The sequence below is a fragment of the Nycticebus coucang genome, chromosome 5 (assembly GCF_027406575.1).
Source record: "Nycticebus coucang isolate mNycCou1 chromosome 5, mNycCou1.pri, whole genome shotgun sequence".
NCBI lineage: Eukaryota > Metazoa > Chordata > Mammalia > Primates > Lorisidae > Nycticebus > Nycticebus coucang.
Genome location: NC_069784.1, coordinates 93,546,866 through 93,669,199, shown reverse-complemented (window position 1 = coordinate 93,669,199; position 122,334 = coordinate 93,546,866). Strand labels below are relative to the sequence as shown.

Below are 122,334 nucleotides of genomic sequence, written 5' to 3'. Positions count from 1 at the left end.
CTCGCAATGTTTGGAACTTTTGATTTGTTAATACCATTTCTGACAATGAAGTTGAAGTAATATATGAAACGTATTTTTTTTTTCAAGGTCATCGCAGCACTTACAAAGAAAAACATGGCAAAAGCTAAGATAACAGGTAAAAATAGTACTTTAATGAGAAAGATATTAAACAACTTTTATTTTCTATTTATGTTTATAATAAAAGGGAACTTAAGTCAAAAATGTATATGCTAATAAAAAATGGGAAAATGTAAGAAAATGCTCAAAAATTTAAAAGATGTTTCTCACTTTTCTGTATTTTCCTTTGTTTTGTTTTAAAGCTGGTTTCACTTGTATAGTGGGGGGAATACGTTTTAAATGAGAAGCTCCTAATGATGAAGGCTCTGAAATTTTCTCTTATTTAAATAATATCCTGTGGACCAGAAGGCATCTTGATTTTTTTTATAGGAAAGTATTGCTTACTTATAGCAGAAGAATGTGTTAAAACAAATATTTGCTTTGGGACTGATTCCTAAAGTATTAAAGGTTGATTTTACAGCATTCATTTAAATGGACATGCTCCTGACTATGATGAGATCAAATAAAATACCTGAAGTAACATTGCAAATATAAGGTGCATATTTTTCTGGCTATCCTCAGCTCAGAGGAATTATAGTAATTTGTTATTGGGCAGAGGAAAAGACTGCCCAATAACAAAATGCACCCAAGTGGGAACCCACTGGAACCCTGTGTAGTCCGAGCACATTGAACGAGAGAGAAGTTTTTGCAGATGGTGTAACATCATAGGCATGTCCAAATGGGAGAGTGACAGTCTGACTCCATGCTTCAGAAATACCACTGTAGTTATGGTGGTGTAAATATACTAAAAGAGAAAAAGACTTAAAGTATGGAGACCAATGAGGAAGTTCTGGCAATAATCTAACTGAAGACAATGGTGACCCAAGACTAGAGCAACAGTAATAGAAGTAGAGAAATAGTAGATTCTTTGTATATTTTGAAGAGATGTCAGGATTTGGTAAGAGTTTTAAGAGAGGAGTCAAGGATAAGTTTTGGCCAGAACTAGAAAGATGAAGTTCTGTTGACCACAATGACAAATGAGAAAGACAGAATGGGTTTGGCAAAGATGATAATACATCTTTAAATGACCAATGAATCAAAGAAAAAAAGCAAAAATAAATGTTTTTCCTGACTGAATGCTACTAAAAACAACTTACCAAAAGAGGTAAGAGTCAGCAAAGAAACTGACATAAGGTTTAGATTAGAAAAAGGTTACTATTGGGGCAGTGCCTGTGGCTCAGGGAGTAGGGCCCTGGCCCCAAATACTGAGGGTGGCGGGTTCAAACCTGCCCCCACCAAACTGCAACAAAAAATAGCCAGGCATCATGGTGGGCACCTGTAGTCCCAGCTACTGGGAGGCTGAGGCAAGAGAATCACCTAAGCCCAAGAGCTGGAGGTACTATGAGCTGTGACGCCACGGCACTCTACTACAGAGGGCAACTGAGTGAAACTCTGTCTCTCTAAAAAAAAAGTTACTATTGATTGTAAATTTTAATCTAATAAATGGAGGGCCCTTTTATTTACTGTTTCCATAGCAATTTTTGGTAAAACATCCTCTGCAAACCTGTTACATATCACTGTAAGTAAAGGCCATTCAAAATTCCCAAAAATGTTTTTAATAATGAAGATGGCTCCCTAACTGAAGCCAAGTGCTAATGTAATCAAGACAACACATTTCCTATATCCTTAATTTGTCTCCCCTACACAGGCATCATTGAGCAATTTTTAGTTACTCTCTAATTGCATTTTGGCAATGATGGAGACACTTTACAGAGCACAGCTTGGCCCTTAACTAAAAGTGTAGAAAATTCTCATGAGGCAAATTGAATTTCTCTTAGTGTTTCATTTTTAATTTGTAATTAAAGATGTCATGGAACAAGTGTATGTCAAGCTCTACAGGTAGGCAAATGGTGCAGTGAGAACAACCATTGTGGCATCTGGAGCCAGTAAGAAGTCCAGTGTTAGCCGAGGTACATAGACTTATAAAGCATTCAGATAATATGAAATCATGTGTATGAAAACATGTTGTACACCCTAAAATGCAATCTCTATGCTATCTATTAGTTACAAAAATATGCATACTATGGTCCCCAACCCCCAAGTGAGGACTGGTACTGGACCGTAGCCTGCCGCACAGCAGGAGGTGAGTCAGCTCTGCTGTTAACAACTGTTGCTTGGGCAAGCAACTCCCTATTGCTTGCCCAAGCTCCACCTCCTATCAGAAGAGTAGGCAGCATTAGATTCTCATAGGACCTCGAACCCTACTGTAAAATGCACTTCCAAGGGATCTAAGTTGTGCACTCCTTATGCAAATTTAATGCCAACGGAGCTGAGGTGATGATGCTATTGTTGGGACTGTCTAGTTGCAGGAAAACAAGCTCAGGGCTCCCATTCTGCATTATGGTAAATTATATTATTTCAGAATAATACAAAATAATACTACAGAATAATTGCAGTTAATACTAATGGAAATGAAGCGTACAATAAATGTAATGTGCTTAAATCATCCCGAGACTATTCCCCCACCCTGTTCCATGGAAAAATTGTCTTACATGAAACCAGTCCCTGATGCTAAAAAGACGAATCCACTGCTAAAGCGCGACTGTTCTCTCTTCATCTTTATTGTTAAAGAAAGAAGTTCCTAAGAGATTCATCTTACTTGTTTGTATTATCTTGGCTTGTACTGCAGATAAAAGGTCACTACAAAAGTTTTGAGACAAGCTGTGTTGTGGTCCATTATTTTACTTCCAAAAAACACCTGTGGAAGTTTGAACTTTCTCAGTCTTATCGGTGTTAGTAGGAGGACTTCGTTTGTTTCTGTCAGCATGGATTTTACGTTTCTTGTATCTCAAAATTTTTGTAATGATCACGTACACTCACATTTGCTGTTTCCTAATATCAGTCTTTAAAAATTACTTTGGTATTTATATTTACTATGTCTGAGTTTTCTTGGCAATCTCACACTACTCTCAAAAACTCAGAATTGAGAATTCATTATTCAAAGATTAATTTTAATTCTCAAACCAAACAATTCATGTGTCAATGCTTCATTTATTCAGGCATCAAAGACTTGTCACTAATCACAAACCCAAACAGGTATTAAAATTTTAATTGTGTATACTCTGAAGAGTTACCCTGAATGGTAGTAAATCATAGTAATACCTTCTAGCCTAAATGACCTCCCTGCTTCCATCCTTACTACCTCTAGTCTAATCTGCTCAACAGAGAAGTCAGAGGCTGGTGTGGGTGCGGAGGCTCCAGGCTGCAGGGGGAGCGGGCAACTCTGGCCAAGGCCCCAGGCTCGCCATGCTGCGGGGAGCGGGTCGGGGAGAGCTGTTCGTGAGAAAGGGAAGATACACGACCCACTGGCGGTCCGGCCCAGAGCGCCCCGTTTTGGCCGATCCCCGAAATTTTTGGAGAGACCCAACGCCAGGCTCCCTGATGTCAAGCAGCATTAAATTGCAAACTAAATTATTCTTCTAGCTTTGCAGGAATAACTTGGATATTTTTTGCTTTGGGCCTTCCTCACAAAACATAAACCTTTCTAATAGTATGTCATAGGATTTATCAAATCATCATGGGATTAAAGATGCTTATTTTGTAGGCAGCTTTCTCAAATTCACGTTATCTCAACCTGAATGAACGGCATAGCAATAATAGGCCAACTACTCTTGATTTATGGAAAGTGTACAATCAGTAAAGCTCCACATAGATCCAGATTCCTTAGGGGTTTGAATTTTTGCTGTGCCATTTGCTTTCCCACATTTCAAATGCCAAAATAAGTCTACATTATGAAATAGTTTACAGTAGATAGTTCTGTTTATGCCACTGACAGCCACAGAAGAAAACATATTTAAGTGTGTGTTTATTTGTAGCTGAACATGAAACATCTATATGTGCATAGCTTATATTTAGCTCAGCTCTTCTTTCTGTACTTTAGAACACCTTAAAACAGAACACATTAAGTTTTATTTAATTATAAAATATTAAATTATAGGTATATTTATTTTCCAGGAGCAACAATTTTGCCTGGGGGTAGTGCATTAGCACACATAGAAGCAGGATGCTTGTGCTAGAAATGACATGGAGCTTGAGGCCAGGAGTTCAAGACCAACCTGGGTAACATAGCAAGATCACAGCTCTAAAGAAAATGTGGAAAATTTTTTTTAAATTACCTGGTGTGGTGGTGCATGCCCATATTCCCAGCTACTAAGGAGGCTGAGGTGAAGAATTGCTGGAGCCCAGGAGTTGGAGGCTGTGGTGAGCTATGATTGCACCACTGTATTCTAGCCAACAGAGCAAGACCCCCCTTTAAACAACAACAAAGGAAATGACCTTGAAAAGGTCTTAATCTGAGAGGCATTCATTGACAAGCTTCTGGGTTCATAAGTTCCTGAAGTATATTAGTTTGTTTGTTGGTTTCCTATTGCCACTGTAACACATTTCCACAAATTTAGTGCTTTAAAAAATGTAAATTTATTATTTTACAGTTCTGTAATTATGAAAACAGTTTATAGTTCTTACTGTTCTGACACAGGTTAAACACAGACTCAGACTAAAATCAAGATGTGAGCAGAGCTGTGTTCCTTCTAGAGGCTCTTGGGGAAAGTCCATTTCCTTGCTTTTCCCAGTTTGTGGAGACTGTCCATGTTCCTTAGCTCTTGACTCCCTTATCTTCAAAGCCAGTACTGGCTGATCAAGTTTTTCTCAGGCAGCGTCACTCTTCAATGCTCCTCTTCTGTTGTCATTTCCCCTCTCTCTGACTGATTTCTCCTACAGCCCCCTTTTTAGGACCCTCATGATTATATTGGGACCACCTAGATAATCCAAGATAATCTCAAAATCCTTACCTTGACCACATCTGCAAAGTTTCCTTTGCCATATAGAGTAACATTCACAAATTCCAGGGATTAGGATGTGGACATCTTTAAAGAGCTATTATTTAGCCTACCACGCTGTTGTAAACTGCGGTATGTGAGCCTATGTCTGTGTGTATGCCCTGGACGTTTCTTCCAAAGAGCTTCCCCAGGTGCTCTTCTACAAATGGAACATTACCATAGAAGTGAGAACAATGTATCCTAAAAATTGTACCCTTATATTAATTTGAATAAAAAAAGGAGCTTCCCCACAATGGCTCTTCAAAGGGTTCTGTGATTCCAAATAGTTTAATCGCCTAACTCCTGTTGTTTAATAACCCTTTCACATCTTGTGTAAGGGAAAATTAAAGTCCATTGAGAGACTGACTTGTGGAAGAAGATGTTTTCGTAACCCCTGTTTTGACTTTTCATAACTATGGCCTACTGAAAATAAATTGACCAATTAATAGTGGTGTCCTGCCCATGCCCTACATAAGAAAGATAACATTTGAAACTCTAAAGCAGGTTTACACTTGGTCTATGGCTAATAAAAACAGTGTCACTGGCTGTTGGGGTGATCAGGTCCAAAGTTATACCCTAATGAGGGTAAACCAGACACTGCTAAGAGGCACAGTGCCCTGAAAGTGTGCTCTGATTTGTGCTGGTCCAGTTCTGGTAGAGAGGAATTAATGTTATATGGCACCTACTGTTGGGATGTTTCAGTTATTCATTCATAGGAATAAGTCCTGGAGAGTTGACAAGCTGCCTCATTGCAGTGTTAGTAACACAACAGTGTTAGTTCAGTTCTGTGGAGCACAGATTCAGAAGTTAGTCTGCCAGGTCTGGATTCTGACTTCATCACTTGATGAAGATCACTTGTGACCTTTGTCACATTGCTTGTTTTCTCTATCTCAGTTACCTCATTAATAAAATGGGGGGAGTTACTTTACTGAGTTCAAGTAGGCTAGATTCCAGTTATGACCCATGATTCACCAGTTATCTAATAAAATAAATAGGAATAAAAAGTCTCATTTGTATAGGACTTTACAAAATTCTTTCACATTTAATGTAAAATAATGTTATTAACAACATGATAAAGAATTAACATTCTTCATTATCATTTCAGCAAGTTATTTTCTAAGGTGTGATTCCATTTGTCTCTTTAAGGGGTATTTACATTCTTTTTACTGTTGTGACTTGTGTACGGCTATCACCATCGCTACAGAGAGGTGCAGACACCTATTATGACCACTGGGTGGCAGCAGAAGAAACTACTTGAAATACGTTCTTTTCCGGAAGTTCAGTATACTGACATCAGAGACATTAATCCTTCCTGGTGGTTACTACAGAAAAACAATTCGGGTCAGGAATAATAAAGCTTGCCTCTCTGGAAATACAGTTCATTGCTCTACCATTCAGGGGTCGCATATATGGATTTGTTCCTCCCAGCTTGAGGAGCTGGTTGTGTTGCTGTTATTCTCTCTGCAGCCTGACAACATCTGCTCTTTATTGACCAGTACGAAATTTGGGTAGACTCTATTTAGAAGTTAAAGTTGTATCTCCACACCTTATATTTTTGAGATAGCAAATAACTTCCTACTCCTGCATTCCGAAGGCCTTCAGTTGGCCACGATACTTCAAAGTTTTATGGTCCACGTAATTTCCCTTTGCACTAGAAAACCAAATGCAAGAAAACACTTAGACAATCATGTTGTTTCTTATTGCCATCATACATTAGAATGTTTACAAAAATGGAATTGAATACTGAGAACAGAGAAGAGAAACAGAGAGTGATGGAGTTTAAGTGTGGTTCTCAACTCAGCTACGGAAAACATACAGAAAGCTAAGTAAAACACATCTAAACCTTGGATTTGTATTTTTCTCCTGGGAAGATTGTGGTGGGGTAATAGAGGAGCTCACAAAGCTTAAGTTAAGGAAAGAGCAAATCTATATACGCAAAGCCCCAGAATTTGATGTGGTAGTTAAAAATATTTGGAGGCAAAATATAAGGTAGTATTAGCATATAATTACATGGATTATAATTTTTATAATTACATGGATACATTAAGTATAAAGGGGAGGAAGTACCATGTTCTTAATGGAGAAGTTTTGTTGTCTGGCTGTGGAACAAAAGAATACTCTAGACCAGAAAAAAAAAAAAAAGACTGGGAATTCAATTTATTTGATTTGAAATAGACAATATACTATGTAATGAAATCCCAAAGATGTGTACTACCCTTTAAATATTCAAGTAGATGCTATAAAACACTTTAAAGCCATGTAGAAGAGCCAAAAAATACTTAGAATCCTTTGCCAGAAAACTGTAGTGGAAGATGGTGATTAACTGGCTCAAAATATAAAATTTATATGTCACACTCGGAAAGAGTTTGATGTAGAAAGGGCTTCAGAAGCTGGTGGAAACAGTGTTAAGGTATAAACAACTATTAATATTCTTTTTGATGATGTAATGCTATAACTTCAAACATTCTTTTATGTTGCTGTTAACTGAAACTATTACTGAAGAATATTTACTGTGATAGCTTCCCGAAAGCTAATAAACTAATTCTGGTGTATAAAGTGTTCATTTAACTGGTATGTCCCAGTACTGAGGAATTTCAAAAATTCTCAGATATATAGAGCCCTAGAATTTTAGCGCTGGAGGAGATGTTAGGGAAGAAAATGGATGTGACTTTCCATACTTCCACAACTTGTGTATGTTGGAAGGAAAGTAGAACCCCAGTTATCCTCCACAACATATTTCTTTTTTTATTTTTAACATCCTTCTTATAATGTCAGGTCAGCACTGAATATAGAGATAGCTGACTAACTGTCCTTGGCCACTTGAATAAGGTCAGTGCATTAACATTCTTTTTAAAAGTGGAATGCCAATAAACATCTTTGGAGAAATCTCAGATTCAAATTCATTGATATTTGCCTTCCAAAAGAAGCAGGCTAATCTACTGTCATGTCAGACAGCTGTGTACAATTGACCTGTATATCTAGAAGCATAAACATAAAAAGATGTGGAAGAGACTTCAAGAATCCATCTAGTTCAGTTTTTTACTTTTTAGTAGATAAGGTATCAGTATTACCATTTTGCAGATGAAACAATCAATGCCCAGAAAGAAGAACTGGCTTGACTGAGGATAAAAGGCAAATAAGCAATGGAGAGAGCAGGACAGGTCTCCTGTCCCAGCAAAGTACTACACTGTGCAGTATCCTACTGAAAAACAAAATAAGCCAAGACTGGCGCAGTGGCTCACACCTGTAATCCTAGCACTCTGGGAGGCCAGAAGCAGGAGGATCCCTTGAGCTCAGGAGTTCAAGACTAGCCTAAGCAAGAGTGAGACCCTATCTCTACTAAAAATAGAAAAACTAGCCAGGCATCTTGGCAGGTACCTTGGAAGGCTGAGGCAAGAGGGTGATTTGAACCCAAGAGACTAAGGTTGTAGTGAGCTTTGATGATGCCACAGCACTCTACCCAGGGCAACAGAGTGAGACTCTGCCTAAAAAAAAAGCAACCCCCTCCCCCCAAAAGTTTTGTTTACTTAAAAAGTCATCTTCTGCTTATTTCTATTAAGTTATTACTTTTGGCTTTATCGTACTCACAAAATACAAACTTTTCTCATAGGATCTCATAGACTCTATTAAATCATTGGATTGAAGATGCTTATTATATAGACAGCTTTTTCAAATGCAAGTTATCTAAACTTGAAAGAATGTTGGTAAACATACATTTATTTTCTGTAATTGTATAAAAGGATCTTACACAAAATAGGCTGGGCATAGTGGCTTACAGCTATGATTCCAGCACTTTGGGAGGCTGAAGTGGGAAAATTGCTTGAAGCCAGGGGTTTGAGGCCAACCTGGGCAACATTGCAAGATCCCTTCTCTACAAAAAATATTTTTAAAAAATTAGCTGGGAATGATGGCACATGCTTGCAGTCCCAGCTACTCAGGAGGCTGGGGCAAGAAGGTAACTTGAGTCCAGGAGTTCAAGGTTACAGTAAGCTATGGTTGTACTACTACACTGTAGCCTGGACAAGCGAGCAGGACCTAGACTATAAAAATATAAATGAATAAAAAAGAATCTTACATAAAATAGAATATTCCATAATTGCATAAAAGCAGATTACCAAGTATTTGATGGCATTTTAGATAGTCAAGTTCTTTTGTCTCTGTGAAAGTGAATCTTGAAAGTCAAATTGACCATTGGCAGTTGAGTCACTGTCCAGTAAGAATTATTATTTTGGCTAAAGAAATAAATAAAAGCTCTCAGATTGTTTACTTTGGCCAATAGACCAGTTGCTTAAGTGAGCATGGCAAAAGGCAGGCATGAGACATATCAGAAATAATAAGGTGAATTAGAAAACTGTCAGTTATTAGAGGCAGTGTTTAACATATCCAGGCAGAGAGAAGTCAGGCAAATGTCATCCCCTTTCAGAATTCTAAATAATGGATACACAAGTATAGGTTACAGTTCAGGTTCCCCAAATAGATTTTGAATGCAAAGGTGCAATTTGATAATGAAAAGGCAGAGAGGGTGTCTCTGTAGTGGAGCACAGAGGGGAAGCCTTCTAGAATAAACTTGTGTGGTGGCTATAAAAGGTTCTTAGTATGGAGGTGCTACAAATTATCATTTATGACACTAATGAGATGGTATAATATTGCATCATCTTCCCCTGGTTATGACAAGATGACTCAAGACTTTCCTACATGACAATTTCCCTCATGTTACCAGTCTAGAAAGGACTTTTTGCCCTGCTTTCTAACAGGTCAGATAATTAGATTCGAAGAAAGAAAAGAAGGGCATGAAAATTTCCTGGATATTATATAAAAATAGAAACAGATAAAACCAGAAATTAGAGGGAAGGAAAATAGCAATGGAGAAAGGAAGAAAGTGACATTAGCACTTATTTTATGAAAGGCAATATGTTGAACACTGATTCTATTACCATATTCAGTCCTCACAACGTTCTATGGGATAGTCACTGTGCAAGTGACAAAGTGGCACTCAGAAATGTTAACTTTTACACAGCTGTTAAGTAACAGAAATAAGATGCAAACTTTGATATAACCTCAAATTCCATCCAGTTTTTAATTAGACCAGTGTGATACTCTAGGCATTACCAGACCATCAGTGAAATTTCACAGAGAGAGGCAGGCTCACTTACCAGGTAACTTGATTTTGGAAATAACATTTTAGGTGGACTTACGTAAACACATGTCAGAAGAGAGAGAAAAGCTTACATTGATCAATAACCAAGTATCTGTCACAGAACCTGAATTATGAAAGGTGCTACAATGAAGGTTTTAATTCAATATCTCTCGCTGTGTCTTGTTCATTATCCTCATCCACCCTGTCTCCAAGGCAGCTATAGTCACCTTGCAAGAAATCACCCATGCATAGAAGACTGGGTGCTGCAATATCTCTCCAGTCCTGACATGTAGGAATACGGATGTGTGTGACATCCTGATTCCCGGGAATGAAGCCAAATAGTTTCTTTATCCGCTGCATGATGAGGAGCCTGGAGTGCTGCTCTGCTGCCTCTTGGAAGAGCTGTCTCTCATTCTGGAGGTGGTTGTTCCAGTAGTAGTCCTGCAGAGAGGTGAGGGGAGAGCAGCATCTCGCCAGACAGGAGGAGACTAAAACAGCGATGGTTGCCAAGGTGATCAAAATCCAGCCCAGCATCTTCACATCATTATTTAAAAAAAAAACAAACAAACAAAAACCAGAAAGTATCAATACATCAAATATTTAAGAAACAGCAATGGGAGGAGGGATTCCCATAAAACTGAGAACTAAAATGTGGGTAAGAAACTTGCTTTTCTAACCATGAGGTACAGCTGGGCCTATCTCCTCCCAAAGGTCACCACACATAGGGAAAATGGTTGAGTGGTAGCTAAATGTATCTTTATTGACAAGATATTCATTACATCATTTTATAAAATATTCACCAAATAGTTCTCTACATGTTGTCATATAAATATAAAATGTTACAAATATAAAATATGAGTGCGTTAATTTTCCTACCTATGGCGACCTTTGGGACACCTTGTATGTAACAAGGTGCTGATCATTTGATGTGGAAATTGGTCTGATTGGTCTGATGTGGAAATTGGTCTGATTGGTCTGAATTAGACCTGTTAACTCGGAATGAATTCTAAGTATTCTCCTGAAAGTGACAGATACTATAACCCACAAATTAACTGATATAAGATACACAGCTTTCTTTTGCTTTTCACTAAACCTGACTTCTCAACCATCAGGTACAGGCCTGTGCATTCTTTGGATGTTAAAGAAATATTTGACAATGATAGTGATGAAAATGGTGGTATAATACATATACAGTGCTGTGCCAACACACATTCATTGACATGTTTTCCTAAGTTGCTCTTTCCTCTTATCTTTTGCAGCCAAACAAGAAAGTCAGTGAGCAATCTCATGTCTCTATGTCTTATTGATAGAATATCCACTGTGCCTAAAGTACCTGATTGTTTTCCTTTTCCTTTTGTTTGTCCTCCAATGGTCATTTGATGACCAGTTTTATTACGTGTCTTTGAAACATACTTTGAGACTAGACTAGTTTTTATTTGAAATTATCTAGTCTCAGCGTTTAAGCACCGACATAAATGGCTATTTTCTAGGTTTAAAATCCTTTCTTTTCTCTTTTAAATATTTATAGTTAAACATTATATTATTATTCTCTTTTAAATATTTTACCATGATTCTGTAAAGTGAGAGAGACAAGTTCCACACATTTAGGGAAGCCAGCAGTACACAGCCACAGCTGGGGCAGCAAAGGCCTCTCCTGCATCTTGTGGGCGTTACCAGCATGTGCACGATGGGATACTTGCAGTCTGTGGAGGCTAAAACCTACAGAGTGATGCTCCTCACAATTTAACTTTATAGAGACCAGCATGGTGGAGGGAAAGCCATCCCTGATGCCCATTAATTCATAAACTATCATTTACTGAGCCCCAGGTTGACCCTCCACCCTGGACAGTGCATGGTGCTTGGTTAAGGGAACTCAGATGTGAATAATTTGAGATACATTCATCCTCTGTATGGCTCTTAAGCCCAAAGAGGGAGAACAATGAGCAAGCCGGGAAACATGGTACCAGGTGGTAGTTTTTGATCTGAGTAAACAGAGCATTTCAGGTAGCACAATGGAAGAGAGATGAACTAATTTACGGGAGAGGAATACCAAGGAATACTGCCCAGAGGCCATGATGCCTGAGCATCTTTATATTAGTAAGAGAATCTCAGGCGGCGCCTGTGGCTCAGTGAGCAGGGCGCCAGCCCCATATACCGAGGGTGGCGGGTTCAAACCCAGCCCCGGCCAAACTGCAACAAAAAAATAGCCGGGCGTTGTGGCGGGCGCCTGTAGTCCCAGCTACTCAGGAGGCTGAGGCAGGAGAATCGCCTAAGCCCAGGAGTTGGAGGTTGCTGTGAGCTGTGTGACGCCACGGCACTCTATGGAGGGCAATAAAGTGAAACTCTGTCTCTACAAAAAGAAAAACAGAGAATCTCACCAGATGCAAGAATTGAGGAGAGTTCTAATAAGGGAGGAAACAAAAAATGAGAGCAGAAAGAGTTGGAGGAACCTCCTGAAATTTGTATCCATATGGTTATAGAAGTTATGTGGAAAAGTGGTCAACAGCAAAATATTGTAGAACTTTGTATGTCACGCCAAGGAATTGGGAGTTGTTCTCAGGCTCCTAGAAAATCGTTGAAGAACTTTATGTGTGCAAGTAGGTAATATCATCCAATTTGCATTTAGAAGATATTTTTGGTGGATGTGTAGATGGTAGATTGAAATGAGGTGAAACTAATGTCAGGAAGATAGTTTAGAATAGGGCATGGGCAAAGAAGGGCTTTGAATTTAATGTGATCTTGTGGTCAAGTCAGAAAAGTCCAGCTGAAAAAACATGTATACTCCTCAAATGTAATTTTTTAAATTTTTAAATTTTTTTTGAGACTCACTTTTCTGCCCTCAGTAGAGTGTCATAGTGTCATTCTCTTGCCTCAGTGTCCCATGTAGCTGGGATTATAGGTGCCCGCCACAGCACCCAGCTAATGACATGGTGTCTTGCTCTTGCTCAGGTTGGTCTTGAACTCCTAAGCTCAAGCAATCCACCTGTCTTGACCTCCTACATTGCTGGGTTTACAGGCGTGAGCCACCATGCCCAGCCTCAAATATAATTGAAGTTTGAAATCGTTGAAGAAGGTGGCCTAATGAGATGGAAATAGCATGATCTTGGGATATCTTGATTAGTTGTTTATTACCTCTATGAATTATACAAGTTACATAAACTTTTTGAGCTTTGATTTACTTACCTGTAAAATGGGGTTAATAATATGTGTCTGTCAGTATCATGAGAATTAGAGTTAAGATGTTTATACAGTATATAATAAGTATCTCAATAAGTGTAAGTTTTGTCACAAAACTAAAAAATGCATGGGTGACATACTCAAAACTGTAAAACTGTCTTTTTACATAAGTCTGTGGAAATGTTTAATAAGACATTTTACTTTTATTTTAAGAAAATATGACTATTGTGTGTTACATTTTAGTTTTTCATAAACAAGAACTTTTTTTTTTTGAGACAGAGTCTCACTATGTCACCCTCAGTAGAGTCCTATGGCATCACAGCTCACAGCAACCTCAACCTCTTGGGCTTAAGCGAGTCTCTTGCCTCAGCCTCCCAAGTAGCTGGGACTACAGGCACCCACCACAATGCCTGGCTTTTTTTTTTTTTTTTTTTTTGCAGTTGTCATTGTTGTTTAGCTGGCCCAGGTCGGGTTTGAACGCACCAGCCTTGGTGTATGTCACCTGCACCCTACCCACTGAGCTATGGGTGCCACCAGCAAGAACATCTTTTAAAGTTATAATTTCCCATTGATTTTTTGAATTTTTATTTATCTTCATATCCTCTGAGCTTTAGGGCTAGTATAAAAAAAAATGAGACAAAGCATGTCTTAATAGGACTCCTTCCCTCCCTTCCTTCCTTCCTTCCTTCTCTCTCTTTTTTATAGAATCTCACTCTGTCACCCTGGTAGAACAGTGCAGTGGCATCTCATAGCTCATGGCGACTTCAAACCTTAAACTACCGAGTAGCTGGAACTATAGCTCATGCTGTGACACCCCAGCCTCCCAGAGTGCTAGCATTACTGGCAGGAGCCACGGCACACAGCCTTGATGGGACTTCTAGCTTTTCCTAAACCGGGACATATTGCAACCCTTTGGTATTCTGTGTCTTGATAGTAGTGGATTTTTTTTTCTTTAACTAAAGAGTATTATCTTTTCAAAATTTTAATTACTGAAAGGTTACAGGTCAAAAAACATGGATGACTTGGCAGTAAGTAATTTGAAAAATAACTTTTTTTTTTTTTTTGCAGTTTTTGGCTGGGGCTGGGTTTGAACCCGCCACCTCCAGTATATGGGGCCAGCGCCCTACTCCTTTGAGCCACAGGCACTGCCCTGAAAAAAACATGTTTTTACTGTGTTCCAGAGGTTTGAAAACATGTTTTTTCCTCAAATCCCTTAGAGAACTGATGAAAGCTAATGGCTTTCATTGATGAAAACAAATATAACTGACAGCTCTTTTTTGCATTAAGTGCATAATTACCCTTTTAAAATTTAACCTATAAATCCAGAGGATTCCTTCTCATCCCACCATACTTTCTGACACAAACCTATCCATAGACACTACATTTAGAATCAAAATTGGAGCTTTTTATCATAATTAAGCTGCCTGTAATTTTAGATGAGATTTCAATATATAAACATACATATTTAAGAATACATATATGTAAGAAGATGGGATTTAGTAATACAGTAATCATATTCATAATATCCAACGGTCATTGTTCTTAGATTCTAGGTACCTCTGAGGACTTAAGATGCATTAGCTTGTTTATTTCTTGCAACCGCCCCATGTAATAGGCACTATTAATACCCCCATTCTACTTAGGGTTCTACGGGTTAATAAGTGGCAAAGCAAGACTCAAACCCGAGTCTGCTGACTTCAAAGCCCAACACCCTAACTCTATTTCTAGGACTGCTGAGAATCACTTTGATGAATGACATCAGGTTGTGTTCCATAGACAATATGAGATGCGGCAGGATGAGAAACGTTTCCAGGGAGTATAGTTACTACAGGATAGGACCACAGGGGGGGAATCAAAACCTTACTTGTGACTGGTATCTGTGCAGAAGAACTATTTCATCTCTCACTAGGAGGAGGTCAGAAGGCGCTGGCGTGGAGCACGGAAACCCAGCCAAGATCTCTTCTCGTTTGCTGGCGCTGATGTTGGCAAACACCGGGTAATGGTCCACGGAGGCAAACTGACTGGCCGCGCATTCGTAGTAGGTGCCGGTCAGCAGCGTCGCTGCCAGCCAGGCCAGGGGAGCAACAACTGCCCGGCCAGTGACGCCGAGGCAGCCGAGGCAAGCCAGCCTGCGCTCCAGGGGGCTGAGCCTGCGGGGCCTGGGGGCGCAGCTGCAGCAATGCTCCCCGGCGATCGCCCACGTCTGCCTTCTCAGAGCGTAGCCCGCCACCAGGAGGATCAGGGCAGGCATGACAAGGAACGCAGAACCATACAAGACATTTTTCCCCACTTGGCAGGGACACCTGAATGTGAAGGAGGAGAACACTTGTTGCCCACCGATAGTCAATGCTGCGATTAAAGAATTGATAAACGTTCCGCTTCTCTGCAGTGAAGACGCGACGCTGTGGAGAGCCGGGCTCATGGTGGGAAGCTCTGACACACGCCGGCTCAGGGCCCCTCTGATGGCCGTACTCCCCAGCTGTCCCCACTTTATGGGATCTTACTGGTTTGACTGGTTGTGTCATGTGACCCAGCATCCTTACATGTTTAAAGGATTCTAGCATCTTCCTTGTGTACTTGGTGAACCTTGAGCTAATAAATGCACTTCATATTATATCAGGAAGAAAGTGAGGGAGAGAAATCTCTTGTATGTGTGAAGGGGGAAACCTCTGCCTGTATCTTTCCCCTGGAGGAGGAGGATGCTGGCTTATAAACCAACTGCCCCGATCTTTCTACGTCACAGAATGCTGAGCACCAGCAAATAGAGCATTGGAAGCAAAACAGAGACGTTCTTATTCTTGGACTAGACCAGGAGTTTGTCACCATAAAAATAAAATACAGGGAATGATGAAAATTATCAAATATTAGAGCAATGCAAAATTTAGGCTGGCTGGAATGTTCCTAAACTGAAGCTTCTGCCAGACAAGCCCAAAAGAGACGAATAAGCTAAGGGGCCCCCAAAGCCGAATCACAACAAAAACATTCCAACTTTGCATAAAATTTTAAAATCTGCTTGTATTAACAGAGTATCACGGTTTTGCTTTAAAATTTAAGCTGCATTTTTGTTTATATCTTTTTGTTATAATGTGATATTTGGCTTTTAATAAAGTTATGTATCTATAAGCAAGAAATGTCAAGTGCTCTCTGTTAACCAGCAAATATTATGATAATTGTTTAATTTCTATATGAAGGCACGGGACTAGGCTTGGTTTAGGCCTATAAATAAGTGACTATGATGTAAATTTCTCATCTCAAACTTTCAACTAGACGTGGTTAAATACATGATGAGTGAATTGGAACGTAGACTGAGGAATCCGTTCAAGATGCAGTACAAAAAGGCAAAGAAATAAAGTATTTTTAGAAGCAGTTGAGAGAAATAGAGGTTAGACTAAGCAACTCCACCAGCTTTCTAATAGGACTTCCAGAAAAAAAGGATAGGCAGAGAGGCAATGTTTGAAGAATAGTAACTGAGAACTTTGTAGAATCAAGGTTCTCACATCAGAAAAATGTTTTTTGTTTTGAACGGCGTAAATAAAGGTAAATTAACTCCTAGACACAGAGTAAAACTGCAGAATGTGAAAAATAGAGGACAGCAATAAACAGACAGCAGACTTCGCATCCACAGCAAGAGAGCCTGGAAGACAGGACCTGCAGCGTGGTCAGTGCCAGCTAAACTGCCATTCAAGGCAAGGAAAAATAAAGACACATACAGACTAAGGGCGTTTACCACCAACAGAACTTTATTAAGAGGATTGCAAAGGATGTATTTTGGTAAAAAGAAAAATAAGCCCCAAGGAAAGACATGGCAACAAAAAACAATGATGAGCATACGTGAGACATTTTTAAAGTTCCTTATCTAACAATTAGCTGTATAAACAACTGCTTTTTATTTCAAATAGTACAACTAGGGTATTAAGACAGTATCACTACATCCCCATTAAAATGGCTAAAATTAAAAAGATTAACTATGCTAAATGTTGGCAAAGACGCAGAGCAACTGGAATTCTCATACACCGCATGGTGGGAATGAAGAAAGGAACAACCACATTGGAAAATTTTTATTTTCTTTAAGAGTTAGCGGTACTTTGCAAGAGGGACTTTACCTAACAAACGCAATCAGTGTAACCTGGCTTATTGTACCCTCAATGAATCCCCAACAATAAAAAAAAAAAAAACCCTGAAAAAAAAAAGAGTTAGTGGTACTGCATCCTCTTATACCTCAAGTCATTCACCTGCTAATTGTTTCCATAAGAGAAATGGAAGCATATGTCCACATAAAAATCGTATGTAAAGGCTCACACCAACTCTATGTAGCATAGCCATCAACTGGAAACAACCCAAATGTCCACCAGCAGATGGAAGAATCGACAAAGTATCATAAATCCATACAATAAAACACTACTCAGCAAAATACAAAACTATTGATATATACAATATATACAATAACATGAACGAATTAAAAATTAATTTTCTGGATGACAGAATTTAAAAAATTACTATATAATGTATGATTCTATTTGCATAAGATGCTAGACAATATAAATTAATCTCTGCTGACAGAAAGCAGACCAGGGTTGCCCGGGGAGTCTGGGAGAAGGAATAAGCAGACAATTGCAAAGGGACATGAGAAAACTTTGGGGGCTGTATCAACTTGTATCAGCAGGATTTTACTTTATGGAGATGATGGTAATGATGTGAAGAAGGCAATGCTATTGAAAGAAGAATGATTTACTTACATTTTCCAAGAGTGGGAGTCATATATGCCACACTTTACAGAGTCATAGGAGGAAGCATCAGATTTGGCCAAGGAGCAGAAGGAATAGGGAAAGCCTAGGCCAGAGCCTTTATTAGGCTTTATGTAGGAAAGGCAAGGCAGGGAAGGGGGAACATTTCTGATTGGCTATTTTAAATAATTCTGCCTGGCCTGGGGGCATGGAGGCTGTCCCCACTTGACTGACACCTGGGCATGGTTGATTTAGTGAAGGGTGAATATTAGCTTGGTATATGAGACCTAGTTAAGGAAGTGGTTCAGAGTCTGGGCTCTGGATCACAGGGGAGGTGTAAACAACTTGACCATTATTTGGCCCTGTAATTGATGATGCCAAATAGACACTTACAGAATCTGAGAAAGAGCTAGAAGAGGGGCGATGGAAATGTTCATTATATCGATTGCTTTGGTGGCTTCAGTAGTAGTTTGAAACTTGTCAAGCTATCTATCAATCACATCTCAATAAAGCCATACATATTTTAAGAATGATCACTAAAAGAATACAAATACAGTATGTAGATCATTCAAAAAGCAGAGAGAAAAGGGGAATATAGACAAGGAAAGAGATATAATAGTAAAACAAAGGAAAGGAATGGTAAAGAGAAAACTAGTGGTAGAAGTGAAACCAAATACATCAATAATCACACAGAAAAAGTTTTAAGCAGCCAATAATTACTGAGTGCTTATTATATGCTAGGCACTATTCTAGGGACTGTATCCTATTTAATTCTTATTTAATTGTTATTTAATTCTTATTCCCTATTTAACCCTATGATTATGTACCACTATTATTCTCAGTGTTTTTATAAATGAGAAGACTGAGGTGTGGGAAGATAAAGGAAATTACCCAGGCTCACACACAAATGAGTACAACCCAGGTGGTCTGGCATATGCTTTTAACTACCAAGCCAGAGTTGGATTCAACCCACCTACAAAGCATTTAAAATATAGACTCATGCTGGTGATAAGTGACACTCCCAAAGTTGTACCACATACAAAGCTTGAAAGAAAGGTATTAAAATATGTATCACTGGGCACAATAATAGTCGTAGAAAGCAAATCTGTGCAAAATCAAATGGGCTAATTTTGAAAACTCCATCATAATTAAAGCAACAATTCATTATGAAGATATGACAAGGGTGAACTGGTATGTTTATTGTTGCAAAACTTTGAAATATATAAAGCAGTAAATAATCAAACTGTAAGGGAAAATTCCTGTAATCATAAAGATTTTAATATACTTTATTAGAAATAAAATGATTAGGAAGGACATAAAAATGTAAAGAATAAACTTAGCAAATTTTTGTCCAACATATTTGCGCGTGTGTGTGTAGTATTCTACACCCTATGAGTAGAAAATAAACATTTTTATAAGTTTCCCCCAAATTATTTACCAAAATATATTGGTCATATAGGCAATCGCAAAAATTATTTCAGTATTTCAACATCAATGTCCAATAACCAGGAACAGATTAAGAGACCACAACAATAAATGCTATCAAGTAGGGGTAAGCTGGCTCATGGACCAAATTATCCCACTGCCTGTTTTGTATGCCTTGTGATCTAAGAATGGTTTTTTACATTTAAAAACAGCTGAAAGTTCTTAAAAATTTATTTTGTGACATGAAGATTACATGAAGGTCAAATTTCAGTCTTTATACACGGTTTTATTGAGACATAGTCATGCCTGTTCCTTAAGTGTCTGGGGCTGCTTTTACACTATGACAGTGGGGTTGAATTGCTATGATAGCCCGCATGGCCGAAAAGTCTAAAATATTTGTTCTCTGGCCCTTCACAGAAAAAATTTGCTGACTCCTGTTATAAATCTGTGAAAATAAATGATCTACAGTGACAGGTATGGATATGGACAAATCTTAGCAAATAACTTTGAGAGAAAAACGCAAGCTGTAGGATACATGCAGTAGGAGAAATATTATGCAAAGTTTTAAAACATGCAAATGAGATTACATAGTCTTTGTGGATACTAATATATGTAGAACTTTACAATGTGCATAGGAAAGTTACATATCAAGTTCTGGGTAGTGGTGACCACGGAGGAGGAAAACACAGGATTAAGAAAGGTATAAGAATCTCAGCTGTATCAATTCTGCCTTCCTGATTACAACAAACCTGAAGTGTATATAGCAATGTGTTCAGTAAAGCTTAGTAGTAAGGACCATATCTTTCCTTACGTTTATAATTTCAAATATTAAAACCAATTAAATTAGAGTACAAATAGTCCTCAATGATATTACAAAAACCATACACATTTGGTAGAAACCATACTAAAAGTACCTATACAACCATTCCATTTCTCACTTTTAGTATAGTGTTCAATAGATTATATGAGATAGTTAATGCTTTATTATAAAATAGGCTTTGCGTGAGGTGATTTTGCCCAACTGTAGGCTAATGTAAGGGTGAGCATGTTTAAGGCAGGCTATTCCAACCTATGATGTTTGGTAGGTGAGATATATTAAATGCATTTTCAACTTTCTATGAGTTTGTCAGTCTATAACACTATCGCCAGTCAAGGAACATCTGCATATGGTGAGGAAGTGAGAAAGGACATTGAAGATCATTTATTCAAGAAGTTATGTAGAAAAGGATGAAGAATTGGCTGATCAATAAGAAGTCACTATTGGAGCATAAAATTCTTGCTATAAAGTAGGTTTTTGGTGACCAATACCTAAGTTTTTATTACTGTTTACTATAGAAAGAACTAATTTCTTCATTTTCAATACTAGTGTGTAACTTGTCAATGACTGTGAATGATCACATATATGACTAATCAATTTTATTTGGGCGTTAGTCTTGGTCTTTTTGTGTTGCTATAAAAAAAATCTGAGACTGGGTAATTTATTTAAAAACCAGCAATTTATTTCTTACAGTTCTGGAGGCTGGGAATTCCAAGATCAAGGAGCTGGCATTGGTGTCTGGTAAGGGCTGCTCTGTGTCCATGACGGCATCTTGTTGACATGCCCTCGTGTGGCTGATGGCAGAAGGACCAAGGAGGATGGATGCTTTGTCCTCACAAGGCAGAAACGCAAAAAAAAAAAAAAAAAAACAAGAGCCACGCTGATTCTTTTCATTCCTCTTATAAGGCATTAGTCTATTCATGAGGGCACAACCCTCATGACTTAGTCACTTCTCAGAGGGCCCCACTTCTTAACACCACCACAATAGGGACTACATTTCAACACATAAATTTTTGGGGACAGTCGACCATTGTAGCCTTTATAGTCTGCTTATTAAAGATAGCTTGATGTCACCAATCTATTCCATATACAGTTAGCACATATCTCCTTCTCAGTAGGGACCCACCAGCTCATTCACTGAGCACATGTGGCATGTGGATAAAGAAACTCAGACCTAAGCGCCACAGCTATCCTTGGTGAGGGTGAGGGAAGTGCAGAAAAAAATCACACACCTATTTTATGTTGGCATATCAGGTTAAGATACACACCAAAAGCAACCTTGAAGGGAAAAAGAAGTTGCAATAAGGTAAGTCCCTGGACCAGATATTATGGTAGCTGGAAGAAGCTGTGCTTTTTCTGACAGTTGTGGATGATCTCAGATGCAGATCGTGCAGCTGGCAGGTCAGTGGATGTTGCCCTCCATTACCGTCTTCCCGAGTCTCTACCCAGCCGCCCAGGTTCTCCCACAGCCCATCCATCCCCTCCCACCAAGCACACATGCTGTCCCTGCACCTTACTGGGTGTTATGAGTCTACTTCTAACATAGTTCGTTGTAGCATTATTTGAGTGTATGCATGAGAAAAAAAATTGATTTGGAGTCAGCAAATTGAGCTCAAATCCCTCTTTGCTGCCTATTATCCAGGGAACTTCAACTAAATTTCTTAACCTTTCAATTTTTAGATTCCTGTCCCATAAAATAGCCATGATTATAGCACTGACTACTAAACAGATTATAGCTGAATTAAAATGAGGTAAAGAGAATGTAGACTCTCACTGGATTAAAGATCGAAATTTAAGACATGAAACTATAAAAATACTACCAGAAAAAAGTGCAGGGAAAACAATTGAAGAAATCGGCCTGGGAGAATATTTTATGAGGAGGACCCCCAGGTGTTACCTAATTTAGCTAACACCTGGGGGTCCTCCTCATAAAATATAGAAAGCCCCTCCCCCAGAAAAGCCCCTCCTACTTTCTACAGACCAAGATTAACTATGGCCTGCCCCTAATGCCTCTTCTGGCCAGGGCAGTAACTCCTTATTGGCTATTCTACCCTCCCATCACCATTCTAAGACTTCCCCTAACCTAACCTATATAGCTCTCTCTCCCTTCCTCTCTCTCTGTCTCGGTCTCTCCTCTCTCTCCCCACCCCTTTTCCTCTCTCTCTCTTTTCTCCCCTCTCTCTCTCTCTCTCTCTCTTCTTTTCTCTCCTCCTTGATGCTGCTCTGCAGCATCCATTCCTCACCAATAAAAACCTTTCCTACAAGCCTTGGTGGTCTGTGAGATCTTTGCTGGTTGAGTGCCCCCATCCCCTTTCACCGGGCAATTGAAGCAACACCAAAAATACATTACTGGGATCTCATCAAGCTAAAAAGCTTCTGTACAGCCAAGAACACAGTAAGTAAAGCAAGCAGACAGCTCTCAGAATGGGAGAAGATATTTGCAGGTTATGTCTCTGACAAAGGTTTAATAACCAGAATCCACAGAGAACTCAAACATATTAGCAAGAAAAGAACAAGTGATCCCATCTCAGTGTAGGCAAGGGACTTGAAGAGAAACTTCTCTAAAGAAGACAGGTGTATGGCCTACAGGCACAAGAAAAAATGCCCATCATCCTTAATCATTAGAGAAATGCAAATCAAAACCACTTTGAGATATCATCTAACTCCAGTAAGATTAGCCTACATCACAAAATCCCAGAACCATAGATGTTGGCATGGATGTGGAGAAAAAGGAGCACTTCTGCACTGCTGGTGGGAATGCAAACCAATATGTTCCTTTTGGAGAGATGTTTGGAGAACACTTAGGGATCTAGAAATAGACCTGCCATTCGATCCTTCAATTCCTCTACTAGATATACATCCAGAAGACCAAAAATCACTTTATAACAAAGATATTTGCACCAGAATTTTTATTGCAGCCCAATTCATAATTGCTAAGTCATGGAAGAAGCTCAAGTGCCCATCGACCCACGAATGGATTAATAAATTGTGGTATATGTATACCATGGAATACTATGCATCTTAAAAAAGATGGAGACTTTACCTCTTTTATGTTTACATGGATGGAGCTGGAATATATTCTTCTTAGCAAAGTATCTCAAGAATGGAAGAAAAAGTATCCAATGTACTCAGCCCTACTATGAAAGCAATTTATAAACACCCACACTTCCATATGAAAGCTATAACCCAACTACAGCCCAAGATGAAGGGGAAGGGGGGGGGGAAGGGCGAGGATAGGTGGAGGGAGGGTAATTGGTGGGACCACACCTATGGTGCATTTTACAAGAGTACATGTTAAATCTACTAAGTGTAGAATATAAATGTCTTAACACAATAACTAAGAAAATGTGGTGAAGGCTATGTTAACCAGTTTGAAGGAAGTATTTCAACTTGTATATAAAACCAGCACATTGTACTCCGTAATTGCATTAATGTACACAGCTATGATTTAATTAAAAAAATAATATTGCAGTAAATAAAAGTTAACTTTCACATGACAATTAAAAAAGAGAGGGAATGTAAAGTTTATGTAAATATAATTTGTTATTAATTGCTACTGAAAAGCCCCTTACCCCCACTGCACAACCCAGCAAAACTGATTTTCCTGAGATCACAGTGTCAGAGAACTTAGGTACAAAGGAAAATACCTTGAATATCTATGTACAGGGTGGACAAAAAGTTCGTGTGCAATTTAAACCAGTTTACTGTATAATAAATTGCACACAAACTTTATGGACACCCTGTATTATAGAATTCCAACAGTCTATTCAACTCCACGAATAACCTACAGTGAACAGTTTTTATACAGTGCATTATAATGTGTTTTATAACTCAAATTTTCTCTTTGATACTCACAATCATTCTTTGAAGTGGGTGATACTGTTGCCATTTTTCAGATGTGGAAATTGACCCACCGAACAATAAAACGGCTTTCCCAAAGTCACAGGACTGATAAATGGTAGACCTGCAACTTGGCCTGAGCCTCCCAAATCTTCCTGTGTTCTTTCAATTACACAAAACTTTTCTTCAAAGTATTCACTGGTCTGTCACTTTATAGCCAGAACAAATAGGACTACCTGACTCAAACTGTAAGAAGTAGGAAAATACTTACCTAAATTGAATTTTGTTCTTCTATTTCTGCACGGATTTTAATCCTCTGCATCCTACAGTTGTCAAGATGAAAGGGGTGTTTTTTCATTTGTTTGTTCGAACTTTAAATATCTAGACTTCTGTATAAAAGAAGAAAGCCTTCCATAGCTAACATCTTAGGAATTATTGGAAGAGAGCAAGGGCTTGCTCTCTCTGCCAGAATCAGTGTACATTATTCAACTTCAGAGTACCCATTTCAAGCAATAGTTCTGTAAGACTATACCAACCCTTCTATCGCTCTTTAAAATTGCTGCCTGCTTGTTACTAAGAGAAAGGGGGCAAAAAGGTTACCAGATATCTTTGAATATTGTAATCACACAATATGGGGGTGTGGGTTTGGGGGACAATGTGGTACCCACTGATAGTGTTGATCAAGTTTTAACTCATATTTAGTATCTATAGATTGCTGCTCCTGTCTCTCTAATTCATACAACAATCAATACAAGATGGAATAATGCTAACATTTAGATCTATCTTGGATTGTGAAGGTTTCTGTTGGTGATTTTAAAATAATGCCTTGGCATGAGAGCAAAATACCACTCTTGAACTCCCTTGGGCCAAAGAATTTTTCGTGTCTCAGTGCTTCTGGTCTGACTTCACACTATCAGCTTTTATGGTTCTGAATCACAACTCACCCTCACAAATGAAACAGTTATTTGATCCGTGGCACGTCATTTGGTTATAAAACAATCCTGTCGTTCGTGACTTTTTTCCCTATTCAGTTCAGCAAAGCGCAAAAGCAGTAGAGTGTAGAAGTAGCACTCCCATCTCCAAGCAAGGGGCAAGGGAGGAAATTCAAAGTCAGATTCTTCATCTATCAAGCACAATGTCTCGCCCTGCACACAGAAGACCAGAATACCATAAAATAGTAAGATCTTTTCATAAAGAGATTTTTTCTACTTCATGGAAAATGTTTTCTTGAGTTATTACTGATTTATTTTGAAAGGTGATGCTGTAAGAATTTTCCATTGGAGCAAAGAGTGGTCAATTAAGTGAATCGTAAATGACACCTCTAGGAAGGAATAATCAATTCTTTATACAGATTTTAGGGTCTTTTCTGACTAATCATCCATGAAAGTATCAAATTTTTATTTTGTCACTGACAAAAAATATGAGAACGTCAAGCAATCCTTTGTATTTCATACTTCATGAAATAGGAAATGAAATGTGTGTAAAATAGTTGATTGTGTGTAAAATGAAATAAGAATGGATCATTTAAAACTAGGTATGAAAAGTCCGCCTTTAAAAGATATTTCTTAGTATTAAATATAAGTATTTACTATTGTAATTTGGTATGTGATGTTATCTGTCCTGTGTGTTCCAAGTTCAGAGTTACTTTTACAAGTTAATTTTTTGCAGATTACTCTTGGGTAAGTATTCTTTCCTCCTTTCTTACAGTTTCAGCCATTCAGAAGTAATGGAGGTAAAAATTCATCATTAAATTTAAAACTGTGTTAATTATTCCAGAAAAATGATGGGCATTTGCTATAATTAAGTAATTTCAGCCATATGGTACTTAGAATTACAGCAACCAACTGGCAGACCCCAGGTTGACCCTGTCTACTATTCTGGCAATTTGATTTATTTCCTTATGAGGCTCTCAAATCCTAAAAAATATTGTACAAATTCATATTGTACCTAAATCACTTGATTTATCTAGCAGTGAAGACAGAGTTTTATCCTGATACATCGAAAACCTCCTGAAATACTTAATGGCATTCTACTTTTTAACATATAGAGGTGATAATCTTTATTGTTTTAAAAACCATGCAGATAAATTCAGGGGGACCTTTCCTGGGATCCATGGTGGATTTGAGACTCACTGGCCTTGTTGTTCAGGTTACAGCCCTTGCCATGAAGCAGACTGGAGAAAATGGGCCTTTCTGGGTATTAAACTCAAAACTCAGCTGGAAGTAAAATGTTTAAAAATATAGCAGTACCCCCACACCACCCCAAGACACAAAGAGAGAGACAGAGAGAAAAAAAAATGCCATTGATTGCTTCGGCCTTAACGATGACGAAGCTATGGCATATACAAGGGTATGATTTTTTTCTTCTTTTCTCTTTTTGTCTTTTAAAAATTCTTTTGTTTTACTGCTAGTGGCAACAAACATTTTATCATTCTCTCTCTTTCTCCTTTGTGTGTTTGTATGCTGTAGCAGTGGACCATGACAGTTCTTTGCCTTCTGCTATGTCTATTAGGCAGATACTTCATTTATCATTTGCAGCATTTCTTGTGATTTATAATTAAGTTCTTGGAAGATTTAAAGAATAAGAATGAAATTAAAATCAAATGTGTGGTGGCCCTTCAGTGTTTTGACAACATCACTGTTCATATCACTTACAACCTTTGTTTCCTAGCAAAAATAGTAACATACTCCCTATTTTCCTGTACTTAAATCATATGTATTAGTGTCCTTAACATAATGTTAATTAATGTATATAATGTATGTGGAATATACCAATATTTGTATTTTTCATAAAATATTTACATTAAATATTCATCAAAGTGAGTATTTAAAACATATGTACCATATAATAGTTACATTCTATTCATTTTAAATTTACTTTGTGATAATAAATATTTTACCTTATGAACAAGCATATTTGTCATGATGTAAACCCATAAATAAGGAAGGGGATGCTGGTGATATTGGAGAAACTTTGGAAGTATTTGAATAAAAATTCTATAATATTTTATAGAAGCTACTTTGTTTTTTTTTTGTTTTTGGTTTTTGGCCGGGGCTAGGTTTGAACCTGCCACCTCTGGCATATGGGACCAGCGCCCTACTCCTTGAGCCACAGGCGCCGCCCCGAAGCTACTTTGTTAAATATAACATTTTTATTGGTTTTTTGGAGCCATTTCTGCCCAAGGTTAAAAGAAAGAATATATATTATCAGAGCTTACCTTCCCTATATATCAGACTATCCAAAAAACCTGGGCCAAAAGGTAAAGCCCACATGTGACCTTTCATGAAAATACAAGATCATGCACAAAATAAGATTATGTTCAATAGTGGTCCCCCTTCCTACCTCCCACTCCTCCCCACCTTACTCCGAATGGTGTCTTTCTTTGCACACTTAGAGATAAATGCTGTGTCACATGGAGGCCTGGACGAGATCCCATTCTAAACAACTGCTAGGTAGTTGGGCAAGTCGTTTAGTCCCTCGGAGGCTTTATTCTCTTCAGTGTAGGACCGAGGGCATTGGAATGAATTTTCTCCAAGGGTCTCTTTCCTTTCTTAGATAGTATCCAACAGCAGAAGTAAAACTGAAAGGGTGTTCAAAATGGATTGATTGAGATTTGTATTTTATTTCTCGTATATGGTATTCAACATGCCTGTGCTAAATCAAACCTACATGGCCCTCAGTTTTAGTTTTCATTTACAAGTCACTCTAAAAATGAGGCATATTTTGTTGATGTATAAGGAAAGCTCAGGCTCCCCTTTTTTCTCTAAGTAAAAAGAAAAAAAAATCTGGTAAATGTGTTGCTGCATTTGAGTGTATCCTAAAGGTCTCCTTGGTAGATCTGGGACCCATTAGGCATTGTGCAGACTCATGAGGAATCGCCTCCAATTCTTCATTCTGACTGAAAACATGCTCAGCAGATATAAAGTTATTCTAGAAAAACAGAAATAGATATTAGAAGTTAGTATCTTTAAAAAGCCTTCCTCCGTGAAAATACATGGCAAGTGACTTAATCTAAGCTGATGCAGAGAAAGATGTTCTCATGTTAAGAAAGGCATTTTATTTCCCAGCTCTCCCCTCCAACACAAGGCATTGATATGTGAGCATACTTTGCTCTCAAAAGTGCAAACTGAGGCAATAAAAGGGTGGGAAAATGAACAGATGATCTCTAAGGATATCTCCAATCAAGAGAGGTTGTAAATAAAAAAAAAAGTACAGTCGTATGCAATCATAAATTTGCCAATAAACAAAACAACATTCATTTCTCTCCAGAATAAAGACCTCTTTGTCCTCACCTATGGAGCTCTGGTTGCTCAACTGTGTAAGGATTATGAAAAAGACGAAGATGTGAACAAATACTTGGATAAAATGTAAGTAGAAGTCTTTCATTCTTGTGTAATACCTATTGTTTCTTTCCATCGCCTGCCCTTTTCCGCCCCTGATGATTTCTGTTGCTCCATTTTACCAGCTTTTCTTCTATCTCAATGCATCACATCTGAAAACTGAACGTAATTTCTCGCAACTGCCACATGTGCTCACGCATAATGTAATAGAAGAGAGCTTTTTTCTCCATGAATATCAAGAGCGCAATGTTTCTTTTTAATTAGAAATCATTTCTTTGCTAGTCACTCACAAGCAAAAGATGCAGCAAAACTGAAATTGTTCTCTTAGCAATATGATAGAAGGGCAAATTTTATTTTTTCAGAAGTCTTTTGTTCTAACCTAACTCCTTCCAGTATAAATTCACACCTACCCAAGCATAGACATGCAAAAAACTACCAATGGTCATTGCCCAAGAGGAAAACTGAGAGACTGGGGATTGTAGGTTGGAGGGAGATTTTCATTTTCCTATATAGCATTTTTATTTCTTGAATGTTTTACCATTACTGTGCTTTACCTAGAAGTATATGAAATAGAAAGATCCACTCTTCCTTTTTTAAATAAAGCTCATTCTCCTTGTCTTCATGACTGAAGATTCTTCCTGCACAAACTCAACTTTTTAATTTTCTCACATAAGTTTATGATCATTGGATTATTGCCAAACAATAAAACATGTCAACATTTTTGAACCTCTTAATTATTAATGCTAAAAAGGACTCAATGACTAGCAAATGTGTATTGGTTAGAAGATTTATTTAGGCAGGTGGAGGGGAAATTTAGCCTAAAATTTTAGAGCTTTTCAAAAGAGTTTATTGTATTTTCAGTTAAAATATGGGGGGGAAAAGACAATATAAAGGAAAGATTGAAAGATATTTTTTAGCCCTTGTTTTCTTCTCTTTGTTTATGGTTATTCTTTTTCTATTAAAAAGTTTTTTGTCATTTATTTAGGTGTACATATCTTTTCTTATTTCATTTCTTCCTAGGAGCATTCACAAAGAAGCAAAGTGCCCAGCTGCCCACCTATGTCTTTTCCTATTACTTCCTCACCTGACCTGTCTGTAATAGCAGGAGCTGCTAAAGCCATTTTACTCTTAGGTCTCACTTAAACATCTGACACAGCATTTCCAGAAATTAGTTCATTTTATTTGACGTATGTCCAATTTGCATTGTTTTGTGGAACAGCTGTAGAAAATACAGAAGCTCATTTGTTTGACTTTTAAAAGTATCTTAGGTTAGCTAATTGAGTACACATTTTAACAAGTATGAATAAAATATTAAAGAACAAATTTTGAGAGGCTGCAGAAAACTTTCTCCTTAAGAAAAATATTTCACATTTGGATTTATTTACTAACTTCTACTGAAAGACTTTCCATTTTTAATTTATAAAATATCTACTTTGTAGAAACATATCCTTTGACCAAAGCAATAGATACACAGACGTACAGTGTATATTTGTGTGTGTGTGTGTATATATGTATACACGTGTAGCACCACTTATCACACTTTGGCTTCTTATCATCATTCTCAGTCCCCAGTGGCTGCACCTATAGATATTCATAATGATTATTAGAAAACACTAGAAACATTTTTAAATCCTGGTATTCTGTAACATTGACATTCTGTTTGTTGAAAGTCTTTTTAGTGTGAGCTTCCGGAGAGAATTATAAACCATTTTTTTCCAAAGTCAAGACAGCTAAATTGAATATTTATTTATTTATTTATTTATTTTTGTTTGGGATTCATTGAGGGTACAAAGAATTAGGTTACACTGATTGCATTTGTTAGATAAAGTTCCTCTTATAATTGCCCCCAATTAAAAGTCCCCAATTATAAGAGGGACTTTATCTAACAAACGCAATCAGTGTAACCTAATTCTTTGTACCCTCTTGATACCCTCCTGCCCCCAAGAGATGTGCCATACATCATGACCCCCATCCTCCTCCTTCCCTCTCCCCACTCCCCCATTTCCTTTCCCTCCCTTGTATTCGCTCATCTATAGACTTCATATTAGAATCGAGTACATTGGATTCTTGCTTCTCTATTCTTGTGATGCTTTACTAAGAAGAATGTGTTCCACCTCCATCCAGGTTAATACAAAAGGTGTAATATTTTTATACACTCAGAAGTATAAATAGAATATCTCACAAGAGTTAGTAAATTAATAAGCATTCTGACACCCAGTCTATTTCTCCCCAGCTGCCCAGTCATCACAAATTTTACCCCTTACTAGATACTCTGGAGCAATTATTGCTTCTATAAACTATGGTGACTTGTTGGGCCTGTTTTGGCTCCATTGAAAATTGTTTCACTTGTCTATGTACACGTCTGTGAAACTAGACCAGTTTTGTGTCAGAGGGTAGGTAAAGGCAGTACTCCTTTTTATTTCCACCATTGAGGTCATATTTCTCCAACTAGCTTAAAAGTTCTCATAAGGCAGAGGCTGACACTTCTTTGTATCTCTCTTGGAAATCCAGTAGTTTCTCAGTCTATCTTGTCGAAGGCACAGGCTCAGCTGCAGTGTCACAGATCAATAAAGGCGTTCAGGGTCACACTATAGGCGCTACCGCAGCCATTTGCTTGGGGTAGAGATAACAGATGATAAAAATAGCTTCCCCTAAGTTCCACAGTTTATTACCCTGGAATGAAAAGTGAATTTTCTGAACTTGACTTTTGTTTGCAATACCTTCATCAGTCACAAAAACTTTCTTTTCTGTTCCCTTTTCCTCCCTCCTTTCCCAACCCATTGTGGAAATACCTGCCTTTGTACCATGACAAGGAATGCTGAGAGAATAGTGAGCAGCCAGATAACAGCCCTGCAGCAAACACATTAGCTAGACTTTCAGTTCTGTTTCTGTCAATAGTGAATAGTAAGGAAGTTAGTTGCCAATGAGAAACAGCAGCCTTCCTTACACTGTCAAGTTTGAGCTGCTCTTAATTCGGATCAGACTCCTCTGCTTACAGAAGAGCAGCCAATATTTCTCAGGTGTGCTGCTCTCTGCTTCTGTGGTCTGTGGGATGAACAAGAAGCCAAAAGCCATTTGCCTTGTCATGTTTGCTTTAGTTTGTTATCCACCTAGTGCTGAGTCTGTGACTCCATTCTTAAATACCAAGAGACTCCACTAATTACTCACATCTATCCTCAGACCACTCTTTCTCCATCCACAGGGGTTATGGCATCGGAACACGGCTTGTGGAAGACTTCTTGGCTCGGTCCTGTGTGGGAAGATGCCATAGTTATTCAGAAATCACAGACATAATTGCCCAGGTAAATGAATTTTTAGCTCTGCCAATGTACATTAAAAATCTCTTGATTTTTTCTGAGTTTGGACGTTGCCTGCTCTGATTGGACAGACTCCATCTGTATTCATTGTTGGGGGATGCTGATTGAAAAGCATTTTATTTCAGCACAGAGATAAAGCTAACTGAACTGAAAAAGAAACGCGTCCGGGCATTTAAGCATCTGTAGATTTCCCTGAATGCAGGAGCATGTGGAGTGAATGAAATACTTTTCCCTCACACTGGGAAAAGTATTTTGAGAAGGTAACTAGAAGGGGAGTTCGATGGGGCAAACTTGTGATGTTCATGCCCCACACCAGTTTATGTAATCATTTTCAGCATATGGAAGGAAATAGTCTTTGGCAGTATCAGAGAATACTGTTGTAGTCATTTCCAGAGCAATGTGTTCTCAAGAGAAAAAAATAGAGCTTCCTGTAAATGTATGCATTCTAAGAACTTCCCCAGCCTGACATACAGGAGAAACTTGGAGTCATTCAGGACTAGCTCATATATATTGGATATCAGATTGGCAAATGCATCTTTAGCCAGCGTTTCTTTAACCGCAAGCCTATAGCTAATAATTTAGTGTTGTTAATTTGTGGGAGACCCAGAAAATATCCACAGACAGGTCCTGCTGTGCTGCCTCCAGGTTCACGCAACTGACTAATTAAGTCAGCCCCATTCTCTTCTCTCCTGATCCTTGATGTTGTTAATACAATACCAGACTGGCTCTTCCCATGAACGGCTCTAATCCTGCTACTTGTGCTTTCGAATTCTAAACACAGTTTTCCACACTCTTTGTCTTTCATCCTCACAGTAACCCCCTGAAGTAAACAGAGTAGGAGTTACTACCCCCATTTTCCAGATAAGAAAACTGAGTCTCAAAAAGAATATGATAGAAATTGAATAAAGCGTATGTGAAAAAAATTCTGCATTAAAATAATACCATCAAAATGAAAGATTTTCCATATCAATAATTTTATTATCATGTGGCTGATGAATCACATGGTTGAAATTGTTATCCAAGTGTCTTCCAACCTCAGCACAATGAGTTTACAATACCACCAAACAGTTTTATATTTTTTGAGAGTCTTACTATGTCACCTTCAGTAGAGTGCTGTAGCGTCACAGCTCACAGCAATCTCAAACTCTTGGGCTTAACTATTCTCTTGCCTCAGCCTCCCAAGTAGCTAGGACTACAGGTCTTCACCACAATACCTGGCTATTTTTTTTGTTGTAGTTATTATTGTCGTTTGGCAGGCCCGGGCTGGGTTTGAACCCACCAGCCCCAGTGTATGTGGCCAGTGCCCTAGCTGCTGAGCTACAGGCACCGAGCCCAAACAGGTTTTTTGTTTTTTTTTTTAAAAGTTCCTTTTGGGCGGCGCCTGTGGCTCAAAGGAGTAGGGCGCCAGCCCCATATACCAGAGGTGGTGGGTTCAAACCCGGCCCCAGCTAAAAAAGTCCCTTTCTATATTGGCAGAATATAGGTAAGATCCTGAAATAATTTGTTGAAAAATAAAATATTTTTTTCACTAGACTGATTCAATAGGCAATACTTCAAAAAACTAGTTGTTTTAATGGAAATTAAATATTATTGTTGAACTATACAAATGTAGATGGTTGTGTTTTATTACATTTCTAGTCGGTATCCTTCGTAGGCCTTCCAATTTGTAAGCACTGTCTCCCTGTAAGAGGGTGATGAGACTGTTTTGAGATTGACTCCTCCTTGATTTTTGCCCACATCCATTCAATTGCCTAAGTATGGGCATATAATATAAAAGCTAACCTTGAAAGTTCCCGAGGCAGTAGAACATAAGACAGATACTTTGAAAAAATGATATAATATGGAAAATAAAACCTGACTCATGCACTTAAGATTGCTTGTTAGGCTTTGGACATCTGAAGAAGAAAATAATCTCAAGAGCTGGTCAGAGACTCCATTCTAAAGACATGTTAGCACAACCATCAAAGTTTCAATTTATTGCTCAGTAGTTAGAATACTACAGCTCAGTGGTTAGAGTGCTGGCACTGTGAACCTAGAGTGGGAAGTTCAAATCTTGCCTGAGCCTGATGGAGGGGAGAAAAAAAGAAAGGAAGTTTTGATATATTCCACTAGATATGTTTGTAGATGTATGGTACACATATTTTTCATTTGATAATACATTCACTTTTTTAAATTTTTTTTTATTAAATCATAGCTGTGTACATTGATATGATCATGGGGCATCATACACTAACTTCATATACTGTTTGACACATTTTCATCACATTGGTCAACACAGCCTTCCTGGCATTCTCCCAGTTATTGTGCCAAGACATCTACATTCCACATCTACTAAGTTTCACATATACCCTTGTAAGATGCACCGCAGGTGTATTCCACCAATCCTCCTCCCTCCACCCACCTCCCCCCTCCCTCCCCTCCCTTTCTCCCTTCCCCTTATTCTTAGGTTATAACTGGGTCACAGCTTTCATGTGAAAGCCCTAAATTAGTTTCATAGTAGGGCTGAGTACATGCATTCACTTGTTTTAAAAGAGATGATTAACAGAACAAAACAAAAAATCTGTGAACAAAAGATCAGTGACCAACAGGAAGTGGAGGCCTCTACGACCTCATTGCTAGAAACCTGGAATGATTTTCCCTCCCACATTGGAAAATCAGAGCTCACCTGAAATGTGCTCAATGCTTTAAATGCTCCTGGCCTGGAGAGCACCGGCTGTTTGTCTGACTGCGGTTCCTGTAAGGTGGTGCAGTGACAGGGGCACATTCTCCGGTTCTTTCTCACGCTCCGTTCTTGGCTCTGAAGGCAGAGTCCCAGTTGCTAAAAATCTTCAGAAGGGACTCAGAGTGGACAATTTCATGTATTCATTTTAATCAGAGAGACCTAAAGGAACAAGCCCTTTCTAGTAGAAAATAAAAGCAGTAATTTTTTTTTTAACCAATATCATTAACCTCAAATTAGCTACTAATAAATACCACAGAAAAATGCTTCCCAGAGGTGGCTAAAATTATTGGAAATCTCACATAAACTTTCCTATTACTCGTGGCCCTTACCTGGGATATTTCCAGTGTCTAGGACCCACTGGAAAAATACAAAACTAAAAGCCCCGTTAAATATGTCACCATGAAGCAGACGTTTCTGTGGGCCTAGCCCTAAAAATTAGTTGAAAGAAAAAAGAAAAAAAGAGGAAGGGAAAAAGATGAAAAGTTAGAGAAGGAGGAGGAAGGAAAGCTGTCTTCTATTCAGGCCCTTGGAAAGAGGGATTTCCTTCAGCCGGAGATGGACTGGGAATGTTCCTCATTCTGCCCAGTATGATTAAGGGCTCCCAGAGTCCCTTCTTTGAGGAACTATGTGTTTTACCTGACAACAAAATCATCAATATGTGGGAACAGAGCAAGAGTTCTTTCTATGAACCAGATTTTTTTTTTTAAAGGGAGGAACCTAGAAAGAAAGGTTATATGGAGAGTGTAAGAAAGAAAGGAAATAGGATTCATATCTCAGCAGAAAGAGGCCCCCCGCAAAAAAAAAAAAACAACCCTCTCTAAATATCCTCCACTTCAGAAAGCATATTTTACCTTTAAAAAGGTGAAAATAGCTTCTAAAGACAATGACCTCCTGACTGCACAATTGTTACCAAGTTAGAAACAAATGTGTTTTATATAAAACTAAAAACATGTACGTGCCTGTTTTCCCAGTATCCCTTCTCTAAACTTTTCATGTCTTGTCGACCGTTCTGATGGATTCTTCCCTGCATCTTCTGTCCAGTGGACTGGACACATGTTCACTTCCATTTCCATGCAAGACGCTTTCTTGTCAATGGAGAGAACGTTGCTTTCTCCATGTAGAGCTGTTGTCTCCGTGTCTTTGCACCTTTTTTCAAAGGCCTAATTTCCTCCTTCTTAATCATTTTCTCTTTTCCCACAAAATATTCTTTTACATGTGGCAATGATGTCACCGATTTCAGGAATATATGACACAGGTGAAGGGTCAGACTTTAATTATGGACTTGCCCACTGATGCTTTGCTTTTAAGCAGGTTTGATTAAAAGGTCTGGCCTTTGACAGCATGGTCTCATTAGTCCTTGTAAACTCTGCCCAGAAGATGTCAAATGTTACAGAGTCAGTTTTATGGAGAAGTATGGCAAGGTCAGAGGAAGTTTACTGCAGTCACAAGATGCCCCCAGAGCACAGCAGAGTCAGGAATAGGACCTAATGGCTGTGGGTTTTGTTTAGCTGCCCTCTCAAACTACACACTGTACAGAACACTGTCGCCAGGTTTTTCAGTACAGTATGCCATGGCACCCACAGAATTCATGAACTCTGTCCTGGTTCCAGAGAATGCATTTGAAGAGAATGGACCAAATGAAGAAACCTATGCCAGACAGATGCAGTGATTCCTCTGTGTTAGTAAAAAGACTGCATGTGGGAACAGGTGTCCTGAACTTACCTTCCACTCTGCACACCTCTGCCTTGGGAAGAGAGGGACTGTGTAATTGCGGATACTAATAACATTTCTCTCTCTTATTTTCCTCACTTAGTCTTTTCTGAAGGGAAGGTCATTCTGTCACTAAGCCTCTGACAAATTCTGTTAACCGATAGTAGACTTCAAATTGCACAAATCCCATGACAGAGGCTGAATCATTGATCAAAAAAATCTTTAGTCTGCCTTTCACTGTCCATAACAAAGAGATGACATGCGATTATAATTCTAAAGTCAACTTCCTACAACATTAAAATGTGCCCATTTTTAAAATGTGATCTTATCACATACAAGTTAACTTTTTATGGTGGTTGCCTCAAAATAAAACTACAAATATTAAATGAAACATACTAACTGATAAGGAATAAATTATAAACAGTAATTTTATAAGATGACATTGTAAAACTTTAATAGTGCAGAGTCTTTCTTCATAAAAGGTCAAAGTAATTCCCACATTTTTCTATATTTTTCTTATAAGAACTTTGGGAGGTAAAAAGGACATCAATCATTAGCCCCATTTTACGGATGGTATAATTGAGTCTTATATAACATCACTACAGACATATAGGAAGAAAAGCCAACCTATGATTTAATTCTTCTGACCTTATTCTAGTGCTTTTTCCACAAATGAATTGTTTCTTTAACATTAAGATTAACTTTGAAGATTTTTTTCTACTATGATAATTATCCTGAGAAAAATTCTGTAGTTGTTCTAAATGAAGATATGTAATTTGCAGTAGAGTTACCAGAGCTGATTTTAGTTGTAGTAATAAAATATGAGAGTTTAGCTGTTACCTACAGATCTATATAGCTTTAAGTTTATTATAAGATAATAATATAGAAAACATAATTGTACCTGTCTTTGGCCTAAGAACTAAAAAAAAACCTCATTATTTGTACAAAAATATGTATTTCAGGGTTTCCAACACATTTATAATGAAAAAAATTAGGAGAAGCTAATTAGAAATAAATTTGATCATTTAAATCAAGGTGATTAAATAGATTTAAATCAAGGTGATAATATTATAAAGGCTCACTTGACAAGAAGTATTATAATGTTGCCTTTTAAAAGTAATATATATCAAAGCAGTATCCTGAACCCCATAAATGCATCAATGTACAAAGTTATGATTTAATAAAAAATAATTAAAAGTAATATAAAGACAAGAAGGTCTGATCCTCAGCAGGAGGTGAACAGTAGCCCAATCACGTCCAATGTAGTGGAGGTTGAAGGGAAGAGTCCATGTCCTACTGGGCAACATTCTCATTCTGCAGGTCTGAGCAAGTTGTTCAGCCTGTCCAAACTCAGTCTCACTGTTCGTCACATGAGACCTTTTTTAGCTGTAGCTCTGAATTTCAGATATTGCTTTGCCTAGCTAAAATATGGGCGGGAATTATAATCATAAATAGCTGAGTGTGGTAAGCGTAGCTTCCAAGGCCTCCCCCAGAGCACCCAGACCTTCTGGTTACTGACAATGTTTACAGCTGCTTGGCCTTCCACAAACGCCACTTGTCACAGCAGGGACAGCTCTTTGCCCATCAGGTCAATGTCAGAATGATGGTTGTTCTGAGGGACATGGGGGGAATTTCTCATTTCTCAGCATAGACATCACATCAGCGGTAGTGTCACAGTAAAAAGTGATTTTTAAATTGAGAAAACATAGAGTGGGGCAGCACCTGTGGCTCAAAGGTGTAGGGCATTGGCCCTATATACCAGAGGTAGTGGGTTCAAACCTGGCCCCAGCCAAAAACTGCAAAAAAAAAAGAGAGAGAGAGAGAAAATGTAGAGTGTAAAAAGACGTATAAAACTTGAAACTCTGATCTTTAGTTTAAAAATTGGAATTGAATTAATATACCAGACTTGTAAATTTTGGAAATCAAAATTTAGTTCCTTTCCTTTTATAGCATAAATTTAAATTTAAGCTTAATTAAATAACATGACCAGGGTGGCGCCTGTGGCTCAGTGAGTAGGGCACCAGCTCCATATACTGCGGGTGGCGGGTTCAAACCCGGCCCCTGCCAAACTGCCACAAAATATAGCTGGGCGTTGTGGCAGGCACCTGTAGTCCCAGCTACTCAGGAGGCTGAGGCAAGAGAATCACCTAAGCCCAAGAGCTGGGGGTTGCTCTGAGCTGTGACGCCACAGCACTCTACCCAGGGCAGCAAAGTGAGACTCTGTCTCTAAAAAAAATAAAAATAAATAAATAACATGACCAATAAATTTTGGGGGGTGGCAACTGACGTGAAATGAACAGAATAATGGAAAGGAAATGTTCATAGGAGCCAACATAAATGAAGACGGCTAAAGCAGGGAAGGAAATCAGAGCAGTGACTGTTGGAAGCATAAATTCTAGGCAAAAGATGTAGGGGCAAAATCCAGAGAGGAATCTAAAAGTTTCTTTTCTTTTTATAACTGAGGGAATCATTTTTATTTCAATAAATTGGCCCACTTAAGATCAGAGTTGAGTCTACACAGAAAGATTTCAGCAAATCACAACAGTCATATATTTTATTCAGCTTCTGATCTGGATATACAGTACTGCCATGGATCGACACACACACACACACACACACGCACACACACAGAGCCAAAACTCCTTAATCACTTTAGGATGGGCACAGCTCTATGGTCATAGCATTTCATCTGCCAATACAAATTTGTATCAAGAAACATAATTTTGACTCTTCGACAGGGACATCCAATTCTGGCTTTATTAGACATTTTCAGAGAGGAGTCCCAGGCCTTGGAAAGTGAACCAGGGAGGGTCCAGTCAGGAGACAGAAACCATGCAACCGTTTCAACAATGAAGGTTGAATATAGAAAATTATTAACTATTTACAGGGGATTCACTATTAGAAAGAAACACACACTCACCCACACTAATGAATCTAGGGCTGAGTGTGAGTACCTAAAGAGGAACACATTTTGAGGGAGATTCCTCTTCACAAGGCTGGGGTCACATCTCAGGGGAGAACGTATGATTTGCAGACCATGGATGGTGGAGAAGGCCACTGTGTTGCCACGCTGAGACTGGCAGGCAGGGGACAATGGACCAGAACTAGAAAACAGGAACCCCCTACCGGAGCATGTGTGGGTTGAGGGGGGCAGTGAGAGAACCTCCAGGCCTGAAGTAGGTATCCCACACACTGCCAGTCACATACAGAGCAAATCAGGGAAAGGCACACTAGAGCCAGAAGAGAGCCCCTTCCTCCTACAGGGCGCCTGCAAGACCTTCTACAGGCAAAGAACAAGTTCAGCATCACAAGCAGGGCATTGAAGTTGAGCTGAGAGGCAATAATCCGTCCCCCAGCATGGAAGGCATGAGCCATTCTGACTGTTAACTTACATTTCTATGGCCGTCTTTTACTGTGGTGGCCTTGTGTTTGACCGTATCCCCGCTGCTCGCCCATGCTGGAATTATCCAGACTTCTCAGCCCAACTCTAGCTGGCTAGTGGAAGAAACATAGGGCAAAGGAGCCACATTCTTTTCTTACTAGGGTGACGTAAACTTCCTGCAACTGAAGACACAAAATTAATGGAAAAGCACAATTTTCCTGGGCAAACTTTTCATCTGAAATACTGTCTGTTGAATACTGTGTGAAATTTTTAAATATAGCCACTCCCTCTTTTTCTGCAATTTTTTTTCAACTCTTGCAACCATATCTAAGTTACTCTCTCTGTCAATCCTTCCCCTGATGACAAAATCTACCGTCTATTTTAGTACTGTTAGAAGTGCTGTTCAGTGACCCTAGGGCCAAGAACTCCAGATTACCGCTGGCCAATAACTTGTACTCTGTTCCCCATAAGTACAAGGCAGTGATTTTCAAGGCACAGTGGCAGATAGACCTGAAAGCTCCAGACAGTGAAAGATGCAGCCAGAGTTTGGGCTTGAGAATTAAAGCCTGTGTGAGAGTGTCATGGGCTTTCAATCAACCAGGGCCACGTTCTGAACTGTCTGTAGGTCTTACTGGGTACAGGGTGAAAGCCAGTTTGCACTGCATGAGGCAGGAGATGTTGATATAAGTAAGCAAAAATGACAGACCAACCTTGAAACGATAAGGGAGCACATGTCTTACTTAAAACATCTCTCTTATAAAAATACAGTGACATTAGACTGCATTTTGATTTGATTTTTTTATCAGTCTGTGAAATCTAGTTTTATGCCTGTTGGTCGTCCAAGCATTTGCTATTGGCCAGCCTCTTTTATGTGTATTTCCATTGTCCACCTAACTAAAGCAAAAGGGTATCACCAAGAATGGAAATAATGTGATTTCCCCAAGTTAAGGTAATACAAGTAAATTGCTTTTTCTTCTACCTCAGTGCTTCCGGTGCCTCACAGTTGCTGCTACCTTGTGGCTTCTGGTAACTCTCCTTTCTCTTGTAAATTGATATTTTATTTTATTAACCAGTAAAGTTATCCTTCATTTCTATGAAATTTCATTTCCTGTGATGTCTGTAAGCTTTTCAAAGGGGAAAGATCATGTCAAGCATTCTTGAGGTTTGGCCCACCATGCCATAGTAAGCCTGCACAGGGTAGACGTTCATTAATTATGTTATTGTTGAAGCGAACGTTGAAAATATTGAAGAACTTTTCACACATCTACACGCTGTTGCTCCTCCTATTCTGTCCAGAAGAGGGCAGTGGTCCACATTCGTCTCTGAAGACTCGGACCACTTCTCCACACTCCCTCCCACCACATGGGGAAGAAGCTGTCTTATTTCAAGCAATGTTTAATACCTTGCAATGCCAGCTCTAAAAGCATTTGGCTGTTCACACTAAAATCCAAACAACATCCAAAATAACAAGATTTGAACTGCAAGAGGATCAATCCCAAAAAGGAAAATTGCTGATTCTTATTAATAGTAGACAGTCGATCCAAGTAAATGAGGCAAACATCTGCGTCAATGGAGGTTTATTAGGGCAAGATTTTGAGGACATGTCCTGAGGGGAAGTTGGAAGCTTCAGCATCTTAAAGGCATACAGAGAGATGGAACAGGGAGTGCAGGGGAGCTGCTGATGAGGCAAAGAGATTACATTCCTGAGAAACCCAAGAAATCTACCTTTTTCATAAAATCAGAGGAATGTTAGAAGAGAAGTGACAGAATTGAATGAAGGAAGCACCAAGCCTCAATTATATACCTGTCCTTGGATAGGTGGAACTCAACTGGATAGTTTTGCTGAAATATTCATTTTCCCCATTATCAATTTATATATCAAGATGGAATTTTCAGAAGCAGGGAATTTATTCTGCTTCTGCAATTGTGATTTCAAATGCAAACATTAAATAGATAATCAAATCATTATACATTACATTTCACATGACTATGAAAATGTTTGAAATGTCTCCTAAATTTAGTCACGGAGCTACACTGTCAGGAGGACTCCGCTAGGTTGCCAGCATTTGGTTTAGGGCAGGACACTTGCATTTATTGTAAGAATACATGCATCCTGGGACACAATAATCAGGCTTCGTGGAAGAACAAAAATTGGAAAATCCTTCCAATTTCAGTCTATCTTGCCATCTCACAGCAAGCTTTTGGGGTTCCCTACTTCCTTCCTCTACCATTTGAGTGACTCCCTGACTATTTTGCTCCTGCATCTATGGAATAATAGCTTAATATTCTTCTTGTTCTTCTCTCTACTCAGTACTTCTGGTGCCTCGCTCACAGTTTCTGCTGCCTCTTAACTTCTGCTTACTTTCTTTTCTCTGAGTATTTTTCATTTTCTGCCCAATCAATGGTCCAAACCATGACTTTCTCTCTGTGTCTCATATTCAAAGCTCCAAAAAGAGAGTGTCTGACCTGCCCAGTTCATCACTAGCGCTGTGAAGGGTACACTTCTCATGCTGGGTCACTTCTAAGGCCCTAGCCCAACTATGGACTGCCTTGCCAGGCTGTCAAATGCCCATCATAGTCTATTAACTGTGGCCGTATTGACAGAACAGTGAGACGCAGAGCACAACAATCACAGGGACCCCTTAGGGTGGTGATAGGAGTGTGAAAAACATCCTGAGATTTCCTCAAACTGGGAAAACTGGCAAACACTGTACTCTTCCCGTCTAGGAAATTAGTAACATTAATCTGTCTTACTTCACCTGTGATTCTTCTGCTGTATTAAACTTATTCATCTTACTGATGCTGGTGTTTGTTTTTCTCTGTTTGAGAGCTCGGGGAGAATAATAGTGTTCAGGCTCCATTTGGTATAGTAACTATAAAGTATTAAAATAGAAAAACTCTGTTATGTATTTTGCAAATAATAATCAAGTAAGCAAAGCTATCAAAACCAAAATGCTTCCCTTGGAAGCAAACCAAGTGAAACCACATTGTTAGTTCAAAGTAAATACTTTAGACCAGGTGTCCTCAAACTGCGGCCCGCGGGCCACATGAAACAGTGTGAATTGTATTTGTTCCCGTTTTTTTACTTCAAAATAAGATATGTGCAGTGTGCATTGAAATTTGTTCATAGTTTTTTTTTTAAAACTATAGTCCGGCCCTCCAACGGTCTGAGGGACAGTGAATTGGCCCCCTGTTTAAAAAGTTTGAGGACACCTGCTTTAGATCATTAGCAGGAGTGGGGCAGATAGTTCTCACAACAGTGAGTTCAGAGAGATGCTTTGGTAGAAGAAAGATAACCAAATTCTCCTGAGAAAAATGTTGTGCTACAAAAGATCGTCTTAGGTTTTCTTTTAAAATTCTTTTAAAGAAACCAATTGTAAAAACTTGTGCTGGTTCTCTAATCCCCTGGGTTTTTTTTTTTTTCTTTTGTTGGTGTTTTTTTTCTTTTCTTATGCTTTTCTCTTAAGTTTTCTTCAGTCCTTTGTCTTGGCATTCTGTGGTTTTTCAAAGAGTGTTACCAGAGAAGATGTGATTTTTAATGTGAATAGGAAAACTGCCCAGACGAATTAGATCCAGGCCATTCAAGTCAGAGACATCAGCATACCTTAGGTAGTTTTTTTCTTTTCTGCTAGGGGAGTGGGGAGGTTCCTTGTGCTTTCATATTTAACTTACCCTCCTATCGGTGTTTTTTTTATTTTCTCATTATATTTGGTTTCTTTCATTTTTCTAAATAATATGCATTTTAAAACCAACTACTTTTCATAAAAGTCATCCAATTTCACTCAGGAAGCTGAGACAGAAGGATCACTTGAGCCCAAAACTTGGATTCTAGAGAGCTATGATCTCACCACTACACTCTTACTCCGGTGACAGAGCAAGAACCTGTCTCTTTAAAAAAAAAAAAAAGTCATATTTCACAATTCTCGGCATAAGCCTAAATGTAATGCACCAGTATGATGCACCCTACTTGAATTGTGTTGCTGTGATAATGCTGGGCACAAAATGAGGACGCCTTTCCCCTTTTCTTTGAATGTTCTTTCATTTACCAGAATGAACATTTAAATTTCAATCTCAGAGTTGTTTTCCAATCTTGGTACACTCTGCCACCACTCCCCCACACACATTCATTCTCTTATAAGTAACTCGTTTTAAGGGATAAGCTCAGAAATTCAGCCTGAAGGACCAGAAGGAGAACTGATTGCCTTCCTGGCAATCTCTGCCTCTCACTTGGTTAACATCTCTCACTAATGTGGAGGGTAGATCTGTGCTGGTGACTCTCTGAAAAGGTGACTGATGCATGTTGCTTTCCTCTCCGCAGGGCTGGGGGCTCCCCACCCAGGTACTGGAGGCAGATACAAATACAGGACAACTTTCACTTAACTCTACTCCAGTAACTTTTCCTTAGCGACCTGCCAGGAAATCCCTAACAGGGCGGGGTAGGAAGGAGGATGGTGCAGGGTGGCTACCATTTATCTCACCTATATCATTTGTGACTCTATTAGTTACAAAGATCTTCCAATCCTAAAAGATTTGGATATCTTGCCACTGTCTTATCCTAGAATAATTTGTAAATAAATGTTTGAAAAGGTATCCATTATTGTATGTGCCTCCCATTCCCAGCCCAAAGATTAAAGTAGGAAACTGAGGTATCTGAATGGTCCTCAGAGTTTAGGTCGGGTTTGCAAGCCAGGCTTTCCTTACTGTGCGCGGAGATGAAGGGTGGGGCCAAGCCAAGTGAGAGGCTCCGTTATTCATTGGAAGAGTCGAGGCAGGATCCAGGAGCTCAGAATCGGGAAACACTCCTGGGGCAGAAGACAGGAACAGGATTTGGGTTAGGGATCAATGAAAACAAAAGCTATAGCTGAGCTGGGATTGTAACCATGGCAAAAACACCTTGTTTACTTTAGTTTGGAGAAGCCCCCGAGGAGCCTGCCGCAGATAGAGAGCGCCAGCGTCCTCAAGTACCTGGTTAGACTCTCTTCATGGAAAATGATTCCCGGAGTGGGCTTAGAAGCCTTGACACATCCGGAACAAATGAGTAAAAAATCTCCCTCTCCCTCTCCCACAGATGGGAGGGGATAATATTCTCACTGCCTGGGGAAACAAAACAACAATGCGAAAGAGGGAAATAAAAAGGAAACCCTGAGAGACCCGAGGCCCGCTGTCAGACAGGGCTCCACTCAGAGCCCCTGAAGAGCGTACTTGCCCCCTGCTTTCTTTGGGGTATCACTTTACTAAATAAAACTTTCTCCTTATGCTTTGCTACTTTGGCCTTTGGTTTTAGTTCTTTGTTACTGGACACAAGGACCGGGAAAAATCACACAGACTGGTAGAACGCAGAACGCAGAACAGGATAGGGATGGGGCGGGGACGGACGACAGGTGGAAGGGAGTTCTCAGCGAGGCGCAGACAGGGCGGGACCCTGGGCTAACGCCCCGCCTATGGGCCATTCCCAATTCTAGAATTACTGCTTCCTTTAATTCAACTGAAAAAAAAGGAAGCTAATCAGATTGAGCCCAACTGTAGTCTTTCTGTGCAATTAATATTGTTCAAAGGCGAATTCAACACCTAGTGGTAGGAGTCTATTGAATTATTTCCCTTTTCATTTTCCAACATGGGTAATTAAGAGTAAGTGGGAGCCCTTGGTAAACAGGAATTGAATTCCATGGAAGTCACCAGCCCAGCACAGCACAGCATTCCAGAGAAGGCTGCCGTCTAGTTAGCTGAATATCAGGCCGGTTTACAATTTAGGGGCATTTTTGAGTGGAGAAAAGGGAGTGGAAATAAATTTGAAGGAAAGTAAAATTCTTTGGGGGGCATAAAATTCTCAATATTTAAAAAATGATGAATGTTAACAGCAAAGGTAACTCAAATTATTTTGAGAATTCTTACCATTTGCAGCAATACAGCAGATGAATTATTAAGAAAATTTACTTAAATTAACATCACAGACTTGTTTCTTCCACTGAGTTCACAAGAACTGCTTTATGTAAAACACCCATGCACTTGATCTGTTCCGGTTTGTATCTCCAGAAGGGGTGAAAGAGGAAAAATGTAAGACATACTCTTTTGTGGAAAACATGCGTGTGCGGCCACAAGGTCTATGGATTTTGAGACTGGATCAAATCCGGAAGACCACATCGATTGCTTATGGCAGCATTCCCATGTGGAGGCAAGGCACCTGGGGAGCAGTTACCCTTAAATTTTTGTTATGACTAAATTTGCATAACATTATTTTTCCTTTATCCACAGAGAAGACTATGAAGGCTTGATTGTTAGTAAATTCTGCGGGTCACTAAACTAACTTAGCACTGCCTCTTATTTATGAATGTCCATCTTCCACTTCTGTTTATAATCCAAACTTACAGGAAATCTGGATTTATCTAGGTGTCTTGTCTCCTTGGAACTAGTACCAAAGATGCTCCAGAGGAGAAGTTGTGAAACCTCCAGATAATCCCAAATTCATAAATAGCTAGGCTGCCCTGACTTTGCTTTGGAGATTCTTGATTTTATTTCTATTAGTTTCATTATTCAGATGTAACTTATGAGAAACTGACTTAGGAAACTGGCAAAACTTTACCTCTGTTTTCCAGAGTTTTTTTTTAAGCTGGACCTGAGAAATAAATTGACATAAGACAAATTAACAAGAGAAAAGCATAAAAATTACTTTATAGAAGTTTTAGGGGCCAGGTGCAATGGTTCGCGCCTATAATCCTGGCACTCTGGGAGGCCGAGGAGAGTGGATTGCTTGAGCTCAGGAGTTCAAGACCAGCCTGAGCAAAGAGCAAAACCCTATCTCTGCTAAAAATATTAAAATTATTCGAGCATCATGGCAGATGCCTGTAGTCCCAACTACTCGAGAGGGTGCGCAAGAGGATCTCTTGAGCCCAAGACTTTGAGGTTGCTGTGAGCTATGATGCTGGGCACTCTACCTAGGACAACAGAGTGAGAATCATCTCAAAAAAAAAAAAAGTTCTACATAGCATGGAAACCTTTATAAGAACATGGAGACCCAAAGAGTTGAAAACATAAATACTTACAAAGACTAGTAAGTTGTACAAAAGCAACTGAATTATTTAGAGAGGCTTCAAGATAAAAGTTAATTTTAATTAAGTCTATACAGAATTCTCTCAATCTCAATTGCCTGTCCTTCGTGTTAAGAATGTTACTTTCCTTCTAGTACAGGGAGGATCTCTTTCACATGGGAATTGCATCTCCTGCTTTCAAGAAACAGTGCAAAGGTCAGAAGAGGTTTTAACTCAAAATAGTCAATATGCCAGAGTGGCATTTTGAGGGTGGCATGTTCTTAATTCATTCAAAACAAACCTAAGTGTGTGGATTGAAAATAGCAAGAGCTTTGGGAACATTTCATTGACACAACTATTTACAATGAAGTTTCTTGCCAGGAGAAGAAAGCCTTGGAGTAAACATTCTGAAAAACAAAACCCTAAAGCAAGATCTATTTGGTCCTAAGAATTCAGAGACACAAGGGCAAAGCCAACCACATCGAGTCACCCCTGCCTGGTGTGATTTCTGTTCTTGTCAGAAATAAGATTTGGTCCAGACTTACCCTGATCTCTCAATGATAGGACAATGGTTATCAATCCTAGCTGCTGCATTGAATCACCGGAGTGGTCAAAAAAATCCTCTGGTCAGGGCATTCCTTTGGCCAATTAAATCACAGTCTCTGGGAATAAAGTGCAGGCATCATAACTTTTTAAATGCCCCTCCCATGTGATCCTAATGGGTACCCATTGTTTAGAGCAAGGGTTTTCAGACTGTTCCGAGACATTCTGGAGAGAGGCCAACAGCCCTTCCTCCACATTCTTCCAGAGTTGCTTCTCCTTTTATCTCTTCTAAGTGTTTCAAATAAAATAACATATCACTTGAAAAAAACAGGGTGGGGGACACCAGAGAGAGTTGATAAATATTGAACAGCTTTCATTGAAACAAAGCTTATTCCACCAGTTAGTTGAGATAAACAACAACTACCTTGGAAGAAGTAGAAAGAAGCTGTGTTTTTGAGGATTTTTTTCTCCAAAGAAGATGGAAATTGATCAAACACCAGTTTTTAATCCTATATGTCTTTAATTGTTTTGCTTCATGCACAGGGTCAGTGAAACCAACTCACAGTTATCCAACTGTTTAAGGAAGTAAGCATTTTTAAAACACTGATTACTATCCCTGATGTTTCCTCCATGACACAAAACCTCTGGGACAAATAATCTTGCTCTGGTGAAACCATTAGCAATCATAACTACTGCAGAAGCACATCCCTATATGTTAAAATGTAGGAACAGAATATTGTAACAACGTAACTAGTCACCATTGGATAAGTTATGCACTGTGCCAAAGTAGGCATGTATATCTGAGGTACTGTTCTTACCAAAATGTGTTAATAACATGAGTTCTTACTTCACCAGTTCTGACTTGAATGATCCAGTGAATGTAGTTAGGTAAATTAATTAATTCACTTTCCCATTTTAATGTTATTTTTCATTACTTAAAATTTCAACTTAAAACTTGTAAATATTTTTCTCTGGCATTGAGGTGGCTGTAGGTTCAGGAAATTTGGAACTATAAAAGGATAGCTGGTCAGACAGAAAGATGGGCTCTAAAATCGATAAAAATTAAAGTTTGGGGACTATTCTAAATTGGTTACAAATTTTCCATCTGAACATTTCTTATCAAATGCCATTTTTCTAAGGAAATAAAAATAAAATGGGGGATGTTCTCATTAATACAGTAGAAGCATAGTTGAAGCATAACTATTACCAATATCCAGAAGCCTAAGGAGAAAAAGCTGTTCAGCGTGAGAACGAGTCCAAGGGTCCAGACAGAGGTCAGGAAACTTGGAAATAGATGTCTACTCCCAAGAGTTCACTAAGAAGCCAATTGACTGGGAATTCATGTGTCACCGTGTATAAGATTGAGGACCACAGGGTTATAGAAAGAAACTCTGAGAGGCACTAATTCAACATCCTCATTTTATTTTTTTTATTTTTATTTTTTTATTAAATCATAACTGTATACATGGATATGATCATGGGGCATCATACACTCGCTTCATAGACCATTTGACACATTTTTATCACAATGGTTAAAATAGCCTTTCCGGCGTTATCTCAGTTACTGTGCCGAAACATTTACATTCTACATTTACCAAGTTTCGCAAATACCCCTGTAAGATGCACCACAGGTGTGATCCCACTGATCCCCCTCCCTCTACCCACCACCCCCCAACATCCTCATTTTACAAAAGAGAAAACATACTTCATTAAATGAACACTCAAGAATAAACAACATGACCCAGCATTTGTGTGCTAGAAGTTAGGAGTCAGACAAATTTGGGTCCAAATTTAGGTTCTATAACTTAACAAGTAATTTAACCACATTAGCCTTTCTGAAATTTAGTGTTAATAATATTTATCAAATATTATTTGATAAATAATAATACCTCCCTCCCAGTATGCTTACTAAATTTAGATGAAACAAGAACCAAAACTACAGATTCATTTAATTTTTTTAATTCACTTAATTAAATTCCAATAGGAACATAGAATGGTTTAGTTTTGAATCCAAAACAATATAGTTTCTTGAAAATCATATCGAGTAGGAAGGAAAATAAGGGAGAAACTTACAAATTCTGTTTTCTTGAAATAAAATAAAATAAAATGATTTTCATAAAGAAAGGGTGTAACTTGTACCAGGAAAAAAAGACCTAAAAGACCCATATGAAGGCATATTTAGCCACATTATTGTACATTAAAGATAAAGAAAGGATCCTATGAGAATGTAGGCAAGAACTTCATGTTAGTAGTAAAGAAAATTGAGTATGGCAGCAGACAATAGACTATGGATTCTGCTCAATTGATAGAAGACAATGATTCTGACCATTGATTCTGTTGCTGATAAAAGTCAGTGGAGTAATGCTTATGGCATACTCAAGAAAGTATGAACCAAGCTGTCCTTCAGGTACAGAACAGGCCAACTCTTAATATGTAAGAATTTAGGAAATAGCATTCCCGCATTAGAAGATAAACTCTAACCAAGAAGAAAGTGATTGTTAAAACTTCAGGAAAAGAACTGAGATGAGTGTGTCACTTATTTTATTGTATAGCTATTACAAATTTTTTAAAGCATACACAAATATAAAGAGAATAATATAGTCATATCCCCATTATCCTGCACCAATGGGGACTGGTAGATTCCAGAAAATGCAGTTTCCTGTTGCTTGGGAGTTACTATTAAAAATAGGCCTAACAAATTCTATACCCCATACTACACCATACCATAACCATAAAATCTACAGACTTGATATTAATATTGAAATACACTAATTAAAAACAAATTAAGAGAAGTAAAGACAAACTTCCTTTACTACAACACAGTTTTACTGCGTTATACACATAACAGCTTTGTCATGCAGTGTATAATTTTAGTTCAATGGTAGTCAATACACTTTTCAACTTTGCTACCATACATCTTTAACTCCACATAAAATTTACAGAGACTTTTCCTGGTCTGCTTTTGTGCTGGTTGTGGAGAGAGCAGGTTGCTTGAGTTCCAGAGAAGTGGGAGTTTCCTGTATAATGATCCCATGTACCTACCACCCAATTTAAAAAGGATCACTATTTTGCCAATCTTGTTTCATCTTCCAGTCTCCTCCTGCTCCCTTTTCTTTGCTGGAGTATTTTAAAGAAAATTCTAGACATCATGGCAATTCACATATAAATATTTACATATGAATATTCAAATATGCATCTCTCACTCGGAGGGAGGGGGGTGGGCCCTTGGTGTGTGTCACACTTTATGGGGGCAAGACATGATTGCAAGAGGGACTTTGCCTAACAATTGCAATCAGTGTAACCTGGCTTATTGTACCCTCAATGAATACCCAACAATAAAAAAAAAAGAAATTAATTAATTAATTAAAAAATAAATTCCAAACAGAGAAAGTAAAAAAAAAAAAAAAAGAAAGAAAATATGTCAAATGGTATATAAAACCAGTGTATGCTGCCCCATGATAGCATTAATGTACACATCTATGATTTAATAAAAATAAATAAAATAAAATAAAAAAATAAAATATAAACCAGCATGCCCTTGTCACATGTAACAAAATTAATAATTCTTTAAAATCATCTAAAACGTGTTATATCCTTAAATATCTCAAAGGCATCTTGTGACAGTTGATTGTTTGAAACAGAACACAAATAAGGTCCACATGTTGCATCTGGTCATTAAGTCTCATATGTCTCTCTCTCTCTTTTTTTTTTATATAATTGCTTTTAGTTTACTTTAATTTTTTTCTGAAGTTTTTGGCTGGGGCTGGGTTTGAACCCGCCACCTCGGGCATATGAGGCCAGTACCCTACCCATTTGAGCCACAGGCACTGCCCTCTTATGTTTCTTTTTTAAATACTCTCCACTGATTGATGAAGAAAACTAAGCAACCTGTAAAATAGAATGTCTTCTCATCTAGATTGATCTGGTTGTATTAACTGGTGTCTACTGCCTCCTTTGTTTAGTTCCTATTTTCTATAAATAAGTATGTCTAAATACTTGATTAGGTTAAGCTTTTTTAGGAAACAACATTTTACAGGTGGTATTGCATGCTTACTTCTGCCTTGCGTCATAAGGCACATGATACCTGGCTGCCATTTTTAGGGATGCTAATGTAGAGGAGTGGTTCAAGTTGCACAGGTCCTGATCCCATCTGGCTTCCACCTTCCAATAGTTTAAATGCATTATTTATTTTCTAGATCCATTATGTTATTAGGGATTACAAGATGTTTCTAATTCTGAGAAGCTCTACAAACAATAAAAGAATCAGTAGAGAGATATAAAATTCATATGCATAAAACATTAGCTTTTCACATGCTCAGATGATAGTCACTTCGAAGATACAATAGAAAAATGAAATCATTTACAATAACAACAAAGAATAATACCTACAGATGTAGTCTACAAGAAACATGCAAAACTCACGTGTGATAAACTTTAAAAAATTCCTGAAAGGCCAAAAGGTATACTTGAATAACTAAGAAGGCACCCCACGTTCTTGAACAGATTGATACGGCCTAACAGAGGTGTCTAATTAGGTAGATCTGGGGTGGAGCCCAAGATTCTGAATTTCATCAAGGCTGCCTTCCCCAGAAGGGCCTATTCTGCGCTTTACAGCAATTGTTCTCAAATTGTGGTCCCTACACCAAGAGCATCAGCATCATCTGAGACCTTGTTAGAAATGCAGATGTTTAAGTATAGTGGTTTCAATTATCTACTGCTTTTTATTGTCCCCCCATTTAGTGGTTTAAACCAACAAACATTTATTTAAGCTCATGTTTTCTGAGTCAGAGACCTGGACAGGACAGCAGAGTTGGAACTGATCTATAAGGTCTGTGGCCTTAGGGCTCCCTAATACTTCCCCTACATCATGTATCCTGGGGCTGGAATGTTCAGAGTGGCTTCTTCACTCATGGGTCTGACACCTAAACTAGATGGATTATAACAATTGTTGTTGGGACCTCACTCTTCTCTCCACTGGCGAGTTTAGGCTTCTTCAAGGCTTAGTGGTCTTTGGGTAATTGGACTTCTTACATTGGAGCTTTTTTTTTTTTTTTACCAGATTGTTAAACACTGCCAGAAATCCAGGCATAAGCTGTGACACTTGTTAAAAATTCAGCTTCACTTCTGTCATATTCTATTTGTTCATTAAGGTCAGATTCAAAGGGAGAAGAAAAAGGCTTTATCTCTCAGTTGGAGCCATTGAACCATGTTTAATTTATCAAGTAGTCTGGTTACTTTCAGACATCAACTTGACTGGATTAAGACATACCCAGATAGCTAGTAAAATGTTATTTCTAGGTACGTCTGTGATGGCATTTCCCCAAGAGATTGGCATTTGAATCAATAGACTGAGTAAGGAAGATTTGTCCTCACCTAATGCGGGCAGGCACCATTTGGTCCATTAAGCATCTGGATAGAACAAAAGGCGGAAGACAGGCAAATTTGCTCACTCTCTCTCTTCTGGTGTTGGGACACCAATTTTATTTTGCCGTCAGATTTGAGAACTCTGGATTGTTCTGCCTTCAACCACTGGACTTGCATCAGCCACTCCCTGTTTCTCAGGCCTTTAGACTTGGACTGAGCTATTCTACCCACTTTCCTGATTCTTCCACTTACAAATGGCACGTCAGGGGTTTTCTCAGCTTTCATAATCAAGTAAGCCAATTCCCACAATAAATCCCCTCTCACATATATTTAATACATTGGTTCTGTTTCCCAGAAGCACCCTAACTAATACACCATTGTTCAGTTATATTAAAATTAGCCCCAGATGACTCAATTTGGCTTAGCTCAAACAAATTTAAATATAAAAAAATGTATGCTAACTTTAAAACCTTTTTTGAAAGCTCGCACCAGCTCAAGAAAGCTCTGGTTAGTATTTCTTCCTAACTGTACATTCAGCGACATCGCCTTGGTAACTTGAAATTGCATCACGAAAATTGTCAGATACCTTATATTAGGACTTTGGTTTTTCCTGGAGACATTTATTAAACCTTTATCATTCTCCACTGCTTAAAACCCAGATCGCATTTCAAGCATTGCAACCTCATACTCCTCCAGCGCCTTTACCAACTTCCTATATAAAATTAATACTGCACTGTGACTGCACATTAGGACTGCCCAGGGTGCTTTTAAAAATCCCACTGTAAAAACAAAATCCCAATGTTCTGGTCCCAATTCAGAAAAATTACATCAGGATCTCAGGGGGTGTGGCCAGGCATTCAGATTGATAAACTCCCAGGTGATTCCAACGTGCAGCCAATACTGAGAGCTTTCCATCTGAACTTTCATGCCAAAGTCTTAGATTTTCCTTAAATATTTTGGGATATAAACAGAGAGGTGCAAGCACTGCCACAAAGGAAACGAAACATCCTCTGCCTTATACACCAGAGAAAAAAAGAGAGGAAAATATTAGAAAATTAAGATACTTGCCTTAGAAATTTGGAACCGCTAAAGTCTAAGTAGAATAGCATAGCTAATAGTTGAAATACATTACATTATATAAGAAGTAGTAGCTTTTTCTTTCTCTCTCCATTATTATTATTGTTATTGCTATTGTTGTTGTCATTATTATTATTATTATTATTTAGAGACAGTATCTCATTCTGTCACCAATACTGGAGTGCAGTGGTGTCATCATAGCTCACTAAAGCCTTGAACTCATGGGCTCCCACAATCCTCTTGCTTCAACCTCCTGATTAGCTGAGACTATCAGTATACACCATGCCCAGCTAATTTTTTTCTCTCATTTTTTTGTACAGATTTGGGGTGCCCAAATCTGGTTGCCCAGTCTGGTCTTGAACTTCTGGTCTCAAGCAATCCACCTGCCTTGGCCCCCCAAAGTGCTAGGATTACAGGCATGAGCCACCCCACCCAGCAATTGCCAATTTTCTGATACCTAGTGATTTCTGGATTATTTTAACCAGTTTTTATAGTAAATTAGTGGATCATAAGGCTTTGAAATACCTAATTTGAAATAGTACTGTCCTCATTTTCCTGTTAGATGCAAACATTTTCAGGGATGGTTCAAAGATCCCAAGTAGAAAATCATACATATTTTTCAAATGTTATTTTGGATACATATATCTTTAATATGTATTACTTGAAAGTATAATGCACAGATTTATGTAATTATTTGTCTACTAATGTCTTAGTTTTGTAATCTTTGCTAAATATCTATTTTCCTATTTTACACTGAATATGAATAAGCTGAATGTGCCTTGAAACTGAATTCACTGGTTGAACCCAAATAAAAAGGTAGGAACTACACAGAAAAAAAAAAGGGAATCATATATACGTAATGTACACAATTTATTCATGAGATAAACTTGACAGAATAGGTGTTACATGCTATGAACTTTTTCGTTGTATATATTCCTTGTATGGGAAAGCACTGAATTATTTCCAAGAGCCTTCTCCAACCCTAATGTCATCTAATGTCACAGAGCCTTCTCCAACACTAACCCTCCTCTAATGTCACAGAGCGGTAGGGGTTGGGGGAAGGCAAGACTTGCTGACAGCTGTATTTGGTTCTCATCAGTTTCAGGGGAAATGGGAAGTTTAAAAAGGGCCTGGCTTTGGATTGACTCGAGTCCAGGGATCTCTTCTATATGCTTCAATTCTACCCCTGTAAGAGACTATTATGGCAGATACACATTAGTGCGTCCCTCCTGAGGCCCTCCCCAGACATCCAATTTCAGGGTGCTCGTCCCCCAGCTGCTGCAGCGCACCCTCCTCTGGAGGATGACTCTAGGACCACTGGAGGCTCATTTCCTAGAGTTGTCTACAAAATGTCCTTTCCACCCCTGCAATAACTCCCAGACACAGTCCCCTTTGGGTTCAGACCAAGGCTGATATTGTAGAGCCCCTGTGGGTCAAGCTGGAGGGGCAGGTATTTCAGGACTGTGGTGGCTAAGACTTCACTTGAAACTACGCCTATTCTTTCTTATAACTATCCTGCTAATAGGTTTCTCCTGAGAGTATTCCCTTTTAATAAATCATTTATACACAGCTGCCTGTATCAAGCTCTGCTTCTAGGGGGCCCAACTGAGACAACTAACTGCCCACACTTCTAGAGTTTCCCTATCAAAACTGGCTCATCCCATTCCCTCTGGACACCCAGAAACAGACAACAATTGCTCTCCCTGTCCTCACCTATCTGCTTCAAGTCTGTTGTTCATGGGACAGATAAGGTTTCTTGGTCTTTGCTAACTTTTATCTCCCTTCATCCTGACTCCTCTGCCCCAGGCATCCCTAATCCCTGTCTTGTCCCTGCCACCACCCCTCCCCCGCACCCACAGACCCCTGAACCTCTAATTTCCCAAGGACATTGTATGTAGGAAAAACAAACTTAATACCGAATGTTCTTGGCCACCAAGTGCTTGGGTTTTCTCCCACACTAACCAATTCTCCATTGCTAGCTGGGTGTCCCACTATAGAAGGTGCCAACAAAACATTCGACACATTTTAAGAAAGGAAAAACACTGCATTAAAATTACAATGCTTAAGTCATATTTGACTTCTGCAATTACAAGAGGTGCTCAGACATGACTCATATTCATCTTTTGTTATTGGTATATATTGAATATTACAATTTTAATGCAGTTTTTTTCCTTTCATAAAATGTGTATATACTTTTTGGGCACCCTTTGTGTTCAATTCATTTCTGATACCAACCTGACTTAAATGTAGTCTCCCAAAGTATCCTACTGTGGTCTGAAAGTTTGTGTACCCCCTCCAAATTCATATGTTGAAGTCTTAACCCTCAAGGCAATGACTAAAAGATGGGGTTTTTATGTTTTGTTTTGTTTAGACAGAATCTAACTGTCACCCAGTAGTGTGCTGTCCCATCAGCCTAGCTCACAGCAACTTCAAACTCCTTGGGTCAAACCATCCTCCTCCTTCAGAATCCTGAGTAGCTGGGACTATAGGCACCCACAACAACGCCCAGCTAATTTTTCTATTTTTAGTATAAACAGGGTCTCCCTCGTACTCAGGTTGGTCTAGAACTCCTGAGCTCAAGGAATCCTCCTTCATTGGCCATCCAGAGTGCTAGGATTATACCCATGAACCACTGCACCTGGCAAGAAGTGATGTTCTTTGAGAGGGAACTAGATCACAAAGGTGGAAATTGCAGGAATGGTATTACTGTATTATGAAATATGCTTGAGGGAGCTTCTTCGCACTTCTACAGAATGAGAAGTCAGCAGCCTACAACCTGAAAGATGGCCTTTCACCAGCAGCTGAGCATGCTTGCAACCTGATCTTGGCCTTCCCAACCTCCAAAACCATGATGAATAAATTTCTATTGTTTATAAGCCACCCAAACAATGATATTTTGTAATGGTAGCCCAAACAGACTGACATACCAAGAGTGAATAAGGCGCCTAAGGCCCACAGTACTTGTAGGGATCCACGAAAGTGTTTTTCATTTCTTTTAAAATTAGAAGGAAATAAATAAGCTTCTAGCTTGAAGAAAGTATTTTAATATGTAATATTTATATATTCATTTCTATATCAATGCATCCATAAACATGTGTATTTGTGTATATATTTATTTATTTATTTTTATTGCTACTTAGAATGTAAGAAATGGTCCACAGAGATAAAAGTGCCTAGGGCCCCGCAAAAAACATGGCCAGGCCTCCAGGAGTATATTTTCAGTAAACACCAAAAATGTGTGAAAAACTGAATTTTAGGCATCATGTTCTTTCATTTTGAGAACTGAAGTTTTCAGATTCCAAGGGAATGAATTCCAAAGGGTAGAATTTCATATGTCCTTGAAAGGCTATAGGACAGATTTGCAGGACAAAGACTCCTGCTGACTACACAGCACCTGCCACCAGGTAGGGCAACCAGTGGTAAGAGTAACTTGACACAAGCTACTGCTTCTGCCTCTAGCTTCTGTGACCAGTATTTACAGAGACTGGCAGACCTTCATTTATAAATATCTCTGTTAAATTATAAAATCTCAGAACGTGGTGTAGTATTGGAGCCAAATGAGTCCAACTCTCCACCAGTGCAAGGGCACCTTCGTCACCAGGCAGAGTCCATGTGAGCATGTCCTGGCACTGTCGGTCCTTGAGAGTTCCAAGGCAGTTCCCTTTGTGTTACTGTCTTGTAAAAAAAAAAAAAGAAAGAAAGAAATCTTAAATGCAGAAATACACAGATTGCTGTCCATACAGTAGGAGGATCTTGGCATGAATCTGCCACTCGACACCACGGTCAGTGATGGTGAACGAGCTACTTATTGTGGACAGAACCCACGAGGACCATGGTGGTCTCATCCTCCTCGGGGCTAAGTTCCAGACCATCCTCCACCACCTTGTGCAGGGTGCTGTAGTGCTGCTGGCTTTGGTTGAAAGAATGCAGCTCGGAAGCAGCCTCCCAGGCAGCAAAAGTGGGCATAGGAAAGGCATCGGGCCTCTTGTTTTCAAAAAAGCATTTCAGGTTCCTCTCACTCAGCTTGTTGGCGTAGTCCAGAAATGTGTTTTCCAAATGCTCCTTCTCCTTCTGTGCATATGTCTTCCAAAAACTCAGCTGAAGATGGCTAACTTTAGACCGGCAGCGAGCATAGCAGGTGGTGAGCAGGGAGAAGAAAGATGCCGCACAGACCAGGCACCAGCCTAGAATCTTAGGAAGAAAGAAATATTGAGGACATGAAAAAGCAAAGTCATTTCTTGGGGTGCTGGGGTGGCATTATGGGAAATGCACAGATAAATTCATGCCATCATCATGACCATTCCTCATTTGAAATTATTCTTCTTAATTCTTAAGCATGTTTTTTAACAGTGAAAATGAAGTTAATGTTTACCTAATCTCTATTCTTTTGTCCAACACAGCTGGTATGCTAAGAAATAACCAGAAGCTGGGCTGGTGGAAAAGAGGAAAAAGTATGGATTATCCAAGAATTGGAAAAATCAATCCCTCAAATAGTATTTTAGCTATGAAAGAATTCTGTGCATGAATAAATGTGGTCACTTTAGCAAACCACCAGTTCTTCAACCAGGTGCTGTGAGGGATTGATAAATCCATACACATGGCTAGTAGCCAGTTTTTCTCATGTGACTTTGACATTGTTTTCAGAGAGTGGCAGGCCCCCTCAAAAACAAGTGTCACTCATCACTATCCATGGTGAAGGGAGACAGTACATAACACAAAAAGGAAGCTGAAACAAGAAGGATTTAAAGCTGGAGAGAAAATTAGGGTCATTCATACCTTAAGAGTTATTTGGTCTGAGTTTTGATAATTAGAAAAAACAAAATCCTCTCTGAATATGAAGAATTCAGGTATTTTTTTTTCCTGAATTTTAACAGCAAAAGTTTAAATAGCTCTACTTATGGTCTAAAATTTTTGTTGTCCTATTTTCACAATTGGGATTAATTTTATATTTGGACAACTAACAGATCTCTTTTGAAGTGTCTCTTGACCTTTAGCTTAAATAACCCTTAGTATTCCTTAGCAGATTGGCCTATTTGGAAACAGAAACAATAGTCTCCAAATGAAGCCTTTCAGATCATCACAAAACTGCAAGTAAGCTTCAAGTTGGTGGTTCCCGACGTCTGGCTCAGACGCAAAGTTATCATGAAGAGGGGAACCTCTGCACAAACAACACCCAGTCTGGATTGGCAGTACTTGGTTTCAATTACACCTTTTCCTTTACCTATTGTGCATATTGCAAGGGTACAGGTCAAATCTATTAAGAATAGAGTATAAATGTCTTAACACAACAATTAAGTAAGTGAGGTGAAGGCTATGGTAACCAGTTTGATGTAAGCATTCCAAATTGTATGTAAAATCAGCACATTGTACCCCATAAATGTAGTAATGTACACAGTTATGATTTAATAAAAAATATTCAATTACACCTTTTCCTTTACTATGGATATTCTTCATGCCTCAATTTCTCCAGTTATAAAATGGGGGTTGCCCACCTCAGAGGGTAATTTTAGAGATCAAGTGAAATGATACTGGACACACACATGCCTTCAGTGAGTATTAATTATTAGGACATGCTGCTGTTTTTCCAGTGTGTGTTTATTACTTTATGTAAAAGCTTTACTCAACTCATACCTTTCTGCACTTATGATGAATGTGTGAGACCCACTACTATGCGGGGAAGTCCTCATATTTCCCTGGAATCACTTGTGATTGGTTTTCCCAGATCCTTCCATTTACCCACAGCTGAAACCTTCTTCCCTCAGTACCTGAGCCTGTTCAAGCTGAGTTATAATATAATAGAAACTATTTGATCAGCTTCAGGTCCTCTTTCTCTCTCCTCATGACTTCAGCCTGGACCTCCCCTCACCTGAGTGCTGAGCAGTGCGTCCTCCTGTTTTCTCCCCTAATTCACCGTACACAGAGTTGCACTAGAGTGTGGTGTACATTCCCAACCCCAGCCCTCAATTAATTGTGTCCTGTTTTGCATAATTCTTCTCCCCTAAACCCTGATGGTTTTCCTCACCAACTTGAAAAACCTGTGTACCAGAAGTTTTATGCCCATTTATGTCCATTATCTCTAAACATTCCGACAACACCCCAGAAAGCTGGACTCAGAAAAGTCAGACCACTACCTCTCAGTCACATGGCTGATGAATGATACCATCAGGATTCAACCCATGGCCAGCCGATTCTAAGGCTGAGCTCTTTCGACTACTCCATCTACCTTCCTTAAGAATGGAGAGTCATCCATCTGGACTTCTTGTTTCTCCGCCCTACCTGTGGATGAATGTACTTTTTCCTCCCTCCCCCAATTGTTGGTCTGGACTACATGTTGTCTCCTGCCTGCCTGAACCTGTGCGGTCAGCACCTGCTGTGGATACAATGCCAGCTCCTCTTGTCCACGGCCCTCTTGCCTCCTCCTGTGGAAATCAGCCCAGGTTCTTCCCATTCTAATGAAACATCAACAGGGCAGGGTGCCCAGGCTAAGCTGTGACAGGATATGTGGGATTTCCTGTGCCTGTATTTAGAGAAGAGAAGCTCCCACAGTGATTAAGCATTTGGACCTGGCACTGTCTGAATGAGGCCTGGTGCCTTGGGACACAAGCCGTAAGTCATTCATTCATTCTGCCATAAAAAAAATTGTAATTTATATTGTCCTTTAACAAAAGATGCAAGACGTTTGGGAACCTGACATGTTTTATCTAAGATGTGTTTTACTCATCATACAAAAGATCTTGTTTGGAGGCATGTTTTTGCCTTATCAGTTAATAAAGACTATCTTCACTGCTAACTAGCTTCGCAATGTACGATTTTAAAGACAGACTTTGCCTTGATGTGTTGTTACTAAGGCAAAGGGCATTCATTCCAAAACCAATAGCATTCCTAACAAATTTGAAATCTGTTTACTCTTACTGCTTGTTTTGATTTTGGGAATGCAAGTCCTACTACTCACAAGCAGGAAGTCAGTCTTTCCCCAAGGCTGTACATCTGGATTTTGTTCGTGAACCTGGGAAGATGACTAGTTAGTTCTTCCATCAATTAGGTAAAGCTATGATTTCCTTCTGTTAAATTAAACAATGCCCCAAATCTTGAGCTTCTGAGGTAATGTAAGAACTTTTTTTAGCTGCACAACACAAAGAGTATATGACATAATCTCCCTAGAGAGTATGGTCACTTTCACTAAGGCTATTTAAAGACTGCTGATCCCCACTTTATATGGGAAATTCTTCTCCGTCTTGACAATAATTATACACAGAGATAGCAGTTGCCAGAAATCATTCAAGGAAATCTCTACACTAATTATATTACATGTGCCTTTAAAAATTATTAACTCATTTGGTGCAGCTATATTTTAATAGATTAACAATGTCTGTGTGTTGATCTGAGAAACCAGTTTGAAAATAAATGATTGCTAGAAGGCAGTAATTTGTAATTACAGCTCTGCCATTAACACTCCATTTATGAGTGAGTGTTATGCATTATTTATTTACAAAGTCAAACCAAAGAGATTGTTTTAAAGTACTTAAATATTTACTTATGCAAAATCCAGAGGCTATTATGTTTTTGGGAATGGAAAGGACATATACACCAGTCAGCAATTTTACTGAACCACCCAGCCTCTAAAAAGCCTTTCCTGAGACAGTCCTAATGCTGCAGCTTGTTCCAATTTCCATTTAGTTTCAAAATATCCTGGCAGTACTCAGACTCAGCCCTGGCTGAAAGGAGAGGGCAGTGAGAATACTTTCAGCTCATACAGGGAGAAAAAAGTTGTCCTTTCTTACCTGAGACTGGGCCTGAAGGGACAATTTCAGCTCTTCCTCGTCAGAGGATAATAGCCTGGTTCTGCCACAGGATACTTTGTGAAGTTCTTCCCAGCACTCTTGAGGCTTATCCTTGCAAATCAGTCCCAGCAGTCTTGGACTTTTTGTTCCGCTCATGGCACATTCATAAAAAGTTCCATTGAGCAGAGCCACAGAAAGCCACATCACCGGAGCCACCAATGAACTCAGAGTGATCTGACCCAGGACATAGAAGAAGCGGCAGCTGTGGCCTTTGGGGAAGATTTTCCTGGGATTCACACAGCAGCCTGTGAAGAGTTTCCATGACCTGTTATTCAGGAAGAATCCCAAAATTAGTAACACCCAGGCAGGTGCCAAGAGGAACACCAGCCCATAGACCATATTCTCAGAGCTGCAGGGGCACTTAAAAGCCACCACTGAAAAGAGGCGCTCACTTCCCAGGGTCAGCAGAGCCATGAAGCTGTACCCAATAACAGTTTTCTGGTTAAGGAAGAATTTTAAAAGGCCCTGAAAAGCATCCATTTTGGTGATGCACACGCAGGGGAAATGCTTTGTCCTTGTTTTCCACTGAGCAGCTGTGGCCGCGGCTGAGGGTGGAGCTCCTTCTTCATTAGAAACAACAGTCCTCTTTCTCAGAGGGAATTCCGCCAGATAAGGAAACAATGTCATTCCCTAGGAATGAGAATTTCCCAACAGTGTTCAGATAATGCCTCCTACTGGTGAATATCGGGCCACAACACTGCAGCCTAGATGCTGAGAATTGAGAAGATTCAAAGTGCGCAGGCTTCGTTTTTACATTCTTTCCATGTGGCTTGGACAGAAAATCAGAAAGAAATTCTCACTCCTACAAATAAGGGTCTAGGAATTTTCCAGCATGAGGAATCAGCATTAGCAGAAAGGGGTTTCAGATGATTGGTTGGGAGCCAAATCAAATCTCCAAACCTAGAATTTCATGATGGTTTATTTTCTCTTGCCATGTGACTTAAGATTCAGAAGGCAAGGATTTCATTTTATACTTCTTAAAGTGGCTGGAGTTAGAGACTTGAACCAAATTTTAAGATTTTAGAGATCTGAATTATATGGAAAAGTCTGGGGAGGGTTTGATCGAAGGGTTCCATCTCCATCATTTCCTTGGTTATTGTAGCAAACTCTTGATTGGTATCTCTGCATTTGAATCCATGCTTTCTCCTACCCACAATCCTAAATCCATCCTATATGCTGACAAGAAGAGTCCTCTAAAACAGAAATCCAATTCTGCATTAGCCTTTTCATACTTTGGGGCTCCCTACTGCCCACAAGTTGATAAAGATCTCTCTGAACCCCATTATTGCATTCCATGCCTATGACATGTGCCCACTACATAGAATGTCTTTGCCCCACCTCCTCTCCAATCTTGTCGACTTGGGAAACACTCCCTCTATAGTCTTGCCTTCTGGGTCTATACATGTATAACACACAGAATAGATGCTTATTCAATAATTTGTTTTGCAAATAGCTATTGAACTTCCAGGGTGTGCCAGGCACTGTGCTAAACAGAGAGTGTTCAGTACAGACCTGTTGAGTGAATGAACACATGAATGAGGAACCTCCTAACCCTTCTAAATGTAAATAATTGGAGAAAATTATTTTCATTTATCTCCTACACTAATCTTCATTTTAAAAATTACATTGATTAAGGCACTTGAAAAGAGACAGCATATCAAACTGACACGTTTTCATTACCGAACTTTAAAAGTCCAGGCCTGTGTGTTTCATGGACAGAAATTGCCCCGTTTGAGGAGCCTAGGACCTAAGTTACAGCACGGCCTTTGTGGTAAGGTTTTGCTTCTCTGAACACCAATTTACTAATTTGTGAAGGAGGGGTTTAAAAGAAATAGTCTCCAAGATTTCTTCCCTTCCTACTTTGTAAAATTCTTTAAGACCTGTAAAACAGCAGACTTTTTGTTTTAGAAGTTACTTTATTATTCTTTCATGTGCCTCCCATGGCTACGCCTTGCTCCTTCTCAGAGACTTGTACAGGGCGTGCCTGAAAACAAGACCCCCAGTGGATACCTGAACCCGAACTGTATAAATAACTATGGGTTTTGATCAAATGCATGAGATGACTACCAAGTGTGTCATGGGCAGTAGCTGGACACAGTGGACGAGGGATAATTCGTGTTCTGGGCATGACAGAGCACAACAGTGAGCAACATTTCATCATGATATTGAGAAGCACAATTTATGAATTGTTAATTTATGGAATTTTCCATTTAATGCTTTACATATATTTAATATTTTCAGACCATGGTTGGTTGCAGATATCTGAACCCTTGGGGAGACTACTCTGCTCTATGATTTCCTCAACTTCCCAAAACACATTCCTGGGTCTAATCTGTGCATCTGCTCTGATCATCACCTTTCCATTATGGCAAATGTGTCCTGGGTCCCCTTAAATTCAGGATTTTCTTCTTTGTTAGGACCAGTGTGATGAATGTCATACTGACATATTAATCACTAATATAATATTTTAATCTCTTACCCTCTTAAAGAATATGTGTCTTTTTTAAAAAGGTTTTTGAAATAGTGCCTTAATGCTGTTTTTTATAAACCTTATTATTTCCACAGAAAACTAGTCCCTTAGGATGTTCCATAAAAATAAAAGGACTTCAGACTTTCACTTGTCTTAGGGCCAAAAAATTGCAAAGCTAAGTGTGAACCCAGACTTCCTGACTACAGACTCTCGTGCCCAACCATTACACAGCAATGTCTGTTAACAAGCCCGGTTCCTCAACTAACGGAATGTTTGTTCACGTTCTAGTTCTAGTGAATTTTGTTTTCTGCTCTTCCAGGTTGCTTTCAAGATGTACTTGGGAATTACACCCAGTGTGACCTGTAACAATTCTAGCAGAAATGAATTTTCCCTAATTCTAGACAAGAATCCTCTGGTGGAGTTTGTGGAGGAGCTCCCTGCCGGGAGATCTTCTCTGTGCTACTGCAACTTGCTCTGTGGGATTATCAGAGGCGCCCTGGAAATGGTAAAGCACATAACTCATTTTGCTGGGTATACAGGGCGGCCATAAAGTTCATGTGCAATTAGTTACAACTATTTAAATTGCACACACTTTATGGCCACCCTGTATTAGTTATCTAGTGCTGTGTAATAAGTTACCCACCAAACGTAGGAGCTTCAAACAACAAACATTTATCATTTCACGTAGTTTCTAAGGACCAGAAATCTGGGAGCAGCTAAGCTGGGTGGTTGTAGCTCAAAGTCTTTCACTGCTTCAAAGCAGTCTTTGACTACTTAACACACATGCAGTCAGGCCCTTAGCCAGGGCTACACAGCCTCTGATAACTTGACTGAGGCTGGAGAATCTACTTCCAAGCTCATTCATACAGCCTCAGTACCTTGCTGGCCTCATAGACCTTTTTGTGGCTATAATCACAGCCAGGCAGCTTGCGATGCCAACACTGGTGCAGTGTGGGTGGGGACTACCTGAGGGAATGAATAACCAGAGGTGGGGATAATTCGGGCCATTTGGGAGACTAGCGTCCATACCTGAATTAGTCATTGGTTTAAGTAAAACAATTACTAGTATCTGCTAAGTATCAGGCACTGAGCATGTGAAGATGAACAAGACAGTCACTGCTCTTAAAGAATCTTCTGTCAAGTAGAAAAATCAGATATGAAAAGAATTTTAAAGGAGGACTATGGGAGGACCTGCAGCAGGAATGACTTCCAAGAGAAAATTCCAGCTGGCTTTAGAAGGAAAAATATGAGTTAGATGAAGACCTTCAGTAAGGGGAGCAGGGAAAAATAAAATTCCAGGTAGAAGCATCAGAATGTCAAAAGACATAAAAAGAATGTTTTTTTTTTTTCAAGGAACAAGGAACTCAAATTACTTTATAGTTCAGATTGACTGATATGTAGATTGAGAAAGGGATTATCGCAGAAAAGAGGGCTGAATGTTCCTTACAGAAGCCTGATAAAAGAAGGGATGTATATGAGAAACTTCAGAATTCAGATGTTTACATTAAAAGCAACAGAGAGTCAGTATAGGCTTATCAATAGGGAAACGGTATATTGAAATTTATGCTTTAGGAATTTCATTTCTCATCAGCCAAGTGAACATATACAGGAGAGAACAAGGCTGAAAGAAGGGAGGAGAGCAGTCAGGAAACTGTGATAACTGCAAGTAAAAACAGAAGGAAGTAACCCTACTCTCTGTCATAGAGAGCAGAGAGAAGCAGACTGATTTGAACAACATGCTGCAGGTGGAGCAGATAAGACAAGGTTATAAACTGGCTGAAAGGGACAACACTGGGGAAAAGATTCAAGAATGACGTCTAGGTACCTGAGCAACTCCTAGGGTAGCTGTACTATTAACTAGAGTTCAAAACCCAGAAGAGTGCATATGGGCTTAGGAGAAACCAAGTGAAGAGTTCAACTGCTGGGGTTGAGAAGTCGAACACACACACAGGGAGGATATCCAGCAAGATTGTTTGGACCTGTCTGGGGCTCGCAGAGAGGTATAGATTGAAGAAGAGGCATGGGAACTGCCAGAGAATGCTGAGGGAGAGTCTAGAGGGCAAGGAGAGAAGGGAGCCACAGATAGAGCCCGGGGAAGCCACAAAATACAATGAGTAGTTCAAACAGAGAACCTGCAAAAGGTAATAAGAAGGACTAATCAGAGGGAAAATACTAGGAAAGGAGTTCTAGAAACAAAGGAGGAGGGTATTTCAAGAAGAAGAGGGTAATTAACAAGACCAGGTACTGCACAATCTAAGCAAAACGAGACCTGAAAAATATGCAGAACATTTAGGCACCAAAAGATCAGTGAGGGCCTTGGTAAAAGCTCTCAGGAAAGTGCAGGGAAAAGAAGACCATCTGTCCTAGACTAATGAGCCAGTGTAGCTTGGGAAGAGGTAACAGTAACAAAGCCTCATTTTTCCAGAAGCTTTGCTATTAAAAATGGTGGGACCAGATACTAAAGTCTAAACAAGTATTGACCTACCCAATAATGAAGTATGCATGTAATTTTTAATTATTTGTGATAATCAGGAGAATAAGATAGAGTAACAGTGTAATTGTAAAGAAATAATGTATTATTCACAGAGATCCTCCATGCTTCTGTGTTAGCACCTCTTTAGGCTTGTCAGTGGCCAGAAGATCCAGGAAGGGGAAGGGAAGAGTTCTGGGAGCTTATGAGCAAAGAGAAACCACAAAACTAAGTCAAAAATGGGATAAAGAATTCGCTAGTGGGCGGCGCCTGTGGCTCAGCGGGTAGGGCGCCGGTCCTATATGCCGGAGGTGGCGGGTTCAAACCCAGCCCCGGCCAAATTAAAAAAAAAATAAATAAATAAGAATTCGCTAGTGTTCATGGATAACACCTGATTACACATGACAGATAAGTATCAGACCCCATGTGACCACAGATATCCAAATAGCTTTCACATATTCAACACAGTCTCCTTGTTATTTTAATTGATTTTCTGTTAAATTTGAACAAAGACATAGTATTTTTGTTTAAACGGAATCTCATTCTTGCCCAGGCTAGAGTGCAGCAGCATCAACCTAGCTCATAGCAACCTCAGGCTCCTGGGTTCAAGTGATCCTTCTGCCTCAGCTTCCCAATTAGCTGGGACTATAGCACTCACCACAATGCCTGACTAATTTTTCTATTTTTAATAGAGACAGGGTCTCACTTTTTCTCAAGCTGTTCTTGAACTCCTGAACTCAAGTGATTCTCTGAACACAGCTTCCCAGAAGCTGGGATCATAGGTATGAGCCACCTCACCTGGCCAAAGACATAAAAAATCTTATGGAAAAAGAAGCTAAGAGTAAATTCAGCTTGTGTATTTCAAAATGCAATTTACATCCTTCTGTTGCATCGTAGACATCAAGTTTGTACCCTAGATAAGCCAGATAATTTGGTACATTAATGGTTTGACAAATCCAGGTTGGTTGACAAAGGAATTCTTAATAAGAGATGGGATGAGTCAAATAAGAATCAATCAATAAATTGCATGTTAGACTCAGGCATTTTTCACATATAATTTGCTTTTACTAGGCACTTTCACTTCTTTATCTTATTTATCCCAATGACTTAAAATAACTCTGAACAAATACTGTACCAAGGGTGCTGCTTTTATGTGAACACATTTTAATGAATAGAGAGGTAAGCTCTAAGGGCGTACTTCAGTGTCTGGGAAATGGGAAATGCTTTACAGAGGAAAAGAAGGTCTGAGTATTAAATATTCATGTGTGTAATTTCAATCTTTAATTTAATATCTATAATTTATTTAGTTTATTTTTTTCAAAGCTCTCAAAGCCATAAGTGACTGCTAAATGTTGTTAGAACAAGTGACTATGTTGTTCAGCTAATGAAAGAAAGATTTATGGCAAATTAGTTTGAGAGGAATCATTACAATATCCATTTATCCTGGGAAGTTCTCTGTGCCCAAGAATACTGGGTCAAGGCTATCTCTGAGTTGGAAATTTGTGTTCTTCTTGAGATGGATCCACAGTTCATTCCTGCACTGTGAGCTAAGCTTGGCATGGGCCTAAATGTCTGGATGTCCTGGTCATCCTACTTGTTCCAGATCTGACCTGCCCTTCTCTTTGGAGATTCACACCACAGAGCTGACACACAGCCAGACTATCTCAGGAGGACACTCAGTAAACGATCCTTTATCCACAGAACAAGCTCCTTGTTATCATTCCTTAAGGAAAGTAGAGAAAGCCAAGAAAGAGATATTGAGAAAAATTTAGAGGTTTTTTTTTCTTTAATTAAATGACGCAGGCCCTTTTCTTTTTTTCTCTCCTAGGTTCATTTGGCTGCTGATGTTACATTCTTGCAAGACAGACTAAAAGGCGACAGTGTGACTGAAATAGGAATAACATTTCTAAAAAAGCTAGATGAGAAAAAATATAGACGGAAAAAATGAAGAATAGCATGCAAAATGCCACAGGGTGGCTAGTTGAGGAGTTAACATTGGTGAAACATGTATCACCATAGAAATTTTGAATTGCTTAATAGCTTGGGCTGTGGAAGGCTTATGAATCAGATAAAGAGATGTTTTTCTTTTGCTTATAAATCACACATTTTCAATATCAGGTCTACAAGATTTCATATATAAATAACTCCTTATAAGATAGCAGGCATGAATCACACACATTATGGAATCCATCCTCAGAGAGTCTGTTCATTCCATTTACTCTTGGTAATGGGATAAAAAGGCTCTGCCAATAAAAACAGTTGGTGTATTTATCTCTTTTCACTGGAGAAATGGATGAAATATTATGATACTGCAGCATTCACTGTATATAGATAGTTTCTATATAATGTGTATTGCATTCCTTACAGAAACAGTTCCATTTGTAAAACTTTTTCATATTTCTGAGAAATTATGGATGTGATTTTTCTCATATATTAGCTTGGCTTACAGCTTTAGCCTGCTGAATGAAGCTACTCTTGACTTGTAATGACTAAGGCAAGTTATTTTTTGGTTCTAAATCTGAAACATGTAAAATTGGCATTTTAAAAACAACATTTAACTTTAGTTCATCATTTTTTGGTTCTAAATCTGAAACATGTAAAATTGGCATTTTAAAAACAACATTTAACTTTAGTTCATTTTATTTAGTTTTTAGATGGCTGGTATTTACCAAATGCCTTCTTTTTCTCATGGCTGATGGTCAGGCCAGAAAACCTCTAAAATGAATGACAGGCGAACAATGTCCTTGAGAATATTTTCTTACCACAAAGCATATTCACTTAGAATTTTTACTATCATTTTTATCCCTTAAAAATATTCCAAAGAATAGTTTGTCTATGATAGGAGGGTGTTTGGTGGGACCTCATCTAATGTGCATGATGCAATGGTATATGTTAAAACTATTAAGAGTAGAGTATAAATGTCTTACCACACAAATCAATAAGTGAGGTGTTGGTTAAAGTTTTCCACATTGGATATCAAATTATCACATTGTGCCCCATGAATAAATTAATGTCCACAGTTATGATTTAATAAAAAAATTTTAAAAAATATTTTGTGACAAGAACATATTTATTTTTCAAAATGTACTGGATTAAATAAACAATAATCTTCACGAGATTATCATGACATATGGGGAGTCTACAAGGAAGCCCAGAACCTGCTGGGCTTTGCAGAGACTCCAATTAAAATTAAAAGTTACACTTAGCATGATACCATCAGTGAAACTGAGGTATATACTACCATGTGGTAGATATCAGTTAGGACTCAGGAACCAGGAGCCAGTCCCAGTTCTGCTGTTTCTTGTGGCTTCAACTAATCCTGGATAATAGCTGATCTTGAAAAAGGCCCATAATTTCTCTCTTTCTCTCAATATCTCTGTCTCTCTCTATCTCTAATTTTAAAATGAGGGGATGGGACACGAAAATACCTAACACATTTATGTTTAAATGACATAAATTACCACTGAAGTTCTACATTTTTTGGACTTTAGAAGATTATAGTAACACTGCCCCCACATACCCAGATGTCCCTGCAAAAGGACATTACAGTAGGCATAAAGGACAAAATAGGCTATTGGAGCAGCTACAGCATCAATGGAAGGACCATCAAGCCTGTTCCACAGAAGATCAGTAGTAGAATCTGGAAGAAAAAGGTACTGGATACCAGCAGGAAGAGCATGATGTCCTATACTTGAAACCGATGCTTCTAGAAGGATGCTTGTTTTCAATCTATCCCGCTGCTTCTTTTCAGGAATTCTCCATCTTCTTCTCAGTTGCTTCTTTCTCCTTTACAGCCACTCACCTCTCCAGGAACCCAAGATGGTCATATCTAAGGACCTTCCTTTTAAATCAGCACTTAGCTAATTCTCTGGAAAATGTTCCATTATCCTTAGAGTATCCTCTTACTGTCTACACCCTCCTCTCCTTTCTCTCCCAATACAATCATCAAAAGTCCGTTGGCCCCATGTCTTCATTACCCTGTGATGGCAGCTTTATCTGTTGTTTTCAGTGATGCTGAGTGCTAGAACTGGTGATGGCCTCGGGATGAGGTTTGTTCCTTAGCCCTTATTTTTCTCACTCTGGAGGAAGAAGAGTCTCTTAGCATCAGATTTATACCACGAAAGATGACCTACAAAACAAAGAGAATGGCTTGTTTATATTCAATAAGTGCTCCCTCCTAAAGAATATGGGGATCTAGAAAGTGCTGTTTATTAGAAGTATGAGTTACCTACATAATTTTAAATAGTCTAGTATTTTAATAAATATATCATTTATACTAATTATCCAAACTATTGCTTCAACGTTTATCAACATAAAAATTGTTAATGAGACATTTTATATCCTTTTTTTAACACTAAGTATTTGAATTCCAGTGTGTATTTGACCCTTTTAGTACCAATCAATTCAATGGAAAATTTTCAAAGGTTAAAGTGAAATGCAGTCTACCAAAACAATAAAGTTGGGTTTAGTGGTATTTAATAGCTTCCGTTTCTAGATCCAAATTAATTAAAATTAAACTAAGTTTAAAATTCAGTCACACCAGTCACATTTTATTAGCTGCTTGTGTCTGGTAGCTACTGTAATAGACGGCATAGGTCTTGAATTCCCAGTCACAGGTCCTCTGGGTCTCCTTGACCTCTGACACGAAGAATGAATGGAGAGGGTCCAGGATCTTGGAGAAGGAGAGAGGAGATGGGTAGAAAATAAAAAGGTTAAGAAAAACGAGGGGGAAAAGACTAGCAGAGACCCTTGAAATGCTTTCTCCACCAACAGAGAAAAGATAAATATGGGTTACACACTCTCCCCTGGTTCCAAGTGTGCTTTCATTGCCATAGTATAAAGTTAACATCTTTCTGATAAAGGGCTGAGGAAGTTGCATGGCATAACTAGGATTATATAGTATTTTCATTTCACAAAAGCTTGAACCCCAAACCTTGATCAAAGCATAAATATTTATTGTCTTAGCAAAGCCATAAAGGAAGAAATGCCTGGAACTGAAAGAGAGTTTAGTGCCATTTAAATGATACCACCAGATGCTGCCCCCGCTGTTTATGGAGGAGGCCAGCTCTGCTTGCCTCTTCACTGTTCACAGTTACCAGGAAGCAGAAGTACTTCCCTCAGCGTCCTGTACACTTATTTATTGTCTTCTGAAATCTTCAAGTTTCATTTATTAGCTGTTAAAAGGCTTAATCGCTTTAGCAGTTGGAATTACTATGGTGAATAAGTGGACATTTTCTGCTTTTCTCTGTTTGTGAAAGACCAAAGTAGAAATTTGGAAAACCAAATGCTTGAAGTGAGAGACTGTTATTAATATGTTTGTAATTGAAGAGATCACTTTAACAAAGATCTTTCCAGCAAATTCTGGAAAATATGATGATGTTTATTGTTAAGGGTCTCTCCAGTTGGAACGATAGACTTTGGGAGGTCATTAAATTCCACAGCCTCATCCACCAGCTGTGGAAGCTAACTGATGTCTTCTCAATTATACTGAAGGAGCTCATGGTGAAGGTGTCCTCCCAACCTTTAAAATTACCCTTCATGTAATTGACATTTGTTGGCTTCCTATATCTTTCCCCCTCCTAATTAAATGGCCTCTTTCCATATAGGTTCCTACCATTTAGTTAGGCAACATAGCTACTTTAGGGAAAGTCAGCCCTATTCTCAGGTCTATAGCTATCACCTAAGTACTGTAGCTCATTCCCAGTTTAAAACCACTTCCTTGATAGCCAAATCTAAGCCAATCCATTCCTAGTATCCCATATACCACAATCATTGGTTCTGGCATGGTCCAATTACTGCAATTTTTATTCCATGATTATGGAAAAAAATTCTTTCTCTCTCTCTCTGTCTCATTCCCTCCTTCCTTCTCTTTCAATATGTGGCTCTAGTTGCTGCTGCTCGTGACACATAGGGGGAGGACAAGAATGAATGAACTGAAGAGAGGAAAAGCCTGCCCTGCCTCTGGAATTTCAGTTTCATGAGCCCATAAATTTACTGTATTCTTAAGAGAGTAGAGTTGGGTTTCTGTTACTTGCAATCAATGGGGTCCAAAATAATGCGTTTTCCAAATCTCTCTTCTCTATTAATAGCAATGCAACAAAATTCAATGCATGATAAATGCATGATAGGTCAGACAATTTGCATCATATTAGAGAACATCAAATAGAATAAACTGCATTATTATTGCATTTTTCACATGGTTGAATACTTGATGAAATAAAACTTGGATTTACATAGCTTTTCTCCTTACAGAAAGGACAAATTTATAGGAGAGAGAATAAAAGTTTGCATTAGATAGTGTTCATCTACTTAGTGCACAAAACCCAGAAAAGGGAGATTCCATGGGAGAAGACATAGTTTAAAAATAGTGGTAGCTCTTAAAACAAAACAAAACAAAACAAAAATTCATACATTTCAGGTCCTTGCTTCAGTTATTTCTCTTAGAAACTTAAGTCACCATCTAGAGTCACATGAGGAAGAACAATCCTCCGATTTCAAGAGTTGCCCAATGATATAAATCTTTCAAGCCAGCAGACTGGATTGAGTGATTTGCTATTTCAGTATAGTGTATGAATAACATAGATTTTGATAGCTTAGAAGAGGAAATGCCAATTCCCAATGGATACCAAGCCATAAAAGCCCCTGGAAATGCTGGTTTCTTGCATTTAAATCTAATTAACATTCTATCAGATGCCAGGTATACGTGATATGTGATTCAATTTTCACAACAATCTGTGAGGCATTAAGTTTCCAACAGAGAGAAGGAGTTGACTATGAAATCACAAAGGAACTAAATTTTCAGGTGCTCTAAGAGTATCAGGATGTGAGGCTGGTAAGTGATGGGAGTTGGCGATGGCTCTTGAGGACCTGGCTTGGGTGACTGAGTAAGAGAAGGGACTTCTCACTCAGTAGGAGAAGGAATTAGTTAACTTAGCAAAATCTAATAAACTTGTAATACTTTGAGTTTGAGGTGCTTTTGAAAAACCCAAACAATATCAGGAGCTTGAAAGAGAGGTCTGAACTGAGGATGGACCTCAGAGTCACCAGTGTATGGATAATAGGAAGAGCAGAGGATGTGGATGTCGACATTCAGGGAGCCTACAGACTTAGGAAAGTAGAAGAAGCAGAGATAGAACCTTGAAAACTAACACCACACAAGAGGCAGCAAGGAAGGAAGAGAGCAAAAGAGGCTGAATTTTCAGTCAGAGATGTAGATGGAAGAAACTGGAAGTACTGAAGAGTTTCAAGGAGACAAGAGTGGTCAGAGGCCTTAGGAGCCACACACAGCAAAGTCAAGAAAGTTCGGCCAGAAAAGGGAGGTTGGTGGAGGCAGAAGCCTCACTGCAGTGGATCGAGGAGTCAATGGGAGGTGAGATGTGTAGATGATTCTTTCAAGGAGCTTGACTGGAAATGGAAAGAGACTTGCATTCTATTTTTATTTTTTTTTAAATGCAGGCATCTGAAAATATAGAAGAAAGGGAAGAACTGATACAGCAAGGTTGTAAGGAGATGAAAGAAGGCTGGATGAAGGTCACAGGACAAAGGTTTGACTCGGACCTGCATAAAGACAACCAATGCCCTCCCCTGAGAAAGGCATGAAGTTGAGAGTGGACAGAGAAGGGGATGGAATTAGAAAGGTTAGAGGAAGACTTTGTCCCAGCTCAAGGCTGTTGGCCTCAATCTTCCCTGTGAGCAACATCTGAAATCTTTGTGGAAGTGGAGGTGGTCAGGGGCTGGATGAGGATGCTTTCCACTGAAGAACATTGCCCGTACTCTCATCACTCACACCCCAGAAGTAGAAAATAATCTAGCCTTCAGATTAAATAATAATGCATATCCCAGGGAGGGGATGCAGGGGAGGGGAAATGCTTAGGTCTTCACCTCCCTGAGCTCTAGTGAATGATTCTTCATGATGGCACCAACACAGGGGAAATAATATCCCAACAGGACACTCTTACCTTGGATTCCCCATGGATCGTAAGCACAATTTCCTCTGTCTTTGGAGGAGATGGGGCATTTGGTTGTGGACTGTATTAGGAAGCTCTTCAAAGCAATGAGCAGATGTGTAGCTACAAAATTTCCCCGGGTCCTTCTGCACTCTGAAAATGTTTTTGATCCACACATAGAAATGACCACTGAGGAAAGGCACAGAGAGACGCACAGTAGGAGTACCAAGGCTTGCATGGTAGTATTCCCCAAAATGAAAAAGGAATGTGAAAAGCTAAAAAAGCTGGAGCCCGTATGTAAAATAGCCCACAATTATTACTACTGCAGAGATTTTTAAAAACTGACAAAAAGAAGAAAATCTCCACCCTAACTGTTAGTATCCCCCCTAAAATTTAACTTGTAACTGTCTAGTGTCTGCATAAGACTTTTCGGACAGTCTGGAAGAACTCCAGTTCAAAACAATGCACTTTTCAATACCCCAGACAGGGGAAAAATTGGCCTCTTGATGGTTTTCTGAACACCTGCTGGGTCCCTCAAGACGGTATCAAATCAAAATAAATGAATGGGAGGGGTAGTTCCAAAACTGGTTGCTCGAGTTTAGACAGCTCAAGGGGCAATTTTTTGCCCCAAATGCAACGTCTCCAGACCCAGCAGTTGTGAAGGTGGCATTTCTATGCATAGATTCAGTCAGCTGTCTCTTGGCAAAGATTTGTTCACTGTAATCTGAAATTATACATAGATAAAACATAATTGAACTAAAACGTTAATGGTATTCCTGGTAGCTACCTTTTAGAGACAGAACAAATTGAAAAAGTAAGTACTAGTATAAGAATTGCTTATTCTTAGAGAGGCGCAAGTTCCTAACCTGAGGGGATTAATCACTTTAATCCCCTTCTGAATCCATTGGCTCCCTCTCATAAGCTTAAAAGCATGCTCAAGTCTCTATCCTAGAAAGAACACGTTCCCTTGACACTTCTTTCCTAACAGGTCACCAACAACTCCTCATCCTTTCACTGAAAATCTTTAAGAAAACATGCTGAGTGCCAGCTTTGAAACTAGACAATCCCCCAAGAAAATGCATTCCTCATCACTGCCTATCTGAGTGTCCCTTGGCAAGTCTCCTTCCCTTTAGTAAAATAGCACAATAACACCCTTTTGAAAGATAAGGCATTTACTGAATGGCACCCGTTATTCTTAGACTCCTTGATTCTTCATTCACCCCTCAGTTCACTGAAATCAAGTTTTTGATCCCACATTCTGCTGAAATTTTATGACTGTCATAAGTTACATCCTCATTTGCCCAATAAAATCATCATTTTATTGCTGGTCCATCTTTCTTCCTCTACAGTGTTTGTCACACCTGATTCCTTCCTCCTTGGTTCTTGCTCCTAGCTGGGCTTCAGAGAAAATTCTCCATCCTGATTCTTCCCCTGTATTTTTGCTGGCTACTACTTCCAAGTCTTTTTGTCCCCCTAGAGTTCCTCTGCCTTCCCCAAAAGTCGGTATGCATGTAGCTCCACGGTTGGCATTTTCTCAAGTAGACATTTCCCCTGAGTACACGTCATACCACCCTCAAACACAGAAAACCTCTCTGCTTTCTTCACCTCTCTGCTCCTATTTCCTGCTAGCCACCTATGTCTGAGAAGCACATATTTGTTGTCACAAAGCTTAACTCATTAATTGATTCCTTTGCCCCCTAATAAAGCTCCTTTTTCTTTAGTATTTCGTTTCCTAGTTAATGACCTTATGGTCAAAACTAAAAGCCTTTTATTCACTTCTGACCTCTTCCCTTGTTAAGTTTATATCTAATCTGTCATTAAGTTCTTTTACTTATACATCCTAAATTGCCCTTGTTGTTCCTTTTCTCCTTAGTTGGGAGCCTCATCTGTACTCTTGAGGTGGCTTTCAACCTGGTTTCCCACCCCCATTTGCTTCCACTCCCATTCACTCTCCACTTGGGAACCCAGATAGTGGTATATCCACACTGCCAATCTCTCAGAGGTTCTTCCTGTCTGTAGGATATTATTTCCAGAACACACTATTCCTCTTATCCATCAAGTAAAATCCACCTTATCAACCTCCATCAACTTCCTGAACAGTCACCTATTCAGTGAAGACCATTGTAAATGGCCCATTGCCTGAGTGAAAGGAATCTCTGATTCCCTTTGTACCTCTCACGTATCTCTACTCTATATACTGGAGATTTTTCTGCATATCTTTCTTCCCACTTAGTCTGGGAGTTCTTCTGTGGCAAAGAGCACATCTCATTTGTCTTACTCCCAGTACCCAGCACAGCCACTGACACTCAGTCAAACACTTGATAGTATTTTTACTGGGTGATAAAACTGCAGAATGAGTAAATGAATGAGGTGATAACCTACATGGCCAATTCACTTGTTTTAGAAATTCATTCTCTCTTTCTTAGTATTCATTTGGTCCTTTACTGCTAATGTCAAACTTAGTGGAAGTTCTCTAAAATGCACCAGTGTACTGCCTTTATAATTACAGACCCATTTGGTCATGAGAATTTCTAGAGTGCCTGAACTGGTCATGCACAGAGCTACATAATTCACTTACTCAAGAAGGTGGGGATTAGGCTGGAGACCATCATTTTACTGCATACTTCCTGAGTTATGTTCTTTCCACTTTAATTTTCTGGTATGACCAGAGTCTTTGTGACAAATGGGGCACATGTTCTGTTTTCTGTCTTTTGGTTCCTTCAAAAGTTCTCTCTCCTGAGGCATAGGCTTTCAAATGAAAAGCCATATGAACAATAATAGAAAAGAAGTGGGTACATGATCAAACGGGATTTTATTTACCCTTCGATGGTAAATCAAATGGGATTTTATTTACCCTTTATTTACCCCATTGAAGATATCTTAAAATAACCACCATAAAAATGTTCATTATACCACCAAGTTTTGATGAATAACCACCCTATCTGTAAATAGCCCTTGAATACATTTCCTATTTTCCCTACACACTGCCACTGCCTTAGCTTTTGGTCTTTATCTCCGCAGTAATGGCTGTCTCTTCTGGCACTTTCTGAAAACCAACTGCCATTTGCTAATTATGTTATATGTGATAATAGCATTGTGGTTATTTAGCATACTGTAGTTGTTTAGAGACATATAAAATAATTTTTTATCTGTATTTTTCTTCAATTCAAAAAGAAGATTGATCAAATGAGACAAGTATTAATGATAGATGTGTGCATAAGATTATTCATTTTTATTAACTAAAAATAAAAACTAACAACTGATTAAATAAACTATAATATTTCCACAGAATGGAGTGCTATACTGCTATTTCAAAAGTAATAGTGAGGTCTTATTTCTTGCATAGCATGATGACTGCTAGAATGTATTAATAAATAAAAAATGGGGGGTAGAAAAGCATACATAGTACACTAACATTTATCTAAGAAAAGAGGTTATAAAGAAATGTTTATGTATACTTAAAATGGAAGGCTAAAACAAAAGCTTTTTTTTTTTTTTTTTTGAGAAAAGTCTCACTATGTCACCCTTGGTAGAGTGCTGTGGCATCACAGCTCACAGCAACCTCAAACTCTTGGGCTCAAGCAATTCTCTTGTCTCAGCCTCCCAAGTAGCCAGGACTATAGGCACCCACCACAATGCCCAGATATTTTTAGAGATGAGGGCTCGTTCTGACTCAGGCTGGTCTCGAGCTCTGGAGTTCAGGCAATCCACCTGCCTTGGCTTCCCAGAGTACCAAGACAAAAACATTTTTTAAAAGTTTATCATTTGAGGGAGAAAATTGAGTAGAAGCAATAAAGATAAAAGTTAGACTTCTCAAAATACACCTTCATTGGGTGATTTGATTTTGTAACTATTTAATCTCTTTACACAATAATTAAACATTTTAAATTAAGAACAATCCCTAACTATTGAAAGCAAAATTAAATAAACATAACTGCATATTAGGTTAGTGGCCAAATATATACAGAACTAATTCAAGTGATTTTAAACACAATCATTTAATTGTACAACCTAGTGGAATATAACTTAAGTACAAAAAGCAATAGCAAAATATACAAAATACTAAACTGCTGTCTGTCATAAAATTGCTTATGGTAGTGGTGGTATCATTATTCTGTCTGTTTGGGATGTATATTCTAGTATAAGGAAAAGTAGCAATTATGTTGGTGTTATTAGAATCTGAGATTTTTGGCATAAGAAAAAGGAGAATCAAAAGATAACTCTGTAAAATATTTTAAATGACCTGTTAAAAAAAGAAAAGATAAATTTGTTTCATATACCATGGGATGACTATAGTTAAAAAGTGAAATAGTTTCAAAGAGCTAGAAGGAGGCTATTGAATGTTTCTAACACAAAGAAAAAAATGCTTGAAGTGATGATATGCTAATTATCCTATAATTAGTATACATTATATGTATAGAAATATCACCATGAATATATGTAATTATTTTTTTCAGTTAAAAAATAAAATACCCAACATTGTACTTTCAAGACTTGGAAAAAATAGTTCTTCATTTTATATGGAACCAGAAAAAAAAAAAACCAACTTATAGCTAAGGCAGTTCTTAGTAAAAAATAAAGCCAGGGGCATCAGCATGCCAGACTTTAGGCTGTACTACAAGGCCATAGTAATCAAAACAGCATGGTATTGGCACAAAAATAGAGTCATCGACATCTGGAACCAAATAGAAAACAAGGAGATGAAACCAACATCTTACAGCCACCTAATCTTCAAAAAAACAAACAAGAATATACACTGCGGGAAAGACTCCCTATTTAATAAATGGTGCGGGGAGAACTGGATATCCATACGTAAAAGACTGAAACTGGACCCGCATCTTCCTCCACTCACAAAAATTGATTCAAGATGGATAAAAGACCTAAATTTAAGGCATGAAACAATAAAAATCCTCAAAGAAAGCATGGGAAAAACACTTGAAGCTATCAGCCTGGGGAAAGACTTTATGAAGAAGACTTCTGTGGTAATTGCAACAACAAAAATAAACAAATGGGACTTAATTGAACTGAAAAGCTTCTGTACAGCTAAGGAGACAACAAAGCAAAGAGACAACCTACACAATGGGAAAGGATATTTGCATATTTTGAATTGGACAAAAGCTTGATAACTAGGATCTACAGAGAACTCAAATTAATCCACATGAAAAAAACCAACAATCCCTTACAATCAAAGAGCAAGAGAGATGAATAGAACCTTCTCTAAAGAAGACAGACAAATGGCTAACATATGCATTTTTTTAACATATGAAAAAATGCTCACTGTTCCTAATTATTAGAATAGAACCTCACTGTCCCTAATTATGAATAGAACCTTCTCTAAAGAAGACAGATGAATGGCTAACATACAGCACTTTTTTAACATATGAAAAAATGCTCACTGTCCCTAATTACTAGAGAAATGCAAATAAAAACCACTCTGAGATTTCATCTAACCCCAGCAAGAATGGCCCACATCACAAAATCTCAAAACTGCAGACGGTGGCATGGATGTGCGGAGAAAGGAATACTTCTACACTTCTGGTGGAACTGCAAACTAATACAACCATTTTGGAAGGAAGTATGGAGAACCCTCAAAGAACCCAAACTAGACCTCCAATTTGATCCTGCAATCCCATTACTGGGCATCTACCCAGAAGAAAAAAAATCCTTTTACCATAGGGACACTCGCACTAAACTGTTTATTGCAGCTCAATTTACAATTGCCAAAATGTGGAAACAGCCTTAATGCCCACCAACCCAGGAAGGGATTAACAAGCTGTGGTATATGTATGCCATGAAATACTATTCAGCCATTAAAAAAGATGGAGACTTTATATTTATTTTATTAAACCATAGCTGTGTACATTAATGCAATCATGGGGTACCATGCACTGGTTTTATATACAATTTGAAATATTTTCATCACCCTGATTAACATAGCCTTTCTGGCATTTTCTTAGTTATTGTGTTAAGACATTTATATTCTACGTTTAGTAAATTTCACATGTACCCTTGTAAGATGCACGGAGGGAGGGTAATTGGTGGGACTACATCTTTTTTATTAACCTGGATGGAAGTGGAACACATTCTTCTTAGTAAAGCATCACAAGAATGGAGAAGCAAGAACCCAGTGTACTCAATTCTGATATGAGGACAATTAATTACCTAGCACATGGTGGAGGGTGTGGGAAGGGGAGAACAGAGAGAGGGAAGAAGGAAAGGAGATGGGAGGTTCATGGTGTGTGACACACCTTTTAGGGGCAGGACACAATTATAAGAAGGTCTTTACCTAACAAATGCAATCAGTGTAACCTGGTTCTTTGTACCCTCAAAGAATCCCCAACAATAAAAAAAAATTAGAAAAGGTAAGTTTAACAAAGTTAAGTTAAAAAGGAAAAAAACTTACAGTGCAGAATTTGAATTGGAAATTGTCAGGCTGAACTTTTGATGTAGATTTATCTTTAAAAGATTCTATGTATGACACCCAAAGCATAGGCAAGAAAAATAAACAAATAAACTGGAGTTTTAAAGATTCGACACTTTTGTACATCAAAGAGTACACTAACAGAGTGAAAGGCAATCTATGGACGGGGAGAAAATATTTGCAAATCTTATATCTGATAAGGAATTAATATCCAAAATATCAAGGACTATCTATGAGGGAGTTTTTAGCCAGTGAACACATAACTGTATTGGAACACCATCTCTACTCACTTGATCTGACCTCCTAATGACCTTTTTCTTTACCTGAAGATTAAGGAAATATTGAAAGGAAGACATTCAGAACATCAACAGTAATATGACAATAGTTCTGATGGCCATTCCAGAAAAAGATTTCCAAAATTGCTTTGAAGGGTGGACTAGGTACTGGTATCGGTGCATAGTTTTCCAAGGGGAGTACTGAGAAGGTTACTGTAGTGATATTCTTCAATGAGATATATAGCACTTTTTCTAGGATGGGTTCATGAACTTCATTGTCAGAGATCATACGATGAAATATTATTCAGTCTTAAAAAGGAAGGATACTCAGACATAAGCTATAACATAGATGAATCTAGAGGATATCATGCAATGTGAAATAAGGCAGTCACAAAAAGACAGTGAAAGAAGGCAGTCACAAAAGTCAAATCCATAGAGACAGAAAGTGGACTGGCAGTTGTCAGGGGTTGGGGAGAGTGGAAAATAGGGATTTATTGTTTACTGAGTAGAGAGTTTTAGTTTTGCAAGATGCAAAGAGTTCTGGAGATGGGTGTTGGTGATGGTTTCCCAAGAATGTGAATATACTAAATACTATTGAAGTATACACTTAAAAATGGTTAAGGTGGTAAATTTAATTTTACATGTATTACCACAATTAAACTTAAAAAAAAATAATGAATCTAATGTCTACAATAGAGGATTGATTAAACAAATAAAAATACATTTGAGGGCCACCGTCATACTTTAAAGATCTTGAAAAAATAATACTTCATTTTATACGGAATCAGAAAAAACCTCGAATAGCCAAGACATTACTCAGAAATAAAAACAAAGCAGGAGGAATCACGCTACGAGACCTCAAACTGTACTATAAATCAATAGTGATTAAAACAGCATGGTACTGGCACAAAGACAGAGAGGTAGATGTATGGAACAGAATAGAGAACCAAGAGATGAACCCAGCTACTTACAGTTATTTGATCTTTGACAAGCCAATTAAAAACATTCAGTGGGGAAAACATTCCCTATTTAACAAATGGTGCTGAGTGAACTGGCTGGTGACCTGTAGAAGACTAAAACTGGACCCACACCTTTCACCATTAACTATGATAGACTCTCACTGAATTAAAGATTTAAACTGAAGACATAAAACTATAAAAATACTGGAAGAAAGTGCAGGGAAAACCCTTGAAGAAATCGGCCTAGGCAAATATTTTATGAGGAAGACCCCTGGGCAACTGAAGCCACATCAAAAATACACTACTGGGACCTGATCAAACTAAAAAGCTTCTGGACAGCAATGAACACAGTAAGTAAAGCAAGCAAACAGCCCTCAGAATGGGAGAAGATATTGCAGGTTATGTCTCTGACAAAAGTTAAATAATCAGAATCCACAGAGAACTCAAACGTATTAGCAAGAAAAGAACAAGTGATCCCATCGCAGGCTGGGCAAGGGACTTGAAGAGAAACTTCTCTGAAGAAGACAGGCGCACGGCCTAAGACATATGAAAAAATGCTCATCATCTTTAATCATCAGAGAAATGCAAATCAAAATATTTTGAGATATCATCCAACTCTAGTAACCAACCAAAATATCTGTTCAAGTCCATTGCCTGTTTTTTTTTTTAAATCACATTTTATTTATGTTGAGTTGTTTTAATTCCTTGATATTTTGGATATGAATTCCTTATCAGATATATGATTTGCAAATATTTTCTCCCCGTCCATAGATTGCCTTTCACTCTGTTAGTGTACTCTTTGATGTACAGAAGTGTCGAATCTTTAAAAATCCAGTTTATTTATTTATTTTTCTTGCCTGTGCTTTGGGTGTCATACATGGAATCTTTTAAAGATAAATCTACATCAAAAGTTCAGCCTGACAATTTCCAATTCAAATCCTGCACTGTAAGTTTTTTTCCTTTTTAACTTAACTTTGTTAAACTTACCTTTTCTAATTTTTTTTTATTGTTGGGGACTCTTTGAGGGTACAAAGAACCAGGTTACACTGATTGCATTTGTTAGGTAAAGACCCTCTTATAATTGTGTCCTGCCCCTAAAAGGTGTGTCACACACCATGAACCTCCCATCTCCTTTCCTTCTTCCCTCTCTCTGTTCTCCCCTTCCCACACCCTCCACCATGTACTAGGTAATTAACTGTCCTCATATCAGAATTGAGTACACTGGATTCTTGCTTCTCCATTCTTGTGACGCTTTACTAAGAAGAATGTGTTCCACTTCCATCCAGGTTAATCCTCCATGCATCTTACAAGGGTACATGTGAAATTTACTAAATGTAGAATATAAATGTCTTAACACAATAACTAAGAAAATGCCAGAAGGCTATGTTAACCAGTGTGATGAAAATATTTCAAATTGTATATAAAACCAGTGCATGGTACCCCATGATTGCATTGATGTACACAGCTATGATTTAATTTAAAAATATATATATACATTTCAGGGGCATTTCAATCCTTATTTCTTAGATGTGATGATAATATTGGGGATTTTAAATAAGTGTCTTTTCTTTTGGTATATATACTTACAAACTTACGGATGAAATGACATGACACTTGGGCTGTGCCTCAACAAAATCTAGGAATGGAGAGAGATGTGGGAACACAGATAAAATGGCAAAGAGTTGATAATTGTTGAAACTAATTTGTGGGTACATAGGACTTTATTATATAATTTTTTCACTTTTTTGTATTCTTGAAATTGCCCTTAACAAGCATTTTTGAAGAAATGTTTGTAACTGTTAAATCTACATTTATGGTGGTTCACTGTGGTATTCTAATTTTCTCCATCTTTCTGTGGTAGTCACTACATAAAGTAAAACAAATTCTTCACCAGAATGATCCATCCATATTCAGTGGTAACTCTAGTTTCCCCACTGCCTTTCCACTGTCTACATGCCGAGTCTCAGTCCTCTGTGATGATGAGCGAAGGCTTCTGTGACCTGCCTCCTGTCTCTCTCCAGCCCTCACACCCAGTGTAGGGGCAACGCTGAACTACTTTGGTTTTCAAATCCACAGCACTGTCTGTGCCTCGCTGCCCTTTCATATGTTGTTTCTTCTTCCTGCAATGCTCTTCCCCTTCTTTACACCCACTAAAACAATCTATCTGCCAAAAATCTATTCAGTGTCCACGTTCTCTAAAACCTTTTATCGCCCTTCTCCTACTCCTTAATTTTGTCAATTTATATGTTTCCTTGTTCTATACTTATCTGAGGCAGCTCCCAGGCAAATTACTGCTCTACGATTTCTCTGACATCTACATTATATGAATCTTTGCACAAATCTCACTGCATTATAATTATTTGGTTATGGTCTTTCCTACCCCACTATGCAGGAAAGACCTGAATCAAGGAGAACACTTGATATTCATTAAATCAAATTGCTCCTGCTTTAAATTTTTTTGAGTGATAATACAAATAGAAGCAAAGACTAAAATGAAGGAAATCAATTCAAAAACTAAAATTGTTTTTCATACTTCCAATTAATAGAGAAAAAAATGCCACCACATGTGATTAAACAGGTTGCTAGGTAGCTGGAGATTTGTTTCATCTCAGAACACTAATAGATTCTTGTCAAAGAGAATATTATCATGACTAATCATAGCATTATTGTGAATCAAGAAATCAGAAATCACCGGGCAGAGCAGGTGATTTGCCATGCAGATATTTCTTCTGTAGATCTGTAGATACTCTGTGTTCATCATCACAGAGGCCTCATACTCATCCATGTAGACAGTGGAAAGGCAGTGAAGAAATTGGTGATACGATGAATATAGTTGCCCATATTTGGGGAAACTCCTTGAAGAGAATTAAGCATTGTAAAAGTTGTAAAGTTTGATTAATGTTATTTGGTAACATTTACAGATTCTTTTCATATATTTTAGTGATTTTAGTAATTATCTTGCTTTTCTTTTCTTATTTAATTCGCTTTTTATAAATTGCAAACAGCTTGAAGAATCAGATAAGAATGTAAATCATCTGCCCAGTCCCCTCCCAACCTCTGCTACTTCCACCTCTGTACCATTTTCTACTTCATATCAGCAACTCTTTTCTACTCTTGTAATGAATTCTTCTGGTATTTATTGTATTTCTATACATAACGTGCTCATATAACCCTTTCTTGATTTTTTAATCTTTAGGCATTGTTTTTTGACCTCCGCATAAGCTGAGGCTTTCTCACGCACCACCTCAACCTCACAGAGGCAAACTTTCTGTGCCTCACTTCTCCTTTCTCTCCACTTTTTTCTATTCATTATGAGTCACTCAGTCCAGCATACACGCAAGGGAAGAAACGAATCTCCATCTCTCGAAAAAAAAGTTTTAAAGAATTTGTGGACATGTTTTAAAACCACCACACACTATTCGAAAGACGTCTCGGTGACTTTCCAGTAAAACAGTGAGGACTCATCTTAATACATCTGTTGACATTTTAACTTTCTTCCTCTCTAGGGATAGTCATATTATGGAGGAGCTAATTTTGCCATAACTAGTAGTGTGTTTTCCTTTCACCATCACTTTAGAGATTTCTTTCTCCTCCGTTTTGCAGGAAGTTCCTGGTTTCTTTGATCCCATCACTTCCCCTTGTTGCTGAACTTGGTTTTCTGGAAGAGCACATAACTAGTAGCTTCCTGATAAAGAATGACTAGCAGATAAACATTGTACAAATAGATCATCCAGCTTCCACTTTTCAGAATTTCACTGCCATTTGATCTTTACCTGTGGTGTCTTCCTTCCCTCTGTTAAACCTGAGGATTTTCTCCATACCCTCAGTGGTCCAAACTGCCCCGTGATACATCTCGTGTGGGCCTGTATCCTTCCACCGTGCTTAATTTCTAAACAGAACTCTTCAGTTTAGAAATCCATGTCTTCCACTTGAGGAAATCTCATTGAGTTATTTCTTTGATGATTTCTTATCCTAGTGCATCTTATTCTCCCTATTTTCCCTCTTTTCTCCTTAGAAAGGAATCTTCTCCATTTTCCCTGTTTTCTCCTTAGAAAGGAATCTTTATTTATTTTTTTTAGAGACAGTCTCACTTTATCGCCCTCAGTAGAGTACTGTGGCGTCACAGCTCCTATGGCGTCACAGCTCACAGCAACCTCCAGCTCCTGGGCTTAGGCGATTCTCTTGCCTCAGCCTCCCCAGTAGCTGGGAATACAGGCACCCGCCACAACGCCAGGCTATGGAAAAGAATTTTCTTAGTAGGATATTAGATTTCCTGGGTTGATCCTCTAATTTTCCTTACTTTTCTTTCTTTTCCTTCTCATTATCTTAATCTTTTACTTTCTGAGAGATTTTCCCAAGTTTATCTTCCAAACCTTCTATGGTGTTTGCAATTTCTTCTATCATGTTGTTAATTTCCAAGAATTAATTTGTCTGCTAAATGTTTTTAAATACTAGTCTACTCTTCTTACATGTAATGTCTCCTCATTAATGCTCAAAGGCATTAATGGTAGTGTGTTCTTCTTTTAAAATTTTTTTTATCTTAAAAGTGCATAGTTTCTGTTTTTTTCTAAGTAATTTCCCCCCCCCATTTGACCTCTGTTTTATACTTTTCTCAAATTTCTGGAGTTTCTGTGGGCTATTCACTTATGTTGGATAAAATATGAAATTTGGTAGAGCTTATCAGTTATGGGCTTCAACATAGGCTATGTTGAGGAATTTAAATGTGAATTTCAAAATGTGTCATTTTACTGAAATCACTTCTTTGGGGCAGTCAGATATGCTAGAAATTGCTCTTCAGAATTATTATACTCAGAAAATAGAGATTTAATGTCAGCATTCTGTAAGCCAGGTTGGGAAAAAAGGCTGAGGAAATAAAATTTCAGTACATACATTTTAACTTAATTTTCCTTTCTTCAATATAGGGTCCCTGCTTTCTCAACTGTGCTTAGTGGCCCTCAGTTCAGAAGTCTTTTTGAAAAAGCTATATTTAAAGATTAAAACTCACACCTTCTGCTAGGATAGGGAGCAGCAGTTGCTTGGCTGCATGGAATGAGGATGGAGATAGGAGGGAGATTCTTCATAAACAAGCTTTAACCAATCCTGTTTTTAACTCCACCTCCTGCTTTATCTCCAGAGGTGACTGGTGCTAATTCCTGAGCATTTTACAGATTCTATGGTAAAAACCGTATTTTTTCTTATCCTTTTCCACTAAACTCTCAGGTTTCAGAGTTTTTAGAGCTGTTAGGATAATTAGCAGTTACCATCTGGTTTCTAGCTTTCAAAAATTGTGGTGCTTTTTCTCTTTTTCTTGTTCTCTGGTTACTTTATGTCATTTTAAAACACCCCTTTACTTTTACTGTACAGTGGCTGAATGTGTGCTTTCAGACAAGAGTATCTTTTTCAATTGCCCTTCATTGCCAAGAATGATATTTACCAAGTGTTATTTTTAATAAATATAAATTGTTGGATCTCAAATTAGAGTGTGAATATAGAGGACCTAGAGGAAAAGGTGTTTATTTTAAGAAAATAAAATTACTACCTTAAAGAGTGAGCTTTACTGTACATCAGCAGGGGGAGTTAGGCAGCTTGCAGCTGGGATAAATGTGCTTACCAGCCTGGAAAGATTGTGGGATTCTGTTGGTATGAACAGTGGCAAGCAGATTTCAAAGTTGAAGAATGTGGACTTGTTAAAGTTAGTTCTCTTAGATTGCATGTGAATTGGATTGAACAGTTGTCTAATGAAGAAATCTTGCAGAGTTGGAAGCAGAGAAAGGGATTGTTTTGAGGTTTAAGAGGAAAAACATCTGTTTCAGATTTTATGCACTGCCCTCACTCCAAGTACTTTTAAGTGTCTTTAAAGACGCCTAGACACATGATGATCTAGTCTCCATGAAATAAACTACAGCTTAATGAAGTCCCTATGTATCCATCTACTTCCTTGGCCATTGAAATAAGTTGCCCCACACTTGACAAGGTCTCAGATTTGAGTTTATTCAAGTTACTGGTTTTGTATCAGACTGTCTGATTTAAGATTATTTTGAATTAAACCAAACAAGAGTTGGTAGCCATCTGCCTCTTATTGTCTTAGGTACTGTGTACCAAACTTTGGTCTGGGGAATATCAATAACCTGTGGTTTCATGCTGAATACTCCATAAAAAAATCTTTTATTGTCTTTTAAATTTTGTTTCTTTACTATATGTAAAAAATTAAATATATTTATATAATTTTTATGCTTTACCCTTGAAAAATGAAATGCAATACACAAAAGACCAACAAATAACATAAGAAATCACCTTCAAACAAACAACTATAGAAGAAAAGATGCTGCAGAGATTAAGTCTTCAAAGTAGGGATGTTAAATTGATTCAGCTACATATAAGTGAAGTAAGAACTGTCTGGTTTGGGGGAAAGATACAACGTATCCCATCTGTAGGAATATTGCAAAGATTGAAAATGGTGAAATGAATATAGAGAGAAGCAAGATGGACTAATAGGAACGTCCAGTAATCATCTGTCTACACAAATGCCAAATTCAATAGCTATCTACTCATGAAGCACCTTCAGAAGAACCAAAAATCAGATGAATGATACAGTACCTGGTTTTAACATTATATGAAGGGAACAGGTATTGAAGAGGGCAGAGAGTCAGTTTTCCATGTATTGCTTATGCCATTCAATCCTCCCCCATCCCTTGCAGTGCTACACCAGCAGAGTGGAGAGAGAATCCACGTGCCCAGGGGAGGTGATTGTGGGACTTTGCATTGGAACTCAGGGTCACCCTGTCACAGTGGGACACAGCACAGAGCAGAAAAACCTGCCCAGCCAGAGGGAAATTTTCCCACCAGCCTATCCAGAGGGAAATTTTCCACTCTAAAATCCAAGTGCCAGCTAGTCCTACCATCAAAAAGCAGCCTGGAATGAATTCATAAAGCAGTCATGCCACAAAGGCTGAAGTCCTTGGGCAATTCTTGTGGCTGTACTCGCTCAGAACCAGTGGACTTGGGATGCATGTGGCCCAGTGAGACATCAGCAGTGGCAGCTAAACCAGTGCCTGTGCCACCCCTACCCCAACTACAGCCTAACAAGATGGCTGAGGGACAGTCTTCTTCCATGTGGGGAAAGGAAAGAGTTCAGAGGATTTTTTGTTCACAACTTGCGACTAAGTCAGACACAGTAAAATAAAGTACCAAGCAGACTCCCGAAGCCTTTGATTTCAGGCCTTAGTTCCTCCATGGCATTTCTAGACCCACCTTGGGCCAGAAGAAAACAAAATGCCTTGAAGGGAAGGATCCAATCCTGACAAGATTCACCACCTGCTGACTAAAGAGCCTTTGGGATTTGAATAAACCTCAGAGGTAGCCAATTAATAATAACCATAGACTTGGGGTGAGCCTGGGTTGGCTTCAGGTCTCACCTGGTACACTCCCAGCTGCTATGGCCATGAGGGAATGATCACACCACTCCTCTTCCAACTCTAACAGCCCAGCACAAAAAGTGAGAGAAGATAGTGATAGACTTTAACTGGTAATCCAGGGAATTCTCCCATATCTTACCCAAGTTCACCAAGAGAGTACCACCATGAGTCTGCAAGAATCACTACAGCATTACTGAGTTTGGGGTACCCCAGTGCTCATATAGCTGTAGTATCCACAGACATAGATGTAAACACTCAAATCCCTTTGAATATCTGAAAAGTCTTCTCAAAAAGGAAAAGAAAAAAAGCTCATATTACAAAGATTAAAATAAATTCCTGACTCTCTAATGCCCAGACATAGGCAAACATCAAAAACATCTAGGAAAACATGACTTTGCCAAATGAACTAGATAATTACGAGTAACCAAATGAAAAATTAGCATATGAAAAGAATAAAGACCAGAGCAGAAATAAATGAAATGGAAACAAAACGAGATTATAAAAGATCAACAAAACAAAAAGTCTGATTTTGAAAAGATAAACAAAATTGGCATACTTCTAGCCAGAATAAGAAAAAAGAGAGAAACCCATACAAAATCAGAGATAAAAAAAGGAGACATTACCACTGATACTGCAGAAATCCAAAGGATCATTAGGGACTACTTTGAGTAACCCAATGACATTAAGTTGGAAAATCTGGAAGAAAAAAGATACATTCTTAGATATATACAACTTACCAAGATTGAACCAGAAAGAAATCTAAACACTGAATAAAGCAATAACAAGTAACAAGTTACAAGGAGTAATAGAAAGTCTTCCATCAAAGAAAAGCCTAGGACTAGATGCCTTCACTACTGAATTCTACCAAGCATTCAAAGAAGATCTAATACCAATGCTACTTAAACTATTCCAGAAAATCAAGAAGGGAATATTTCCAAACTTATTCTATGGGGCCTATATCACCCTGATACCGAAACTAGACAATGACAGAAGAAAAATGGGTCAATAAATCTGATGATACAAAAATCTTCAACAAAATACTAGCAAACAAAATTCAGTAACACATTAAAAAGATTATTCATTATGAGCAAGTGGGACTCATCCCAAGGATGAAAGAATGTCTCAACATGTCCAAATCAATCAATGTGATAAATTGTATCAACATAATAAAGCATAAAAATCACGTGATAATTTCAATTGCTGCTGGTAAAGGACTTGATAAAATTCAGCATCCCTTCATGATAAAAACTCTCAAAAAACTTTGCATAGAAGGAACTTACATCAACACAATAAAAGCCATATATGACAGATCTATAGTAAGTATCGTACTGAACGGAGAAACACGGAAAGCCTTTCCTCTAAGATCTGGAACAAGATAGGATGCCCACTCTCACCCCTGTTATTCAACATATTACTGGAAGTTCTAGCTAGGGCAACAGACAAAGGAAAGAATTCAAAGAAATCTAAATTGGAGATGAAGAAATAGAATTATCCTTGTTTACAGAAGATATAACCTTGGAAACCTAAAGATATTTCTAACCAAAAACTGTTAGAACTGATAAATAAATTCAGTAATGTAGGATACAAAATCAACATACAAAAATCAATTGCAAGGCCATGCCTGTGGCTCAAAGGAGTAGAGTGCCGGCCCCATATGCTGGAGGTGGCGGGTTCAAACCCAGCCCCAGCCAAAAACTGCAAAAAAAAATCAATTGCACTTCTATATGCCAATAGTAAACAATCTGAGAAAGAAACCAGGAAATTAATTCCATTTACAATAGCTGCAAAGTTTATATTTTAAAATAAAATATCTAAGAATAAACTTAACCAAAGAAATGAAAGTTCTCTATAATGAAAACTATAAAACATTGATGAAAAAATTGAAGAGGACAGAAAAAAAAAGGAAGATATTCCATGATCATGGATTGGAAGAATCACTATTGTTAAAATGTCTACACTATTCAAAGTAATTTGCAGATTCTTTTTCTTTTCTTTTCTTTCTTTCTTTTTTTTTTTTTTAGAGACAGAGTCTCACTATGTCACCATGGGTAGAGTTCCGTGGCATCATAGCTCACAGCAACCTCAAACTCTTGGGCTTAAGTGATTCTCTTGCCTCAGCCTCCCAAGTAGCTGGGACTACAGGTGCCCGCCACAATGCCCAGCTATTTTTTTGTTATAGTTGTCATTATTCTTTGGTAGGCTCAGTCTGGGTTCGAGCCTGCCAGCCCTGGTGTATGTGGCCGGCACCCTAACCACTGAGCTATGGGCACTGAGCCTAATCTACAGATTCAATGTAATCTTCTTCAAAATACCAATGACATTCTTGGCAGAAATAGAAAAAAATAATCTTTAAATTTACACAGAATCACACAAGACCTACAATAGCCAAAGCCATCTTGAGCAAAAACAACAAAACTGAAAGAATCAAATTATCTGACTTTACATTATACTATAGAGCATGGTACTGGCATTAAAACATACACATAAACCAATGGTACAAACAAGAGAATTCAGAAATAAATCCACACATCTGTAGTAAACTTATCTTTGACAAAAGTGCCAAGAACACACACTGGGGGAGAAGACTGTCTCTTCAAGGAATGCTCTGTGATAACTGTATATATTCATATGCAGAATAATTAAATGTCTTTTACCTCTTGCTATATACAAAAGTCAAATCAAAATGGATTAAACTTAAATGTAAGACCCGAAAGCTATTAAAACATTGGGAAAATGCTTTAGGACATTGGTCTGGGCAAGGACTTCTGGAATAATACTCCCAAAACACAGGTGACCAAAGCAAAATTGGAAAAATATGATCACATTGAACTAAAAACCTTCTGCACAGCACAGGAGACAATCAACAAAGTGAGATGACAACCCATAGAAAGAGACAATGTTTGCAAACTATTATCTGGAAAGGAAATAATAACTAGACTATGTAAGAATTTCCAACAACTCAAAGGAAAAAAATAAAAAATAAATGGGCAAAGGATCTGAATAGACATTTCTCAAAAGAAGACATACAAATGACCAAAAAATGAAAAAAAAGTCTATGTGGAAAAAGGGCTCAATATCATTAATCATCATAGAGATGCATATCAAAACTATCACAATCTATTATCACAACCCTGCTAAAATGGCTTTCATTTAAAACACATGCAATAACAAAGGCTGGCTAAAACGTGGAGAAAGGGAAACCCTCCATACACTGTTGGTGAGAATGTAAGTTAGAGCAACCACTAAGGAGAGTAGTAGGAGGTCCCTCAAAAAAAACAAAACTAGAACTATATGACCTAGTTATCTCACTGTTTGTTATATATACAAAAGAAGAGAATTCAGTATATTGAAACAATGTCTGCACTCCCATGTTTATTGTAGCACTATTCACAATAGTCAAGATTTGAAATCAACCTAAGTGTCCAGCAACAGATAAAAAAATAAAGAAATTGGATACATATACACAATAGAATATTATACAACCATAAAAAACAATGAAATACTGCCATTTGCAACAACATGGATTGAACTGGAGAACATTAATTAAGTGAAATAAACAATGCACTGAAAAACAGATCTCACATGTTCTCATTCATATGTGAGAACTAAATATTTAAAACAGTTGATCTCATGGAGACAGAGAACAGAATCATGGTTAACAGAGGATGGAATTGTAGCAAGGAGGGGGCATGATGTGGCAATAGTTAATGGGTGTGCAAACATAGTTATATATTTAGATTAAATGAATAATATTTGATGACACAACAAACTGTAATCAAGTTAGGGTACACTTTAAAATAACTAAAAGAGGGCGGCGCCTGTGGCTCAAGGAGTAGGGCGCCAGTCCCATATGCCGGAGGTGGCAGGTTCAAACCCAGCCCCGGCCAAAAACCACAAAAAAAAAAAAAAAAAACAACTAAAGGAGTGTAATTGGAATGTTCCTAACACAAAGAAAAGATAAAAGCCTGAGGTGTTAGATATCCCAATTACCTTGATTTGATTAATTCATATTGCATGTCTGTATTAAAACATCATATGTACCCTGTAAATGCCCACAACCATTATGTACTCATAATAATTAAAAATAAAAAATAAAAACAGAAGTAATCACCTGATTTATGAACACATGATTTTCAAGTCTAGAAATGATAAGACAAAATGCAGCATCAGTTTGTTTAGCTGTGGTTTTGTAGTTTATGTCATACAATTTCCTAAAATATTCATGATTCTTTGCCTGCCATGTGTCCACCCTGCCCACCTGTTACAACTACAGGGAACAGAGGGATGCAAGAGAGCAACAGGGCTAAAGGCTCACAGTGTATCTGCTCTTCTCTTGCCTAGGCAATCTTCTGGAGTAGGACTCAAACACACCATCAGGGACTTCTCCTTCTCTTCACTGAGCAACAGAGTTCCCAACAGAGAAAGGTGTACCACAAAGCTATTTGTATTGAGCTACAGAAGAGGTTCCAGATATAAAGGAACTAGCATAGGAATTCTGGCAACATAAAAAGCAGACAAAGAAGTCATTATATAATGATAAAGGGATCAATTAAACAAGAAAATGTAACAATTCTAAACATATATTCAGCCAGCACAGGAGCTTGCAGACTCATAAGACTACTTATACTAGATCTAAGGAAGGAAATTCCAATGACAGAACCAGACAGATCATTGAGGCAGGAGAGCAATAAAGAAACATTACTCTAGAACAAATAAACCTAATAGACATTTGCAGAACATTCAACTAAAAAAACTGCAGAATATGCATTCTTCTAATGAGCACATGGGACATTTTCAAAGTTATATTATATATTAGGTCACAAAATAAGACTTTAAATTTTTAAAAACTGAAATCATATCACTTATCATCTCAGACCACAGCATAATAAAACTAGAAATCAATTCCAATAGGCATTTTCAAAACTACACAAATACATGGAGATTAAACCACCTGGTGCTGAATGATCCTTGGTCCATTACAAAATCAAGATGGAAATCAAAATATTTTTCAAACAAAGATGACAAAAGCTTCCAAAATCTCTGTGATATTGAAAAAGTAGTGCAAAGAGAAAAGTTCATAGGGTTGCATGTCTGCATCAAAAAAGACAGAAAGGGCTAGGTGCCCATAGCTCAGTGGTTAGCCACATGCTGTGGGGCTGGGGGGTTTTGAATCTGGCCCCGGCCTACTAAAAATAAAATAAAATAAAATAAAAGACTCCACCAAAAGACTCTTGGAATTGGTAAATAAGTCAAGTAAAGTTTCAGGTTACAAAATTAATGTCCACAAATCTGTAGCAATTCTATACACCAGGGGTGTCCAACATTTTTTTCTGTGCCTGTAATCCCAGCTGCTAAGGAGGCTGAGGCAAGAAATCATTTCAGCCTAAGAGTTTTAGGTTGCTGTGAGCTATGATGCCATAGCACTCTACTGAGGGTCACAAAGTGAGACTCTGTCTCAATAAAAAAAAAAAAAAAGACAGATCACAAATTAAAAATGTAAAGTCATACCTCAAGGAACTAAAAAAAGAAGAACAAACCAAACCCAATGATTGATAGAGGAAACAAAATAACAAAGATCAGAGCAGAGCTAAACAAAATGGAAACTGGAAACAACACAGGTATCAATGACACAAAAAGTTGTTTTTTTAAAAAGATAAATAAGATCAATAGACCATTAGCTAGATTAACCAGAAATAGAAAAGAAAATATTTAAACAAGTTCAATCAGAAATTAAAAAAGAGATATTGCAACTAATACTTCAGAAATACAAAACAGCATCCAACATTACTATGAAAACGTCTTTGCACACAAATTAGAAAATATAGAGGAAATGGGTAAGTTTGGGGAAGCACATAATCTCTCAAGATTGAATCAGAAAGAAACAGAACAGTAATGAGTAGTGAAGTTGAAAGAGTAATTAAAAGTCTCCCAACAAAAGAATGACAAAAAAGAAACTAAGACCAGATGGATCCACAGCCAAAGCATACCGTCCTACACTGAAGAACTGACACCTAGCCTACTGAAATTATTCCATAACACAGAGAAGAAGGGAGTCCTCCCTAACTCATTCTACAAGCCAATATCACCCTGATACCAAAGCCAGGAAAGGACACAACAAGAAAAGAAAACCAGGGACGAATATCACTCTTGAATATAGATGCAAAAATCCTCAACACAATACTAGCAAACAGAATCTAACAGAACATCAAAAAGATAATTTACCATGATCAAGCGGGTTTCATCCTAGGGCAAGGATGGTTTGACATAGGCAAATCAATAAGTGTGATTTATCACATAAATAGAATTGAGGGGAAAAAAAAACATATGAATCATCTCAATAGATACAGAAAAAGCATTTGATAAAATACAACACCCTTTCAGGAAAAAAAAAACCCTCAACAAACTAGGCATAGAAGGAACATAAGGTAAGATAATAAAAGCTGTATGTGACAAACCCACAGGTAACATCACTTTGAATGTGGGAATAGTGGACAACATCCCCCTAAGAACTAGAAGAAGACAAGGATGTCCACTGTCACCACTTCTATCCAACACAGTATTGGAAGTTCTAGACAAAGCAATCAAGCAAGAGAAAGAAATAAAGGGCACCCAACCCAGGAAAGACTATGTCAAACTATCCCTGTTTGTTAACAAAATGATCTTGTATGAGGAAAACCCTAAAGACTCCACCAAAAGACTCCTGGAATTCATAAATAAGTCCAGTAAAGTCTCAGGTTACAAAATTAATGTCCACAAATCTGTAGTAATTCTATACACCAGGGGTGTCCAACTTTTTTTTCTGTGCCACACATTGGAAAAACAAGAGTTATCTTGGACCACACATTATATACACAAATACTGATGAAAGCTGACTAGCAAAAAAAAAACGAAAAAAAAAAAAAAGTCTGTGCATGCTTTTCATAATATCTGACTCCACAGATAAGATAAAAAAGAACATAATATACCTAGGAATATACTTCATCAAGGAAATGAAGATCTTTACAAGGAGAACTATAAAACACTAATGAAAGAAGGTGCAGATGACACAGAAGGGAAACAGTCCATGCTCATGGATTAGAATGATCAACAATTTTACAATGTGCATACTGCCCAAAGTACTTTACGGAATCACTGAAATTATCCTGAATTTACAGATTCAACACAATTCCCATCAAAATAACATCATTTTCACAGACCTAGAAAAAACAATCCTAAAATTCATATAGAACCAAAGAAGAGCCTGAATAGTCAAAGCAATCTTAAGCAAAAAGAAGAAATCTACAAAAAAAAAAAAAAAAAAATCTAAAAAAAAGAATGGGAGAGGATCTCTGCACGTTATTTTTCCGACAAAGGTCTAAAATCCAGAATCCACAGAGAATTCAAACTAATCAATAAGAAAAGAACAAATAACCCCATTTCTATGTGGGCAAGAGACTTGAACAGAAACTTCTCTGAAGAAGATAGGTGCATGGGCTACAAACACATGAAAAAATGCTCATCATCTTTAATCAGAGAAATGCAAATCAAAACCACTTTGAGATATCCTCTCACTCCAGGAAGATCAGCCCACATAACAAAATCTCAAAACTATAGATGCTGGTGTGGATGCAGAGAGAAGGGAACACTTCTACACTGCTGGTGGGAATGCAAGCTAATACAACCTTTTAGGAAAGAAGTTTGGAGAATACTCAAGGAACTAAAAGTAGACCTACCTCTCTATCATACAATTCCTTTATTAGGCATATACCCAGATAATCAAAAATTATTTTACAACAAAGTCATGTGCATCAGAATGTTTATTGCAGCCCAATTCTTAATAGCCAAGACATGGAAAGAACCCAACTTCCCATCGACCCATGAATGGATTAACCAATTGTGGTATATGTACACCATGGAATACTATGCAGCCCTAAAAAGGATGGAGACTCAGGGCGGCGCCTGTGGCTCAAGGAGTAGGGCGCCGGTCCCATATGCCAGAGGTGGCGGGTTCAAACCCAGCCCCGGCCAAAAAAAACCACACACAAAAAAAAAAAAGGATGGAGACTTCACATCTTTTATGTTTACCTGGATGGAGCTAGAACATATTCTTCTTAGTAAAGTATCTGAAGAATGGGAAAAGAGTATCTAATGTACTCAATACTACTGTGAAATCAATATATAACCACCTACATACTCATATGAATGGCAAAACATAACTATAGTCCAGAAAGTCGAAGGGAGGAAGAGAGATGGGGGAGGGGAACGGGAAAATGGGAGGAGGGTAGCAAGTACCTCAGCTAATGTGCATGATGCAATGGTGCATTTCCAAACTATTAAGAAATGAGTCTAATTGTGATGCATGTGTCACTTAGTTCAATGTAAGCATTTCACATTGTATATCAAAGCAGTACACTGAACCCCACAAATGCATCAATGTACAAAGTTATGATTTAATAAAAAACAATAATAAAAAGAAACTGGAAAGTGAAATAAAGAAAGCAAAACTGAAGTAGACATTATATGATTTTCAATTCTAGAGAATGGGAAAAAACTGATCTTACTGTTACATATGACTCTCAACAACAGGATATCAGCCCTGCTGCCTAGTATTTTTTAATGGCCCTATGTAAAAAAAAAAAGGCAAATAAAAGCTGGCACAAGGGTCTGCCAAGAGAAGAAGAAGAGCAAAATATTATCACTTTTCATTGAGTTTTACAGTTAGAGTTTTCACATCTCATTTTTTTTTTTTTTTAATGCAGAAGGCAGCCATACATTTGGAGGATGGGCAGGAATGACAAGCTAATGGAAATCAAGCATCCCTGAAAAGACTGAGCATCTCTCGTTTTTATCAACAAATTCTGCTGTGTCTATGTTCAAAATCTATTTTGAATCTATGCATTTTTCCCATTTTGATCACCGTCAACTCAGTTCAAGTTCACTCCTTTCTCTTTCTACCATGGTAGTCTCCTGGTTAGTCTCTCCATTTCCACTCGGGATCTCCCTTTCCTCCAGCATTCCTTTATTCCTTTTTTTCCTCAAGAAAAGCAGATCAATCTTCTTAAAATGCTCATAGGATAAACAAAATCCTTCGCATGGTTTCAAGGCACAGCACAGCACAATCTGCCTCTTGCTGGTTTTTTCAGTCGCCTTTAAGGCTTCCAGTCATGCTAAGATCCTTTCCCCCCCCCTCACGTATTTTTACACAGACTGCCCCGTCTGCCTGAAATGCTCCTCTCCTCTCCCTCTATAGATTTGCCTTTCACAAGCTTCCCCAAGCCCTTCCTCTACGAATCTAAACCAGGTCACAATTTCTATATGCATTTGTGTGGTATGGCTTTTATCTGACTTCCCAGCTCTGTTAAAGCTTCATAATGACTCCTTGGGGAAGGGATGGCAGCTCATAATATTATCCTCTCTCCTTTGCATATACCTTAAATTTACCATAACAAACAATTTTAAGTTTTTTTTCTGAACCTACAAACTAAAAACATTTACCTTAATGTCTGCAATTCTCCTAAACTACTTTTTCAAATTTCACACTTAAGAATGCTCACTTTATTTTTCATGAATTTTTATTGTAACCATATTAGAGCAATAAATTCTCTAATTTTAAAATGATTACAGGAGGCTGGGCTCGAAGTCCAATGAGCTCCCCTCCATTGCACCATAGAGCCAGGTAGAATGGCATCATTTTTAAGTCCCAACAAGGTGATGTTGGCAAGAAAGTGAACTTGAAATTAACATCAGATAACCTAATAGAAAGGTCTGAAGTTCAATTCCCTTTCAATGTTTTTGTTACTAAAATTACTAAAATCTTTTATGTGAAAACAGCATTGTAAGAGACTTAAAATCTTTTATTTGAAAAGAATAGGAATATCAGACTTCTAATCTGATTCCAGTTTCTTACTGGAAATTCCAGTTAGAATATCAGACTTCTGATTTGGACTATTTTCCCTTGGTTTTGTTTTTGTTTGTTTTGTTTTGTTTTTTGTTTGCCTGGTTTAGTAATTGATATATTATAATAAAGAAGTTAAGCTCTGTGGTTTTATTTTCAGATCAAAAATTCCATAATTTAGAAGAAAAAAAAGCAGTCATAAACAATATCAGTGTTTATTTTTTTAAAAAATGAAAGATTAACTCAAAACAATTTTTTTTTTCTATTCATTCATAAGGTCATAATTCAGGGCTGCTGTTCATACTGATGAATCTACAAATCGATGGCTGGGACTCACTGCATCTTCACCAGAAGATGAGATACTGTCATTCCTTTCTTTTCTGTTAACATATTTGTGCAATATGCTGTAGTACGATTTCTTTGGGTTGCAAGTATATATCGATGAGATTTTCTGCCATTCTTCACTGCTTGGCATTTTGTACCCTTCTGATCGCGAGGACGCAAAGAAACATTTAACATTCTCTTTTGCCAATTCAGTTGCATGCTCGGTGGTTTGACTTTTAAGGACCTTCTGCTCCTCTTCCCTATAGATTTTCCAGAATTTCCACTGCGGAAAACTAACTGGAGATAGGCATCGGAAAATACAGGTGAAAATCATAAATATGGTGATAACAACTGCTATCAGGATCCAGCCTAGCACCTTAAGAAAACAAGAACAACAACAAAAAAAGACATTTAAAAATGTCCAGAAAAAGTTTGAACTAGTCACGGTTATGATAATGAACAAGTAACAGTCTTAATTCCTTAAAAGTAAAGAGTGGTCGTCACCCTGTCACCTCCCTAATCCCCCAGTGCAGCTGCTTAATTATAAAGTCAACCATAGTCCAAGTCAGGTCAAGGGCTTAGGGAAGAGCCTATATGTCACTCCCTTAAAACCCAGAACGTGGAATTTCTGCAAATCTAATGAGAGGAACATTCCTTTTAAAGAACCTCCCAGCTTTATGTGAGGTCTGACAATTAAGTTCCTAAACTCATCCTAGAAAAGTGCTACATACATTGATGAATATCACTGCAGCACCTTCAAAGGTGCCTTCTCCCTTGAGAAGCTATGGCCCAATGCCAGTGTCTAGTCCACCCTTCAAAGCAGTTTTGGAACTCTTTTTCTGGAATGACCATCACAGCTGTCTTTCAGCGCACAGAAAACGCGCAACAATAATGAAGACCCTCAGCAAGACACCGCCACCCTTGGACTGGAACACAGCTGTGAGACACTGGGTTGTTTGTACAGGGCCGCCAACCTAAACACAGGCTGGCATGTTGGTGAACTTAAGTGCCACACTGGGTAAGTCCAGAAACAATGTGGGGTGGTGGCTTTACAGCCAGGCTGATCAATTTTACTGTCCGTACCAATTCAATTATAACATTCGTCTCTATCTTCCTGGGTGGACAAGGAACTTTCCCGAGACTTAACGTATTCCCTGTATAGAGGAGATTCGAAACTAAGACTCTTGACAGGGCTCCTGCCAGACATCAAAGAACAGCGCAGGAGGCGAAAGGCCTAGGGCACCTCTGGCCCGGAGAAGGTGTGCCCGCTCTCAGGCTCCAGATTCACCTACGCGGCCACACACGTGCAGGAATGCCTTTTCTCCTTTTCATTTGTTTTATTGGAATATCTTCCTGTCGGCCCTTCAGAAACAAGAAGCCATTCTAGATTTTCTTGGGGCGTCGCTGATCTCCCCACCCCCCTGCCGCCCCGCAGAGGCTCCGCGCTGCCCACCTGCCCCGGCGCCCGCGCTGACCTGCGACTGCGCCTTGAGCTCCTTCAGCAGGTCCTGCACGTCGGGCTCGGTGGCTTTGCCGCAGGGCACCAGCGGCAGCTGGGTTGTGCAGTTCTGGTGGCGGCCGGAGCACAGGTGCCCCGCCAGGGCCGCGATCCCGCTGGCCCCGCACTCGTAGAAGGCGCCCCCGAGCAGCGCCACCGCCACCCAGACCAGGGGCGTGAGCAGGGCGGCCGCTGTGACTTCCAAACACTCACGGACGACGTGGAGCTTCGAGGCGCTTATGGAGCTGACTTCTGACCGGCAGCATCCGGTCAGCATGAACCAGAGGCGCGCGTTCAGGAGGAAGCCCAGGAGCAGGAGCGCCAGCGCCGGCACCAGCATGAAGGCCAGGCTGTAGCTCAGGTTCCAGGCGGCGGTGCAGGGGCACTGGAACACAGTGGCGGAGAATATGCGCTCCCCACCCACGGTCAGCAGGGTCACCAGGCCCACGCCCAGCCCCTTGCGGTGCTTGAAGTGCAAGTTCAGCACCCACGGAAACTTGTCCATGGGCCTTCTCTCGCGGGGCGCAGTGCAGAGACCAGAAGCTTCTGCCTCTCCGCCGGCCTACTTGTCAAATGGCTGGGTGGGCTGAGGTCTGGGGTTTTCCTCTCCAGGAAGAAGCAGCTCTTTAAAAGAGAAGAAGGCTTTTCAGGTTTTCACTTTGCAAGTGAGGTTTCACTTTCACCGCCTGTCTGAAAAATACAGGCAAATGAACACCTGGTACCTTTGACCTCACTGATCCCAACCCTTTCTAAAAGGTAGACGCTCCTTTCTCCCCCAATTCAGAAACTCCTCCAGGAGATAGACCCTGTTCTGTTGTTACCATAGTTTCTGCCAATGCGACAGAGTCAGGGGTCTTTCCTTACCCTCTGTGACCCAACGCAGTCACTTAGGCAAACTGGGAAAAACTGTTTTCCTTTAATGTAGCCACCCTACTTGCTAAAGCGGTGAGGGTTCACCTCTGAGCTGTTCAGTGGACCTGGTTCAGTTCACCCAGTGAACTAGCAAGTTCAGCTGAGTTGAACAAAAAGGAGAGCAAGAAACTGGGGTAATGGAAAAATGAGGCAGCTAGGACTCCAATATAGATCAGAAGCAAAGGCAAGGCGCGGTGGCTCACCCCTGTAGTCCTAGCACTTGGGAGGCCGAGGTGGGTGGATTGTCCTGAGCGCACAGGTTCTAGACCAGCCTGAGCAAGAGCGAGATCCTTGTCTCTAAAAATAGCTGGGCGTTGTAGTGGGCACCTGTAGTCTCAGCTACTCAGGAGGCTGAGCCAAGAGAATCGCTTGAACCCAATAGTTGGAGGTTGCTGTGAGCTGCGACACAATGGCACTCTACCGAGGAAGACACCGTGAGACTGTCTCAAGAAAAAAAAACAAGAAGCGAAGTTTTATTTGAATGATGAAAAAGAATAAAAGAAAGTAGTGATGGGTCTAGATTCTTCCAAAGATTGGAAAAGGGTTCCCCTGGCCAGTGAGAGGAGACCCCTCCCCCCCATGCAAAAGCAATACACAAATATATGTACTTTCTTTCATCCGGATTCCTCCTACATTCATCTGTAAGGATTCCCACTGGTTCCCCTTAAGGCCTTCAGGCAGGCTGGCCTGGTTTCATAGGTCGTGCATTACCTCGGCTGTCACATAAATCCAATATCTTTACTCTGTTATCAATAATTATTAACTTATTTTGCTGGTGATGGTATGGTATCCATTAGCCTCATTTTGTTTGTGGCCACCATGGTGTGCGTTTTTCTGTGACAGGGATCTTGATCCTTTTTGGGGGGGAAAATTACTGTTTTATGGGGGCGTCATTCCCCGGCTAGAGGAGGTGGGTCATAGATTAGAAGTTACACTTTGCAGAAACAGTGCATACTTGGTTAACTAGGTCACACCCACCCCAAATTTCTTCTTTTCTTTCAGCCTCTCCCACCTTTATTTTTTGACACAGAGTCTCGCTTACTCTGTCACCCAGGGTAGAGTGCCATGGCATCATAGTAAGCCTCAAACTCTTGGGCTCAAGTGATCCTCCTGCCTCAGCCTCCTGAGTAACTGGGACTAAAGGCGCTCACCACAGCAGCTGGCTATTTTTTAGAGACCAGGTCTCGCTATGGCTCAGGATGGGCTCAAAGTCCTGAGCTCAAGCAATCCACTCAGCCTCCCAGAGTGCCAGGGTACTCAGGCTTTCAGGGCCCTTTCTAACCTTCTTGTCCAAAGGGTCATAATTCTCCTTCACCTCCCTGTATCCACTTTAACTTCCTTCTATCCCTAAACACAAATGATTACAAAAAAAAAAATCTTGATCAATTATAGGAAACATTCAAAGACAAATTTCTGGTTTACCTTTTAATAAGTTCAATCACAGTAAAGCCCAGTTTTAAGTTCCAGTAATTCTACGATTCCCTGTACCCTTCCTGGCTTCCGCAGGTGGAACCACCAGCCTAGTTCACACTGACTGTTTTCTCCTCTGCCTGATCTCACATAAGACATTAGCCTGGATATATTGTGTTGATTTACCCATCAACACAGTTTTTCTTTCTGGTACATCCTAATTCTCTGTACCTGGTGGAGTTTCACATTCTTCCTTTGTGACCACCAAGTTGATCAGTGCAGAACGTGATTGTTCAAAGAATACTAATTCAACTTCAAACTGCAATTATATCTAGCTAATGTCACCTCCACATTCAGTTTTCTCAAAGCAGCATTGCTCTGACACGGACTGTGACACTGAACCTTGCCATGTGACTCCAGGGTGAAGAGAGGTGTGCTTGAAAACACACAGATTCTGAAGTCAGGTACACTGTGTCTGTATGTCAGTGTGCATGTAACGAGTGTGGCGCACTAAGATATACCATCCGCATTTGTAAAAGGATATCTTGATGGTTGTGATGAACAAATTGGGGAGCATATGTAAAGTGCCTATGTAAAGTGTCTCTCTATTAATTGAGTACTTGGTGTGAATACTCATTCACTCAAGTATTCACACCAAGTACCTATGTTGTACATTACCTAAGAATTCAAGGGAATACTAAATTTTAGACCAAGAATTGTACTCAGTGACTCAATAACCCTCTACTACCTCAAGAAATTTGTTGTTCCCCTTAACTGCTTGCTTGTCATGAGGAGATTTTTCCTTCTGAATATGAAGTCTGAGTGGGCAGTTCATAATGACTGGGTTGCTGTTGATCCCCCATCCACTTGGCTTGCCTAATTTTATCTGGGGAAAAATAAGTAGCCCATAGAAACAAGTGAATTGTTAGAGAAGGGGCAAGAAAAATACAAGTATTCTTTTCTTAGTCCAACTTGCCTTCTTAACTACTCCCCCACCATGACCACCACCAGTGTGTAGCATAGTGCCACAAAACCACCAATCCACAGGGTCTGATAACACCAAGTTAGAGGCTAACCCCACATCAAGATTTTTATCATATTGCAGGACAGTGCTCCTCTCTGAGATTTGACGAGGTGCCCTCCAGGCTCCTGTCAACTTGAAATGAAGCTACGTGTTTCTACTATGACTATTATCTCTGAAATCCTCCAGCTCCAAAAAAAGAAAAAAAATCTTCCTTCCCCATGTTTTGAGTAACTCTCCTTTACTACTAGACTCTTCTTCACCTCCACCTACTCCTCTAAGAGATCGCCTGTCTTCTCCACACTTCCATTACTCCATCATGGATAAACCTCAACACATGTATCCACAACATTTCTGCAGAGAGCTTTATCCAAATATTCTTAACTGAAATCTAACTAAAATGTACCCCTCCATCCTCTTAGGTGATGTTTATTTCTTTCCCCACCTTTCTCAAACCAAGGGGAAGAGCTGGCATTCTTCTGATTACCCACGACAATATCCAACACCATGCCGTGATAATTGATCCTCCACTGGGCCCTGAGCCATTTTGCAATACTTCTTCCTCCTCCTCCCTCCTACCTGCTGTTTTCTTCCCTTCATTTATTGACTTAAATAAAGGCATCAACCTTCTTCTATCTCCTGTTATTTACTAAAAGATTTGTTTCAAATATTTTTAGTTATAGAAACGTTCATCTGTCAGCCCTTGCCCCTGATTAGATTAATTCATTTGTTAACAAGTTTATTAATTGGTGCATTCAGTCATTCATCTAAGTGTTTAATAAGAAACCAGGATGTGCCAGGGACCTATAAAAAGTGGACAACGCTGGATACAATAAAGAACAAGTACCCTGATCATCAGAGAAATGCAGATCAAAACCACCCCAAGGTATCACCTAACCCCAGTGAGAATGGCCCACATCACAAAGTCTCAAAGCTGCAGATGCCCGTGTGGATGTGGAGAGGAGGGAACACTTTCACACTGCTGGTGGGACTGCAAACTAATCCAACATTTTTGGAAGGAAGTATGCAGAATCCTCAAAGAACTCAAATTAGACCTCTCATGTGATCCTGCAATCCCATTACTAATCATCTACCCAGAAGAAAAAAAATCTTTTTATCGTAAGGACATTTGCACTAGACTGTTTATCGCAGCTCAATTTACAATTGCCAAAATGTGGAAACAACCTAAATGCCCACCAACCTAGCAACGGATTAATAAGCTGTGGTATACGTACATCATGGAATACTATTCAGCCATAAAGAGATGGAGACTTTGCATCCTTTGTATTAACCTGGATTGAGTTGGAACACATTCTTCTTAATAAAGCATCAAAATGATGCTGAAGCAAGAATCCAATGTACTCAATTCTAATATGAAGGAGGTAGATGAGCTAATACAAGGGTGAGGTAGGGGAATGAGCCAGTCAAGAGAGGGGAGGAGGGGGGGGGAGGAGATGGGGAGGTCACGGTGTATGGCACACCTCTGGGGGGCAGGACACAATTATAAGAGGGACTTTACCTAACAAATGCAATTAGTGTAACCTAATTCTTTGTACCCTCAATGAATCCCAAACAATAAAATAATAATAAAAAGAATAAGACAGACAGGTACCCTGCTCTCTTTTGGCTTATAGTGCAGAGAATATAGAAAATGGGTGGCTGTAGGGGGAAGGGGGATTCTGAAGATTATGCAGAGAATTAGAATGAAATGATAAGTGAGAGAGTGTCCTGAGAAACTCTCTATTTAATCTGAAGGACAGAATCTGGGGTTTAATGGTGTGGAGAGGTTTCAAGAATTTTCTCTGAGAGCAAGCTAAATATTTAAAATACCTTTACACTTTTGAAAATCTGTGATTCTAACACCCAGGTGCTTCAGCTGTTAAGAAATGAACAAGGGAAGGGTCTCATGTTCAGCACTCTGGAAAGCCGGCAGTTACAGGTTTTGTTTGGTTTTTGTTAACTGCAGTACTGTGTTTCTCAGCACTGCCATTACCGGTGTCAGAAACAGGTTTCAGAAGCCACAAAACATTTCTCAGAAAGAGAACTCTTGAAAGGAAATACACATTCATATTGAGAATCTGAAAGTTCCTTGCAATCATCTTCAGATAAGCTAGTTCTCAAACACTATTCTCTGTGGTTCTCAGGAAAACACAGACTATGACCCTGCTTAGAATACTGCTAGAATCTAACAAGCATCACTCCTGGCCTCAAGACCCACCAAAAAGAGCATGATACAATTAAGATTCAAAGTATTTACCACATGCAAGAAAGACACAAAGTCAGATACCAAAATTAACAAGTTAATTTAGAAAGTCTGATACTGCCAATCTTAAGGAGAATCTTCCTACGTGTTAAAATTTGCAGATATAGTGTTTGTTAGGCAATATATTTGAAAATCTGGAACATGTTGTTATCTTAAGATTTTTGAATGTTTTTAAAAGTTCTTCCTATGGAAGTTTGAAGCAGAGGAAAGAAAGGTCAGACTTTTTCCTTGGCACAGGAATAACCTTTATAAATGGAAATCCCATGACATTTCTTTCTCTTTTTTTTGCAGTTTTTTGGCTGGGGCTGGGTTTGAACCCACCACCTCTGGCATATGGGGCCAGCGCCCTACTTCTTTGAGCCTCAGCAACTGCCCAATCTCATGACATTTCAAATAACCTTTTAGTACATTATTATTTCCCTCTCTTTGCATGAAATTCCTAAACCTGTCACAAATGTTTAAGTATTCACCGACTCTACACACTTTTTTTTTTTTTTTTTTTTGCCTTGCTGCAGATGATTATTTTAACTCAGAGAACCTAGATGTGGCTAGTCTTTGTTGTCATCATGGTCATCGTTGTTGTTGCCACCATCATCCATATCATCTGCTACTCTAAGGCTATTAAAGGGCCTGTGTCAGTTACCAATTTGGTAATAATAAATTGCTTTTCCATTGTCTTCGTCTGTTCTGACTGCTATTACACATATCTAGATGAGGTAATTAATAAACAGAAATTTATTTCTGAGTTTTATCTCTTCTCAAGAGATAAGAAGTTTACTAAATTTGGGGAGAGAGTTACAATCAAGGAAATGACAAGCCCAAGTTGACCTATGGCAGTGGTTCTCAACCTTCCTAATGCTGTGGCCCTTTAATATAGTTCCTGTGGGTCGCGACCCACAAGTTGAAAACTGCTATTCTATGGGTTTATTTATTTTAATGGGTTTTGTCTTTTAAGGTATTTTCAATTTCAATCTTAGTGTTTGGAGACTAAACCTTGTTAGGATTTCCACTTTTGCAAGACCCCAATTTTCTGAAATATTCCTTTTCACATTTGCTTTCAAATCAACCCAGTTCTCTTTTCATCCTATAACCCCTTCTCAAAACATAGCCAGTAGCTGCCAACACTCACTAGAAACATTGTTTTCCAGTCTTTTCCCCTAAAGTCACATTCTCTTTAGCTACATAATCCTCCAAGTTAATACAGAAGTTGGTCTGACCAACCACGATGTAACGGGAATTGTCATCTCTCTAGACTCCATCATCAGTTTCTGTACTGTCCACAACTGGTGCCACACCCATGTCACATATTTGAGGGATTTTTATTATGGCAGCACCCTGTTTCAGATACAAATATCTGGCTTGAACTAACCACAAGGTTTCACCCAACTGCAGGGTATGTAGGGAGATATGCCTTACAGGCAGAAAACTAGGCCTGGGTGAACACAGGAAGTTTCTACCACATCTTCCATGACCAGTCTGTCTAATTAATAATTCCTCACCCACAAACTTCATTTTTTTAGTTACATTCTTTTTCCTGATTACATGTGACCACTTTATCATCTTGTATTTGCTGCTTGTCATTTTGCTGTTCATTTCCCCAGCTAGATGGTAAGTTACGGACTTACTCCCCTTTTGGCTCTACAGGTCTTGACACGGTACCTCAGAAATTATAGGTGTCCTATACAACATATTTGTAGGAATACTGTGTAAACTGATAAATGAATGAATGAATGAGACTTAGATTTTTCTCTTCTCTTATTGCACAGCCAGCACCATGCCTGTTTTATTCAGCTTTGAACATGAGCCCCTCTGCAGAGGTCATGACTGTCTGAGCCTGAGTACCATGAGTACCTTGAATTTCCAACCTTGTGATGAACAGTAGGTAGCTTATCCAGAGAGGAACAGGTAACACCAGGAAGAAGACAGGGTCATGAGGCAGGCTCCAGGTGCAGCTAAAGGACACCTGGACACCTACTCCCATCCACTTTCCTCAGAGTCACCAAGCCACAGTGGGGGTGGTGAAGGCGTAGGCGGGGCCCAGTGGGGACTCCTGCTCTCCTTCCTGCTCAGCTCAGCTGCTTCTGTTTTGTTTCCTGGGCACAGTTGTCCACCCTACTACCTCCCCCATTCTCCAACATCTTTCCATACACACAAGTAACTGAACTGCTCTAAGGAGGAATTTTTCTTTTCACTTTACCTGAGAAAGCAACCAAAGGCCAAAAACTATTTTTCTATGTTTATTATTATAATCAATAATATTAATGTAATTAATTATAATATTTATATTAATAATAATTAATATTATTTATTTTCTATTTTTCTATATTTCAGTTTTAGATTCAATAAGAGTTTCACTTCCTTTTGAAGGCAATGAACCAATCCTGAATAAATTTTGTTTACAGCTAGTTTAAGAGTTTCGCTATGTGTGATTCTACTGAGGCACTGTACCCAACTTCCTTTGGAAGCTGCACGCCCCTGCAGTACTTACCATATTAAACTAATTTCAGTTGGCTACTACTAACACTCTTTGGGGTCCCCTAACTCCATGACTATTCATCCAAATCTCTTTCCCAGGTTCTCCTCGCTCTTCCCAAGAATCACTATTGCTACTAACTAAAATTCAGTCCTTTCCACCTACACACCCAGAGTCACTCCCTCTTGGTTCCATGATTGACAAATGACCTTGGCCAAGCTAATTAATCTCTGTGCTTCTGTTCTCCTATCTTTAAACTGAAAATAATATTACCTACTTGACTGTGTTATTATGAAGATTAACTGTGTTGATACATGTCATCTTCTTATAATAGTGCCTGGCACTGTAAATGCTTAAAAGTGTCAGCAGTTATCATTATTCTCCTTTCCTGTGGCTTGGACAAACAAATGTATGTGAACATTTCCAAATTTTCAATCTCTAGCCCTGCTCTTTGCTAAATTCTACATGGGCATTTCTAACTCCTTAGCAGACATCTTCACTTGTATGTTCAGCAATTATCTCAGAACTCATTTTACGTGAACACCTTTTCTTTACTCCAGGATTGTGATGTTTTTCAAGCTAGAAAATCAGGGTTCCTGGCAGGTGCCATTTCATTTCTTGTGTAGCTTGATTCTGCCTCAGAACCACACCTCAGTTTGGACCTCTCCTCTCCACGCCCCCTGAATGTGGTCCAGGACCTTATTATGTCACCCCACTGTAGTTTATGCCACACAGTCCTATCACAATTAACTTCCTGAAAGATGAACATGTCATTCATTGGTGGCAGGACTGCAAAATGGTGCAGCCACTTTGGAAGGAAGTCTGGCAGTTCTTCCAAAACTAAAATGCTCTGACCATATGTTCCAGCAGTTTTGCTCCTTGGTATCTACCCAAAGGAATTGAAAACTTATGTCCACAGAAAAACTTGCTCATGGATGTTTATAGCAGCTTTATTCATAATTGCCAAAATGTGGAAACCAGCAAGATGTCTTTAATTAAGTCAGTGGATAAATGGTAAATAAGCTCTGGTATGTCTTGGCAACGGAATATTATTCAATGTTAAAAAGAAATGATCTATCAGGCCATGGAAAGACATAAAGGGAATTTAGATGCATATTACTGAATGAAGGAAGACAATCTGAAAAGGGTACATGCCATATAATTGCAACTATCTGACATCCTGGAAAAAGCAAAACTCTGGAGACAGTAGAATGATTGGTGGTTACCAGAAGTTAAGGGGCAGGAGAGGAATAAAAAGAGCACAGAAGATTTTTAGGACAGTGCAACAAATCTGGATTATACTCTAATGGTGGATACACGTCATTGTATATTTGTCCAAACCTATAATGTGTACACCAAGAGTGACCACTAATGCAAGCCGTGTATTTGGGTGATTGTGATGTGTCAATGTAGATTCATCCTGTGTAGCAAATGCACCACTCTGGTGGGGAATGTTATAAATGGGGAGGCTGTGCATGAATGGGGCCAGAAGATACATGGGAAAACTCTGTACCTTCCTCTGAATTTTGCTGTGTACCTAAAACTACTCTTAAAAATATTTTAAAAAATAAATCTAGACACTGTTATGAACATGTGAACAGGATACAGAATACAAAAGCTCATAGCAGTACTGTTTATAACTGCTGGTAAAAAAAAAACAAAGAATTGGCAATAAACTAGTAAAATAACTAGTAAAAATCAACATAAGAAGTGGTAAACATAATCAAAGAACAAATATACAACAGCAGATAAGATAAACTGAAATATCCAAATGAGAGAATATTATACAACAATGTAAAATAAGCCACAATCAACAAGGATGAATCTTTAAAATGTAATACTGAGGAACAAATATCAAACACAACAAGTACACTTATTATGACTCCACTTAAGAAAAATTCAGAAATAGTCCAGACTAAACTATTTTCTGAGGATGTATATGTAAGTGATAAAACTACAAAGAAAAACAAGTGATTAAGAATCAGGACAGGTTATAAACCTTTTTTTTTTTTTTTTTTTTTTTTACAGAGTCTCACTCAGTTGCCCTGGGGTAGAGTGCCATTGTGTCATAGCTCACAGCAACCTCAAACTCTTGGGTTCATGCGATTCTCTTGCATCCTGAGTAGCTGGGACTATAGGTGCTCACCACAACACGCAGCTGTTTTTTTAGAGATGGGGTCTCACTCTTGCTTAAGCTGGTCTTGAACTCCTGAACTCAGGCAATCCATTCACGTTGGCCCCCAGAGTGCTAGGATTACAGGTGTGAGCCAACGCGCCCTGCCAGGTTATCAACTTTGAGGCTTGAATGAGATTATGACTCGAAAGGCAGAGAGGGGCAATCCAATGTTGTATTTCTATCCCAGAGTGAGGGAGACAGTGATGCTTGCTTTATAATTATGCTATATATATCTGTTGTATTAATAGTATTTTTTCCTAGCTCTGGGTTGTAGTTCCCCATTTATAAAGCAAAAAATAGAAAGCAATCCAATTACATTATTTTCCAGATGAGAAATCTCAATACTCCCAGTTGCCCAGAGGACAAGTTCCGTGCTTCTACTTGAGCACAGAAGCACTTCCCCGTCTTGCTCCAGACATCTCTGCGCCCACTTTATGCCATGTACCCTGGTTTCCAGCACCCCTGTGAACCCCTTACATTTCCTGTGCGTGTATCTCAGAGTCGCCCTCAATACCATGCCCTCTCGCTTCCCTGTCTTGCTGCCTTGACTGACATTTCTCTGTTCTCCACTTGGCAAATCACTTTCCTCCTTTAATACTCAATCCAATGTCACCTCTTCATTGAAGTTATCTTCAAAACTCCCAAAGTCAGCATTTCTGTTTCTTTGCTTTCTCACCGCTTAAAAATAAATAACGTGCAATAGTTCCTAACATGCCTATCGCATGCAACACTCCTTTCCAGAGTTCTGTCTCTCCTCCTACACGGAGAGGTCCTGGGGATCCGGGACCTCTTATTCATCATTGCCTCCCTCAGTACAGTCTGTGGTTTTCCACCCACAAGTCTTACATATGAAGTGGCTGTCACTACTTTGCATATTAGCCTTATTTACTTATAGAACTACCTCAACGTATGTTATATGATTTTCGTGGGAATTAAAATGAGGCAGTATGATGGGCCCAGCTCAGTATTTAGAACATGTTAATTTCAGTTATATTTTATAAAAGGTTTTTCTTGAAGTGGTGACTCAGAAATATGCTAGAGGGCGCTAATCCCCTGCTTTTTAATAGGCTATTTGCACTCCGGGCCCTTAACATTGACCTGCTCATCTAACCAGAAACCAAAGAAAGAATCAGATGTTTAGTAAGTAAAATATCGACCACATTTATTTAATGAAATAACGTCACCATTCAAGTGTTTAAGTCTGTAATTTATTTGAAATTATTTGGAGGAAGAACAATCCAACAGCCAGAGTGATGATGGCTGATGGCATTTACCACCTGTTTTGGTCCCTGCTTGTCTACATTCCCCAAGCCAGGTCTGTCCAACAAGCAGTGGAAAAATCAAAGCAGGCAATGTTGATTTTGGCCATGCCCTAGCCTGCTCTAAAGGGAAGAAATGCCGAACAAGGTGTTTCCTCAATTGTACAATCGAAAGGTTCACTGGGGTCCTCAAACTTTTTAAACAGGGGGCCAGTTCACTGTCCATCAGACTGTTGGAGGGCCGGAATATAGTTAAAAAAAAACAACTATGAACCAATTCCTGTGCACACTGCACATATCTTATTTTGAAGTAAAAAAACAAAATGGGAACAAATACAATCACACCGCCTCATGTAGCCCGCGGGCCATAGTTTGAGGACCCCGAGGGGCCTTTTCAGTTATAACATTCTGTAATATACAACTCTAGCTCATTAAAGAAAAGAAACATGCATGACCTGTTTTTAAAAATGGGAAAAAAAACACGACCAAAAAGTGACAAAATTTGATCAAAAGTAAAAAAAAAAATTAAATCTTCTCAAACAGAATAAAACAAAGCCTTGATTCCAATTTTTTCTTCTATTTTATGCTGGTTTAATAAAGCAATATGAATAGCAAATGATTGCTGCCTGAAAGATATATTGATTGTGAAATATATTTCTCCCTCTTCTATCTCTCCACACCTTCTGTTAATAAGTAGCCTAGTCAAATATTATGTTCTATAGAAGACAACAAAGTAAGTTTATTTTATATAAAGCATTAGTCAGCTGATTGAAAGCATCCTAGTTGTACAATGACTTCATTCACTTCAGCCACCTGAAAAACCACAAACATTTATGACTAGAAGCAAACCGCAGGGAACAATACTAAATTAATGGATGGAGAGGAAGAGATTAGTAAATAATTTGATTTTATCTTTGTAAAACTCAAAGTGACTCATAGTTTGGGTGCAAGATGAAACTAGGAACTAAAAACAGAAACATATTTTGTTTTATTTTGGTTTTGGGGTTAGAATCTTACTTTGTTGCCCTGGGTAGAGTGCCATGGTGTCATCGCAGCTCACAGCAACCTCAAACTCCTGCGCTCAAGCGATTCTCCTGCCTCAGCCTCTGGAATAGCTGGCAGAAATCTGTTTTTGCAACTGATGGCATATCTTATACTCTCTGTAGGCCATGCTGTACGATCCTGAACTATGTATGACAAATATTTGTAGTAATTTCTAAATTGTGAGGATGTCCTTCAATTTATCTTTAATACAGATGATCTATTTGAAAACAAATTTTCTACACGTCCTTGTGAGTTTCACAAGATTAAAGTAACCAATTGTAGTGAAAATTTGTTTTGATATAACTATGCTTATAACTCAATATTTTAAACGATTGTAATGTATCATTTTGAATACTCCACAATTAAAATGCAAGGAATAGAATATTGTTTTATCTTAAACTCTATGCAATAGTCCATCATAATTGCTGGCAAGCTAGGCACAGTGGCTCATGCCTGTAATTCCAGCACTCTGGGAGGCCAAGCCAGGTGGATTGCTTGAGCTCATGAGTTCTAAAACAGTCTGAGCAAAAAGCGAGACCCTGTCTCTACTAAAAATAGAAAAACTGAGGCAAAAGGATCGCTTCAGCCCAAGAGTTGGAGATTGCTCTGACCTATGATACCATGGCACTCTACCCAGGGCAACAGTTTGAGACTCTGTCTAAAAAAAAAAAAAAAATTGCTGGCATGTGTCTTTGATCACATTTCTTAACCTTTCTGAACATATCTTCTCAATATATAAGGTGGGCCTATAGTTATTATTTTCCTTACAGTGTGCAGATGTGTATAAGATTCTTTGAACTCTGCTAGGCCTCAGTAAGATGGCTACTATTTATCACTGCTTTCTGGTATATTTTAACATAACAATGGGGTAAACATGGTCTGGGTAATTTTTCATGAATTTTAGCACATTTTATAAAATAAGCCTACTATGCTGGCTCTTTAGATACCATTAGAAAACAAAACTTATTTTACATAATTATCAAATATCTTTTCATTCCCTACTTCTTCCTCGGGCATCCAAATTTTTACTAAAAACTCCTCTCCTCAGTAGTGAGTTCATAAAGGTTCTCTCATCATCCTATAAGATTCTTAAAACATTCACTAGGCAACACAGAAACTCTATTTAGAAGCAGGGAAAGCATGCAGTAACCTATATGAGATACTTCCCTTGCCAGGCTTTTTCAGGAAATCTGGTATACTTGGAGGTGCCAGTGTCTGACTCTCCACGTGTGCAGGTGTGGCTGACAAGCCAGCTGAATAACCAACTCCCCAACCACACTGCCTGCCTGCATTCCCCAACACCCACACCACATTGTCCTGTGTTCTCTAGGAAGTCTGCTATGCTGATGTGGCCATGCTTTCTCAATTGTACAATGTCAGGAACTCAAAAGGCATTTTCTTTTTTATTATTATTAAATCATAGCTGTACATTAATGCAATCATGGGGCACCATACACTGGTTTTATAGACCGTTTGACACATTTTCATCACACTGGTTAACATAGCCTTCCTGGCATTTTCTTGTTATTGTATTAAGACATTTATATTCTACATTTACTAAGTTTCACATGTAACCTTGTAAGATGCACCACAGGTGTAATCCCACCAATCACCCTCCCTCTGCCCATCCTCCCCCCTCCCTCCCCTCCCTCTCCCCCTTCCCCATATTCTTAGGTTATAACTGGGTTATAGCTTTCATATGAAAGCCATAAATTAGTTTCATAGTAGGGCTGAGTACATTGGATACTGTTTCTTCCATTCTTGAGATACTTTACTAAGAAGAATATGTTCCAGCTCCATCCATGTAAACATGAAAGAGGTAAAGTCTCCATCTTTCTTTAAGGCTGCATAATATTCCATGGTGTACATATACCACAATTTATTAATCCATTCATGGATCGATGGGCACTTGGGCTTTTTCCATGACTTAGCAATTATGAATTGGGCTGCAATAAACATTCTGGTACAAATATCTTTGTTATAATGTGATTTTTGGTCCTCTGGGTATACACTCAAAAGGTATTTTCAAGGGCTATCGCTGAAGCTTACCAACAGTCCATTGATTGCTAGTGGTTACAACATCCCCCACAAATGCTGTGTTGTTTTAAGTTGTGCTTTGGCATCTGGGTTCTCTATCCCATTTCGGACCACCCTAAGTAATAGCTATATAGCAACTGCTTGTATACATTTTTAACATCCATCTTTCACACGTTCCCTATCCTGGAGACTGAGCTTTAGGGATCCCACATCGCTCAGAGACGACGATGCTGAAACAGCTCCAGGATCTACTGGGAGCATCTCTCAGTTCACAGCTACATAAGGGGCTTAGAATGTTAGCTCATAATAAGAGCTAGAGCTCATTGTAAGAACTAAGTTCTGCCTTAACTCTTCAGGCTACTGTAACAAAAATTCCACAGACTAGGTAGCTTACAAATGACAGAAATCTATTTCTCACTGTTCTGGAGGCAGGAGGTGCAGGATCAAAGCACCAGCAGATCTGGTGTCCGCGAGGACCCACTTCCTGGTTCATAGGTGGCCATCTTTGTGGCTGTAACCTTACTTAGTGGAAGGGATGAAGGGGCTCTCTGGGGTCACTTTCATAAGGGAACTAATCTCATTCACAGGGGCTCCACCCCCATGATCTAATCACTTTCCAAAGGCCCCACCTCCTAATACCATCACATTGATTATTTGGTGTCAACATATGAATTTTGAAAGGACAGGAAAACATTCAATCTATAGCAAAGCTCAGTGTTAAGGTCTTCTGAGGCCATAGACTTTGGTATTCCATTTTTTTATTCATACATTCAATCAATTCATCAATTATTTCTCGAATGCCAAACATGTGCCAGAACCATGTTCATACAATGAACAAGAAACCGTCCCTGCTTTGAAGGAGTATGGGCTAGTAAACTAGACAGATAGAGTAACTATTTCTGTGATCTTTTTGTATCTCCTAAGTGTGAGTCACCCAAGGAGTGTATTCAATAAAACCAATCAGTTTTTTGTTTTTTGTTTTTGAAACATTCTCACTTTGTCACCCTCGTTACAGTGCCATAGAATCATAACTCATAGCAACCTCAAGCTCTTGGTCTCAAGTCATTCTCTTGCTTCAGCCTCCCTAGTAGCTGGGACTACAGGCACCTGCCACAACGCCCAGCTATTTTTAGAGACAGGGTCTCGCTCTTCTCAGGCTGGTCTCTAACTCATGAGCTCAAGCAATCCACCCACCTTGGCCTCCCAGAGTGCTGGGATTACAAGAGTGAGCCACCAGGCCCGGCCCCAGTCCGTTTTAAATTGTTATTGCAGTTGATATTTCAACTGTGATAATTCTGTGAATTAATCTTTTAAAACAATCAAATTTTCTGATCTTCAGTTCTTTTGTATCAAAAATACAGAGGTTTAAATATATAGAGTTCCTCAGAACTCAAATAAATGGCATGGATCCATTCTTTTGTCAGTAAAACAAATTCCCTAGAGAGTGGTGTGAATGAGTTTAGAAATCAAGATTATCTGAACGGGAAGGCAATTATTAATGGGACTCTCTTCTATTGAGTCCTGGACAAAAAGTGTAAATGACAAAGACTGGAAAGTAAAAAATAGAGAAAACAGCACAAGATGTTTCTTTCACACAAAAAGGTACTTCTGTTATCCTATTACCATTTCTCTGGAAGAAAAAGAAAGTGACTAAACCATTAAAAACTTTTTTGTTCAGAAAATGATTCCTAAACAAATACTAAAAACACTTCACATTGTTTAATTTGGAATTTGCTGGTCTGACTGGAATGTTTTTAGAAGCTCTTGTCTTAAGAAATTCTACCTTAAACCAAAGCCTCAAGGGCCTATCCTAAATCATTAATGTTTCCACTGAGACTTACCACTGAAATCATATGAGCATTCCATAACAAAGACTTCTCAATAATGAATTTCTAGAGATCTTCAGAAAGACCACTTTCACTTTTCCTGATTTAGAAAGTACTGCTTGGTTAATGAAAATGCTTATGCAGTTCGTGCTATTTCTTTTTTCAATGAAATGGGGTGAGGGAGTAACCTCTGCCTTGCCCTGGCCTACTTTGCTCTAGCCATTTTAATCTCCTTGAAGACTCTGAATAACTGAACATAGAAATAGTAGGGAGATTTGGACAATTTCCTAGGTTTATTAAGGGATAGCTAGGGTAAGTGGGGCAGAGCCATGACAGACAACCATGCTCTTCTTACAATAAAAGGACTCAGAGACAGACAGATGATTGGGGAACCTTGATTCACCATCTTCCCAACATTTCCACAAATTATAAATTTCTTAGGTCACACAGTTGCCTGTGAGCTGGGCTTTAAATATTCCCTCTCCTCACAAAAGCAAGACCCTGTCTCTGCTAAAAATAGAAAAACTAGCTGGCGTAGTGGTGCACTCCGGTAAGCCCAAGAGTTTGAGAATGCTTTGAGCTATGACGCCATGGCACTCTACCTAGGACACAGAGTTAGACACTCTGTCTCAAAAAAAAAATAAGGCACCAACAATTAAATCTTTAGCCAGAACCTGCCCTTGGATTCTAGGCTTGCACATATCCACTTGGATGCTTATAAAGTATCTTAAACTTAAAATGACTGAAACCAGCTGCTGGACACTACCTTCCACAGTTCATTGCAACTCCGTTCTTCCAGCTGACTTCCTAGCTCATCATCCAAGTCTTTGCTGCAGTCTTTTAGGGCAGGTTTGACCTGATCCTGTTCCCATCATTCTCTGCTCACCCTCTTCTCCAGGCACACGGGCTTCCTAGTCCTGAAACACACCAAACATATACTGATCTGACTACTTTTTTTTTTTTTTTTCCAGTTTTGGGCCAGGGCGGGGTTTGAACCCACCACCCTGGGTATATGGGGCCGGTGCCCTACTCCTTGAGCCACAGGCGCTGCCCAATCTGAAGGCCTTTGTAACTGCTGTTCTGCCTGGAATGCTCTTCTCCTACATGTCCCTGCAGCTCACCCCCTCACTCCCTTCAAGTGCTGCTCTGGCGTCATCCCATGAAACCAGTTCTCATAGAACAGTACCAGCTACCATCACCGTATACCACTGCCCCCTGCTTCCTTCACATTGTACTTATCACTAATTGACATTTTTTACTCTTGTCGTTTGCCCCCAACCCACCCATGCAAGAATGTAAACTATTTGAGGGCCAGCTTTTATTTTATTACTGCTGTTCTCTACCGTATCTTCAGTTCCTAAAACAGTACTTGGCACATAGTAGGTATTTTGTAAATATGTTATTATCGTTCTTATGACTTGTCAACTCAACTGAAAAGTGATGGAAGGCTTCTGCTTAAACGTATATTCAATATTTAAATTTATTTCTGTTCCTTCCTATAATCCTAATAAATTGACAGTGAATGAATTTTTCTTTTTCTTTTTTTTTTTTTTAGAGACAGAGTCTCACTTTACCACCCTTGGTAGAGTGCCATGGCATCACAGCTCACAGCAACCTCCAACTTCTGGGTTTAGGTGATTCTCTTGCCTCAGCCTCCCGAGTAGCTGGGACTACAGGCGCCTGACATAACGCCCGGCTATTTTTTTTGTTGCAGTTTGGCTGGGGCCAGGTTTGAACCCCCACCCTCGGTATATGGGGCCGGCGCCCTGCTCACTGAGCCACAGGCGCCACCCGTGAATAGATTTTTCAAATAACAGACAATGGAAGTGGAGACATCAATAAAACCCACCCTGATAACCCCATTTAAAATTACAGCCTCCCTTCCCTGTCTTCTTACTCTGTCTTTTCCCTCCATAGCGGCTATGATTTTTAACACATCTCACTTTTACTCAAAAATTGTTAGTTTTTTATCCCTACAATGCAAGCACCAAGAAGCAGGCATCTTTATTCTATTTTCTGATATGGTACTAGAACAGCACCTAGCACTTAGTGGATGCCCCAAAGTATCTGTGGAATGAGTGAATGGAGATGAAAACAAGACTGTGGAAGCTGAGAGCAGATGGACAGATAGGAGCTAAACAGGAGCCTAACACACACACTAGCAAGAGAATGCAGCTGGAGTTGCCAGAAACAAGCCAGTTCACCCTGCAGACCTGCAAGCAGGCTCAGGAATTGGTCGCAGTTGCCTCTGAATGCACATGAGTGGAAAACAGAACCACAGTAGACAAACTGCAAGAGGGTTTGACTCCCTGAAAAGACTGAGAAAGGGGGTTCTGGATTTAAAGACACAGCATAGCTGAGCATGGAAGGACTGTACTTAATCCAGAGGGTAAGTGTCTGCCTACTGAATGGTGAGATCTCCAGTCCCCTTGTTCTAGTTGACTTTGAGAACACAAGCAGTTAAAACCATTAAGCAACCCCCTCTCCCAGTTTGCTCCCTGATCTCTGGTTAAAATTGTTCTATCTAAGAGAAAACTCAGTACAGACTTCTCAACAGCAACACCAGAAACCAAAATATCACGGCCTGCACAATTCTGAGGACAAGTTATTTCCAACTTAGAACTGTTAGTTAAGGGATCAGTTGAATGAAGGAAAAAATAAAGATTTTCTTCGGACATAGAAGGAGGAAAAGCATTTACTTTCCATCCATCCTTTCTCAGGTGTCCCAGGGAGGATGTGCTCTGCCAAAATGAGGGGCTGATGAAGAAAAAAGAAAGCACAGGAATCTGGAAACAGAAGATTAACAGGAAAGAGCCACAGAGCATCCTCAGAATGATGGTGAAGGAGATTTTAGGACAACCAACTAGCAGTAGTTCTGAGTAAAACAAAAAGGCTGGCCCTAAAACAAAAATAACTGCAGATTACCTGAGAGATACAGTTGAACACAGAGTGAGGAAACTCACACTTCTGATAGAAAGTTTGGGGATAAAATGAGATTGAGCAACAACTAAGCAAATGAAACAAAGACATAATCATTAACTCTGGAGAGACCAATGTTGAATATGAAAGGAATCCAGACAGCACTGTATATGACCAGCCTGCTAATCAAGGTCCTAACACATAAATATGCAGTGCTGACCTAACCAGAACTGAAGATAGCTCTGTTAGGAAGTCGGGGAGGAATGCAACAGGTATAAAGAAAGAACGGCATGCATTAGTAGGCGGTTTAGACCTGATCATAAACCAGTAAGCACATGATAGATGCAGCAGCAATTGAAAATTGGCTACTTTGGGGAAGCAAACGAGTTAAGAAGGGAAAGGGAGAGGAGATTTTTTAAAATATAAGCTATCTAGTATGATTTTACTTTTTCAATCACGCATGTTTATAATTTACACAAAATAAAAATTCTAGTAAAAAAAAGAAAAAGCAAAACAGAAAGATGGCAACTGTACACCCAAGAAGAAAAGTCATAATGCAACCTACTGATTTTTATTCTTCACATAGTGACTCTATGTCTTAACACAGAGTTTGAGACTCTCTATTAAAATAGATGACCAAAAACTAAATATTTCATGGAATACATGATTTCCCTCAGTCATTTCTTGAATATTTGTTACTACTTCGTTGACACTGCATAGCATAAAGCAGATATCTAGCTAAAACATGGCTGAAAAAATACATCATTTTTTCCCAGCAAATTAAATTAGCTGTATAAATGAACCTCTTCTCAACATGAATCTAAAGAGGAGACAACCAAGCCAATGGGCTTTGCCTGCAGACAGGAAATAAGCCCAGGGCAGGGAGCAGGAAAGGCTCTAGTCGAGCCCTTCCGCCTAAGCCTGACTTTCTCCATCTGTAGATTGAAGGGGCTCAATCAGGTCATTTCGAGTTCCTTTTTTAGCACTAAACTTTGAGTTAGACCTTCACACATCTCCCTAATTTCTTTTTTCTTGAGACAAAGATGACCATATGTCCCAGGATACTGACTACAATCCTTGTTTCTAGCTGTTATCCTGGAATAATGATGAATTGATCCTCCTTTAACTCTCAAAAGTGTCCCAGTTTGGAAGATAAATTTCATGGCCCTCCTACTCCACTCCTTAGAAATAGAAAAAAGATTAAAATAAATAAAATCTATCTATTGAACACGTGAGTTCACCTTTAACTTTACGAATACAATCTCCTATAGCTTGCTTTCTTAATGTTTGGAGAAGTTTCAGATTCCTTTGTGAATGGTCCGTGAACTACGGAGAATTTGTTTAAAACCAAAAAGTTATATGTAAATTTTTCTTTTTGAAAATGTTCAGTATGCCAAATATTTTGTTAAAACATATTTTCTCATAACCTTAGGACATGTAGGGCTTAAAAGCTATAACTACAATACTGGTGGTTACGGTGCTAGCCACATGCACCGAGGCTGGCAGGTTCGAACCCAGCCCGGGCCAGCTAAACAATGACAACTGCAACAAGAAAACAACTGCACATTGTGGCAGGCGCCTGTAGTCTCAGCTACTTGGGAGGCTGAGGCAAGAGAATCACTTAAGCCCAAGAGTTTGAGGTTGCTGTGAGCTGTGACGCTACCACACTCTACTGAGAATGACATAGTTAGACTCTCTCAAAAATCAATAAATAAAAATTAAAAAAAAATTTGTTCACTATTCTAGGTGAGACAATGAATTTTAATTGTTAAAATAATTCCAGAAGGAGGATGGGCGGAGGGAGGGTGATTGGTGGGATCACATCTACGGTGCATCTTATAAGGGTACATGTGAAACTTACTAAATGTAGAATATAAATGTCTTAACACAATAACTAAGAAAATGCCAGGAAAGCTATGTTAACCAGTGTGATGAAAATATGTCAAATGAAAAAAAAAAAGAAAATA

The 122,334-nt window shown here is 38.8% G+C and overlaps 4 protein-coding genes across 6 annotated transcripts; 1 reads left to right on the top strand and 3 right to left on the bottom strand.

The window, feature by feature from the left end:
• Positions 1 to 10,009: 10,009 nt before the first annotated feature.
• On the bottom strand, positions 10,010 to 16,294 carry CALHM4 (calcium homeostasis modulator family member 4). The gene is made up of 2 exons (XM_053591621.1): positions 15,113 to 16,294; positions 10,010 to 10,605 (listed from the first exon to the last, which is right to left on the bottom strand). The coding sequence occupies exons 1-2, from the start codon at positions 15,668 to 15,670 to the stop codon at positions 10,213 to 10,215; spliced, it is 951 nt and encodes a 316-aa protein (XP_053447596.1). The 5' UTR covers positions 15,671 to 16,294; the 3' UTR covers positions 10,010 to 10,212.
• Positions 16,295 to 26,314: 10,020 nt separating this feature from the next.
• TRAPPC3L (trafficking protein particle complex subunit 3L) lies at positions 26,315 to 68,299 on the top strand. The gene is made up of 5 exons (XM_053591631.1): positions 26,315 to 26,403; positions 28,324 to 28,421; positions 31,597 to 31,696; positions 64,165 to 64,350; positions 68,144 to 68,299. The coding sequence occupies exons 1-5, from the start codon at positions 26,389 to 26,391 to the stop codon at positions 68,261 to 68,263; spliced, it is 519 nt and encodes a 172-aa protein (XP_053447606.1). The 5' UTR covers positions 26,315 to 26,388; the 3' UTR covers positions 68,264 to 68,299.
• CALHM5 (calcium homeostasis modulator family member 5) lies at positions 56,634 to 118,322 on the bottom strand. Of its 2 annotated transcripts, XM_053591623.1 has the most exons (3): positions 118,215 to 118,322; positions 61,316 to 61,640; positions 56,634 to 57,725 (listed from the first exon to the last, which is right to left on the bottom strand). In XM_053591623.1, exons 1-3 carry the CDS (start codon positions 118,226 to 118,228, stop codon positions 57,336 to 57,338), a joined length of 729 nt encoding a protein of 242 aa, XP_053447598.1. In that variant the 5' UTR covers positions 118,229 to 118,322; the 3' UTR covers positions 56,634 to 57,335. The 2 variants fall into 2 exon arrangements, with proteins under 2 accessions (XP_053447598.1, XP_053447597.1); XM_053591622.1 differs by lacking the exon at positions 118,215 to 118,322 and having other exon boundaries at positions 61,316 to 61,913.
• Positions 99,437 to 101,605, bottom strand: CALHM6 (calcium homeostasis modulator family member 6). 2 transcript variants are annotated; one of them, XM_053591625.1, is made up of 2 exons: positions 101,005 to 101,605; positions 99,437 to 99,905 (listed from the first exon to the last, which is right to left on the bottom strand). In XM_053591625.1, the coding sequence occupies exons 1-2, from the start codon at positions 101,530 to 101,532 to the stop codon at positions 99,504 to 99,506; spliced, it is 930 nt and encodes a 309-aa protein (XP_053447600.1). In that variant the 5' UTR covers positions 101,533 to 101,605; the 3' UTR covers positions 99,437 to 99,503. The 2 variants fall into 2 exon arrangements, with proteins under 2 accessions (XP_053447600.1, XP_053447601.1); XM_053591626.1 differs by having other exon boundaries at positions 99,437 to 99,826.
• Positions 118,323 to 122,334: the final 4,012 nt, after the last annotated feature.

What these genes read in the sequence shown, in the direction of transcription:
- CALHM4 (XM_053591621.1), bottom strand. Translation starts at nt 15,670, where the DNA reads ATGAGCCCGGCTCTCCACAGCGTCGCGTCTTCACTGCAGAGAAGCGGA. An exon ending in TGCACAGATACCAGTCACAA is followed by an intron (nt 10,606 to 15,112) that starts GTAAGGTTTTGA and finishes AATGATGTGAAG; the next exon opens with ATGCTGGGCTGGATTTTGAT.
- TRAPPC3L (XM_053591631.1), top strand. An exon ending in AACAAATACTTGGATAAAAT is followed by an intron (nt 28,422 to 31,596) that starts GTAAGTAGAAGT and finishes CTCCATCCACAG; the next exon opens with GGGTTATGGCATCGGAACAC. An exon ending in TCACAGACATAATTGCCCAG is followed by an intron (nt 31,697 to 64,164) that starts GTAAATGAATTT and finishes CTGCTCTTCCAG; the next exon opens with GTTGCTTTCAAGATGTACTT.
- CALHM5 (XM_053591622.1), bottom strand. Translation starts at nt 61,855, where the DNA reads ATGGATGCTTTTCAGGGCCTTTTAAAATTCTTCCTTAACCAGAAAACT. An exon ending in CCCTTCAGGCCCAGTCTCAG is followed by an intron (nt 57,726 to 61,315) that starts GTAAGAAAGGAC and finishes TTTCTTCCTAAG; the next exon opens with ATTCTAGGCTGGTGCCTGGT.
- CALHM6 (XM_053591625.1), bottom strand. Translation starts at nt 101,532, where the DNA reads ATGGACAAGTTTCCGTGGGTGCTGAACTTGCACTTCAAGCACCGCAAG. An exon ending in AGCTCAAGGCGCAGTCGCAG is followed by an intron (nt 99,906 to 101,004) that starts GTCAGCGCGGGC and finishes TGTTTTCTTAAG; the next exon opens with GTGCTAGGCTGGATCCTGAT.